At 39.8% G+C, this 144,179-nt stretch overlaps 1 protein-coding gene across 2 annotated transcripts; it reads right to left on the bottom strand.

Moving 5' to 3' along the window:
* Positions 1-50,331: 50,331 nt before the first annotated feature.
* Positions 50,332-133,471, bottom strand: PDCD6IP (programmed cell death 6 interacting protein). 2 transcript variants are annotated; one of them, XM_026016437.2, is made up of 18 exons: positions 133,082-133,471; positions 114,512-114,566; positions 112,568-112,637; positions 108,465-108,592; positions 105,675-105,828; positions 103,744-103,844; positions 101,354-101,470; positions 95,571-95,793; positions 94,310-94,433; positions 91,548-91,725; positions 83,056-83,167; positions 81,298-81,467; positions 65,396-65,644; positions 64,915-65,049; positions 63,189-63,283; positions 56,870-56,993; positions 54,993-55,183; positions 50,332-53,890 (listed from the first exon to the last, which is right to left on the bottom strand). In XM_026016437.2, exons 1-18 carry the CDS (start codon positions 133,288-133,290, stop codon positions 53,716-53,718), a joined length of 2,610 nt encoding a protein of 869 aa, XP_025872222.1. In that variant the 5' UTR covers positions 133,291-133,471; the 3' UTR covers positions 50,332-53,715. The 2 variants fall into 2 exon arrangements, with proteins under 2 accessions (XP_025872222.1, XP_025872221.1); XM_026016436.2 differs by having other exon boundaries at positions 101,354-101,485; positions 133,082-133,444.
* Between the last annotated feature and the right edge of the window lie 10,708 nt (positions 133,472-144,179).

Here is a 144,179-nt window from a genome sequence, read left to right as displayed (position 1 = left end):
AATTAGTAGCAGATGCCTGTGTTTGTGAATAAAATGTAAAATTTTTAGAGGCCCAGAAGCTTGATTATATGCAAACTTCAGGTGCCTGATGTTTGGGCTTCTACTTCTTCATGTTGATCAGCAAGGACACAGAGGCCCAGACGGTGGCCTTTACCAGATCTGAACAGTGAGGAGGACCAGGGGCCTATCTGCATGCAATTTTCATATCACTGAATGTCACTGTGTAATATGTGCAGGCATTCTCCAGTGATTTCCCAGTTGTGGTTGGTAATGTCTTTATTTTTAATTCACCATTTCCTTCTACTCACAAAATATACTCAAGTAATATATATATATACCTTAAAAGAGAAGGAAAACTGAGAACTTAGAAAATCAGAGAAGCCTACCATAAACTGCAGCTGGATTATAGTTTGGACAGCATCATCCAGAGGGTATTCTTGAGGTTATCTATCATAGGAGGTGTATTTCCTCAAGCCAAAAAAAAAAAAAAAAAGCCTTTACCTTGATTAGCTTGGTTTATTTTCCTCTCTCAGAATTCAAGGCAAGTTCCTACAAATAAAAAATAAAATAAAATTTGCTTCCTCGGGTCTGAAAGCACGATGTCTTATATTGAGGCCTTTGGGGAACGACAGAAGTGATCAAAGGCGTCCTTGGAATTGCTAATATTGCTGCTTACTCCCTTCCACCTGGTAAATACAAAGACCTTAGGGTTTAAAAAATAACAGAACTCAAAAAAAAAAAAAAAAAAAAGGAAGAAAGAGAGGGAAACTAATATAATGTAAAAAAGGGAGGGAGGGAGAGAGGGAAAGTGGGAGGGAGGGAGGGAGGGAGGGAGGGAGGGAGGGAGGGAGGGAGGAAGAGGGCCAGATGGAGGGAGGAAGAAGCCATGCTCCTGTATCTCCATTCACCACTTACCAGCAGGGAGACCTGGGCCATCAGCTGATCCAGAAGCTGGATGGGTAAGCTGATCACTGATCTATACACAGATAGAGACTGTATTCATGCTCCTTGTATTGGCTCCGTCCTGGGCACAGTGCCTGGCACAAAGTGGGCACTCATTTAAGGTTTGCTAAAATAAACCAAATGGAGGGACACCTGAGTGGCTCAGTTAAGTGTCTGGGGGCTCTGGGATCAAGTCCTGCATAGGGCTCTGCACTCAGCAGGGAGTCTGTGTGTCCCTCTCCCTCTGCCTTTCCCCCCTGTTTGTATGCTCTCGCGCTCTCGCGCTCTCTCTCTCTCTCTCTCTCTCTTTCTCACTGGCTCTCACTCTCTCTCTCTCAAATAAATAAATAAAATCTTTTTAAAAATTGAATTCTCTGGGCCTCCATTTTTCCATCTGATTAAGACAGGAGAGGGACAAGACAATCCCCAACATCCTTTTTATAATTCTGCAACCCAATTACCAATAGGCTTGCAGACATCTGCAGAAGTCAGCTGTCCAGCCAAGCCTAAATTTTGACTAGAAATAGAGAATAACTAGAAAAAGTCCAGACCCTGAACTTCAACTCTGAAATCTCTAAGAATAATAGATCTCTACCCACCTGACAGGGCTCCAGGATTTTTTCAGATCGCCCTCCCATCAAATAGTCAAGAAAACATTACTGTTTCTTAAATGAATTTCTAAAATAGTTCTGCAAAAGTTCTTCCACTGGAACCAACCACTATAGGGTGAAAGGGGCCAGGCTCTACAAAGTGACCTCCTAATTTGGGAAATTTCAGGAAACTTCTTTGCCTTTTGTTCTTGGAAGCCAAGCTCCGCAAGTCAAACAATGGACTCCAGCCTTTCCAACATGGGAGTCAAAGGGCTCCACCCTAGAGTTTAGTCCTAGGGAGCCCATGGAAAATAAAAATGGGACTTAGGAGACAAAAGGATTCTGTGTATTCTTTTCCCAGTCTGGATTAAGTCAAAGAGCTGGACACAGGAGTGAAACAGGACCTATGATCTGAACAGATCTCCAAGCCCTGCTTCCTCCCCTTCAGAACTGAGAGAGTGTGACCAGAGCCTCTGGGCCGCGCGGGGGAGGGAGGCACATCCTAGCACAGTGCACAGTGCGTGGTGGGAAAGGATGCGCCCACAGGCCGGCTGCTTTGACTAACCCGTGCTGGAGACAGGCTGCCGCTGCCTTCCCTGACCTCGAGGAGCAGAACGAAGTGGATCAGGAACTTTTTACCCACAGTTAATTCCCTTTAGCTTCACCATCCCCAGCTGCTGAAATCCCGTTCCTGTGGGGAGATTGTGTGTGTTTAACATAGCTTGAGGCAAAAAAGAAGCAATTACTCTTGCCCAAATCTTTCATTCCACAAAACAGCCTTCCTGGACTTGCTGGAGAAATCTGAGTTTCTTTAATATCATCCCAACAATCTCCTCTCACGACCCAACTGTGCTCAGCAGCCCCCACACACACCTGACCCTGGGCAAGCCCGAGCCCCACCGGCTGCCTGACCATACCCGACCATCCATTGCCATCTAGCGTCTGCCTCACGCTCAGGCAGCTGCTGAGCGCATCTCCCTGGGCGATTTTGTTCATTCCTCGGCAAATAAATACTAGGAGTGAACCTGGCTTTGTCAGTCCATGATGGGGGCCTGCCTCACAAGGAAGGTGCTTGCTGTTATGGCTGACCTAGGCCTCCTGCGGAAAGAAGCCTCTCGACCTAGCTTTCTGGAGCTTTCAATTGAGGAAGGACATCTGGGGAGAACAGTCGTGTGCGTTTGAATCACAAGAGGAGCCCGTGAAAGTGCAGATTCTGACGTGGCAGGTGTGGTTGGGGCCTGAAACTCTGCGTTTCTAACAGGCTCTCAGGTGATGCTAATGCACCGGGTGGGAGACCGCACCGGTACTGGGGAGCCAGGAGGGGTGATGGGGACTCCTCTGGCATTCATAAGCCGGCACACACTCAGAAGGAGCCTCAGCTCTGTCTCTAAATTGCACAACGTCCCGCCGCCCAGCCCAGGGTCCACAGGACCCTGCTTCAGCCTGCTCAGAGCGAGAGGGAAGCTCCCGTGGGCGCTGCGGGGAGGCTTACAGGCTTGACCCCGGGGTGTAGAGGCTGCCTCCGCCTCCGCCGCTTACAAAGGTACCTGCAGAAAGACACTGAAGCTCTCTCACCCTGTTTTCTCCTCTATGACACAAGGACAGCAACAGGACTAGAGGATAATACGCATCAAGCGGTAACAGTCTGAGGTTGCTGCTGAGTGGCTTGATATCATTCTCGTTCACTGCTAGGCAAGTGCCAAGTTCCTTATCCCACTGCCCTCTGACTTTCGCTCTGTTCCATGAAAGATGACGAATATTCAATTAGACAGGGGCTTCCAGAGGCCACAGCAGCAGACCTCTTTATTAAGGGAAGCAGAGGATAGAGAGGAGGGATGTGAGGAACAGACAAGATAATCACTACTGCTGCCTTTCGGTGTCTGCTGAAGCCTCTGGAACATGCTTGGTCAGTTATAAGTGGTTCTCTGAGGGAACACAACAGCCCAGCCCAGGAGCTGCTACAGGATGCAGGCCATGGCAAGGAGCCCTCCCACACAGCCTTCTACTGGGTGGTGATGGCTTTTACTGCTGCACTACCATCCTCGCTCCCGCCACTGAGCACTAGGCAGAGGGAGGAGCGGGTAATCAGCCCCCGGGCCCTGGGGGCTTTGCACCGCACACCGAATGCCTGCAGGTTGGCCCTGTGCGGAGGCAGTGCCACCAGGACAAAGGTGGGTAATGGGCAATCCTGCTCAGTTCCCACGCTGAGGCCCTAAAGTGCTGGCAGTATGAGGAGGTAGGAAGAACAAGAGAAACTTTACTTTTTTTAAGATTTTATTCATTTATTTGACACAGAGATAGGGACAGAGCAGGATCCAGCAGAGTGGGGGTGGAACAGAGGGAGGGGGAGAAGCAGACTCCCTGCTCGGCAGGGAGCCCGACATGGGGCTCCATCCCAGGACCCTGGGATCATGACCTGAGCCCAAGGCAGATGCTTAGCCGACTGAGCTGCCCAGGTGCCTCTATTTTGTTTATTTAGATCATCATTTTGACTAGCCTGAAATGTATCAAAATTCCCACATAAAGGAATAAAAATTACAGACATTTTTTAACAAACTTTCTGATTCTCTATTGCAACTTCTTCAATCTGAGAGCTAGAAATTGTTTTCTGCCTACTAAATCTGTTATTTGAAGCCATAATCGGCCATGAGAAGCAGCCAGAAGCCAAAGTGTTAGAAGCACTGGGAGGTAAATACATTTGCGTTGTTCTGATTCTTCCCAAGGCCTTTCCATTCTGTTTTTTCTATATTTAAGTGGCAAATAGATAAAATGATTTTTTTTTTAATTTTTTTAAAAGACAACAAATCTTTGGAGGGCCAGGAGCATTTTACAATAAATCTCCAGAAAAGCCTTGGGGAAAAATGCCCTCAGGGTTGCAGAGAGGACACTGAGGAGTCACCACCTCTGTCTTGTTTATTGTGTCTCCTCTAACTGAAATAACATCCAAGAAGACAGAGACTACTGATTCCCAAGTGCCAAGAACAGTGCTCAGCACACAGCAGATGCTCAATAACTTAGTGTGGAATGAATGAAGAAATGAGTGAGCCTGGACTTGTGATCAAGCATAAACCCTCAAACTATATCACATAGTCATAGATCATTTGCCATCGGCAAAGCCCTGTGCTGGGTGCTACGAGGAATTCAATGAACAATAATGCATGGCTCCTGTTTCAAAGTACACACGGGCTTATTTGGGAGACAGGTCATAAATGTCAGGAAAGTTAAATAACAAGAAAGGATTTCATCCTTTGTGATTATCAGGAGTACTTGGTCTAAGAGAGAATCTCTATGATCTAAGATCCTAGACCTCTGATTTAATGGTTAGTGATTTCCTTCCCACTGAAGTGTCCTCCATCCTTGCCAAATGACAAAATCCTCTTATTATGCATGTGAGGTAGTCATAGGACCCGTGTATCAGCCAAGTTACCAAAATAGCAAAAAGGAAAATACACGGATTCAGTATATCAAGAGTTAAATGAGAATTTTAAATCATCATACAAGACATACCATGAGTAAGTATGATCAGAGTTACCATGTGGACTCCAGAAAAGATTATTACCAGGAGAGTTGGGGGTTGCAGGGGTCTCTTGGGGTCACCTAAGCCCCCTCCAAAGAAATGGAGAGATTTTCCAGAGGGGACAAGAACCCTCTGACCTACTGAGGACATCACAAAACCCCAGAACACCATGCTCTGGAAGTATCACCTGAGAAGCCCTATCTCCCTCAGGAGTGACTTGCCGAAGATCCTGAGAGTGTCAACCCACTTGGAACAGGAATTGGTTGGTTTGAAGGGTAGAAGCCTTCATTTCTCAGATTTCCCTCTTGTCCTCATGTCTAAGAAAAGCTGAGCCTCAGGGGAGTTTGAGAACTAAGTCACAGCTCATGTCTGGTGGAGCAGGCCTATCTTTTCACCTCCTGCTTCAGTTTCCATCTTTCATTCATAAGTGACTCTCACCCTTAGTACCAACCTCAACAAGTCGTTGGCAAGGATCTGTTGTGTTGGAAGTCTCCAGATGTGAGCAGGTGTCATGCTCAGGAGAGGAGGAAGACAATTATCTACTGAAATGTACAGCCACCAAAATAGCAAAGTGGTGAGTCACTGAAAAATGCCAACCAGGAGGATTATGACAGTGATATCACAAAGAGAAAAAATGAAGAAGAGAAAGGAAATATTCTCAAATTCGTCTCTTCCTTAAAAGAGTTGGAATATGAAATGGGGGTAAGAGCAAGAAATGGCCCTCAGCAATGAACATGGCATCCTCCCTACTCCTACCAACCCTTCTACACACCCATCCTGGAAAGGGGGTCCTTGCCGCCCTAAGGGAAATTCTTGAGATGATTCATTCAGCAGGCATTTTCTGAGCACCTACTATGTGTTCAAATAAATCAAGCGAGCTTCTAAAACAAAGGAGTTCAGTATTTGCAAGTCTGATCTCAAAATTCAAACTCACAATCTCATCTATTGACTGTTTTTATCTTAAACCTACCATCTAAAAATCAATTCTACTCAGCTCAGTTTCCAAAGAAAGCAGCCTCACTCACCTCTTGGAAGAATCTATTATATCCTGTCTATGACAACACTATGATCTATGAGGGGGAAAGAGTGCTCCTTGAAACTGTGACCTCGGGATCCCTGGGTGGCGCAGCGGTTTAACACCTGCCTTTGGCCCAGGGCGTGATCCTGGAGACCTGGGATCGAGTCCCACGTTGGGCTCCCGGTGCATGGAGCCTGCTTCTCCCTCTGTACTGTGTCTCTGCCTCTCTCTCTCTCTCTCTCTCTCTCTATCTCTCTCTCTCTGTGTGTGTGTGTGTGTGTGTGTGTGTGTGACTATCATAAATAAATAAAAATTTTTTAAAAAGTTAAAAAAAAAAAAAAAGAAACTGTGACCTCAGGAAAGCTACAGCTGTGGTAGCCCTTATGAGCCAGCAGACATGCTAAGCCCACCTGCATTCATCTGCCCCATTCAGGGACCAAGATGGCAAAAGACAAGAGCTGAGGCAACACTGTGGGGCCTTGTAGAGCCAAGGAGAGTCCTTTCCCAGGAAAAGTTAGACCTCCAGGTGACCACTCCTACTTGGAAACAGCCTTAACATCCTGCTGAGCCCCTCATGAGTTAATGAGTTAATTATATCTTTGACACATTTTCATTCTGTATTTGTGTGAGAGGCATGTTGAACATTCCAAAAATTAGATTTTGGCAACTCCTATAGCACCAAGCAGCATGTAAGTGCGAGGTCAAGGTTGATCCCAATCACTTGAAGGTTTGGGAATACTTTTGGCAGAAGAGGGAGCAGGGGTGATGCAGCAGGAACGTGTGGTCAAGGGTAGGGAGGGGGGGGTAACTTGATGGAGGCAGGTTCTCCTGATAGTTTGAGATTCACTCATCAGACCTTCCAAGCTCCTTTTATTCATAGTCCTATTTTTATTCCTCCCTACCCTGCAAACATCTCAATTCATCCCCTTTCACAAAGAAAACATATTGTCAGGTCTTGCCCTCTTTTCACTGAGGAGGAAGGAAAAATGATATTGGTTCCTACTCTGAGATTTATCAGGAAATTCCAGAAAAGAAAATTAAATCGGAGATCAATCAAAACCTCAAAGAACCTGACTGCAGGGCTAAGGCCTGGAGAGAGCCCTGTCATCCTCCTGGGGAGAAAGGACACATGGAAGAGGAGACACAAGGGCCAAGGAGCCTCCCCGGTGACCCCAAACCCAGCGGCCCGCTGTGCGCAGGCCTTCCCTGCAAGAGAATGTTAATTTCCTTAAACTCGCTCTGATGCTTGGTTCCTGATCCTTTCTCACCACCTTTCTCTCAGCAGTGATGTCAGTGATACAAAGTGAGAAAGTGCCTATTTTAAAGAAGCCGAGGACAGTCTTCGTGTGTTGTCAAAGAATGGCGATTAGCAGTTCTGTGTTGTGTCCTTCCTCTGTCATTTTCCTTAACTCAGTAACGAATAAGTTAGGTTGATTTGGGATCTTCTTTTTTCATTTTTCAGTCGCAAGTAGCTGAAACCTAAAATGTCACAAATACAAAAATAACATCCCTTTACATTTTGCAGCTTGGAGGCATGTCACGGGGAGAACTATATGTTCTGTTTCTCTACATTTGTTTAGCTGACATCATCCTTCTCCACCCATGTCCTGTGATAAAATCACTGTTTCCTTCCTGCCCCTCTGGCTTTGCTTGCGTTCTCATCTTTTGCAAGACTTTTCCTTTCTCAACCTCCCTCCCTCCCCCAGGTTCTGAACCTGCCCTGCCAGAATCTTCCAGCACAGCCATCAGCCCAGGGATGCTTGCATCTTGTACACAAGATCCAGTTTCCTTTGGGTGTGGGGACTTTCTTCGTGCTCTCAGACCTGCGCCCCACTCTCTAGACTGATGCCTGGTGCACAGCAGTTGGATCTGGGACTCAGGTGACTGGATACCTGGACCCAGCCCCAATGCCATCATTTATCGATTTGTAATAGGAGCAGATCAGAGTGTTTGATTCTGTTACCTTGTCCATGCAAGTGAGTGATGATAACAGAAACATCTCAGGGTTGTAGAGAGGGGCAAGGAGATGATCTGTGAGAGCACATCAAAGGGTCTGGAAGCCGCCAACAGATGCTAACCTGGTTTTATTTTGCCAAATGCCTGGCTCTCTCTCTCACTCAGAGATTTCCTACGAGGTTTTTCTAAGACAATCCAGCAGGCCACCTGCCCCTGGAATAAGGAAGCCAGCTTTGGCTGAGTCCCGGTCTCTCCCAGCTGGGCAGCCTCAAGCGAGTGCTAGTTTCCTAGGGCCTCAGCTTCCTCATCCATGGAGCGGGGAAAACGAGCACCCACCCAGTCTGTCTCCAAAATTATCAGGAGGATCAAATGAACATTTTTTTATAATCATAAATCTTATGGAAATGAAAGACATTGTTGTTTCTTAATTTGAAAAGGTTTGGCTTCTTCGAAATTTTTTCCCATGTCCTTCTGTCTCTCCTTATGAAAAAGTTGAGTCTTACAAAATCTCTACTAAGGAATTTCATCCATCCATCCATTCATTCATTCATTCATTCAATTCATCAACAAAAATTTCCTTAAGCACCTGCCATGTGCCAAGACCCTCTGCTGGGTGCAGGACATCACAGTTGAGTAGGACAGAGTCCCTGCTACCAGGACAGTCACAGGCTAATGGGAGAGACAGACAAGCACCAGGTGGGATGGGCTGTGATGGAGGGAGAAGGTGTCTACAGAACCAGAAGAGGCAACTTCATCCGAGGGGCTGGGGAAGACTGTGCCCACTTCCTCAGCTGTCTGAGGAGCAGCCACTTACCTTCCCCCTCTGGATTGCAAAGGGCTCATCACATGAAAAATGAGGAGCTTGAAGGAGACAAGCCCTAAGGCCTGTAAATGAGTCTATCATGTCCTGCTACCCAAAATCCTATTACCAAAAAAAATTCAAGATTTTTTTTTAAAAGGTTTTAAGCATCAGGAGGCCTACGTGCTCTAGTCAAATTGAGATACTGAACAAACATTCTCTCTCAATCTTTCTCTCTCTCTCTCCCTCTCACTCGCTCGCTCACACACACAGGCACAAATGCTCACACACCCCAACACAGCCCCCTCACTATTCACTCTAAGGGAATTTGGCACATAATTCACAGTCAGGCTTTCATCTCTCTCCCCGCACCGTGTGTAGTCATGGCTGAAAGGTATCGCAGGGGCTTTCTGGATGCGGCCAGAATAAATTCAGGTTGTAGCCTAGCCTGGCACAAAGCTGCGGAAGTTCATATGGAGGATATCACAGCTTCGAGAGGCAGTTCAGGACTTTGAGTTATTTTTAGACTTTTCAACATGCAGAACTGCTGCTTTACAATTCCATTAACCCCTCAGAGGTTTTAGCTGTCAGATTAATTTCTCAGTTCCCCGAGGAATGCTGACCTTTATTAAACCCCATTAGACCATTTCCTTTTGGGGTTCATTTCTCTGCATGTAAAAACACTCAGCATCTTCATAGTCCCACTCAATTTACTGTGCTTCTTAAGCCAGAAAAGTAAAAAAGTTTCCAAATTTTAAGAATCCTAGGCATCTTTCCCCAAACACTTTCAGAGCAAACTCACCATGGGAATGTATAACTAAAAGAAATTACCCACGATCCATGTATAAGCCTGGTGTCTCACACACATGCCAAAATGGTAATGTGCATGATGTTTAAGTAAGGGCTTAATCAAACCATTAAGAAGACTATATATGCGACCTGAGTGCAAGTTCTCACTCTGCAGCCAACCATCTGCATGACCTTGGGCACAGAATTCTACCTCCTTGGGCTTCAGTTGCCTTTTGTGCAAAATAAGGGAGTTGAACTAAATCAGTGACTTTCAACATTTTGAGAACCAGAATTCTTTCTTCAAATGATTGTAGAGCATCTCAATATATATAAGAGATACTCTAATATGTAAAGGAGATGCTCCAGGGGGGCATGTGGGTCATGAATCCCATCTGATTGGCTTGGATCCTGAAGCCCTCAGGGTACCCCATGAAACTCCCTGGGATCATTGGAACACAGGGTGAAACCCCTTGAACTGAATGAGTTTTATTCTTTTTTAAGATTTTATTTATTTATTCATGAGAAACACAGAGAGAGAAGCAGAGACATAGGAAGAAGGAGGAGAAGCAGGCTCCATGCAGAGACCCCAGTGTGAGACTCGATCCCAGGACTCTGGGATCACGCCCCGAGCCAAAGGCAGACACTCAACCGCTGAGCCACCCAAGAATCCTGAACTGAGTGAGTTTTAAGTCCTCACCAAATCCTAAACTATGTTATTCTCATTGCCAAGACCTTGCCTCTGTTAGCCCATCCACCACCTGGGAATGTCCTGCTGTTTTAAACAGCTAAAACCCATAGTAAAGAAACTTCATGACAAAAACTCTTAACAGTCACTTTCCTTGGTAACCACACATGACTCAGCTCTCTTACCCCCACAGCACCAGAACATGGGTAAGAGACAAATGACAAGAATGACCCCACTTCACAGGAAGGTGCTAGAGAGTGAGAGATTAGACAAATGCCAAGAGATCTGAAGTGATAATCCAGATCCCCCAGCACACAACAGAGCACCTCTCAAGTACATGGGTGTACCCACCTGCTGCCGGGTATAGAAGGAAATGCAAAAATGGAGGTGAATCAGAGAAGTCACCTCCACTGGGACGCATTCAGCACTGAGTATGAGTGACTCAATGGGCGAACCCACTCGGAGCAGCTGTGGGCAGAGCAGAGTGTCATCCTGAGGCCCAGAGCTTCAAACCCAGCTCTCCTGGGTGGGTAGGGGTCACTCTAACCTCCATCCCCAGGGCATGGCACACAAATGAGAGCCTCGAAAACTCTGTGAGCTGATTAATCCCTGCAAAGTCTCTCCAGACTCCAAAGCCTTCAGTCAAGAAATCAATTTAAGGAAGTTTACAGGCTCCTCTGATTGTTCCACCAGGCAATTTCCCACCAGATCTGGTAAGGAAAGCCAACAACACATTCCTTTCTTCAACAGGTATTCAATGTCTACCATGTGCCCTGTGATGCATCAGGAATTAACAGGAAGACAAAGCTACCAATTCTAACAGATATTTATCATTCATGCCGCAGAACTTTCTAGCATTTGACACAATTGATTAGTCCCTTCCTGATCATTTGCTTCCCGTGGTTTTTACAGACAAAATCCTCATTTTGCCATCTACCTCTCAGGATTCTCTTCTGCCTCTTTTCAGCCTTGCCCTCCCCTGTGTGGTCCCTGACTCTATCCCAGTACCCTCTTCCTCTCACTCTAGACCAAGGATCTTAACCCTGTGATCCCAGGCCCCTTGAGAGTCAGTGAAATTGAGTATGAAAAAAACTGCATCTGTATTTTCACTTACCTCTTCCTGAAATTTAGCAATTCCTTCTACTATGAATGCAGGCAACGAACCGCAACAGTATTAGCAGGACCTGTATCTTTGTTCCCAATAAAAATCCCAGGTATCTTCACCCCACACAACATTTGTTGCAAGGGCCTCAAAATCTAAATTCATCACTACTTTGAAATTATAACAACTACTAGAGCTGCCACTGAGGATTGTTATTTAATGAATTAATAAAGAAGCATATATACTTTCATATCACCAATTTATTTTTAATATTTTGATAACTATATTACAGCATAATTGGTTCCCATTGTTATCTTATGCATTTTATTCCACACCTTTAAAATCATAGGTGTTCCCAGACTGCCAAAGGAATGCAAAGCACATGCGCACACACACACACACGCATACACACAAAGAAAAGCTGCTTTCCAAAGGGTCTTATGTATGATTGTGGCTTTAGTTATCATCAATATCTTCACATAAACATCTTCAGCTTAAATTCCTACCCTGAACTCCAAACCTGTACACCCAACTGCCTAAACAAGATCAACTTTTGAATATCTCAAAATTACCCCAAACTAGGCATGTTCAAAGCCAAATTCATGGCAGGCCCCCTCCCAAGCTCCTCAACCCAGCAGAGAACACACTGCATGATCCAGGCCTAATTCTGCAGCCTCATGCTGTATGGTGTTGGGTGCCCTCCAGCCTCCCCTTTCAGTCCTCTGTACCCCCAGCTTCTTTCCGCCTCCCCCAGAAGTCCAGTCACAGCTGCCTCACTCAAACTCCTCTACCTTCAGCCCCCACCTAGTGAACATTTACTTTGCATACCTCAGCTCTCAGCAAAGCCTTCCTCAACCTCCTACCTCTCAAATTGCCCCACTAGAGAGACTCACAGCATCACGTAACCCTTCTTTGTAGAACCACCTTTGTTCAATTTTACTTCTGTTTTGGTAATTATTTCTTAATGATAGTGTCCCCATCTGATTATAAAATCCGTGAGGAAAGGAACTGGAGCTACTTTTATCACCATCGTATCCCCAGCACTTTAGCACAATGCCTAGTCCAAAATTGGCATTCCATAAACATTTGTTAAATAGATGACTTGATTAAAGTCAGGCGGGGGGGGTGTGTCTCAGTTTAGGAGGAGATAGTTTTTTTTTTAAGATTTTATTTAGTTATTCATGAGAGAGACTCAGAAAGGCAGAGACACAGGCAGAGGGAGAAGCAGACTCCATGCAAGGAGCGCAATGTGGGACTTGATCCCAGGACCCCAGGATCACGCCCTGAGCCGAAGGCAGATGCTCAACAACTGAGCCACCCAGATGCCCTATGAGGAAATAGCTATTAAACAAACATTCAAAATAATTATTTAATCACAACTGCTACAAAAATGCTTAGAAAAGAGTGATGTGCTGTGAACTGGTAACTGGAGAACCTGATCTAGTAGTCCAAAGAAGTCAATAAAGATTTTCCCAAAGAAGCAACATTTCAGCTGAGACCTGAAAGATGAAGTCCAATCGTCCAGCTGAATGAGAGAACAGCATTTTTGGCAAAAAGATCAGCATGTGTGTAATCTCTAGGGCAGGAAGGACTTGGCAGAAACAAGAGACTGAAGGAAGGCCTTTGGGGTGGGGTGCCAAGACCGAGAGGACAAGTGATATAAGAGGATATGGGAGAGGAGGCTGGGAACCAAATCACAAAGAATTTTATGGGTCAGGGTAAGGGCTTGGGGCTCTGGTAGGTTGCAAAACGGTTACAATTACCACCCCTACCTGGATCTGGCCCTTTGCAAATGTGATTTTTTTTTAAGATTGTATTTATTTACTCATGAGAGACACAGAGAGGCAGAGACCCAGGCATCCCTGCAATGTGATTTTGCAGTTCCTCCCACCAAGAACTGAAGTCCATTTCCCTCCCTTGAATCGAGCTGGACTTTTCTCTTAGTTGGACCAAAAGAATTCAGAAGAAGTGAAGTGCTAGTTCTGAGCCTGGGCCTCTCTGTGCCTGGCAGCCTCTCCTCTCTCTCTCTCTCTTAGAGCCTCTCCTAGATCCTGATATGAAAGATTATGTGGCACAAAGCCCAGCCATCCAAGATGAGCCCCTTCCCATATAGTTAGCTGCCAGCTGACTCCCACGCTGACCCCACACTCATAAGTGAGTCCACACAAATCCAGAAGAACCAAGTTACAGTCACGAACTCCTCAGGGAGCCTGCTTCTCCTTCCGCCTGTGTCTCTGTCTCTCTGTGTGTCTCTCATGAATAAATAAATAAAATCTTATAAATAAATAAACAAATAAATAGATACATAGAAGATAGATAGATAGATAGATAGATAGATAGATAGATAGATGATAGATAAATGCTTGTTAGTTTGGCCACTAAGTTTGACATGATTTGTTATGCAGCAAAAGCTAACTAATCCCGTGGCTTCACCCTGAGATCAGGGGAGGTCATTCAGACATTCAAATAGCTGAGTGACAGGGTAAGAACTGCCTTGGTAAAAGTTAGTCTGGTTGCCTTGTAAATAGTGTCTGGAGAAGGAGCAAGACTAGCTCAGACCTCAGTTAGCAGGCACTGCTGTCACCCTGAGGGAGGTGATGGCCACCAGCCTAGGAGGTGGCAGCAGATGAGAAGTGGAGGGATGTGGGAGTGCTCCCAGAAGTGGTGATGTCAGCAGGACCTGGTGACTGATTCAGTGCTGGGAGTACAGACAAGTATGTCAATAATGAATCCTCCATTGCTGCTTGAGCAACTGGGAAGATGGTTAGATTAGTCAGAGTTCTCCAGTTCTCTATATACATAGAAAGAGATTCATTGGAAGGAAATGGTTCGTGTGAGTATGGAAGCTGGCAAGTACAAATCCACAGGATGGGCCGGCAAGGCTGGAGACCCAGGAGAGCTGACGGTGGAATGAAGTCCAAAAGCTGTCCGCTGGGGAGTTTTTTACTCTGGGGAATGTCCATTTTTTGTTCTACTTAGGCCTTCAGCTGATTAGATGAGGTCCATCCTCAATATGGAGGACAATCTGCTTTACTCTCCAATTAAAATGCAAATCCATCCAAAACTCCCTTGCAGAAACACCCAGAATAATGACCAAATAATGACCCCTCAGACACATGGGTCCCTGAGAAAGGTGGGGAGACACTGAGACACCATCTTCCCTCTGACACCCCACCTCCTCTTTTCTCTCCTGTCCTCCCTACCCCCCATATCCCTTCCCAAGAGATCACGAGGGAAGCCATAAAAAAGTGAGAGGAACTCCAGTGAGGAAATACCTGTGGGCCTTCTCTCCCCACCAAGTGGCCCGAGTTTGCAGGTTTCCTGAGGCTCCAGCCCAATCTTTAATGATTTGGCAAGAAAAGATTTCTCAGCCTGGCTTGCTGCTCCTGCCAGAGTCAAAACAATGCTAAATGGCATCTCTCTGCTCCGAAAGGCAGGAGGGTCACCCTGGGCCTGCCATGTTAGATAACCTGCCAGCAGGCTGGGACGTGTGTGAACCTGAGCGCACCTTTCTGCCGCCTGCACACCCAGTAATTGGCCAGGTCTCTCCAAGTGGGCCCTGTCCCCTGTGCTAATGGCCTCACAGCCTGGCACCAGCAACGGCTTCGTACACTTTACCCAGCGCTGTCTGCGAAGGCTCTCAGGGCTCTCCTCCACCATTAATTCAAAGTTCCTCCTGTCCACACAGGCCCCAGGAGGTAGGTCTGGAGCTACAGCCTACACACCCGAAGCCACCCACCTGTCCTATTAACTGGAACTGCAGCACGTGGGCAGGAGGGATGAGCTGGGTGGGAGGGGACAGAAAGATGTTCGCTGTGCTCTCCCTCAGAAAGCTTACCCAAAACAGGAATGGCTCCTCCACTCATTTAGAAATTGACCGAGCACTCACTATACGCCACGCTCTATATTAGGTGCTAGATTTCCAGTGGTGAGCAGAGCAGACAATGGCCCCTGTTCTCTCCTGGGCCCAGAGATTGAACATGCCAGTGGTGGGCCCAGATTTGAACCAAAGAATCACAAAAACAAAAGCTTAATTATGCCCTGCAAAACCGCTACAAAGCTTAGAGTGACAGTGTGCATCCTGCACTACAGGACAAGAGGCTCACACTGAGTCAGGGGCTAGGGGCTAATCATTTCCAGAGATGCTAAAAAGGCATTTAATGAAATTACACGCATTCTGAGGCTGATTCGATCCTTAGTAAGAATAGTGACTATCTTACAGGCTACCTTACAAACTTTAGAAACTTAGCTGCTCCTGATATCCATTCTTTCCTTCTACAGTAATTGAACATCTGAATATTAGCTGGGTACTTGGTCACCTAGAATAAAAACTACACTCTCTCAGCTAGTTTGACTTTGTGACTAAGTTCTTGGTGGGGAGATATAAGCAGAAATGGTATGAGCAACTTTCTGGACATTTGGGAAAGATCATGTCCATTTTAGTCCCTCCCTTCCTTCCTGCTGGTAGAAAAGCAGGCAAGGCTCCTGGTGCAAGAGCAGTAACCTTGGGCTACAAGTGGAAAGAAGCTTGAGGATAATGAAATGACAATCCTAATTTAAACGGAATGTGATACCCACAGGTGGGGATCCTCAAGTGGCGAAACCTAAAATGAGACACTGTCCAAATGAGATTAGGACAGCAGATGGCTCAGATGCAGACATGATATTTCATCACATCTAAAATGCACATTTTTTGCCCATTTTAACATCTCGGAAATTGATTTGCATCTCACAACTGAGAGCATCTTACAATTGCCATGGGCCGTTTTTTACATTGGGACATGGTTGCATAAGATGTGCATAGCAATCACTAACATCTTCCATAAAACGTGGTATCACAGGCTGCTCATCTGATGATCCTGGTTATTCCGTACAAAGCTCTTAGTTACACCATCACCAGTAGAAGACAAATAACCTGCCAATGGAGATGAAGTGTTAGGGATGTTTCCAAATTGGGAGTGGGGGTGGGGAGGGCATCAGCTGCCTTTATTTCTCTTTCACCCACAAGTTACACGAGAGAGAGTCACAAGAGATGGAAAGGGACAGAATTGTGCAAGAGAGGGACTTTCTATCTATGGCCAGCAGTCTACATTGACTGGGAGTCTAGTACTTTTATGGACTTGAGAAATAACAGACAAGGAAGAAATGTCCCACAGGAAAAGCTGGGGACTTCAGCAGACAATGAACAAAAGCATTCTCCCCAGAGAGCAGGAGCAGGTGATCTCCAATGGACTAACCATGAAATGTGATCTACAGCCAGAAAAGAAGCTATTTGCCATGACAGCCCAGTGTTATCTCTGCCACAGACCAACGTCTACAGAATTTCCTACTTTCCCTTTTCAAGATGGAGTTTGGGTTGTGATTGTCCTGTGTTCACTGAGTCATATACATTGGCCATGTTGTGATTAGATTATTTTCCTCTTAGTTTAAAGACTACCAGACCAAAGGAGGCCTGTTGTGATCCGATAAATGGAACTGTGCATTACTCAGAGATCCCGGCCTTTGACACAGATACAGGACCCTAATGGGACCCTGTTCCCTTTGGCAGATGGATAAGTATGTTCCACATATGGAAAAGGTACATCCAGATACTTGGGTAGCCAAAGTAATTGGCTATCACAGAAGCTACTGATGAATGTGTCCCTAATGTAATAAATATATCTATTTCAATTTTTTAAACCAGCCACATGTTTAATGGGAAAACACAGGAAACTCCCATTAAAGTCAGGGAAAGAGGTGCCTGGATGGCTCAGATGGTTAAGCATCTGCCTTCTGCTCAGGTCATGATTTCCAGATCCTGGGATTGAGCTTCACATCGGGCTTCCTGCTCATCGGGGAGTCTACTTTTCCCTTTCCCTCTGCCTCTCCCTCTACTTGTACTCTCTCTCTCTCTTTCTCTCTCTCTCTCAAATGAATTTTAAAAATTAAAAATAATAATAATACAGTCAGGGGCAAAACAAAATACCCTCCATCACTCTTATTACTTAACATGGTTCTGGAAATGCTAACCAATGCAAATCAACAAAAAACAGAAATAGTTCTAAACACACACAAAAAAATTTAAATAGGGGCAAAGTTAATATTTGTAGTTGGTGTGATTATTAACTAGTAAAAAAGAATTAAATGAAAATCTATTGCAAACATCTATGAAATGAGAATGAATCTATACAGTGTAAATCTGTTGCAAATAAAAACTTTAATAGGTTGAATAGATACCAAATTAATATAGAGAATTTAATAATAGCAAGTCAGAAGGTATCATGAAAGAAAAATTTCACGTAATAGCCAAAAAAGGATAAAACATATAGAAATAACCGAACATGTGCAAAAATCTATGTAAAGAAAATTTAAATCACCCCTGAGGGAGCAAGACCAAAAAAAAAAAAAAAAAAACCACTATCTTTTTTTCAAGGAGATACCGTGCCCAGCATGGAGCCCAACACAGGGCTTGAACTCATGACCTTGAGTTCAGGACCTGAGCTGAGATCAAGAATCAGATGCTTAAAGGACTGATCCACCCAGGTGCTCCCCCCCCAAAAAGGACTTTGTTAATAGACGGTGTACTGTATTCTTAAATAGGAAGTGCCTTACACAAAATTTTTTTAAAAGAGCAAAAATCTCCAAAAAAAATTCTTTTAAAACAGTGTAAGAAGACAGCCAAATATTAAGACATATTACAATACTATGGGAATTAAAATAATAAGGTACTGGTGCATGAAAGGATAGACAGACAGATCAAAGGAAGAGAATTTAAACCCCAAATAAAGATCCATGAATAAAGGTAAGTGCATATAAATCAACACATAGCATACGATAAAGACGTTTTGAATCAGCAAGAAAAAATATTTCTTCAACAAAATGATATTGGGAAAACTAAATAACCAGAGAGCAGGCCTGCCACATCACAAATATTCTTTTTCCTAATTTGTGGTTGGTTTTTGTTTGTTTGTTTTTGTTTTTGTTTTTTACTTTGCATATGGAGCTCTTGCAAGGCAGAGGTATTTTTTCTTTGTGCTTTATGGAGTCAAATACATTGATCTCTTTTACTGTGACCTCTGAGTTTGCATCATTCTTGGGAAAGTCTTGCCCATTTTAAGATTAAAACAAGTCTCATTTCTAGTAACATTTTATGACTTACTTTTTTTAATACTTAAATCTCTGATCCACCTGGACTTTACTTTGATGGAAGATGTGAGGTAAAGCCAAATTTATTTCCTCCAGTGTGTTCAGAAAAGAAATGCAACTCTTCCTCTGGTTGGAGGCCAAGAACCTGTTTCCAATGGCAGGAAATCAAAAGGGCCTGCGTTGGTGAAAGCCACACTCTTGAGTAGTGATTCTGAGAATCTTCCCAAGAACGCAGGCTGTCTGTCATCAGTGGTCTTGCATTGCCTCCATGACAAAGGTCAAAGGCACTTAGGGCTCTGCCCTACTTTTTACCCCCGTCTCTCTTTGGCTTGTTCCCTTGCCCAGAACACCCTCATTTTCTGGGATGAAATGCCTGTGCTTATTGGAATTCACTCTTTACCACAATTGATATGCTGCTTACTCATTTTTCAAATCTAAACCCAGCCACTGGGGTCTTGGTTGGCTAAGTTGGTTAAACTTCTGCCTTCAGCTCAAGTCATGATCCTGGTGTCCTCGGATCAAGCCCCAAGTCGGGTTCCCATCTCAGCAGGGAGTCTGCTTCTCCCTCTCCCTCTGCCACTCCCTCTGCTTGTGCTCTCTCTCTCTCTTCCTCTGTCAAATAAATAAATAAATTTTTTAAAAAACCTTTTTTGAATAAAAAATTCAAAAATAAACCCAGCCATTATCCTTTGGTTGCCTTGCCTTACACATCGCAAGCTCACATTCCCCACCCACATCCCTCCCTCTGGGCCACACGTACATGCCCCAGATCCCTCACACACACAGCTACCAAAGCAGCAACCACGTTCCACATTGTGCTGTTCACTGCTGTGTGTCTTCTCTGCAGGACTGCCGGCAAATGTGCCTGCTGCTTTTGCCAACCCTAGTGCAGAGGGACGGTGCATAAATGATTCCTGAACCAGTGAAGATCCCACAACCCTGCTCAATTTGTAAGTATTTTTCCAATGCCAAGAATGGTAAAATCAGCAAGATGGTGCTGTTCATAGCAGTGGTATATACAATGTCCCCCAAGATGCAAATTATAAATGCTTAACAGAGCTGACAGTCAGCCAGCCATGCTGGTACATCAGCATGGTAGTGTGCTGCAAAAAGGGCCCAGGTTATTCTCTTCCCTGGATAGCTATCTTTTCATTGTGATTTTGCAGCGCCCTCCGTCCAGAGGTAGAGTCTGCTTCCTTGTCCTTGGGTCTGATTTTGGGATTTGCTTTGGGCATTTAAGTGTGGCAGAAGTCCTTGCGTGTCTTTTTTTTTTAAGATTATTTTAAAGAGAGAATGGTTTTTAAAGGGTGAACATGTTTATTTTTAGCATGTAGGAGGCATTTCCCCTCATAATTTTGTTCCCCCTCAATTTTAGCATCTCATGGACCGCCGTTTGAGTTTTCTTCAACAACTTTAGGCTAATTTTTATCTAGACATAATTTTTATATATAATTCTATGTATTCTTCACAATTCAAATGGATGGATTGTAAGAGGAATAGAAATTGTGATCTCATATGAATAAATAGTGTAGGTAGAGGGGTCATGATTCACCAGCTCTGTTTCTAGAGCTTCTATGAGAACTCTCAGACATGTTTGGATGCCCCTGTGTCCTCAGATCAAGGGAGTAACACCTTTTGTATCTTAGTATATGGTTGATCCATGAAATCTGAGACCTGTCATAGGTTGAGGCATGTGTATCAGAGTTCCATGCTCCTTTCTCAAGCCTCAAAATTTACATAGCTAGTGCTGTGAGAAGAGTTACCTAACACAAATCTGGTATTGAGCTGATGTATGTGCATATGTGCAGAAGGATTCCTCTAGCTAGTTAATTAACACATCAATCACCTCACACTTTGGGGGGGGGGACATTTAAGTTCTACTCTCTTAGCAAATTTCAATTATACAATACAGTGATATCAACTAGAGCCTCCATGCTTTACAGTACATCCTCAGACCTTAATCATCTTGTAGCTGACAATCTGTACCCTTTTACTGCCTCTCCTTATTTTCCTCACCTCCTCCCTGTCTCTGGAAATGACTTTTCTACTCTGTTTCTATGAATTGGACTTTATATTTTTAGATTTCACACGTAAGTGATACCATGTAGTATTTCCCTTACTCCATATGGCTTACGCCCTTAAGGTCCACCATATTATTGCAAATAGCAGGATGTCTTCTTTCTCAAGGCTGAACAATATTCTGTTGTAGATATATACCACATCCTCCTTATCAGTTCATTCACCGACAGCAACTTAGATTGTTTCCATGCCTGGACTCTTGTGAATAATGCTTCAATGAACATAAATATGCCCCTATTTCTTCCAGATCCTGTTTTCATTTCCTTTCAATATCTACTCAGGGATGGGATTGTTGGATCATATGGTAGCTCTATTTTGAATTTTTTTCAAGGGCCTTCCATACCACCAAAGAATGGTACCAGTTTACTCCCACCAACAGTGCACAGGGTTTGCTTTTCTCCCCATCCTCAACGCTTGTTATTTCTTATCTTTTTGATGAATAGCCATTCTAAAAGGTGTGAGGAGACATCCTAGTATGATTTTGATTTGCATGTCCCTAGTGATGAGTGATGTGGAGCACCTTTTCATGTGTTTGTTGGCCATCTGTGTAAGTCTTCTTTAGAAAATTTTCTATTCAGCTCCTCTGCCTATTTTTTAATCAGTTTGCTTTCGCTATTGAGTTTTATGAATACTCTATATATTTTAGACTTTAAGCCTTTATCAAATGTATAATTTGTAAATACTTTCACCCATTCTGTAGGTTGTCTTTTCACTTTGTGGATGGTTTCCTTTGTTGTGCAGAGCTTTTTAGTCTGACACAGTCCCACTTTTTAAATTTTGCTTTTATTGCCTTTGCTTATGGTGTCAAATCCAAAAACTCATCACCAGTCCTGATGTCAAGAAGCTTGCTGTCTATGTTTTCTTCTAGGAATTTTATGGCTTCCGGTCTTACATTCAAATCTTTAATCCATTTGTCTATGATATAAAGTAGTGGACCAATTTCATTCCTTTGCATGTGGCTGTTCAGTTTTACCAGCATAATTTAGTTAGGAGACTAGCCTGTGCTATATATGCATGTACAGGCATGCACGCGCACGCACACACACACACACACACACACACACACACACCTGTTGGTTCTGCTTCTCTGGAGAACATTAATACAACAGATATTTTTGCTAGAAATAGGATTCTTCCTTTACTTTTTTTCTTTTCAACAATTTAAATGTGTCACTACATTTTACTCCCTTTTCTTTTGCTCATATGGTTTTGGAGAAAAGAGTGCTGCAATTCTTATCCTTTTTCTTCTCTAGGTAACATGAATTTTTTTTTCACCTCCCTCTGGCTTTATTCCTAACTTTGTCTTTGATTTCTGCAGTTGGTAAATGAAATGTCTCTGTGTGTCTATGCGCAGGTGTGTGTGTGTATGTATTTATCTTGCTAAGCATTTTCTGAGACTCATTGATCATTTACATAATTTTTAAAAATTTTTACACTATTTTGAAATTTTTTCACCCATTATTTCTTCTTCTTTCCTGTTTGCTTCTTCTCACCATGAACCCCACCCCTGACCCAGCATCCTACAACTGGGAGAAAACTCAAAACCCCAGAGCTTCTCCCAGGGGAGCAAAGGGCTCAAATCTCATGTTGGGCATCTCAACTTTTAAGACATACACTTAAGAGAAGAGCGCCCCAAAACACTCCACCTTGAAAAACAATGGGGCTCATGTTTTAAAACCCATAAGATTAGTAATCTGTGAAACCACTCTTAAAGTACTCACCAGGGTGCCTGGACTTACCTACCCTAGGGCCCAGCTCACAGGCATCCAATTGCATCCAGACTTAAAGTGAAGGAGACTCACCTACTTACATTAAAGCTTCAGCCTGAGGGTCAGTCATCTAATTTAACACACAGATGAAGGAGCCTGCTAGAACATTCTCCAAGGGTAGAGACTGGAGATGCTATCTTCATGCTCCTTTTGACATGCTCCAGAGCACCAGTATCTCCTAGAAGGGAGCTTTTACATGCAGCTGGTACCCTGATTTTTACAGCTGCCTCCTAGGGAACATCTCCTGATCACCTGGTTCTGAAGGCCAAGGGAGTTTGGATTCCTGGTACCATGAAATTGTAATGATTGATGTTACTCAGAAAGGAGGTCTATACCCCTGTCTGGCACCCTGAGTTTTGCAGCTGCCACCTGGAGGCACACATCTATATTGTGTGGCTCTGGTGGTCAGTGGGGCTTACTTGCAGGCATCACAGGACTATAACCAATAAAGAAAGAGTTCTTAAATAGCTCCCACCCCCAGGACACAGAGGAGGCAACAGACCTAGGGGTTCAGACTTTCTGTGAAAAAGGCCTATTAGGTAATCATTATGACCATGGCTTCTAATTAAATACACATCTAGGTGTTGACTGTAATCCTTTCCAGAAACCTCAGATGGTAGATGCTATCTTTACAGTAACCCTCTACGTCACTCCAGAGCACTAGCATCTCCTGGAGGAGCGCTTTAAGCATAGCTGCTGCCCTGGTTTTTATGTCTGGCAACCTCATCCTGTGGCCACCATCCTTGATTGATTGGCTCTGGCCAAGGAGGGCTTGCATTCTTGGGTCCCTGAGGACTTTGCAATTAGAGAGACAGTTCTTGGCAGGCTACAAATGCCAGGGCACTGCACAGACAATGGACTAAGGCATATTCCCCAGGCTTTCTGTGAGGGAGGCATCTTATCTAGGAACATTAGCCTGAGGGACAAGCTTCAAATTTGGGACACATTTACTGGTCTTTGGAGCTGCACTCAAGAAATGTAGGCAACGGATGCCATTATGACACTATCCCTCCGCTGTGTTACAGCTTACTGGTATCACCCAGAAAAAAGCTGACAAACTCATTTAGAGACCCAATATTTGCAACTGCCACCAGGGGACACCTCTAGATCACCTGGTTATGGTAGCCAGTAGGGCTTATACTTTTGGTCCCACAAGATTGTATATACTTGCGCTTTTAAAAGATGCTTCCTGAGGGTCTGGCTTCCAGTTAGCATGAATCTAGGTGCTGAGATCCTCTCTTTTTGAAACACTGACAGCTCATAGCACATCCTCAGCATCTGGGAGCTATTAAAAATGTAATAGGCTGCTTCAGTAAGCACAAGGTTTGAGACACAATGAAGAACTGAGGCAATCCTGAACAAGATTCACCTACACAAAGCCATTGCTTCGAGATGAGGAGAGGTGTTTGTTTCATCTACTTTATAGGAACCAACACAGAGAGTCAAGTAAAATGAAGAAACAGAGGGATATGTTCCAAATGAAAGAACAAGATAAAACCTCAGAAAAGAAAAAAGCCTTAATGAAACAGAGATAAATAATTTACCTGAGAAAAAGTTCAAGGTAATGTTATAAAGATGCTCAGCACATGGGAGGGAGAATAGATAAACATACTGAGAACTTCAACAAAAAAATAGACAATATAAGAAAGCACACACACACCCCAAAAAAAGGCTCAGAGCTGAATAATACAGTAACTGAATTGAAAAATATACAGAAGTTTCAACAGCAGACTGTTGAAGCAAAAGAAAGGATCAGTCAACTCAAAGACAAGACAGTGGAAGTCACCCAACCAGAGAAGGGAGCAAAAAGAAAATAGGATAAAAAATTGAAGATAGCTTAAAAGATTTATAGGACAACATCAAATGGAATAATATTTGCATCAAGGGGCTCCCAGAAGGAAGAGAGAAAGAAAGGGGCAGAAATCTTATTTGAAGAAATAATGGCTGAAAACTTCCCTAACCTTGGCAAGGAACCAGGCATCCAGATGCAAGAAGCCCAGGATATTCTAAATAAGATGAACCCAAAAGACACATACCATTATAATTGAAATGTGAAAAGCTAAAGACAAGGAGATAATATCAAAAGTAGCAAGAGAAAAACAACTTGTTACACACAAAGGAACTTCCATAGGACTACCAGCAGATTTTTCACTGGAAACTTTGCAGGCCAGAAAGAGAGTGGCACGATATATTCAAAGTGCTAAAAGAAAAAAATGCCACCCCAGCAAAAATGCTCTACCCAGCAAGGTTGTCATTCAGAATTGAAGGAGAGATAATTTTCCAGATAAGTAAAAGCTAAAGGAGTTCATCATCACTAAATTGATCTTACAAGTAATGTTAAAGGGACTTCTTTCAGCTGAAAAGAAAGGGTGTCAATTAGTAACAAGAACACAAATAGGGGCACCTGCGTGGTTCAGCCAGTTTAGCATTTGACTCTTGACTTCAGCTCAGGTCTTGATCTCAGGGTCATGAGACTGCGCCCCATGTCAGGCTCCATGCTCAGTGGGGAGTCTGCTTGAGATTCTCTCTCTCCCTCTCTCTCTCTGCTGCTCTCCCACTCTCAAAAATAAATAAATAAATCATTTAAAACAGAACACATATAAAAAAATCTCATTGAAAAGATAAATATAAAGGTAGCAAATTAATCACTTATAAAGCTAGTATGAGGATTAAAGGACAAGAGTAGTAAAAACATCATTACAATAATTAGTTAATGGATATACAAGATAAAAAGATGTAAAATGTGACATCAAAAACATAATAGTTGGGAGTAATAATAACGTTTAGCTTTAGAGTAGGATTAAATTTAAGTTGTTACTAACTTAAAATAGACTATTACAGCTTTATGCTGTTATATGTAAGCCTCATGATAACAACAAAACAAAAACCTATATTATATACCAAAGATAAAGAGAAAAGAATATAAGCATACTACTAAAGAAAGTCATTAAATGACAAAGGACGCCATCAGAGGAGAAAAGAACAGAAAGGAACTACAAAAAGAGTTAGAAAACAATGAACAAAATAGCAATAAGCACATGCTTAGCAATAATTACTTCAAATGTAAATGGATAAATTATCTAATCAAAAGACATAGAGTGGTTGAATGGGTAAATAAACAAGCCCCATCTAGGGGTGCCTGGATGGCTCAATCAGTTGAGTGTCCAGATCAATTTTGGCTGAGGTACGATCTCAGGGTCCTGGAATTGGGTCCCACATCAGGCTCCCCACTCCATGGGGAGTCTGCTTGTCTCCATCTCCTTCTGCCTCACCTCCTGCTCGCACTCTTTTTCTCAAATAAATAAATAAATAAATATTTTTTTAAAAAGCCATCTAGGCTGCCTACAAGAGACTCACTTTAAATGTAAGGACATATACAGGGACGCCTGAGTGGCTCAGCAGTTGAGTGTCTGCCTTTGGCTCAGGGCGTGATCCCGGGTCCAGGGATCCAGTCCCACATTGGGCTCCCTGCGAGAAGCCTGCTTCCCCCTCTGCCTCTGTCTCTGTTTCTCTCTGTGTGTCTCTTATGAATAAATAAGTAAAAATCTTTAAAAAAAACATGTAAGGACACATACAGACTGAAAATGACAGGATGGAAAAACATATTCCATGCAAATGGAAACCAAAAGAAAGCTGGAGGGGCTATACTTACATCAAACAAAACAGACTAAAACAAAGATTGTAATAAAAGACAAAGAAAAATGTTACACAATGACAAATGGGTCAATCCAGTGAGAAGATATAACATTTGTAAATATCCACAGACCCAACATAGGAGCACCTAAACATAAAAGCAAATATTAACAGACCTATTGGGAGAAACAGACAACAGTATAATAGTGGATTTTAATACCCCATTTACATCAATGGATAGATCATTGAGACAGAAAATCAATAAGGAAACAGTAGTTATAAATGGCACATTAGATCAGATGGACTTACAGAACATTCCATCCAAAAGCAACAAAATACACATTCTTCTCAAGTGCCAATAAAACATTTTCCAAGATAGTTCCTATGTTAGGCCACAAGAGAAGTTTTAGTAAATTAAGGGAATTAAAGCCATATCAACCATGTTTTCCAGTCACAATGGTATGAAACTAGAAATTAATTACACAAATAAAACTTGAAAATTCACAAATACGAGGAAATTAAATAATATGCTACTGAAAAACCACTGGGTCAGGGAAGAAATAAAGATAGAAATCAAAAAATACTTTGAGACAAATAAAAATGAAAATATAACATACCAAAATTTATGGGATGCATCAAAAGCAGCTCTAAGAGAAAAGTTCATAGTAATAACTGCCTACTCTTAGAAGCAAAAACAAAAGTCTCAAATAAACTACATAACTTTACTACTCAAAGATCTAGAAAAAGAACAAACAAAGCCCAAACTTAATAGATTGAAGGAAATAATAAAGATTAGAGCAGAAATAAATGAAATCAAGACTAAAAAGACAAGAGAAAATATCAGTGAAACTAAGAGTTGGTTCTTTGTAGACATAAACACAATTGACAAACTATTAGCTAGACTCACCAATAAAAAGGCAAAAGGCTCAAATAAATAAAATCAGAAAAGAAAGAAATGTTATAACTGATATCACAAAAATACAAAGGCTCATAAGAACAATTATACACTAACAAATTTGACCTAGAATAAATGGACAAATTCCCAGAAACATGTAACCTACCAAAACAGAATATTGATTAAATAAACAATCTGAATAGATCAATCACTGTAAGAGTATTGAATTGGTAATCAAAAATTTTCCAACAAACATAAGTCCACGACCAGATGGCTTCCCTGGTGAATTCTACCAAACATTCAAATAAGAATTAATACTAATCCTCTTCAAACTCTTAAAAAAAAAAAAAGGGAAAAAAAGGAAGAAGAGGGAATTCTTCCAAACTCACTTTACAGGACCAGCAATACCCTGATGCCAAAACCAAACAGGGATGCCACAAGAAACAAAGATTATAGGCCAATATCCCTGATGAACATAGACATATAAATCCTCAACAAAGTATTAACAAACTGAATTGAGCAATTCATTGAAAGAATTATACACCATGATCAAATGGGATATATTCTAAGGATATGAGATAGTTCAATCCCTGTAAACCAGTCAATGTTATAATCATATTAATACAATGAAGACTAAAAATTACGTGATTATCTCAATAGATGCAGTTATAGCCTTTGATAAAATTCAATATCCATTTATGATGAAAATTTTCGATGAAACAAGTATAGAGGGAATGTACTTCCACATCATATTCAATGGTGAAAAGTAAAAATATTTCCTAAGGTGAGGAACAAGACAAGAATACCCATTCTCACCACTCTTATTCAAGATAATATTTGAAATCCCAGTCAGAAAAATTGAACAAGAAAAAGAAATATAAGGCATCCAATTGGGAAGGAAGAAGTAACATTGTCATTATTTGTAGATGATATTTAGAGAAACCCCTAAAGACTCCAACAGAAAACTGTTAGAACTGATAACCAAATATATTAAAGTTGCAGATATAGGGGCACCTGGGTGGCTCAGTCAGTTAAGCATCTGCCTTCAGCTCAGGTCATGATCTCAGGGTCCTGAGATAGAGCCCAGATCAGGCTTCCTGCTCAGCAGGGAATCTGCTTATCCCTCTCCCTCTGCCCCTCCCCCTGATTGTGCTGTCTATCTCTCTCACAAATAAATAAGTAAAATCTTTTTTATAAAGCAGCGATAAAATACCAATACAGAAAAATATGTTGCAATTTTATACACTAATAATGAACTACCAGAAAGAAAAATTAAGAAAGTAATCCCATTTACAATTGCATAAAAAAGGATAAATACCCAGGAATAAATTTAACCAAGAAGGTAAAATACCTGCACCCTTAAAATATGACATTAATTACAGAAACTGAAGAAGACACAAAAAATAAATGGAAAGATATTCCATGCTTGTGGGTTGGAAGAATTAATTCTATTAAAATGTCCATATTGGGGCCCCTGAGTGGTTCAGTCAGTTAAGCATCTGCCTTCAGTACAAGTCATGATCCCAGGGTCCTGAGATTGAGCCCAACATCAGGCTCCCTGCTCAGTGGAGAACTTGCTTCTTCTCCTCCCTCTGCTGCTCCTCCTGCTTATGCACTCTGTGTGTGTGTATGTATCAAATAATTAAAATCTTTTAAAATGAATAAATAAATAGATAAATAAATCCATACTACCCAAAGCTATATAGAGATGCAGTGCAATCCTGTCAAAATTACAACTTATTTTTTCACAGAAATAGAACATTTGTATGGAATCATAAAGGACTTTGAAAAGCCAAAAGCAATCTTGAGAAAGTAGTACAAAGCCAGAGGCATCATGCTGCCTGATTTCAAACTGTATTACAAAGCTATATTAATTAGAAGAGTGCCATATTGGAATAAAAACAGATGCACTAATCAATGGAACATAATAGAGAGCCCAGAAATAAACCCACATATGTATGGTCTATTAACTTACAATGAAGGAGCTAAGAATATACAATGGAGGAGTTTCTTCAATCAGTGGTTCTGGGAAAACTGGACAGCTACATGCAAAAGAATGAAACTGGAACCCTATCTTACACTATACACACACAAAAAATCAAAATGGATTGAAGAGGGGTGCCTGGATGGCTTAGTCAACCAAGCATCCAACTCTTGATTTCAGCTCAGGTCATGATCTCAGGGCTGTGAGATTGAGCCCCAAGTGTGGAACCTGCTTAGGATTCTTTCTCCCCTCTCTGTCTGCTCCTTCACTCTCTCTCCCCTGCTCTCACTCTGTCTTTAAAAAAACAAACAAACAAAAACAGATAAAAGACCTGAACATGAAACCTAAAACCATAAAACTCCTAAAAGAAAACACAGATGGCAAGCTCGTTGACTTAAGTCTTGGCAATTTTTTGTACCTGAACCAAAAGCAAAGACAAACAAGTGGAACTACATCAGACTAAAAATCTTCTGCACAGGAAAGGAAGCCATCAATAGAATAAAAAAGCAACCCACTGAATGAGAGAAAATATTTGCTAATCATATACCTAGTAAGGGACTGGTATCCAAAATATATAAAGAACTCCTATAACTCAGCAAAAAAAAAAAAAAAAAAAAAAAAAAGAAAAAAAAAGAAATCCAATTTAAAAATTGGCAGGGTATCTGAATAGACATTTTTCCAAAGAAGACAAACAGATGCCCAAGAGGTGCATGAAAAGATACTCTACATCATTAATCATCAGGGAAATGCAAAACCAGAGCAAGATACCATCTCATACCTATTGCAACAGCTTTTATCAAAAAAGCTAGAAATCACAAGTGTTGGCAAGGATGAGGAAAAAGGGAACCCTGTGCAGAGTTGGTGGGAATGTAAACTGGTACAGCCACTATGGAAAATAGTATGAAAGTTCCTAAAAAAATTAAAAACAGAACTATCATATATGATCCCATATCTCTACTTCTGGGTATTTATCCAAAGAAAACAAAAACACTAATTCAAAAGGACAAATGCACCTCCATGTTCATTGCAGTTCATTTACAATAGCTAAGATATGGAACCGACTTAAGTGTCCATCAATGGATGAATGGATAAAGGAGATGTGATATGTATTTCACATATACACAAACACACACAATGGAATATTACTCAACTATAAAAAATGAATTCTTTCCATTTGTGACCATGTGGATAGAACTTAAGGACATAATACCTAGTGAAATAAGCCAAAGAAAGAAAAATACCATATGTCTCTCTTATATATGGAATCTAAATATATATAACCAAGCTCATAGATACAGAGAACAGATTGGTGTTTGGCAGAGGTGAGGGGAGCAAGGGGGACATGTGAATTGTTTTTGGTTTTTTAGCTCAAATAAACTGACTATTTTTTTAAAAAGAGACAGACTTCCTTTGAGATACCACAAAAAAAAAATTAAAAATAAGGGGCACCTGGGTGGCTCCATGGTTGAGCATCTGCCTTCGGCTCAGGTTGCAATCCCAGGGTCCTAGGATCAAGTCCCACATTGTGTTCCCCACAAGGAGCTTGCCTCTCTCTCTGCCTATGTCTCTGCCCCTCTCTCTGTCTTTCATGAATAAATAAATAAAATCTTTTTTAAAAAATCAAAAAAGTTGCTTGTTTTCTTAGAACTCCATCCAGCCATGTGAAAAATTCATCTAGCCTTTTGGAGGATAAAATATACATGGCCAAGTCACTCCCATCATGCCAGGTATCCCTTCAACACCCAGAAACACATTATCTGACTGTCTAGCTGCAGACCACAGATACATGATTGACTCTAGTCAAGACCAGAAAAATCACTCTCCTTGACCCCATCACAAATTATCAATGCATAGAATGAGCCAAATGTATTTTTTTAATCACTAAGTTTTAGAATAGTTTGTTACACAGCATACACTAACTGATAAGACTTGTTATTAAATTGTTACAGTTCTTCTGTATCAGTTAGTAAATATTCACTACCTAATCCACCACCACCAGCAAATGGACCCCTGGACTGTTCTACATTCCAACCACAAAAGGGTTGATTCTTGGCCCAGCAGGGGTTTCCAGGTCTTTCTCTGTTTCCATAGCCTGGTCTATTCTGATTGATCAGGGTTTTTTTTAAAGATTTCATTTATTTATTCATGAGACACACACACACACAGAGAGAGAGAGAGAGAGAGAGAGAGAGGCAGAGACACAGGCAGAGGGAGAAGCAGGCTCCATGCAGGGAACCCGATGTGGGACTTGATCCTGGGTCTCCAGGATCACGCCCTGGACTGAAGGTGGCGCCTAAACCGCTTTGCCACTGGGGCTGCCCTGATTGATCAGTTTTAATGACATATCAGTTGTTAAGTATTTTTTAAATATTTCTGATCAAAAGGAAATGCCTAAGTCATCTATAGCATATCTGAATATTATATTTTTGCTAAAATAACTATGTTGAACTGTCAGTCCATAAAACCATGTCTATAAAATAATGTTAAATGGAAAAGAACAGATCACTACCAAATGGAATGCACCCATTGTAATAAACTTAAATGCCTATTTGTACAATGACAAAGATGAGAGTTGAAATTACAGTTCCAAGAGCTCAATTTTACTCTCTGTAATTATTTTATTTTAGTGTATAATAAGGGAAGGACAACTATAATCTTTCTAAGTAGATTGTATTTGCAACCTTATCTTTTTGGAATTGAGATCTCTCAGAGTTAAGCCTAATGTTAGCTATAACACATTAAGAAAAAAAACAGCCGGGCAGCCTGAGTGGCTCAGCAGTTTAGCGCCACCTTCAGCCTGGGGTGATCCTGGAGACCCAGAATCATGTCCCACATCAGGCTCTCTGCATGGAGCCTGCTTCTCCGTCTGCCTGTGTCTATGCCTCTCTCTCTCTCTCTCTGTGTGTCTCTCATAAATAAATAAAATCTTTAAAAAGAAAAAGAAAAGAAAAAAACTGCCTATAGGCAAATTATCAGAAATGTCTTTTTAAATTTCCAGCTTATTTTTATAGATTAAAAATTTGCCAAATGAAAACAAATCAATGTGCTCTAGAATGGGTCATACTCATTTGAGCAAATATTAATTCACTTGTGAATAACTTTGCCTCATCAGCTTCTTACCCCCTTCTCAACATGGAGAAGAGCTCTGTTTTTGCCAGATCAGCCCCCAAGCCTTTTGTAATACAAAATTTAGAAGATGCGTATGCCAGACATTGCCAGCTTCTAACCCAATGTCTAGTCTTCCCTTCTTCAGTAACATGACCTTGCTTATTTTTTCAATGCTGCAAGGTGACTAGTTATACATCCCTTCCCAGCTACCCTTGCAGCTAGTGATGATGATGTGACCATTTCTGGCCAATGAGATGTAAGTGGAAATCTACAGGATGTGGCTTCTGGAAAAACAACTGTTTTCCTGATAAACAGAACATATTCAGCAGGCACACATCTTTTGCCTTTGGCTATACCCCCCTCCTCTGGCCTTGAATGTAAATATGGTGCCGAAAGATACAGCAACCATCTGTGAGAAGGAGGAAGAAAGCCATACACCATAAATGGCAGAGCAGAGAGGCAGAAGGAGCTGCTGAACCAGCCATGGAACACCTATGAACGTCTTGACTGGGGAGAAAAACACACCTCTTATTTGTTTTAACCACTGTAATAATGTTCCTGCAATATGCAGCCAGACATAGGCCTGACTAATGCAAGAGGAGGGATGGGTCCTGAGAGACGGGAAGAAGGTAAGGAGGCTCTGCACAGAGAGGCCAGCCACCCATTTAATAAAGAACTAGACAAGAGGAAGGACAGAGCAAGAGAAGATTCAGTTCCAGACTGTGGAGTTAGAAAAGTAGTTTGGGTGTTGGCACAAGAGATCATCTGGAGAAGCTGAGCCAAGTGGAGGACAGAGACTTTGAGAGGCATTACTGTAGCTCATGAATCATAGCCCCGTAAAGCTCTTCAACAGAGTCACGTAACAAATGGAATTCCTTATCGATTCCTTCTGGCGGCTGGAATTTGCTTCCGTGCACTAGGGGGAAGAGGGTCTCTGCAACGGCTGAGCCATGTGGAGGTGCAGGGCTAACTAGAGTTGTGTAAGCGTGAACTTAGGAAAGTTCTACGTGACTAACGCATGGGTTCTGGGAGCAGGAGATGTGAGCTCAGGTCCTCATTCTTTCATGGTTTGCTGTGCAGCCTTCAGCAAGTATTTTGCCATGTCAGGCGTCAGGTCCCCCTTTGCAAAAGGAGAAAGCTTCCAGCTCTGTGATGATAGTATTCTACGAGCTACTGTAAGAAGAGGACATCTGTACGCCGAGAAGGATATCTGTTCTTCCATAGCTTCTCCTGGGCCCCGATGGTAATATATGGTATGGAAGAGAGAAGAGTACGCACAAGGAAAACCAAGACCACCCCAATTCAACAAACATCATTGGCCAGCTGCTCTGAGTTGAGCACTCAGATAAAGATGGCAAAAGGATATGGTCTAAGCTCCTTAATCAGACCCACAAGCCCTCCACTTCCAGCCCTGTCTGACTCTTCAGCCTCTCTCCCTGTGGTTCTTCACACACACCCTCACTTCCAGCATCTTGAGCTACTCACAGTGTGTCCTCAGCCTCTTGTGATAGGCGATGTCTTCCTCTCTCTTCTCCAGCTACACCCCTCTCTGCTGGAGTTGTCTTCCCCTTTTGATCTGGAAAACTCCTACTCATCCTCCTGTTCCCAGGTCAAGCATTTTGAGAAAAGCAGCCCTAAGAATTTTTATCCAGTAGTTGGCCTAGTTGCTACCAGCTAGGCTGTGATACTCCTCTAATGAAAAAGCAATTTCAGAGTATCAACATCAGTGGAGAACTCCAAGAAAACAAAAACAATATCACTCCATAATCATCCATGAACAGAGATAAAAACGAAGACACTGTCCAACCACAAGAATGACCAAACATCCCCTCCCTAAGCTAACATGAGTCTCTATTGCTTCTTTTCCAGTGATCTCTCTAACCCTGTTCCATTTCTCCTACGTCCTAGATTAAAAGTATTAAGATGGCTAGTTGTCAAATTGCTCCACTTTCTAGCACCACCATTCCAGAAAACATCCCTTATTTCCTTGCACTCAAATTACCAAACACAAGCCAAGATCCTGTACTAAGCCTCCCCGAACCCAGAGACTCCCTGCTTGTCTGTCATGTGTGTTCTCCTTTTTCGTAGCAAGTTACTAACCCAACTTTAACCATACGTGTGTTCCTGGGGACCTTTGCCAAAGTGGCCATTGATGATCCCTTCCTCTCTGGCCTTCTCCAATCCAGCAGAACAGAACTTATCCTTCATGTGTTCCTGTGTTACCTGTGTATGCTTCCAGCTTCCTTGAACCTTATTCAGAACAATGCCCTCCCCAACATTTCTTCCTGTGTTGCACTTCTTGCTATAACTGTCCCTCTACCCCTCCCATAAGACTGTCTATTCCCTGATGGCAGGTTCCAGGTACTCCTCATCCCTAAGCAGGCCACTAGGATGCCCATGGAATAAATATCTCAAGATTCCACATCCCAAAGCCCCTCAGAATCCCAGAACCATGCACCAAATTGTTCATAATTGTTTCTCCTTCTCAGCTCCCATCTGACGTGGAACCACAGGACGGGAATATTAGAAAGTTACTCTTCATCAGCACTTCAGATACTGCTGCTCATTTTTGCCTTACGTGCTGTTCTTAAATAGGCAAGGTTGCCACCACTGTTGATCATCCACTGAGGCCACCTCTGTGACTTCAGCATCCCCCTACAGTGCTGTGCCACTTTATTGAAAGCGAGGACTGCAACAGCAGGCGAATAACGGGAACACAAGTTAATGAGTTGCTAACACCAAGATCCTTCACCAGGGAGAGGAAAGGAAGAGAGGCCTAAGGTTTAAATCACCTCCATAAAACATCTGCAAAGAGGAGTCGGAGAGGCTGCCAGGAGCCTCAGGTTCCTGTTCAACATGCACAATTAGCAGTTTTAGGAAGCAGCCTTTTGAAGATGAGCATGTCCTGAAGTGTTACCCTTTTGTTTCTTTTTCAGCCAGAACACAGTAGCCTGCAGGCAAGCCAGACCTGCCCGGCCCACGCCACTGACCGCCTCTCAGGATCTGCAGCCCTTCCTCACAGGTGCCCTGGAAGAAATGGCAGCTGCTTTGTTCCAGGAAACTGTGATGTTCCCCAGCTTTATTGTATGTGGAGCCAATTTTTTTAAGTGGTCAAAAATATCAGGTTTGCTTATTACAGTTGTTTTCTCTCCAAAACCATTCCCTATTGGCCAGGGCAGGGCCTGTGTCCCTCACTCAGCCAAGTTTTGTTTTTTTGGTTTTTTAAGATTTTTTAATTTATTTATTCATGAGAGACACAGAGAGAGGCAGAGACACAGGCAGAGGGAGAAGCAGTCTCCATGCAGGGAGCCAAATGTGGGATCCATCCTGGGACTCTGGGGGTCATGCCACACCCTGGGCCCAAGGCAGGCGCTAAACCGCTGAGCCCCCAGGTGTCCCTTAGCCAAGTTTCAAATGAGAACTTCACGTCCACCCTGCAACCTCCCCCCTGCTGCAGCCTCAGCCCCCCAGCCCTGGACCCTGGTCTCATGAGGAAGGAACTGGGCTCACAGACAAATACACAGGAGACAAGGTGCCCAGTAGGACTCCGAAAAAGGAAAGAGCTTTTCTTCTTTCTCCATAGTTGAGTGGAGGTTGAAATATAATGACATGATCCCATTTTTTTCAACAAACATTAATTCGGCCAGGAAGACTTGTAAACCAGATGCCATTTCTCAATAGTCTAAGAAACATGTGAGCAGAGGCACCCGGAGGCTCAGTCGTTGAGCATCTGTCTTCAGCTCAGGGCGTGATCCTGGGGTCCTGGGATCGAGTCCCCCATCGGGCTCCCTATAGGGAGCCTGCTTCTCCCTCTGCCTGTTTCTCTGTCTCTCTCTGTGTGTCTCTCATGAATAAATAAATAAAATCTTTAAAAAACAAAAACAAAACGAAACCACAATGACCTGTGATCCTTAATAACAACAGCCAGGCACAGGCAGAATACTTGCTTTGTTTTCTTAGTTCTCACAATAATTTCATGAGGTAGATAATATTACTCTCATTTTATATTTGAGGAAACTGAGACTTGGAGCAGATCAACACCTTGCCTGACAGTCATGCAGCAGACAGATTTGAAATGCCCCTCTTCAGAATGGTCGCTTTTACCCAACGTGTGCCAAGCACCCCATGGCACCTGAATGGCCCCGCACTCAGGAAAGCACCTGAACAGGCAGGTCTCAATAGATGAGGTCTTCTGGAGATGTGTGCATGCACACATGAATGAGTGAATGAGGCAGTACTGCCCGTAAGTCAAACTGCAAAAATAACAGCCAACAATCCTCAAAGGTCAGAGAAGCAGGTAGGGTAGCAAATGCTACTTCGAGAGTTGGAACACAGAGCCAGCTGCAGCGCCGTGGCGATCCGGCCCACAGAGACACTTCGCTGTGTCTCCTTCAGCCTGACCCAGTTCAGTGCTTGCGAGGGTTTGCAGAGCTGTTCCTTGGTTCCATGCTGACTTGTAAAAGTGGCTGCTGCCCTTTGCAATTAGACATTCTAGGCCTCCATTCTGAGCCCTTAAATATATACAGTGACCTGTGTGCTGATGTGGCCAAAGGAGAAGGAACGCGTGAAATTGTTCCCATTAAAATCAGCCCTGGGGGCAGCCACTGCATTAGCAAGTGGCCTTTCTGTGCCTGTTAAATTCTGTCCCCCCCTCCCTCACACACAAACACAACACCTTCTCTGAGCAGCCATTGATTTCATGGAGAACTTTCTGCCACATTTCTGATAGAGGGTCTGTAGCTACGAGAATCACAAAACCAAATATATCGTCCACGTCCGCTTCACGAGGCTGGGATTTGGCGGGGAGGTAGGGCTCTAAGCTTCAGGTCTCGAGGGCTGGGAGACTCACTGTTTCATAGCACATCCACCTGGATTCCCAGCACAAGATCGCTTCAGCTCCTGGCAGCATATCAGCCACAGAGCCTCACGACAGGGCCCCAATTACACTGCTAGCAGTAAAGAAGCTAACTTGAACCAATTTTAGAACAAGAGTTAAAAAGGAATACAGAAAAGGCCCTGCAGTGTTCTTTTAAAGCATTAGTTGGGAAATATTTCCCTCTTGTGGTCGAACTGGAAACCGCTGTTCTTACCCAGAAAGTTTTCCACTGCTTGAAACGCATAAAAGTTTTTGTGCCATTAACCATACCGGCTGCTAAGTAAAGCCAAGGGACCTCTTCCCAAATTCATAAGGTAAAATACACAGGATTACAAGAAAAACCAATTAAACCTAGATTTATTTACACAATTATTAAATAAGTGGGGACTCTATGAATATACGTGCTTCTTTTTCACAATAAATAACAAGGCCTAGTGGCAAGTCTTATTACTATAAATAAAAAGTAGTGATGAGAATAAATGATGTTTTGAGAAATCGGTGACTCTTGCGATGTGATATGCAAATAGGTGGGATTTCCAGAAGTGACAAAGTCACAGGCTCTGACACTACTATAAAGGTCAGCATTTGACCTTTTACTGCCATTTATAATTGAAGGAAATTCTGTATTTCAGTTACAGGTCAAGCTCCAACCTTTCTCCAGTCTAGTACATGGGTCTCCTGAATTCATCCACAGACCCCTTTGGGGTCGCTGGGGCCCAGCTATCCTAACCTAGCTTGATCTACCCAATGAGCAGCTTCTGCACACGAGGCAAGGTTCCCAATTGGTAGTATTGCAGAGGCAAAAATGCTATGGCGACCTCCAGGGTGTATGAAAACATGGGGATCTCAATAAAATGGCCAATCCAATACGTTTAATGTAACAGAAATGACACTGATCTCAAAGCCAGGAGTGCCAGCTTCTGACCCATCCTAGCTGAACGTGCACAGAATGGAAGCAAGACCAAGCTCAGATAAGCCAGAAGTCACAGAAAGGCCGACAATCCCACCTATGCTGGTGTGGTAGGATTTCTACTCCATTAGTGCCCATAGCTCTTGTTCACAGCGCTTCAACGAGTGAAGACGTAGACCACCAAGAGCAGTGGGCAGCAAAGCAAGGTTTATTGAATGATAGTACAAAGCTCCAAAAGAGGGAGGAGACCTGAGAGGGTTGACGTTTGGGCATTCAAATCTAGGGGTCCTTCTGAGCTCTTTTGCAGAACTATCTTAAGCAATCAGGGTGCGCTGAGTCGTGCCAATCAGGGCTTTGGTCACATATCTAACTGTTAGGTTATTGTCAATGTGCTGATGGTCTTCTTTTTTGCTGACATCTGGGGGCTTAGGTCTTAACTGTCCTTTACTTGTGATGGTGGCAAATGTTTTGTGGTTGTTTTATTTTAGGACGTTTTGCAGAAGCCATTTCCGCAAAGGCTACAAAATAGTGCAAGTGTGCTCTTGTCTAAGCTGTAAAATGGGATGTTAGTGCTGCTTTAATTGTTCTGACTCCATGTTTTCTTGTTGGGAACCTTGGCCCTGACTTCCTAATTGTCCAACTAACTCCTAGCACTAGGAATCATTGAAAGAACCCAGTGTGGCCCCTCCCGGGAGCCAGTCTTCCCGGCATTCTGCCATTCTGAGGAAGGCACTGGTACCTGTTTCATCAGGAGGAAATGGAAGCTAGTGGCAGAAGCGTCTGCTCAGAATCACACAGCTGGCTGGTGGTAAGGCCAGGACTGGAACCCAGGGCAGTCCAGCTCAAGTCTTCAACCCTGTTGGTTTGCCAAGTCAGGAGCTTCCCAGGTACTCACGGGCAGGGAAGACCAAAGAGGGAGGCCACTCCAGATTGGCAAGTGGCAGTTTTAACAAGCAAGGGAAATGACATGCAAGGCTTGTCTTGGGCAGCTGCAAGATGTGCAGCTCTCCACACTCACTGCCGGAATCTGGAGGTTTATAGAGACACCTTAATAGGTCGGCCACCTATACCATTGGGTCTCAAAAACACACTGCTCTCTCAAGGCTGCATCCTTGAAAATGGCTCCCACAGTGAGAAAAGTGGGTAGAACATAAATTTCGAGGACAGAGGAGGGGGTGAGGAGCTTTCAAATGCCCTGTTCAGCTCATGGGTTAAATGGATGACCTCCTCCAAAGGTTAACCCCTTGTGACCCACTCTTATGATCCTACAATCCCTCTTACTCCACAAGGGCTCCAAGGGGTCACAAGGAGTTTCATTAGCATGGATATGACAGTTTGGTGGTTCTCGGGCTGCATCGGAGGCAGATACCATAGCAACAATCTAGGCACATGTAAGAGAAAACACAGGGTAAAATAATGACACCCCACACACACAAGTAACAGTTTTTTCCATTAAGAGCTCCGTGGGCACCTGGGTGGCTCAGTGGTTGAGCTTCTACCTTTCACCCATGGCGTGATCCTGGGGTCCTGGGATCGAGTCCCACATCGGGCTCCCTGCATGGAGCCTGCTTCTCCCTCTGCCTGTGTCTCTGCCTCTCTCTGTGTGTGTCTCTCATGAATAAATAAATAAATAAAATCTTTATTTTAAAAAAAAGCTCCATAATGCAAACCACTGATTTATTAACTCCCCCCAAGTGTAAAGGGGGATCATACCCCTCAGGGTATTCACCTGTGTCCTCATTTAGTAAAGAAAATACAGTAGCAGACTTATCAGGTATGAGCACAACACTCTGGATAGTGACACAGGTGCCTTCCTGCAATGCAGCAACTATGTCCAAGGCCACCATATTTTGGAAGACAGCTTTTCTTGTTAAAGACATATCAGTGTTCCTAAAGATATGTTTTGTTGGCTAGTATTTAAAACTTGTTGGGAATAAATAAATAAATAAATAAATAAATAAATAAACTTATTGGGTGAATTTAGCAATGGCTCCTATTTGTGCTATAAAGGCTTCCAGGCCAATGGAGGGAGCACAGACAGTAGCCAGATGGACTATATCAGTAGAAAACAGAACATCCATCTATCTGGTCTGCGGGAGAAGCAGGTTGGCAGCTTTGGAAATTTTATCAGGCTGTGCATACCATCCATGTTGGCCAGAGGAGGCAGCTGCCAGGCATGAGGAAGTGGACTGGGGCAGGATATGTCACAAGAGAACCCCTACCTTTTCCCATGTCAATGGGGTGTGTTGCATCCCATGTCTAGTGTGTTTCAACAGACCTGGCTACAGCAAGACATTGGGATCCCAGTAGAGACAGAGCAGTTCCCTCTCTCCCAAGAGTGCAGAGCACCCCACCCATACTAGAGGGACATCCCATTGCACGTCCCAGTAGATAACACCTTTCCCAGTCACGATGGGACTCGGTGTTCTCAGCAGCTCAGCACATTCATCCTGGGTGGGAGTCCAGGTGATGGCTGTCTCCCTCAACTTCCATGTCTTTACAGTATTGGGTGCCTCAGCAGGGATCTCCAATATGGCCTATAGGGCACCAAGCCCTACTGGTTGACCATTCAAATGTATTAAAGCTTGAGACTGTACTTTAGTCCACCCAGCTGAGGTGATTTCCCTGTTAGTAATCTAATCTGCTGCTTTAATATTCCATTGTTTTTCTTTCTACCAGCCCTGCTGCTTGTAGGTTACGGGAGAGATGGCACCTACATTCAATGTCACATTCTTTTGCCCAATCTTACACAACCTGACCTTCCAAATGTGACCCCTAATCACTGACAAATCAGTGAGGGTATCCACACATGGTACTCAGCTTCTCTAACCTCTTGATGGTAGCAGGCTTCGTTTGCATGGCGACAAGGGAAAGCTTGGGTTAGGCTGGCTCCAGTGTCCACACACACCAAGGCCTATTTAGAGCACTCACTCAGGGGGAGGGGGCCAATATAATCAACTGGACACCAGTGATAGCCACTACTTGGAATGATAAATCGGAGGGGAAGCCAGCACACAGGGCAAACCTCCGTCCCATCAGTGCTTCTGGGAAAGGCAGCATGTAAGCAAGACCTAACAGGTCAGCTGAGGGCCGACGGCCATGGAGATTGACCCACACAATATGGCAACCAGGGGCCTCCTGGCTAGCGTGCCTGGCCCACTTATCACAAGCCTCTACTCTACCAAGCAATTCCACAGCAAGTCCAGACATGCCCCTTCTCCCCACTGGGCTGTCTAAACTTCATCCGACCACATCACTCCTCTGCCTACAGCCCTCTTGGGCCCTTTTATTGCCAAGTGAGGTCTCTCACCTGCTGCCCTCTCACCTCTGGGACTTCCCACACATTGCCTTCGCCGAACCAGCACCACCTCCCCTGTCACACACACACACACACACACACACACGCACGCACAGGTGAGGGGAAGTCTCTCTCATTCATCTGGACATCGTTGGAAGGAACACCAATGGTTTCTGACTGGCTATACTCTGTATACTTTCCCTGGATCCCACTCCCAGCCCTCCTCAGCCATTTCACCAACTACAATTTCTCTCTATGGCTGAAAAGCCCGTGAAATACCTTGTATATCTTCCATGGGCAGGCAGTGCTTCTTCAGGACCATCTTTTCTGAGTATGGGCATAACTGGCTCACCACACTGTCCCTCCTGAGCAAGTCTCTCCCCAGAGCAACCAGGCCACCCCAATAACAACAGACCGAGGGTCACCCTCACCCAGGATCCAGGCTCCACCACCCATTTCCCAGGGGCCTGAAACACATCGTCATTTGTTGGCCTATTATATCAGGACCTGCTTTGGAGACACTAAAACCAGCCTTTCTGACTGGTTCCCCTCACCCACCAGTACCCAGTCTTTACAGCATCAGTGGCCAGGAGGCATGAGGTGAGAGTTTCAGAACTCATATCCCTTGGGTTGGGATATGCCACTCAAGTCTGTCAACTCCTACTGTGAATGTACAGGCCCTGCTTATGAAGTCCAGAACTCTCTTGGGAAGGGCCTTCTACACCTTCTCTCCTCACCTGTAGGTGTGGTCTCAACAGCCAGCCACGTGCTCTTGAGGATTGCAACCCCCTGAAACTCTGCTCTGGCTCTAAGAAGCAGGTCTCAGCAATTGAACCTTTGCTCCAAGAGCCCTGGAGGCCCAGGGCCTCAACCCTGGGATTCCACAGTCTCTCAGCCACCCATCTGCTGTACCTCAAAAATGGGCCCGAGTAAAGCTCAAGGACTTTTCTCCCAGGACCAAGTCATAGCTTTATCTCCCCAGAACACCCATGCCTTTAGTGGGCTCATTTCCACCACAGCAAAATAGGTATCCCCAGAATTTGGGCAACTGTGTAGCCTAGGCCTTATGTGGTATGACCAGGCTGCAGCCATTTAGGATCCAGGCACTACCTCCCACAGGGAGCTGCCTGCTGGGAATGAGAAAAATCAATCTCCTCAGGCCCACCACATAAATGATTTACCTCCTCTCCACTCTCCCAGCCCCCAGATCTGACCAGTGCAAAACCATTTACTCTTTTGAACTCAAACTCATCATGTACCCAGCAGAGGCACTGAGACACCCCCTTATTTCTGCTTGCCAATTCTCCAGCAGGATCTCAGCCAATCCATCAAAATGCATTGCTGTCCTCAAACCATGAGTGTGGCTGTGCACAGCATAAACATTCCTTGCTATCCCAGAGATGGCCCAGATACAGTAGTACAGCACAAGAAACATCCAATTCTTTATTCCTCGAAGTCTGTTTCTGACACTGAAGCCCATCCCACAGGGTGATGAGAAGTTCCGTCTCAGACATTATTGACTCCCCATATGAATGCCCAAGGTGGTGCCTGGTATGGGGTCACTATGCCATGCTGCCCCTCACAGCCCCTCACAGCCCCTCCGGACATAGATGCCCCACTTCATGTGGAGCAAGACACCCTCTGGGAAAGCTGTGATCCCTCTACACCAAAAAGCAATCCCCTCTGAGATTTTGCCACTTTCTTCAACTCCTGCTCCCAGCGACTCCAGGGGCAGGAACAAGCAAGTTGCTTAGCTACCCCGCTGGAGCTGCAAACATGGAGAGCACCCTCACACAAATTCACACCTTAATATAACACCCACCGTATACCCACTATCATTTCCAGGCCAGCTTCACTCTTTTCTGGACTGGAAACTCCTTAGGGGCACAGTTGCCTCCCAGGACCAAGAACAATGAGTAGTCTCTCAACATACAACATTGAATTACTAGGGAGAAGAAAATGAATGGGTAAGGAGATAGATGCATGTAAGAAATGGGGACAAAGGGACCCCTGAGTGGCTCAGTGATTGGGCATCTGCCTTCAGCTTAGGGCGTGGTCCTGGGGTCCTGGCATCGAGTCCTGCATTGGGCTCCCTGCGGGGAGTCTGCTTCTCCCTCTGCCTGTGTCACTGCCTCTCTCTGTGTGTGTCTCTCATGAGTAAATAAATAAAATATCTTTTAAAAAAAAGAAATGGAAACAAATGCCCTCTTATAAAACATACACTCCAAGCAACAAGGGAGACTTTAGAAACTCTTTAATTTCTCATCTTGATGAGGGCTCAGCTCCATTACATGCCAGCCCCAGGTACTCAGCCTCTCTATGCCTTGTTTTCTCCTCTCCTGTAAACTGGAGGGAAGCTAGTGGCCACTTCATAAGTGACTGCTCAGATAAGTTAGTGGATTTTTGAAAGCCTAGAAAAGGACCTAGAAGCTGACAGACAATCAATGTTAGCTCGTTTGGGCAACAGCAGCAACAGCAGCACAGAAGAGGAGCTCTCGTTAGAGGTGTTAAGATCAGAGACAATAGGTGAGCCACCCAAGCTCCAGCTCAACTACTAGGCAGCCATGTGGCCGCAGACAAGTGGCTCAACTTGTCTACAACCAGTGACTCCCATGTTTGGAGTGTGAATCAAAATATCACTTTCATAGGGTTCTTATGAAGTGTAATAAATTATTATTTAAACATGAAGTAGAGTGCCTAGAACTAGAAGTGTATAGTGGATGTTGAGCAAGTCACTATTATATGAAATAGAGTAACGACCATGATGTCAATGTGTTTCATTATGGAAGGAAATGTGAGATCCCTGAAGATGGCAATAAAAATACATCTGTGACAGTCCAATTTTAGATGCTTTGGAGATGGTGTGTGGAAGAGTAAATGCTGGAGAAAAATGAATTCTGAATTAGACATCTGTGATAGTTCATATTACCTGTTGACCCGACCGGGCCAGGGGGTGCCCAGGTTGAGTTTAACATTATTCTGGGTGTGTCTGTGAGGGTATTTCTGAGTAAGATTATCACCTGAATCAGTAGGCTGAGTAAAGCAGACTGCCCTCCCAAATATGGGCAGGCTTCATGGAATCCACTGAAAGCCTGAATACAATAAAAGGCTGAGCCAGAGAGAATCTGCTGTCTGCCTGGGTTCTCAGAGTCAGGCATGTTTTCTCCTGGTTCTCAGGACTTGACACTGTAGATCTTAGAACTGCTCTGCCTCCATAAATATGTGAGCCAATTCCTTATAACTAATACAAAAACCATTTCAGGGCGCCCAAGTGGCTCAGCCAGTTGAGCATCCAACTCTTGATTTCAGCTCAGGTATTGATCTCACCGTTGTGCGTTCGACCCCCATGTTGGGCTCCATGATGGATGTAGAACCTACTTAAGGAAAAAGGGGAAGGGGCCAAATCATCTCAAGGAACTCTCCCAGAATTTAGAAAGAAAAGTTTGAAGATTAAAATAATGGCTAATATTATTGAATATATGCTAGGTACACAGAAAACATATGGGGGGGATCGAGCATCATAACAGTAGGAATTCCAGAGGGCAATCAAAAAGCATGTGGAAGAGAGATAATACTCTAAATTTAAGAAAGGCTTGAGTTTTGTTGCTGTTTTGTTTCTTAGAGAAAGAATGCAAGCGTGCATGCACATGCATGAGTGGGAAGAGAGGCAGAGGGAGAGGGCGAGGGAGAACCTCAAGCGGACTCCCTGCTGCACAGCTCTACGCGAGTCCCGATCTCACAACCCCTGAGGTCATGACCTGAGCCAAAATCAAGAGTCAGAGCTTCACCAACTGAGCCACCCAGGCCCCCTAGGGGGGCCTGATAGTTTTTATATCAAAAAGTTCATTTGATCTCTCGGTTTCTGCTCTGACATGTGTAAAGCTTAGATATCACCACTCCATACACACATAAGAAAAAGGCTGAACAAACTGAAAACCAACCATTCTTTTTAAAGAACTGAGGTCACAGGGGAAACAGACATGCCCCAAACTGGAGAAAGGCAAAGGCAGGAAATCACAGCTCCCTCCCCAGGAGCAGAAGCCACTGGAGCCAGGATCTGGGAGGAAAATACACAGGCGTGGACAAAACACTGCAACAGAATGTGAACTAGCGCAAGAGTTGAAAATTTCTGGAGGCCAGGCTTAGATGGAAGTGATTCTTTCATGAGTTTTGCCTCCAGGAGCCTCACCACGTTTCTAGTTGGGGGGAAAGATTGAGAAAAATCTCCTCTGACTTCCAGCAGCGGAAAAGGAAAGGAACCAAAGGAGTGTTCTGTTCTCTGCCTGCCCTCAAGGGGGGCCACTTCCTCAGAGGCAAACCAGCTTGGAGAAGGGGCAATATTCATTCCATTCTGGGGTCCTCTAGCCTCAGTGTCTTCAAAGAGGTCAGGGGAAGGCTGGGAGGCACTTGTGAAAGTTACAGCCCAGGGCCACGGGCTCGGCCTGATAGCTGGATGCTAGCACACTCCTCTACCTCCAGCCTGACTGCCCTATTCACAGGGCTCCTAGATAATGAGAGGCCCACAGCTGGGAGGACTGGGAGGCCCGGATTCTATTTGAAGAGTTCCTAGGGAAATGCAAGACAATAAAAGAAACAAAAAAAACAAGGACACTAGAGGGAACTTGTTGTGCCCAAGATTGCGAATCCGAGAAACCACCAAGGAGCCGACGCCCATGCAAGTACATGAGGGCTTATTTACAAGCTTGAGCTTGGGTCCAAGTATACTCCATACAGCAGAGCAGGGACTTGGACCCCGAGACTAAAAAGCATAGTAGTGTTATAGGGGCCCGTGGCCAATGAGATTGTAACATACATAGAAAGTTGCACGGTCATGTCGGTCCACACGCAGGTGGCCAATTGAATTACGATTCACCCTATAGTGACCATTTGAACTAGCCTATTATTCTGTTTAGAATTGGCGCGTAGGTTTGGGGGGCAAAAGAGGGGTTTTCATTCCTTGGTGGTTAAAGGTCAGAGGTCCCGCATTCCTATGTGTGCTAGTTTCCGATAAGGGTGTGCTTAATAGCTAAACTAGGGTGAGGGAAAGCCTTAAGCAATAGGCAGGTCGTGTGGGGGGTTAGCGCAGAATGGAGTTAGTCCTGCTCTGCTTGCCCAGGGGTAGGGGGAGTTTCTTAAGATCTGATACGGGGGGGGGGAAAAAAAAAAAAAAAAAAAAGATCTGATACGGGATTCTCTGCCGAGGGCATTCTAAACTTTATTGTCTTTCCGGTATGGGATTCCCTGCCTAGGACAATCTGCAGTTTTTCCTGTAAAGTTCAGCTCTTATTCCCAGGGACCTAAGATGGCTGTACTTGTGCTTATGCTAAACTTGAGGTGGAACGGCCTTAGTTTTTCTCGGCCACCACAAACTGAAGTTTACAAACCTACAGAATACCATAAACACAATCTAACTGCTCTCCAGAAAAATATAAACCCTCTCACTAAAGGCCTATTTTTTAATTTTTTTTTTCCTAAAGGCCTATTTACCTCGGCTTCTCTTACCCAACGGAACATGTCTGCCTCTCAACAAACAGCTATAAGGTGTGCTAAAAGGCAAGAAAAAAAGACCCAGGTTGCTTATTTTGTTTGCTTTTGGTTTTTGACACTTGGGCCAACATGTCCTTTGAGGAGTTACCATTGTTTGTAAATCTCCACCTTCCTGCTCCCAAGAGATGCAGGGAGCCCAATGGGGAAACAATTAATAAACCAAACTGATGGGATCCCTGGGTGGCGCAGCGGTTTAGCCCCTGCCTTTGGCCCAGGGTGCGATCCTGGAGTCCTGGGATCGAGTCCCTCGTTGGGCTCCTGGCACGGAGCCTGCTTCTCCCTCTGCCTGTGTCTCTGCCTCTCTCTATCATAAATAAATTTTAAAAAATTAAAAAAAAAAACAAACTGATTATAATTCTCTTACTATCGCTGTTATAATGACCATAAACTTAGTGACTTAAACAACACAAACTAATAATCTGATGCTTCTGGAGGATCAGAAGTTTGGTCTTGCTGGGCTACACTCAAGGCGTTGGCAGAACAGTGTTCACTTTGTAGGCTGTAGGGGAGAATCTGTTCCCTCACCTTTTCCTGTTTCTAGAAACTACAACTTTCCTTGGCTCATGTTCCCACTGCTCCAGCTTCAAAGCCAGCAGCGTTAATGCAGCTGAGTCCTTCTCAGGCTGCCATCTGCTTGTCCCTTGTCTGTCCTCCTTTTCCACGTTTAAGACAACCTATGATTACATTGGCCCACTAGTAATTTAGGATAAACTACCCACTTTAAGGTCAGCAGGGTAGCAAGCCTAATTCTACCAACAACCGTAATTCTCCTCCTATGCAGCCTAATACACACATGGGTCCTGAGGAGTAAGACAGAGATGTGTTTGGGAGGCCGATTCTATCACAGAGTAAAAAGAAAATTAAATGTGCTTATGATCTGTTCTCTCTCTTAGCTGTAGCTTATCTTCTATGATCCAATGTTAAAAGTTTTCTTGCTAAAAAATTAAGTATCAGGGATGCCTGGGAGCCTCAGCGGTTGAACGTCTGCATTCCACTCAGGGTGTGATCCCAGGTCCCAGGATTGAGTCCCACGTCGGGCTCCCTGCCATGGAGCCTGCTTCTCCCACTTGCCTGTGTCTCTGCCTCTCTCTCTCTCTCTCATGAATAAATACATTTTTAAAAAATTAAAATAAAAAATAATTATCAGTCTGAAATGTAAATATTGTCAAAAATTATGAGACATACTCTGGGTAATTATGAAAACTCATACAGCATAGTGGGAATAGAGATAAGTGATCATTCAACACATGTCTTAGTGCAAAATAGCACCAGGTGTACCTGAACTTCGAATTAAGTCTGTGACATTTCCAGCTCAAAGTGCAGGTTTGGTCTCTGTGAAAGAAGGCAAAGCCAGGGCAGACTTTGGTTTTAGATGCAACGGTTCACTGTATCCCTTCCAGCGAAGGTCACACCACATCTGCTTCTGGGAGTTTATGACCTAAAGACAATCTGAACTCTGTGCGTGCTGGTAGCAGAGATTGTTTCTAGGAAAGGGAACTGAATAAGAGACACTTTATCACGTTTTGTGTTTCGTTTTTTACCTTTTGAAATGTATACGTGTATATAACTATTCAAAAAGTGTATTAATTTTTTAAAGAATGTATTATGCAGCCCAGTGTATTGTAGTGGGTGGTGAAGGTTGAAGGGATGAAGGTTCTTTATCCCTTCTTCCAGGTTCTGGTAGAAAAAGAAGGCACTGGCCCCTTGCCTGGCACCACTGGTGCTTACTGGCAACAGAGAGGTCATAGATCTGGAGGCATTAGGGGATTTGACGTAAGAGAGAACATCAAACATCCTGAATGCTAAAAGGACACCCCAAAAAGAGAAAAGGAAGAAGACCAAGCTCTGTCATGTTTATGTATTTTGTAAACTGAGTAATATAAAACTGAAGAGAAATAGAAACAAACTGCAAAGGCCAATTATTACAATCCAGAGAGGATGCCTACTGTAAGAATAGTATATTAACAATAATTTAAGTCTAAACCCCACTTATAAAAATATTTACAAAAAAAAAAACAATAAAAAAAGACAAGATTTGCCTGAGGATAGGCGGAGAGGAGGAAGAAAATAAAAGTATTAATGTTCCAAATAACTACGAGAGAAAACATAATCCAACCAATGAAAGACAAAAGGAAACAGGACAAAATATACCAAACAAAATGATCAAAAGATCAAAGTATTATTAATGTTAACAAAGCTGCAAATTAAACTTTCCTATTACCGCCCCCCCCCCACAAAAAAAAACCTGATTGGGTTAAATAACTAAATCTGACACCTAAAACCAAGACAAACACACACAAATTATTTTGCTAAAGCATCCAAAAAGAAAACAATGGTGGCAATGTTAATAAAGAAATATATTACAAGGTGAAAAAGGAAGGGTCATTTCATGTTCACAATAGACATAATTAACATGAATATTAAATCAAGGGGCTTCAAAATGTGTAAAAAGAGTTAAAATTACAAGAAAACTCAAGAAGAGATAAAATGGTAATAGACTGGAACCTAGTCACCTGTACCACTTGGGTGTTCATTAGCTGAAAGGGACTTACACAACTTTTAAACAAGAAGGAATATCGGGAACCACAGAACAGAAAGAAGCCAGGGCCCCCTGTAGGCAGGATGCTAAGGCAGACAACTTGGATGTGCCCGGACTGATTATCTACAAACGCAAGCCTGTCAGCCGATGGGGACACTGGTTGGCAGTAGCCTGAGGCTCTCGGTGCAGGGTCTGGACAAGTTCCTGCCTGCTCACCACAGTTCCTAAGCCAGCTCCACATGCCAGAATAAATGCTAAAGCCACCCAGGCACACGGAGCTGCTCCTTTCCCTTTAGGCTGCAACACAACCCATTGCCAGGCAGGGGCCCTGAGGCCTCCACGGTCCTCTCATCACAGACATCTTGGTGTCCAAGCCCCTAGAGTGATCTCCGTACTCTCCAACCCGGATGCCAGATAAGTGAAAACAGAAGTTAAGATTTAACTATGCCCATCTGATGTATTTAAAATTTATATAAGGGGACACCGGGTGGCTCAGCGGTTAAGCATCTGCCTTAGGCCCAGGGCATGATCCTGGGGTCCTGGGATCGAGTCCCGCATCAGGCTCCCTGCATGGAGCCTGTGTCTCTAACTGTGTGTCTTTCATGAATAAATAAGTAAAATCTTATAAATAAATAAATTAATTTTAGATAATAGGGATCCAGACTTGATTGATTCCTGGGGCCGGCTTGTTCAACAAATTTGGAAGACATACAACATTGACACATTTACTGATAAATTGTGCATTGTGAGCTACATAATAAAACAGTTGCAATCTGACCTTAAAACATGGCAGTAGGAAGAAAATAAATGTTTTAAAAGATGAACACATTTCAAAAAACTTTAAAAATAAGAGATGAACACATTTCACCATCTCCCCTTTCCTAACCAAGTGAACATAATATGCTACACATTTCCAAAAATCAACCCCCAAAATTACACTTAAAGAGATTCTTCATCTCAAAGAACTAGGGCAAATCATAAGTAATGAAAAACATGGTCCATTCATAATAAAGTATGGGGCTGACCGCTGTAAGAAGACATTCAAACGCTGTCTCATGCATTTAGTCAAAGTGGATATTTTATTTCCCAAACCACCATTTGTCAAATAAACTGCAGAAACTATAAAGCTGAAGGATAAAACTTCAAATAAGAATTCATACTCCAAGCAAGTAAGAATCTTTTAATTTTTATTTCTAGGATACATTCATCTGGAACCTTTTTTGTTGCTTTACAATTTTCCCCCTAAGAGAAATGAATACAATAAAAATATAATCCAACTACCAGCAATGTTTGTAACCAGAAAAGAATCTAAAATCTCTGGTGTGATAATATAGGATTTTTTTAAAAAATATAAACTTCATACCAGAAATAAAGCCTGAATATTCTCTTTTTCTTTAAAAATATAATTTTTCCTTCTTAGCTCTTCCATGTAAATCTTATAATCAATCATTTAGTTCTACAGTCTATTTTTTAAACTAGTAATTTTAACACTATAGCAGTTTTTCCCTACTTTGTATCCTGTTCTGTAGTGTGACATCAACTAATAATTGCAGAAGTGTTTACAAAGAGAGATGCCACTAGGTTGTAGCAAGATTCTTCAAGATATACTGATCATTAAAAGAAAAAAAAATCCCCATTAGCAAACTGAAACCTACTTAAGAAACTGCATTTTATTTATGAAATTAGAAAATGTGTATAAAGCACTTTTGCAAACTTTGTAAAGCTCTAATGGAAAACATTTTTATAATCTGTTTTACTACAAAGGCTGCTGACTGAGCTAGAATGTCAGAGACAGAAGGTTCTGTGAAGTCTTTTTGTTGTTGTTCTTAATTACTTACACTTGGGGAAGGGGAGATTATAAACTGCAAAGAAGCTAGGGGGATGGGTACAAGAATATCTCACAAAGATTGACTGGTTTGCAGTGATATGTGACTGTTTTTCTTAACTGAGAATAAAGACCAAAGGACATAGGAGTAGACCAATATTTTACACTAGACTGAGAAGTCAAGCCATTTGTCTCCAACTAGGAACCAGAAATAAGAGAAGTGAGGCTTTTCACCACTTCTGACTAGCTCGATGCAGAGCTTCATTACCTACAGTCCACTTTAAAAACAGTATTCCAAACCCAAACATAAATGGTCTGGGAATGGTTTCTTTAGTTTAGGAAAATAATCAAAAAGCCATAGATAACAACATACCTGAACCAGAGTTGACAGCTTTCCTACCTCTAAATAAATAGCATTGCCCTTAACAACTTTTTAGGGTATTCTGTGTGTTACAGAAGTCAAGCAGAGAGCAAATTCTGGTAACAAAAATTATCCCAGGGAGGGCTTCCTTGTTTGCTAGAATGCAAAACAGATGTTAAGAGAAACTTCTTTCCATGAGCTATCCTAGTGAAACTAGAAAGGCTATGAAGACAGCCCCAGCAATGATGGGCTGCAGAAATCTGGTCATCTGTACCCAGATGGGATCAAAATTAAGTATCCTCAATTATCTAAAGGATGAGTGAACCGTCAAGAGGGACTGGGTCTGCGTTATTGCATTAAAAAGGCTTTGAGCAAGTCAGGCATGCTGGAAGAGGCTACCACTTGGGGCTTTGGAGCCTCCTTTCTAACAGTTTCACAACAATCTTCTTCCATGGCTCTCTGGGAGCAGGCCTAGCTCAGCACAGGGAATGGGGCTACAAAGCACCTTATAACCTCTTTTGCCCCTCTGATGAGCTTACTCTTCTTACTGCCTTCTTTCCCCCAAGAGAATATTCAGGCCAATTTGTTTTTGTTTTTTCTGCATTAGTAAGATTAAACTAGCAATTTGGAATACCCTTAACTCTCATTGCATATTTCATATTAGTATATGATACCTTGAATAATAATGTAGAACTTTAATGTCTTTTACATAAGAATCAAACAAGCCTAGGCCATAGTTTGATGATTCTACATTAATAATATTTAGCTATGATATGTAAAAAACTACTTTTGCCAAGGTTTTAACTATTGGACTTTAAGCCAATTTCCATATTCCATGGGAAAGGTCATTTATATTAGAGTAACATGCCATGTTTTCTACGTACAACAACAAAGTAAGTTTTTTTTTTAATGTACATATATTTTTTAACCAATACACTCCCTTTTACAGTCACACCTTCAGCCCAACATTTAAAATATAAACCCAAACTGTCAAGGAAAAAAGAACAGTGGACCAAATGACAGTATCATTTAAATATAACAATAATGCAAGAAAAGGTGAGCATCAAGACTTAAAAAATAAACAGCATTGGAAATCTGCTCATATGCCTGTGTTCAGACATGAACCTCAAACAAAACAGATCCCACTATTAGACAACTCATTCCTTTCTCATTTACTCACTCCATGATGCATGTCTCACTATTTTTACTGAGGTCTATACAGTGATTAATTATCCTAAAGAGCGGAGATTAATATTCAATATACAGCCTCGTCCAGAACTGGCATATGCTCCCAACAATTGTTTTTGTATGCTCCCTGAATTATAAAACAGTCTAATTCTTTAGGAGCATAAAAAAGGGCTTACATCTATTCATATACATTGTGCATTAAATGTTACTAAGTTAAGACAGTAAGGTGGAAAAAGGAATAGAAGGGTACAGTAAATTTTCTTTAAAACAATCCCATTACATTAGATAGTACTGTCAATGATATGTATTTATTTTAACCAGGTTATGAAAAAAAGGAAAGAATTATTTATCAGAATTTGCAACCATTTCTTGGAGAAACTAATGATAAAACTTTAAATATACATATTTATTTGTATATTTATTTGAAGAATCTTTGGTAGCAATTGTGTTTCTTCCACATTATAGGACTTTTCAAAATAAATGTCAAAATTTATTTACTAATCAGCATATGAAAGATAAATTATGGTACTATTCTTTTGGTTTTCCTATAAACCCATTAACCTGCACTAATCATGCACTTAAACACAGTTATCTGTTTAACTTATGTACATATAAAATGAGAGACTAATACCAGAAAGAAATTAGACAGTAATGAGAATCAATGACAAAAACATAACAATGACAACTGTTCTTAAGTAATTTATTTTTAAATTATAAGATTTACAATGCTTTGATTATGCAAAATAGTATAATGGAAATTAAACCAAACTGATAAACCAAAAGAGAAAGAAAACTTACTTTTCTTGAATATCAGTACTTAAACCATCATTATAAGTATCTGATGTCCCAACCACGGCTTATGTAGACATAAGTATAATAACTTCAAATGTTTCACTTGTGGGTTTAATTTCTCATTTTCAACTCTTATGAACAGAAATGTAATTTATTTCAAATTCTATTATACCTATTATAGTGTTTATACTGCAACAGCAGCATCTCTCAGTGTGCAATCAAATGTGGAACACAGTTTTTAGCTTTCAGCCACAGACAGAAATTATACACTGTGTTCGGTACAACAGAGTATATTATATTAACCAGAGCATAGAGTTTAGTACATTTATTGCAGGGTTGGTACTTCTTTCCCTTTGAACTGAACCAGTTGAGCTTCTGAGATGACATATTACTGCTGTGGATAGTAAGACTGCTGTGGGGGCTGAGGGAAGGGGTATGAAGGCTGCTGGGGTCCTGGGTATGGAGCCTGTCCAGGACTCTGGTGATACACTGGCGGATATGGCATATTATACTGGCCGTATGCATAAGGATTATAGCCCATGGGCATGGGCATTTGGCAATACCTGATAGAAAGAAAACAAACAAAAAAATGGATTGGTAAATCAAATACTGGAAAATGAAACATAACAATTATTCTAAAACCAAGTTTTTTTAAGAAAGTCATTTTTCTCTTTTTCTCAGTCCAGCAGACAACAGTAGGAAGAAAAAACAACTATTTCAAGGTACTTATTAGAGAAAAGTGTTCCTATCCTATTAATACTTGAGATGAAAGAATATAGAGTGTTTAATACTATCCCCAAAATAAGACTGTTGACGGAAATAAGACTATTCAACTGTTAACAAGGAATAAAAATGGGGATGCCTGGATGGCTCAGTGGTTGAGCGTCTTCCTTCAGCTCAGGACGTGATCCCAGAGTCCTGGAATCGAGTCCCTATTGGGCTCCCCTCCCCGCAGGGAGCTTGCTTCTCCCTCTGCCTATGTCTCTGCCTCTCTCTCATGAATAAATAAATATCTTTTTAAAAAATTTCTTTAACAAGGAATAAAAATGAGAACCCTCTTTTTAATGTAGCAACTTAAAATTCCTAATTCACAAGATTCAATATTCACTCTCATGCACATAAATTCACTGTTAACAAAGTTTTAATATTAATATTTCAAAGAATGTACTTACAAAGCAAAGTTTGGAGAACATCTTAAGAGGTAGTCAAATGTCTGGATTTTTAAGATTAAAAAATTATCACAAAGAAAGCTTTTCTTTAAAGAAAGCACATGCCATAATTAGATATAGTCATGTTCAACAGTCTTTCAGAAAGCCAATGTTTCAAAGTACAGGTACATAAACAAGGCCTTATCTGTCTTGCTATGCTAAGTCCAGAAAAGGTGCCAATCCACTTATCACCAAAATAAAGATGACCAAGGAAACATATACTGCATTCCATAAAGAAGAGATGTATTTAAGATAAGCCCAGCACATAAAAATTAAAAACATAAACAAGAAATGGTCAAATTAGTGCCTATAACATTATTTTTATTTGTGTAAGCTGATAATGTAGCTTATTCATTCATGATACCTTCATTCAGAGAAGAGGTGACCCTGTTTTTAAAAGATTAACCGGTACTAGAAACATTAGTCAATTCATTCACATATGCAGTTTCAGCCTTACCCGGGATATCCTGGATAGGTAGGATATGGGGGTCCCTGGGCCTGTGGAGGGGGAGCTGCTGAGCCGGGAGCAGGTGATGGAGCTGGTGGGGCTGTGCCCGTCCCCACTGGAGCCGGAGCAGTAGCAGGAGGAGCTCGATTTGCTGGAAGCACAGGAGGTGGAGGCCGGGCTGGGGGTTGGGGCTTAGCAGGCTGTAAGAAAAAGTCAACACTGATGACAAAATGTTTCATGTTTCTGTCAAATTACAATTGCTATCAGTTAAAATAAATAAGAGCATATGAGAAACTCCAGAATCCAACCAAATATATTTCTAATTTCCATTTTTAAATGTTGACTTATTACTCTAGAAATGTATCATAGCTGAGGAGTAATTCTCTAATTTGTGTATATTCCACAGCTACTGCTCTCTTCCTGATGCCTAATATTTAATCATTTACTGCTTATTACTGCTCCCATCAATGGTTAGACGTTTGAGATGGGAGGAAGGAACAAATCAGGTACAGTTTATTACTATAATCTCCTCCTGGCCACAAATTTTTTATACAAACATTTCAAACACCCAAAAACTTAAAAGAATAGTATAATAAACAAGCACAGATTTACCAATTAAATACAGTAATTATTAACATTTGGCCATGTTTACTTTTATAGCTATGGCCATGTAGTTATCAACCTACATATTTGCAGAACCATGTGAAAGTAAGTTGCAAACTTCATGACTAAAAACTGTAAAGCTAGGGATGCCTGGGTGGCTCAGCGGTTTGGTGTCTGCCTTTGGCTCAGAGACTGATCCCAGACTCCCAGGATCGAGTCCCACATCGGGCTCCCTGCACGGAGCCTGCTTCTCCTCCCTCTGCCTATGTCTCTGCCTCTCTCTTTCTCATGAATAAATAAATAAAATCTTTAAAAAAAAAAAACTGTAAAGTTCTAAAGACTGTACCATACAAGTCCTAATATTCTCTTACATAATCACAATACCATTTCACCCTAAGGAAATGAACAATTACTTCCTAATGTCATCGAGTATCCAATCCATATTCAAGTTTCCCTACTTGTCACCAAAAAAAGCTCTGAAATGAGTTTTTATGAACCAAGATCCAATAGAGGTTCATGTAGTGTGATTATTATGAATCTTTCGTCTCTTTTAAACCAGAATGCAAAAAAAAAATAAATAAATAAATAAATAAACCAGAATGCCCCACACCTATTTTTTTCTTTCCATGACATTCACTTTTAGAAAAGACAAAGTCAAATGTCTCACTTCTTATTTTATCACTGTATTTGCTATAAACTGAAAGGTAGTTCTAAAGATTTGACTAGATTCAAGTTAAACCTTTTCTGGCACGAATTCATGAATGATGCTGACTTATATTACAAAACATCAGAAGGTTGGTCACCTGATGAAAACGGGTAACCATCGGATCTTTCCAATGTAAAGCCTCCTGTTTAATCTTACAGCGAGCAAGCAAACTTTAAAAACTGTGGTTGCTATTTTTTATATTCCCCAAATAAATGAGACCATATAATGTTTGTCCTTCTCCAATTGACTTATTTCACTCAGCATAATACCCTCCAGTTCCATCCACATCGAAGCAAATGGTGGGTATAAAAAATAGTGAAAGGGAATAAAGGGGAAAGGAGAAAAAATGAGAGGGAAATATCAGAAAGGGAGACAGAACATGAAAGACTCCTAACTCTGGGAAACGAACTAGGGGAGGTGGAAGGGGAGGTGGGCGGGGGGTGGAGGTGACTGGGTGACGGGCACTGAGGTGGGCACTTGACGGGATGAGCACTGGGTGTTATTCTGTATGTTGGCAAATTGAACACCAATAAAAAATAAACTTATGAAGAAAAAAAAAATGTGGTTGCTTACTAACCGGCATGGTTCTTGGCGCTGGTGTTGGAGGAGCTGGCGCGTGTCCCCCTGCTGGAGAAGACTGGTATGCAGGTGTAGGAATTGAAGGAGCACTAGGTTCTCTGGCGATGCTTTGTTGCAAGTCCCTTATTAAAGACACAAGTGTTAGGAATTAACAATTTTAAAAAACAACACATATAAAATACCAGGTCTTTTCAAAACTTTTCTTCTCTTTACATATGAAACAGAAAATAGACTCAAAACAATGATGGTATTTTAAAATATACATTTCGGTTCTTGACTAGAACTAACTTAAATCTTTTTTCCTAGTATTCAATAAAATGAAGTTAGTTCTTTTTCTATTTCTGAAGGACTAGGAAAAAAGGTAAACTTTTTCAGAGATCACAGTTATAGCTGGAGTAAGGAACACGTCAAACTGGGAAAGCATTTTAAAAGACTGCCTACTCTCTAGTAAGAAGTCATCCTCTAGATGGGAAACTCCTAACATAACTAACTAGCCTATCTAAAAGTTATCAGAAAACCACAACTGCTCACAGTCAGCTAGCTATATATAGCATATTGGTGTTTACAGAAAACAAAACACAACAGGTGAGAAAGCTAACCTATTCAAACCATTATGCAAATTTCTTGAGGAAAATTTTCTGAAGATATTAAAGAAACGCAGCACTGAGATATTTTATGTTAAAACATAGATCATGGGGTGCCTGGGTGGCTCAGTCAGTTAAGCGTCTGCCTTCAGCTCAAGTCATGATCCCAAGTCCTGGGATCAAGACCCACATCAGGCTCCCTGCTCAGCAGGTAATCTGCTTCTTCCTCTCCCTCTGCCCCTCCCCCTGCTCTTGAGAGCTCTCTCTCAAATAAATAAATAAAATCTTTAAAAAGAAGATACCTCATAATCTATAACTAAGGTAAATGCATAAGATTGTTGAAAGGACTATTAAAATTTAGTATTAAAATTTAGAAAAATATTTTAAAGTCCCCTCTAATAATACATTGGAATCCATCCCAAAATCTCACTAACCAAAACCCTAAGGTAAAATGCACTCTATGGGGACGCCTGGGTGGCTCAGCGGTTAAGTGTCTGCCTTGAGCTCAGGGCGTGCTTGTGGGTTCCTGGGATCGAATCCCACATCAGGCTCCCTGCGAGGAGTCTGCTTCTCCTTCTGTCTGTGTCTCTGACTCTCTTTGTGTGCCTCTCGTGAATAAATAAAATATTTTTTTAAAAATACACCCTATGAAACACATGGTATTGATCAACTTCTACCTGCACTGATTCATATAAACAGATAAGTAAATGTGGCAAGCCGTGTAAGTGTCTGCAACAACACCTGTTGCCGAGGTAACAATTAACTGCAACTCCCAGAGTCTCCCAGACCATGCTTTCACTCTCAAATCAGTCACTCTCTGTATAAAGAAAGCTAATACACATTTATCAAGAAACCAAAAATACTTAACTTTTGAAGTTTATAATAAGTGCTTACAACATAAAGTTTTTAATCAATATTAAAATTCAAAAAGGTCACATGTTGAAATAATGTATGCATATATCTCATATACACTAAATATATTTAATCATATTGAAATTTTTATTTTGTTATAATTCATATAATTACAATTAGTTAATTAGATATTTGAGTATATTAAAAATATATCTAACATATGTAATTATATCATAAAACCTTAACATAATATTTTTATCTTTGGTAAACTCCAGAGATGGTTGCAATAGACAACAAACTTACAGGACAAAAGAAAATTTCCTATATAACTCAAAGTTATTAAATCATGAGACTAATGTCATAAACAAAAAACACGAAATAAAATCCTACTAGTATTTCGATGCCAACAACCATCATTACTGACATCAGTTTTAAATCATTAGTGAAAAGAAGGTAAAGTTCAGAGTAAAATATTTACTCTTTTTGCATACTTACTATAAAGAAGACATATAAGTCATGAAGAAAATGAAAATTAAAACCACAATGAAATAACACTACACACCACCAGAACAGCTAATGGCAAAAATATAGAGCAACCAACTCTCATACACTACTAGTAGAAATATAAATTAGTACAACCACTTTGGAAAACCAGTAGTTTCAACTGAAGTTCAATATGCATATATACCGTCTCACCTAGCAATCTCACTCTTAGATATATACCCAACAGCACCACATGTATCTGCTCAGGATCTAAAACTAGTCCATGTGGCTATTAAACACATGAAATGTGGCCTGTGTGAACTGAGACATACTATAAGGGGAAATTACACACCAGATTTCCAAGACTTAGTCTGAAAAAAAGTAAAATATATCATATATAATTTTTATAATTATATGCTTAAATTATAATATTTTGGGTATTACCAGCCTAAACAAAATATATATTTGAAGTTAACTTTACCTATTTGGCTTTTAAAACGTGGCTACTGGGGGATCCCTGGGTGGCGCAGTGGTTTGGCGCCTGCCTTTGGCCCAGGGCGTGATCCTGGAGACCTGGGATCGAATCCCATATCAGGCTCCTGGTGCATGGAGCCTGCTTCTCCCTCCGCCTGTGTCTCTGCCTCTCTCTGTCTCTGTGACTATCATAAATAAGTAAAAATTAAAAAAAAAAAAAAAGAAAAAAAAAAAGAAAGCTTAAAAAAAAATAAAATAAAATAAAATAAAATGTGGCTACTGGAAATTTTAAATGGCGTATGTTACTGCATAGTACTTTCACTACACAGATGAAGCTTTATTTATTTCATCAGCCCTGGACATTTGGTTGTGTTTCTCTTCTTTACCAGCAAAACTGAAGGTTTATGTTTTAGAACATTCATGCTCACACTAGTCATAATATAGTGGCCAAAACTACGTACTACTCCAATAACAACAGTAGAATATATATGTAGCTCATGGCATATTCACACAATGAAATATGCCCAAATATGAAAATTAAAGATAAAAAAAAAGAAAACTAAAGATATACAACTACACACAACTGTATGGATGAGTCTCACGAATACAATGCTGACTGTAGACTAGTTACAAAAGAGTACATGTGATTCCACTAATATACAGTGCAGAATAGGAGAAACTCATCTACATTCTCAGAGTAAGAACAATGGTTGCCCTGGGGAAAGTAGGTAATGACTGCATGGATGCATGGATGATGCTCCTGTGGTGCTGAGAATGTTCTGTGAATTGATCTAAGCACTTGATGCATTGCTGTATTCAGTTTGTCAAAGTTCAGTAAGATGTACGCTTATGTATACTTTTGTTGTGTTTTTATTTTACAGTCAATAAACATGCTTTAAGGAACTTAGGCCCTCAGCATTAAGAGTGATTTTAACAAAATAAACTATAAAAGCTAATGTTATGTCTATTCAGCCTACTTTCCCATCCTTCATTTACGTTTTCATCACTAAGCTAAAACCACTTGACAAGTAGATGACTATCTCAGAACTGATTTTGTTCATAGTATAAATATAGAAATACACATGCAAATAGTAACAACCTAATTTTCAAGCTAGAGATATGAATTATGAAATATTTGAAAATGAAAATATCCCCAAATTTCTTCCTAAGCCATAAACTCCTATTACACTACACAATTCTAAAAACAGGTATGTTAGCCTATAATACACTGAAGATTTAAGTGGAGAAACTAACAGTACATACAACTAGAAAGTATATTATCATGGACAATAAAATGATTCCAACGAGGGGTTGGCAAAACTTTTTGTGTAGAGAGCCAGACAGCAAGTATTTTCGGCTTTACAGAATATAAGGACTCTGTCACACACACAAGAATGCTGCTGTTAGTGCAAAGCTATCCATAGAAAATACGTAAAACATGAAGAACATGGATGTGTTCTGGTAAAACTTTACAAAAATAAGCAGCGGGCTTGACTTGACCTGGACAGTGTAGTTTGCCAACCTCTAAGAAATCTTTTTTGGCTCTCACTTGGTCCTGAGCTACAGAATTTAACGGTCCTATACAATCATCTCAATGGCAGCTGCTTATCTGGATGAAGGAAAGGAAAGGGGGCAAAAGGTCTTGCTCCAAGGCCCTCACCCTGCTTGCATCTGAGCCAGATCCATCTTTGTTTTACAAACCAGACATCTCTGTAAGACAAAGCTTGAGCAAAGGGTCCTATAGCTTTTTTTTTTTTTTTAAGATGGGCAGCAGGGAATGTATCTGAAAATTCGACTGTACAGTCAGAAAAATAAAAATCAGACTTGGATGAGGCTATAAAAACATATGAAGTTCCGGGATCCCTGGGTGGCGCAGTGGTTTGGCGCTTGCCTTTGGCCCAGGGCGCGATCCTGGAGACCCGGGATCGAATCCCACATCAGGCTCCCGGTGCATGGAGCCTGCTTCTCCCTCTGCCTATATCTCTGCCTCTCTCTCTCTCTCTCTGTGACTATCATAAATAAATAAAAATTAAAAAAAAAAAAACATATGAAGTTCCATTAATTCTTTAATTTCACATAACTTTCTGAAAAGGTAATGTGTTCACTTGCTTCAAAAACTAAAGAGTGAAAGACTCTTGTCTGCAAGTTCCCACTCCACCACTCACACCCCCAGATCCACACTATTCTTCCTTATGAAACTGACCAGAGCTTCCTGACACAAAAATAAACCAATTCAAATGTATATTTTAGTTTCTCCCTTTTTACACAAAAAAGCATACTTTATACTGTTCTGTACCTTTCTTCTTTACCATAACTATAACAAGACTAATCATAACAAGACTAAATTTGGAGGGGTTTTTTTAAACCTCAGAAATCATTTAAAAAGCACTTTGATTAAGGTTTAGTAGAAAAACTGTAAAAACAACACTGCTCTTTCTTAGGAGGTGGAGAGAGGTAGCTCTTTGATCATTTCTCCAACAACTTCTATGAAGAACAGTTTAAATGTGAACAGAGGTGAATAACGGTTGGGTTAGCTGTGGGGCTCAAGAAAGACTTGTGAATAGAAGAGTCTTGAGTTCTTCCCTTTCATGACTAATGAGCATATTGGTTCTGTATACACGTGCAGGAGAGTCTGACTGGATATAAAATCCTTGGTTCTTACTTGCTTCCCTTGAGCTCCAGTAGCGATCACTCCTCTCTCCTCTAGCATGCAGTGCTATGAGCCTAAACTTTTCACCTTTTCATAAATGGACTTCATCTTTTTGCCCAATTGCCTAAAAGGATTCTGCCATTATCTTTTAAGGCTAATAATACGCCTTCGTGTTGACAGTTCTTATTCATTTTTCCTGACCATAAAATATATCTTCTCAACAAGCCTTTGCTTATTTTAGGAAAATATTCTTGAGTAATACTGTTAAATATTTCTTCTGTTCATGGTTTTGGTTTCTCTTCTTTCAGGGGAATTCAATTTTGCATATATTTGAATCTTCCTTGCCCATCATCTTCTCGCTAATCTTTTTTATTTATTTATTTATTTATTTTTTTGCTTTGGCTTTATTTTCTTTGATTTCCTCTTTTCTAATATGTGTTCCTGTATCTTCTTCACTGTCTATTCTCCTTTTTGCTCCTTCCCATTTCATCTTGTATTAGTGATGGTTTTGTTCTTCTCTCTTCTACTTGTTTCCTGAAACCTGACACTTCACATTTTATCATGTCCTATCTCCTTACCATCTTTGGCTCTGGCATTTCTGTGTATCATATTCCTTCTTTTTTTTTTTTTTTTTTGTGTGTGTGTGTATCATATTCCTGAGAGTGATTGCTTCCTAACCCCCCTTTTTTTTTTTAATTCATGATGAAATATCCATTCAGAATTTTCATCTGTTCTATGATGTTATTCTGGTGAATATTCTCCATCTATTAGGTTTTATTAAAATTTTGTTCATTTTTTTCACCTTTTTTAAGAATATCTCTGTACCAATGCTATGTCAACTCTACTGGTCACTCAGCATGGAATGAGCCCTATCTGTTCCAGCTTTCTCAGCAGGCTCCTTCAGAAGGGCAATAAGCTGATGTTTTCTAAGCTATTCGCCGTGTCTACCCAATATTCCGTACCTTCAGTTTTATATGTAAGGAACCTATTTGCTATTTCAAAGTAAACTACTTATGTTTATTGGCATTTCTGAGATCTGATATCCTGAACTGTCATGTTGTCACTTCTGTAACGTCAGTGTGCTTCCGACACCTAAAGTTTCTACTCCTTTTTGTTTATTCTCAGATCATGCAGCTTGCTTATTGCTTTGGAAATGTCCAGGAGGAAAGGAAGGAAATTCCTACCTCACACTGCCAAGTTCATCACCCAAAGTCTCCACGTACAACTTTTCAAAAGAAAAGTACTCTACAATTTGATACACAAAATAAACTTACTTTAAGAGTTCATCTCTTTCTGTCTTCCGTGCAAACACTATATCACTGCATTTGTTCTGGAATCTGACCAAGATTTCAGTCAGCTCATTGTAAAACTGTAAGCAAAGAAGAAATACAAGTAATAAACCAGAACAATTTTTTAATCTAAAGAGGACACAATCTAAAGCTCATTTGTTAATCACGACTAAAGCTAAGGAACTAAAATCCTCTTTAGGAGACAGTCATACTATGGAGATTCACCTTTATATTAAATACGATCTAATATTCCTAAAAAAATAAAAATAAATCATTTCTAGAGGACACGTGTCATCAAAAATTAAGTGGAACAAATTATAAGTTTCATGATCATGAGTATGCTCTCAATCGCTAAAGAAAAGTCAATTACTTAATAAAGATATGAAACCTATTAAGTGAAAGGATTAGATTTGCACATTCACTTCAGAAATACAAGCATCACTTCAGAAACCCTCAGAAGTACTTCCAAAGGCTCTCTGAAGAGTTTTCTCAGCTTATCTATTTCAACAAAGCGTTTTAAATCAAATTAAAATGGTGTCTTAGGAATGCCTGGGTGGCTCAGTGGTTGGGCTTCTGCCTTTGGCTCAGGGCATGGTCCCAGGGTCCCAGGATCAAGTCCCACACTGGGCTCCCTGCATGGAGCCTGCTTCTCCCTCTACCTGTGTTTCTGCCCCTCTCTCTCTCTCTCTGTCTCTCTCATGAGTAAATAAATAAAATCTCAATAAAATAAATTAATAAAATAAAATAATATAAAATAAAATAAAATAAAATAAGTGTCTTATTCTTCTATTTCCAAGGCTTTGTAGTATTTCTACCCGCTCTTCAGAGGCCTTTACTTTATATCCACTGTATTTGTATCAAGATAACTTTATTCAATAATCATTATAGAGTTGAAACACAAGGTATCATGTATCTGAAAAACTTAAAAACCACTTGTTCCCTCAAAAGCAAAGTCAATGGTAAAAACAAATATAATCATTCCCCCAAGCTATTAAGGAAAGGCAAAAAATAATTAACAATTTAGTAGGCACCCTGAGACTCAGGCAGATCACAAGTCTACTATTATCCATTAGCACCATCAGCACAGAGTATAAAGGCTATACCCTCTCCTCTCTTCCCCATCACAGATCAGCTTTGACTACTCCCGTTCCCTCATAATCCACTCAAATTACTCAATTTCTACGGTGCCTGGGTGGTTCAGTCGATTAAGCATCTGACTCTTGATTTCAGCTCAGGTCATGATGTCAGGGTTGTCAGATGCCCCATGTTGGGCTCTATGCCCAGCACAGAGTCTGCTTGTCCTTCTTCCTACCCCTCCCATGAGCCCCTCCCCACTGCTTCACTCGAGCAAGCTCTCTTCCCTCTCAAATAAATAAAATCTTTTTAAAAAGTTTTTTTATTAGTCAACTTTCTTTCTTTTCTTTCCCCCCAAAAAGTATCCCTAGCTTCTGACATCTCTATACTAGTTTTCTTTACCTGAAATTCCTATACCCTCTTTCTGCCTGGTAAAATATACAATTCATTCTTCAAACAGCCCCATGAAATATCACCACCTTCATAAGCTTTCTCTCACTTATAACAAGCCTCTCAGAAGCAAAAGTCATTAAAAACTAGGAAGTTCAAGAATAATGTCCAACTAGAAACATTAGTTAACTTCTCAAACCGTATTTTCCCAGCTGTACTGCTTAACTGTTTTTTTTGTACTTCATACCTTTGTGCCCTCCTTCAAATTAGCTACAAGTTCAACAAAGTTGTCATATGCGGTAGCTAAATTCTTCAAAACTTCTTCTCTTAAGTTAGCTTCATTATTAGATTGCTTCATTTTTGAAAATTCTTGGTGTGAGACCTTGTTAAAAGAAAGATTTATGTATTTACATTTATTTACCAAATTAATAGAGTTCACAATATTTTTGATACTTTTCTAACTATATACAAAAATCATATATGATTACATGCTGAAATTAGTTGAAATTTACAGAATATAATATTCTTTAGTGGTAACACAGTACTTTAAACCTTTTCTGAAAGTAAAAATACCACAAATTCAGCAGGAAACAAAACATAACCAATAATGATTAGATTTCTATTAATATGTAGCACTTACAAAAAACAAAATCCTAAACAGATATTTAGTCCAGGTTTATCCTTCCTGTGATTTAAACATAAATCTTACTAAAGCATATAAATTTTACCTGAACATTTTTAAGAAGTTCTTCCTGTTTCTTTAGAGATTCTTGGACTTTAGTTGTAAGACCTCCATAGATTCGATCCAGTTCAGTGACAGAAAGAGCTTCCTCATTTATGACACCATCTTGAGCCAAAGCAGTCAAAAATTTGCTTGTCATGTCAAAATTCACTGATTTCAGGTCATTCTCCAGCCCTTCTCTTTCCTTCTTTACTTCATCGAGATTTGTCAATAAGGATTTTAAGACATTTACAACCTAAACAATTAAAATAAAATACAAAAATCCCTTCATTTAATTGCCCAAAAAAACCCAGAAGCCAATTTCCAGAAGGGAATAATATACAAAGGTTCACTTAGGGTCAGATGATTTCTCAGACAGCCAAGCATCAATTGTACATCAGGTTTACTTAGATACAGTCATTATACCTTTAGTGAACTCAGCTTGGAACAGCAGGCAGCAATTATGATAACAGTAGCGAGCACAATGATTTACTATGTGCCAGGGACTATCCTAAACACTTCACAAATATAATTTAATATAATCCTTCCAATATCCCATCGGGTATGTATTTATTCCTTCTACTCCACAGATGCAGAAACTGGATCTCAGAAAAGTTATGCCTAAGGTTACACCGCTACTAAAGGAGCAGAAGCAAAATCTGAGATCTAAGTCAGCCTAACTCCAAAAATCAACCTCTTAACCACTCTATACTATATACCATGTCCCTGTCATGGCTTCAAGGTAGAAGAACATATATTTTTGTGAACTAAGGAGATACCCTATTTTTCCCAACTAAGGAGACACATGGAGAGACACTGGGAGCTATAAGGTATGTGTTTATTTTATACACTGGGAGAGGAAGAGAGAAAAGAGAGTTCTTGTACATCTCTTCATATCATTAAGAGTTTTGCATCTGATTCAGCCCAGGCAGTCTCTAACACCCACATGATTCATAAACAACCCTGTAGAGTAACAGTGTTACAGTGCCCAAGTGCCTTCCAATGCCACTCACAAGCTGCCCCCTTTCACATTCACATCTCTGCACTTTTGCTAGGGCCACCAGGGAGAACAGCAATTCCAATCCCTGTACTGTACTGTGCTTTGCCCTGATGATGCTCAAGAAGGTAAGCTGATGGGAAACACAAAGGAAGAAGGGGGCACCCATGAACTCCATCTACATCTATCTTCTTACTGTGGCATTTCCAAATCCAATGGATATCCCCATATACTGCCTGTTTTTAAGCATTTCTGTCCTTTGGAAAGTCTTCCTTTGAGAATAAAGACCTGAGGAAAAATCTAAAATTTCTTCCAAATTTTGGCCTGTTTACCACCCATATCTGCTAAGTGTCCTATCTTAAATTCACCACCTTTTAACATCCACTGTAGTGGAAAGAACTGTGACTCCTAGAGGTCAAGAAGCCTCAAGCCCCAGACCCTCTCAACAGAAGAAAGAAGAGAAAAAAATCACACCTAGATGGAGATGGCAAGTCTGCTTCAGGGATCTAGTGGAATCTGATGTTCAACAATGTACATCAAAATCTTGTTTCCAAATGACTTCCAAGATAGATCATTAAATGAAAATAAAAGGTGCAAAAGCTACATATAGCATATTGCATTCTGAGTAAGAGAGAAAGGAAATCAGAAACAGACATGCACACATAATATATTATGTATATATGTAGGCATATGTATTTTTTACAAAAGGAAAAGCACTAAGGACAAAACCAGAAACTAATAAATAAGGTTGCTTATAGAGAGTGGATGGGAACAAGATGGAAAGAACAGAGATGAGATTTCTCTGCATGCACCTTTTGAATCATGAATTTTTACACATTCAAAACACAAAATTAGGAGGGAGGGGCAAGATGGCAGAAGAGTAGGGTCCCCAAGTCACCTGTCCCCACCAAATTACCTAGATAACCTTCAAATCATCCTGAAAATCTACGAATTCGGCCTGAGATTTAAAGAGAGAACAGCTGGAATGCTACAGTGAGAAGAGTTCGCGCTATCAAGGCAGGAAGAAGGGGAAAAAAGAAATAAAGAAACAAAAGGCATCCAAGGGGGAGGGAACCTGCGAGGAACCGGGCCTGCCCGAGGCCAGTGCCCCCAGGACAGGAAAGCTCCGTCCCAGAGAAGCAGGAGCTTCACCAATCTTCCCGGCTCTCCCAGGGAGTTAGAGCAAGACCCCAGGAGGGAAGGGATGCCCTCGGGCTCCCTGGGACACTAACAGAACACCTGCACCCCAGGGGGAGAGTGCGCCGAGCTCCCTAAAGGGCTGCAGCGGGCGCACGGCTTGACCTGGGAGCAGCTCGGAGGGGCTCGGGCGGCAGCACCACGGAGGGGGCTGCGGGGCGGGAGCACGAATCCAACAGCGCAGGCCCCGGAGCACAGGGCGCTGGGGACACAGCCCAGGATCCGCCTCCCTCCGGGACAGGCAGAGGCCGGGAGGACCCAGGACAGCAAGGACGCCCCTGCCCCGAGCTGAGCAGATCAGGAGCCCCGCCCCGGAGCCTCCAGGCCCTGCAGACGGAGAGCCCTGGAGTTACTCTGGGAGCAGACTCCAGGGCTCCAGAGCTGGCCCCGCCACTGTGGTTGTTCCTCCTGGGGCCTCACGGGGTAAACACCCCCACCAAGCCCTGCACCAGGCAGGGGGCAGAGCAGCTCCCCCCAAGTGCTCACACCTGAAAATAAGCACAACAGACCTCTCCCCCAGAAGACCAGCTAGACAGACAAGTTCCAGGGGAAGTCAAGAGACTTAAAGTATATAGAATCAGAAGATACTCCCCCGTGTTTTATTGGGTTTTTTGTTTTTTGGTTTTCTGGGTTTGTCTTTCTTTTTTTTTGCTTTTTGATTTCTGTTTGCTTCCCCCACCCTTTTCTTTTCGCTTTCTTTCTTTTTCTTTCTCTTTTTCTTTTTTTTTTCTTCCTTTTATCTTTTTTCTTTTTCTATTTTCTTTCCTTCTTTCTCTCCTCTCTTTTTCTCCTTTTCCCAATACAACTTGTTTTTGGCCACTCTGCAGTGAGCAAAATGACTAGAAGGAAAACCTCACCTCCAAAGAAAGAATCAGAAACCGTCCTCTCTCCCACAATTATAAATTTGGATTACAATTCAATGTCAGAAAGCCAATTCAGAAGCACTATTATAAAGCTACTGGTGGCTCTAGAAAAAAGCATAAAGAACTCAAGAGACTTCATGACTGCAGAATTTAGATCCAATCAGGCAGAAATTAAAAATCAATTGAATGACATGCAATCCAAACTAGAAGTCCTAGCGATGAGGGTTAACGAGGTGGAAGAATGAGTGAGTGACATAGAAGACAAGTTGATGGAAAAGAGAGAAACTGAGGAAAAAAGAGACAAACAATTAAAAGACCATGAGGATAGATTAAGGGAAATAAATGACAGCTTGAGGAAGAAAAACCTACGTTTAATTGGGGTTCCCAACGGCGCCAAAAGGGCCAGAGGGGCAGAATATGTATTTGAACAAATCATAGCTGAAAACTTTCCTAATCTGGGAAGGGAAACAGGCATTCAGATCCAGGAAATAGAGAGATCCACCCCTAAAATCAATAAAAACCATTCAACACCTCCACATTTAATAGTTAAGCTTGCAAATTCCAAAGATAAAGAGAAGATCCTTAAAGCAGCAAGAGACAAGAAATCCCTGACTTTTATGGGGAGGAGTATTAGGGTAACAGCAGACCTCTCCACAGAGACCTGGCAGGCCAGAGAGGGCTGGCAGGATATATTCAGGGTCCTAAATGAGAAGAACATGCAACCAAGAATACTTTATCCAGCAAGGCTCTCATTCAGAATGGAAGGAGAAATAAAGAGCTTCCAAGACAGGCAGGAACTGAAAGAATATGTGACCTCCAAACCAGCTCTGCAAGAAATTTTAAGGGGGACTCTTAAAATTCCCCTTTAAGAAGAAGTCCAGTGGAACAATCCACAAAAACAAGGACTGAATAGATATCATGATGGCACTAAACTCATATCTTTCAATAGTAACTCTGACCGTGAACGGGCCTAATGACCCCATCAAAAGGCGCAGGGTTTCAGACTGGATAAAAAAGCAGGACCCATCTATTGGCTGTCTACAAGAGAATCATTTTAGACAGAAGGATACCTACAGCCTGAAAATAAAAGGTTGGAGAACCATTTACCATTCAAATGATCCTCAAGGGATCCCTGGGTGGCGCAGCAGTTTGACGCCTGCCTTTGGCTCAGGGCGCGATCCTGGAGACCCGGGATCGAATCCCACATCGGGCTCCCGGTGCATGGAGCCTGCTTCTCCCTCTGCCTGTGTCTCTGCCTCTCTCTCTCTCTCTCTCTCTGTGACTCTCGTAAATAAATAATTTAAACAAAAAATCAAATGATCCTCAAAAGAAAGCAGGGGTAGCCATCCTTATATCAGATAAACTAAAATTTACCCCGAAGACGGTAGTGAGAGATGAAGAGGAACACTATATTATACTTAAAGGATCTATCCAACAAGAGGACTTAACAATCCTCAATATATATGCCCCAAATGTGGGAGCTGCCAAATATATCAATCAATTAATAACCAAAGTTAAGGCATACTGAGATAATAATACACCTATCCTTGGTGACTTGAATCTAGCGCTTTCTACTCTCGATAGGTCTTCTAAACACAGCATCTCCAAAGAAACAAGAGCTTTAAATGATACACTGGACCAGATGGATTTCACAGATATCTACAGAACTTTACGTCCAAACTCAACTGAATACACATTCTTCTCAAGGGCACATGGAACTTTCTCCAGAATAGACAACATACTGGGTCACAAATCGGGTCTGAACCGATACCAAAAGATTGGGAATGTCCCCTGCATATTCTCAGACCATAATGCCTTGAAATTAGAACTAAATCACAACAAGAAGTTTGGAAGGACTTCAAACACATGGAGCTTAAGGACCATCCTGCTAAAAGATGAAAGGGTCAACCAGGAAATTAAGGAAGAATTAAAAAGATTCATGGAAACTAATGAGAATGAAGATACAACCGTTCAAAATCTTTGGGATGCAGCAAAAGCAGTCCTGAGGGGGAAATACATCGGAATACAAGCATCCATTCAAAAACTGGAAAGAACTCAAATACAAAAGCTAACCTTACACCTAGAGGAGTTAGAGAAAAAACAGCAAATAGATCCTACACCCAGCAGAAGAAGACAGTTAATTAAGATTCGAGCAGAACTCAATGAAATCGAGACCAGAAGAACTGTGGAACAGATCTACAGAACCAGGAGTTGGTTCTTTGAAAGAATTAATAAGATAAATAAACCATTAGGCAGCCTTATTAAAAAGAAGAGAGAGAAGACTCAAATTAATAAAATCATGAATGAGAAAGGAGAGATCACTACCAACACCATGGAAATACAAACGTTTTTAAAAACATATTATGAACAGCTATACACCAATAAATTAGGCAATCTAGAAGAAATGGACGCATTTCTGGAAAGCCACAAACTACCAAAACAGGAACAGGAAGAAACAGAAAACCTGAACAGGCCAATAACTAGGGAGGAAATTGAAGCAGTCATCAAAAACCTCCCAAGACACAAAAGTTTAGGGCCAGATGGCTTCCCTGGGGAATTCTATCAAACGTTTAAAGAAGAAACCATACCTATTCTATTAAAGCTGTTTGGAAAGATAGAGATGGAGTACTTCCAAATTCGTTCTATGAGGCCAGCATCACCTTAATTCCAAAACCAGACAAAGACCCCACCAAAAAGGAGAATTATAGACCAATATCCCTGATGAACATGGATGCAAAAATTCTCAACAAGATACTAGGCAATAGAATCCAACAGTACATTAAGAAAATTATTCATCATGACCAAGTAGGATTTATCCCCGGGACACAAGGCTGGTTCAACACTTGTAAAACAATCAGTGTGATTCATCATATCAGCAAGAGAAAAACCAAGAACCATATGATCCTCTCATTAGATGCAGAGAAAGCATTTGACAAAATACAGCATCCATTCCTGATCAAAACTCTTCAGAGTGTAGGGAGAGAGGGAACATTCCTCAACATCTTAAAAGCCATCTACCAAAAGCCCACAGCAAATATCATTCTCAATGGGGAAGCACTGGGAGCCTTCCCCCTAAGATCAGGAACAAGACAGGGATGTCCACTCTCACCACTGCTGTTCAACATAGTACTGGAAGTCCTCGCCTCAGCAATCAGACAACAAAAAGACATTAAAGGCATTCAAATTGGCAAAGAAGAAGTCAAACTCTCCCTCTTCACCGATGACATGATACTCTACATAGAAAACCCAAAAGCCTCCACCCCAAGATTGCTAGAACTCATACAGCAATTTGGCAGTGTGGCAGGATACAAAAATCAATGCCCAGAAGTCAGTGGCATTTCTATACACTAACAATGAGACTGAAGAAAGAGAAATTAAGGAGTCAATCCCATTTACAATTGCACCCAAAAGCATAAGATACCTAGGAATAAACCTAACCAAAGAGTTAAAGGATCTATACCCTGAAAACTATAGAACACTTCTGAAAGAAACTGAGGAAGACAAAAGATATGGAAAAATATTCCATGCTCATGGATTGGCAGAATTAATATTGTGAAAATGTCAATGTTTCCCAGGGCAATTTACACCTTTAATGCAATCCCTATCAAAATACCATGGTCTTTCTTCAGAGAGTTAGAACAAATTATCTTAAGATTTGTGTGGAATCAGAAAAGACCCCGAATAGCCAGGGGAATTTTAAAAAAGAAAACCATAGCTGGGGGCATCACAATGCCAGATTTCAGATTGTACTACAAAGCTGTGGTCATCAAGACAGGGTGGTACTGGCACAAAAACAGACACATAGATCAATGGAACAGAACAGAGAACCCAGAAGTGGACCCTCAACTTTATGGTCAACTAATATTCGATAAAGGAGGAAAGACTATCCATTGGAAGAAAGAAAGTCTCTTCAATAAATGGTGCTGGGAAAATTGGACATCCACATGCAGAAGAATGAAACTAGACCACTCTCCTGCACCATACACAAAGATAAACTCAAAATGGATGAAAGATCTAAATGTGAGACAAGAATCCATCAAAATCCTAGAGGAGAACACAGGCAACACCTTTTTCGAACTTGGCCACAGTAACTTCTTACAAGATACATCCACGAAGGCAAAAGAAACAAAAGCAAAAATGAACTATTGGGACTTCATCAAGATAAGAAGCTTTTTGCACAGCAAAGGATACAGTCAACAAAACTCAAAGACAACCTACAGAATGGGAGAAGATATTTGCAAATGACGTATCAGATAAAGGGCTAGTTTCCAAGATCTATAAAGAACTTATTAAACTCAACAGCAAAGAAACAAACAATCCAATCATGCAATGGGCAAAAGACATGAAGAGAAATCTCACAGAGGAAGACATAGACATGGCCAACACGCACATGAGAAAATGCTCTGCATTACTTGACATCAGGGAAATACAAATCAAAACCACAATGAGATACCACCTCACACCAGCGAGAATGGGGAAAATTAACAAAGCAGGAAACCACAAATGTTGGAGAGGATGCGGAGAAAAGGGAACCCTCGTACACTGTTGGTGGGAATGTGAACTGGTGCAGCCACTCTGGAAAACTGTGTGGAGGTTCCTCAGAGTTAAAAATAGACCTGCCCTGCGACCCAGCAATTGCACTGTTGGGGATTTACCCCAAAGATACAGATGCAATGAAACGCCGGGACACCTGCACCCCGATATTTATAGCAACAATGTCCACAATAGCCAAACTGTGGAAGGAGCCTCGGTGTCCATCGAAAGATGAATGGATAAAGAAGATGTGGTCTATGTATACAATGGAATATTACTCAGCCATTAGAAATGACAAATACCCACCATTTGCTTTAATGTGGATGGAACTGGAGGGTATTATGCTGAGTGAAATGAGTCAATCGGAGAAGGACAAACATTATATGGTCTCATTCATTTGGGGAATATAAATAATAGTGAAAGGAAACAGAAGGGAAGGGAGAAGAAATGGGTAGGAAATATCAGAAAGGGAGACAGAACATAAAGACTCCTAACTCTGGGAAATGAACTAGGGGTGGTGGAAGGGGAGGTGGGTGGGGGGTGGGGGTGAATGGGTGACGGGCACTGAGGGGGGCACTTGACGGGATGAGCACTGGGTGTTATTCTGTATGTTGGCAAATTGAATACCAATAAAAAATTTATTATTAAAAAAAATTAAAATAAAATAACAAAAAATTAAATCAAAACTCGAATAGAGAAAAACAAGTACCTAGTTATCCATCAAATTGAAACATAATTACATGCAAAAAAATATTTCAATCCTCACTATATTCCCTTAATGGACATATTAAGACTCAGTTACCATGTAACCAAGGATACTTTACTACCTGGAAAACTCAATTTCATTATCTGTAAAACAAGAATAATAGTACTTATCCCAGAACTGTTGTGAAAACTGAAATAATTCACATAAAGTACTCAATGTAATTTCTAATACAGGGTAAGCACTCAATCAGTTAGAGCCAGTATTATTAACTGGTAGGGTTTATGGTTTAACTCTATACTTTGGTGCAGTATAAAGAGGCTTAGGCATCTAAACATTAACATAAGAGAGGAACAATGAGGAATAGAAAAAGTATCTTTTATTTTGCTAAAGTGTAACTATTTGTTTTGTTTGTTTGGATTAACTATTTCTTTATTTTATTTTTTAAATATTTAATTTATTTATTCATGAGAGACACAGAGAGAGGCAGAGACACAGGCAGAGGGAGAAGCAGGCTCTATGCAGGGATCCTGAGGTGGGACTCCATCCTGGGATCCCAGGATCACATCCTGAGCCAAAGGTAGACGCTCAACCGCTGAGCCCCCCAGGCATCCCAAATGATAACTATTCCTGTAATTATGTCACATATTTTGTTAGGGGGGGGTACAAAAGGATATAATTTTAAAAGGTTGCAGCAAGGGGCACCTGGGTGGCTTTGTAGATTGAGCATCTGCCTTCACCTCAGGCCATGACCCCAGAATCCTGGGATGGAGTCCCACATTGGGCTCCCTGCTCTGACAGTGCCCTGCTTCTCCCTCTCCCTCTGCTGCCACTCCCCCTGCTTATGCATTCGCTCTGTCAAATAAATAAACAAAATATAAAACAAAACAAAACAAAAAAGGTTGTGATAATATTAGCTGTTGTCACATTTAAACTGATAATGGAACTTCAACCATGACTGTGACTGTATGTGAAGGCTGTTTAGCTACTAAAAAAAATCCCACCTTTTATCTTTCAGTTATGTCCAAAAAAAGCTAGAAAAAAAAAAAATAAAACAATCAACTAAAAATAAAGCTCAGGGAGAAATAAGAATATGCAGAACTGGCTTTAAAAAAAAATCTTGGGACGCCTGGGTGGCTCAGTGGTTGAACATCAGCCTTTTGGCTCAGGTCGTGGGATCGAGTCCCACATGAGGCTTCTCCATCTGCCTATGTCTCTGCCTCTGTGTGTCTCTCCTAAATAAATAAATAAAATCTTCTTTTAAAAAAATTTAAAATTTAAAAATAAATAAATAAATAAGTAAGTAAGTCTATAAAACAAAGCTGAAAGTCAGGGACACTCTAACACTATTATCTAGAAGTAGATTGGATGCTTCTTCCATAGTAGAACTAGGAACCTCTCATCAAATAATGGGTCAAATTGCGGTGATAATACCTCAAGTTAGCTAATAAGTGATACGAAAAGACAGACATGGCTCACATGAATAAAACCTCCTCACCAGTGAAGAACTAACCATGCACATGGCAGAGAGTAAGGTAGGAAAAGAATTGCAGCAGAATTTATAGAACCACAGGTTCTAAAGTCAGCTCCACTATGGAGATCAGCTAACTTCCTTTTATGGTAGTTGGTTTTCTAATCAGTGATAAAAAGGACCAAATATGTAATTGGTAAGTCCTATTGTATTCCAAAATGCTATGATTCTAAATCTCTGAAAAACAATGACATTTGAAACAATATATAAATGAACTTTGAGACCACCACACAGAGTCCTTGTATGACAAACATCCTTTTTTTTTTTTAAACGGTGATATATACTAATTTAACCATATTTTAGATTGTATGATATTGGCCTAATTTTAACAGAGTGACTAGAGCAAAAAAGGATTAAACTGCTTCCACAAATGAATGACCAGAATAGTAAGAAAAGTAAACCACAACCTACATTTTCTTATATACACTCAAGTCTGAGGCTTAATGTGTTATCAAGTTACAGTATATATAATTAGAATCTCTACACCCTCATGTTCGCTGTAGCATTACTTACAACAGGCAAGATATGGAAACCTAAATGTCTGTCAATGGACAAATGAATAAAGAAGATGTGGTATATATACACAAACAGGAATATTCAGCTATTAAAAAAAAAGAACAAAATCTTGCCATAGGTGTCATGAATGCACCTTGAAGGCATTATGCTAAATGACAAGTCAGAAAAAGACAAATACCCTATAATCTCATTTATATGTAGAATCTAAAAGAAAAACAAGCTCACAAATAGGTAACAAATAACAAAGAGATAACAAATAATAGATAACAGATAACAAACTGATGGCTGCCTGAGGTGAGGGACAGGGGTGGGCGGTAACCCAAAGGTACAAACTTCCATTAATTAAATAAGGAAGTCATGAGAATACAATATGCAGCATGGCACCTATAGTTAATAATACTATATTGTGGGACTCCTGGGTGGCTAAGTCAGTTAAGCATCTGCCTTCAGCTCAGGTCATGATCCAGAGTTTTTGGATGGAATCCAGCATTGGTCTCCCCACTCAGCGGGGAGCTGGCTTCTGCTTCTCCCTCTCCTTCTGCCTCTCCTCCCCAACTTGTGCTTTCTCTCACTCTCTCAAATAAATAAAATCCTTAAAATAATAATATACTGTATATTTAAAAGTCACTGAGAGTAAATCTTAAAAGTTCTCATTATAAGAAAAAAAATTCTGGAACTATGTGTGATGACCAACATTAAATTTATTGTGATCATTTCACAATATATACAACAACTGAATCATTATGTTGCATACCTGAAACTAACATGTTTTATGTCGATTATACCTCAATTTAAAATTTTTTTAAATAATAATTAGAATGCTGTGTTTATTTCTATGTTTTAAAAACAGCTCCAGGGATCCCTGGGTGGCGCAGCAGTTTGGCGCCTGCCTTTGGCCCAGGGCACGATCCTGGAGACGCGGGATCGAATCCCACGTCGGGCTCCCGGTGCATGGAGCCTGCTTCTCCCTCTGCCTATGTCTCTGCCTCTCTCTCTCTCTCTCTCTCTGTGTGACTATCATAAATAAATAAAAATTTAAAAAAAATAAAAATAAAAAATAAAAATAAATAAAAATAAAAACAGCTCCAATTAGTTTTCAACTGCAATTAATTGCATCCCTTTATTAAGTGAGGCTGCAAGTAGTTATCATTCCATCAACACTTTGAATCCTTACATACTGAGTACTATTCTAGGCTCTAAAATACAACTATTAACTAAAGCAGAGTCCTTCACGTGGTGGACAGGGGAAGGGAGGGGAGAATTAAATACACAAAAACAGAGCAATATAGTAGACAATGACAAAGGAAGGGAAAGGGTGACTGACATCTGGAGCTTTAAAGAAAAAGAAGCAGTAACCATACAAAGGAAAGAAAGACTCCAACAGAAGGAAAGTAAATGTTAAAGTCCTGAGGCAGGGACACCTGGGTGGCTCAGTGGTTGAACATCTCTGCCTTCAGCTCAGGGCATGATCCCGGGGTCCTGGGATCGAGTTCCGCATTGGACTCCTTGTGGGGAGCCTGCTTCTCCCTCTGCCTATGTATCTGCTTCTCTCTATGTCTTTCATGAATAAATAAATTAAATATTTTTAAAAAATAAAAAATAAAGTCCTGAGGCAGAAACAACCTTTGCATGTTCAAAGGGAAACAAAACAAAACAAAACAAAACAAAAAGGCAAGTATGGCTGAAACATAGTAAAAAAAGACAGAAGGGAAGGAGATAAGGCCAAACAGAAAGACAGGAATGATGACATCACCTCAGCTGTCTCTACTTCACCTTTAAGACTAAGGGCTGCAAACTTTTCCTGTAAAGAACCAAACAGAAGGGGGAGAAAAAAAAAATATTTTTGGCTTTGTGAGCCATAGTCTCTTTTCCAACTATTCAACTCTGCTTTTCTAGTGTGAAAGCAGCCATAGACAAAATGTAAAGGAGTGTAACCATGCTCCAACAGAAGTTTATTTATGGATACTAAAATCTGAATTTCATGTAACGTTCACATGTCATAGAACATTATTCTTTTGACTTTTTTCAACCATTTAAAAATGTAAAAGGCATTCTTGGCTCACAGGCCATACAAAAACAGGAGGCAGGCTGGATTTAGGTCATAATTCACCAGCCCTGTTTAAACGATAAAGCTCTCCGTAGCATCTAACAGCACCAAACACATTTAGTCACAGAACAAATACTCTCAATGAGATTTTCAGCTTTACTTTTCAGACTGTGCCATTTTATTTTCAGAAAAGGCAGACATGACAATATCTCAACAGAACAGCAGGAACCTGATCACACTCACCCTACAAAAGCTAACCTAGAGTTTTCCATCTCTCTCTGTTAGGGACCATAGTGCCATGGGTTCCTGGCATATAGGAGGTCTTCACAAATGTTTGGTGAACAAATGACTAAAGAGATGTCAGGCAATCTCGACACCTGTCTAGACACTTCTGTTATGAAAAACTAAGAATAAAAGCTGCATATATAGATCACCCACTAATCTAGAAGAGGACTTTGTGAACCGGGAGAAAGCAAGTCCTAGAAGGGCACACAGCTTTGGACAGTGCTACTTTACACACTATCTCTGGAGAGATGGGAGATTTTTTTTCCAAAGGGACTCCTCCATTACCCCAGGTAGATGCAATACTGTGAGTGTAAGTGGATATACTTATACTAGGGCCAAGGTTTGGCTGGCCAAATGTGACTAGATTCCATACCCCTGATGATCAGAGGTACACAATCACAAGCAATGGTCCTCCATATTTTAAAAAGGGTCTTTAAATATAAATTACTTTTAGCTTGTAAAATTTTTCATAGTCTTTCAAAATCTTAAAGACAGATGCCCAAAGAGACCAGAGATAAATAGTAGGCCCCTTCACGATAAAAAAAGAGCCCTTCCATTAATCAGACTTCTTAATAAAAAGTGTACTCTGGGAAAAAAAAAAAAAAAACAAACAGTGTACTCTGTATCACTTTAATAATCAGAATTCAAATGACTATGCTTTTAACCATAAAAAAGTCTGGCTAAAATGTGTCATCAACAACTATGACAACTATCTGAAATAGCTTTGATAAACATATGATGTTAAAGTCTTTTTTGACAAAGGCATATGATGAGTGGACAAATAAATACAGCACTAAAAAATTTTTGGTTGTTTTTATCCAGAAAATCTAACTTCAGTAAAATAACTTCATATTTGACTATAAATGTTTTCTTCCCCTATGTAATACCACTATGAGTTAACAAAAGCAACTGTGACTATAACTGTATAAAATAAAAATGTAGTGCATGCTTATTCTGATTTGCTCAGCAGAAACCATTTTTGCTTTTCTAGGGAAAGCAGGAGAATCAAAGGACAAAAGCCAGAGAAATTCTGAGTCATGTACAAGACACCAAAAAGGAGAGGAAGCGCCTGGCTAGCTTAGTCAGTAGAGCATGCGACTCTTGATCTCAAGGTTGTAAGTTCACGCCCCACGTTGGGTACAGAGATTACTTTAAAAAAAAACGAAAGAGAGAGAGAGAGAAAAGAGAATATTAAACAGGGATGTTCTTTGTCCTAAAATAAAAAAAGGGCCAGACTTCGTTGCCATTCTATGGGTCTGCAGTCTCTGTTCCTCACAAATTAATCTAACCACCTTCCTTCTCCTTTCCTCTCATTTCCTTAAAGCATCTAATTGATATTCTTTGTTTTTATTCAAGTTCCCCCCACCTTTAGAGATTTGGGTTCTGCACACATTAAACTATGTAGTCTCATAGGGGCTCATTTCCACAGAACCTCTAGTAGCATCTCTGACACGCCACTCACTCCATCATCCTCAGATTTTGTGTATGTTCACTTTATCTACCTATTTACTGTTCTCGTCCTGTGCCAATCCCTTAAGAAGCCTCTTAAGAGAGAAGTTCCGAAATGCTAGAATTTAAGTGCTTCATCATCTAAAACCTCATAGCATAATTTTTTTTTAAGATTTTATTTATTCGTAAGAGACATAGAGAGAGAGAGAGAGAGAGAGAGGCAGGCAGAGACACAGGCGGAGGGAGAGGCAAGCTCCATGCAGGGAGCCCGACACAGGACTCGATCCCAGGTCTCCAAGATCAGGCCCTGGGCTGAAGGCGGCACTAAACCGCTGAGCCACCCAGGCTGCCCCCATAGCATACTTTCTATAGTCACAACACTTCTACATGTCTACCCGGTACAGTTCTCCTTGTATGGGTCTAATCTTCCATACTGGACCATAGGCTGTGTATGATTCATTTGCTGATTTTTCAAAGTACCTAGCACAGTGCCTTACAGAGTAGGTATCCAAAGTCTTGGTGGAAGAAATACATGAAATGCTTCTGTGGAAAGGCAAGGCATGGAACGCCTGGATGGGTAGGTGGTTGAGTGTCCGCCTTTGACTTGGGTCATGATCCCTGGATCCTGGGATTGAGTCCCACATCAGGCTCCCTACAGGGAGCCTGCTTCTTCCTCTCCTAGGTCTCTGCCTCTCTGTATCTCTCATGAATAAATAAAATCTTAAAAGAAAAAAAGAAAGGAAGGAAGGAAGGAAGGAAGGGAGGGAGGGAGGGAGGGCGGGCACAAAATTGGTAATTTTTGAGACCTACTATCCCAGGAAATTCACCTTTTTAAGAAGTTTTCAGCAAATACTTCTTGCCCTTGGCTTATTTTCCTACGCACTTCAGGGTCTATCTTATTCTACTACCTCTACTACAGTGATCAGCCACTAACGCATATTTGCATGTTCTCCTCTTAGTACTTTCTGACTCACATGACCTATTATTAATTTTCCCCTTCCTGTAACAAGCAGAAATGTCATAATGATGTTACCCACTTATTAACATGCACAGCTGGGTGATTTTCCCTCCAGAGATTAGTCCTAGTGGAATATAGTAGATGGCAGTAGAGAATGATGTAACAAACAACAAAGAACGGGCTTTCTGCATGGAGCCTGCTTCTCCCTCTGCCTGTGTCTCTGCCTCTCTTTCTCTGTGTCTCTCATGAATAAATAAATAAAATCTTTAAAAAAAAAAAAAATTTATGGTCAGAAGAGCACCTGGCAAAATCCAATTCTTCCACTTCAGGGAAGTTTCTATGCTTCCAAGCCTTTCTTTTATAAAACCTAAATTAAATACCAAACTTATAAAGTATCTAGAATACATTACTGAGCTCATAAGAAACATTCAATAAGTAGAAATTATTACAGGATAGTAATATTACTAATGTAATCTATTATATTACACAGCGTCTATATCATGCTACTTCAAATATAACAACATCAATTTACATCTGCATTTTTAAAAGGAAATTGGCAATTCATTGTGTTCATTATAGCTTGAACATTGTTTGTTTTAAGATTTTATTTATTTATTCATGAGAGACAGAGAGAGAGGCAGAAACATAGACAGAGGGAGAAGCGGGCTCCATGCAACCTGACGTGGAGCCTGACGTGGGACTCAATCTTGGGACACCAGGGTCACCCTCTGGGCCGAAGGCAGGCACTAAACCACTGAGCCACCCAGGCATCCCATTGAACATAGTTTTTATAAATAGATGACCACTCACATCAAAATGTATCTTCTTACCTCACTGCCCTGCATGGTCTTTGCTGGGTTAGCAGAAGGGATGGCAGCGTTCAGCTCAGGCTCTGGCTTACACAGAAGAGCAATGGTGTCACGGTGAGACTGATAACGTTCTTTCACTTGCGCATCTGCTTGCACAGCTTTATCCAAAACTGCTCTGAAGGTGGTTCCCTCTGCAGGGGGAAAAAATGTTACCAAAGCACAGTAGTGACTTTAACCAGTAACATTTATAGGCTACTTATAGCAATTTTAGTTCTGCCCTCCAACTTTACTTTTTCCCCCCTCTTCCATGGGTCCTCATTCACTATATAATAGAAATTGAGCTCCTGTCACTTTTTTGTTTCTGGTAAAATGCAGTTATACCTTAAAATACATTTGTGGTTATTGTCTACCAAATAAAAACTGACATTAGTCTAATCCTTTCCTATAACTCATTAACATAGAAATAAATCATTCACTCTAAAAACTGTTATAGCTTACTTTAAAAAGTATTCCCCTCTCAAAGAATCACTGTTTCAACCTGACTTAAAAGAACAGCAGATACATTTTTAGGGAAAAAAAATCTCAATAGTATTAATTCCTTTTACAGAGAAATAAAAGAAGTCTCAAAGGCACTTAATCTTAACAAGCACAAATCTTAATAATTAAAGTATTAAAAAATAATAATATGACTTCAAATTAACTGGTAAAACTCATTCTTTACCAACCACTACTAAGTGAAATAAAATTATAAACCCATATGCATGTAATATGACCTTAACATTTAGGGGCACACAAGTGGCTCAGTCAGTTGAGTATCCATCTGATTCCTGGTTTCAGCTCAGGTTATGATCTCAGAGTTATGGGATGGAGCCCTGCACTCAATGGAGAGCCTGCTTGAGATTGTCTCTCTGCCTCTCCCGCTGGCTCTCTTCCAACTCGAGGACACAAGAGTGCAAGCTCTCTCTGTCTCTCTCTCAAATTAGTAAAATAAAATCATCTTTTTAAAAATGATCTCACTTATCTTTTAAAAATATGCATAGAGCTTAATAGTTCCTGGAACCGCTGTTAGCTAGTGGTCATATAAATGTTCTTAAAAAAAGAAAAAAAGCACAGAGCTTGGAAAAGGAAACAAAGTTACAGGATCATTTTAATTTTATTTTTTAAAGAATTTTTTAGAATTTTGGGGGCACCTGGGTGGCTCAGCCAGTTGGGCATCCAACTCTAGATTTCAGATCAGGTCATGATCTCAGGGTCATGAGATCTAGCCCCACATCCAGCTCCACGATCATCAGGGAATCTGTTGAAGATTCTCTCCTCCTCCCTATCCCCTAACCCCAGCCCCCACTCCCTGTGCACAAGCATGCATGCACATGCACTCTCTCTAAAATAAATCTTTTTCAAAACAGAATTTTTTTTTAGAATTCTTAAGAATATGAACTTCTTAGAATGAACATGGATTATCTGTTATTTATTTTTTTAATCTTACAAGGAACTAAGGAAAAACACCTGTGTTTTCACAATAGCAGAGCAAAAAAAGGGTTTTACAACTGACTCTATTTTTTTTTTTACTGACTCTAATTTAATCAAGCAAAAATGTGGATCTAAATTGGGAATTTACAGGGGTACCTAGCTGGCTGGGTCAGTGGAGCATGCAACTCTTGATTTCAGGATTGTGAGTTCAACCCCCACACTGGGTACAGAGATAACTTAAAAATAAAATTTAAAAAAAAATTGGGAATTTCTTCATGTGAAAGCCATTTATGCACATCACATTTTTACCTGCTCTTAAAGGCTTATAGAGTTCATTAGATGGTGTCCTTTGCCAGCGTTCCTTGAATTTTGCTCTTAAATCATTGTCAGTTGCTTCTTCTTCATCCAACAATCTTAATGACTTTTAAAAAAGAGGCAAAGCAACAATAAAATATCATTTCTGGTATAAAAAAATTTAAAACATTTTTAAATGGTCAGATTTAATATAGGTGAAAATTGATGAGATGGGAATGCCCCTACTTTACTGGCTGGAATATAAAATGGTACAATTTTTGTTGCACAAATCCAAGTTAAATGTATTTAACAAGGTCTTATAAAATTTAAAACTGTTAGCTATTACCTTGCTCAGAAAATTAAGAAGAAAAACTAAAAGATTATATGTATATCCATATACCAAGGCTACTTTAAACAAAGATTCTTTTTAAGATTAAAAGAAATAGGAAGCCTTTAGACCTTAGATATATACAAAACAAGGAGAAAGATACTAATCTAACTATATGAAAATAAAAGATTTAGACTCTAACATATAAAAAGTGACTTCAAAAAATAAAAAATAAAAAATAAATAAATAAAAAGTGACTTCTAGGGCAGCCCGGGTGGCTCAGTGGTTTAGCGCTGCCTTCAGCCCAGGGTGTGATCCTGGAGACCCAGGACTGAGTCCCATGTCAGGCTCCCTGCATGGAGCCTGCTTCTCCCTCTTCCTGTGTCTCTGTCCCTCTCTCTCTCTCTCATTCTCTGTGTCTCTCATGAATAAATAAATAAAATCTTTTTTAAAAAATGACTTTTGAATGTATATGTGAGAAGACAGAATAGTAGGGGGCAAGAAATACAAGAAAGTGCTAATAATCTACCAGAAAAAACAAGTGCTAGAGTACTGGTACCTGTTAATCCCTGGCATCTTAGAGCAGATGTCTGCAAACTTTTCTGTCAAACACTAAATATTTTAGGCTTTGTGGGCCTTTGTGGGCCATCTCTGTCATATTTTTTTAAAAACCCTCTAAAAAAAGATAAAAATCATCCTTAACTAGTGAATCATACAGAAAATAGGCCATAAGCCAAAATTGGTCCACTGTCCACAGTTCACCAACGATACAATTCACTATTGGCTTAGAGTGTAGATGTAATGGAACAGTAGGAGGAGACAAGAAACACAGGTGGAGCTGCTATGAGTGGAGGTCACATCAAAGACACAACCCTCTCTCAGACTGGGACACTTCAAAGGGGTGACACTCAGTGGATGAATCTTTAAAAAGGAAAACTGCCTGACAGAGGATATTTACTTGTCTTGGCTCTAAATAGAAAAGAAGTATCACCTAAGATTCCTAATCAAGGGACACTTGAGTGGCTCAGCTGGGATCCGGGATCAAGTCCTGCATCCGGGCTCCCTGTGAGGAGCCTGCTTCTCCCTCTGCCTATGTCTCTATCTCTCTCTGTGTGGCCCTCATGAATAAATAAATAAATCTTAAAAAAAAAAAAAAGATTCCTAATCAAAAGCTTAAACTTAGGACTGGAAATCACATTACCTGTGTGACACAAAGCCCTAAGATGGACTTCTGATAAAAAAGATTAACCACAAAAAATAAATAAATAAAAATAAATAAATAAAAATTCTCTCTAGAATTCACTTTAAAACCCAGACCCCAAAGAATTCCCACATAAGTTCAGGAAATGTGAATTCACAATTTAAAAAAGGAAAATCATTAAACATTAAATGCACTATAATATTTTGGATTGGATCTTGAAATAGAAGGGCGCTGATGAACTAAGTGGTAAAATCTGAGTAATAATATTGTACCAATGTTCATTTCTTAGTTTCAACAAATGTACCATGGCTACATAAGATTTTAGCTTGGTGAAGGAATTCTCTGTATCTAACCTGCAACTTTTCTATAAGTCTAAAATTATTCTAAATTAAAAGTTTTAAAAATTAAAAACAAAAACCAAACCACCAAACACAAGAGGAAACAAACAATTATGAGCAAGAGTTGGCAAAAGGAATTGACCATCACAGAACCAAACCATGAGGATCAGAGATACTGGAATTATAAGATAAAGAATATAAAATATATTTAATATCCTTTTAGAATAAGAGATAAATTAAAAGTATGACATAGGAGAAAGAAAACAGGAAGAAATGAAAAAGGACTACATTAGAATTTCTAGAAATGAAAAAGTAACAATAAATTAGGAAGCTAATGACAAGTTAAAAGCTGCTAAGGTATAACTGAAAAGAACCACTGAACTAGGAAGATAGATCAAAAGAAATTACACACAATAAAGCACAGAGGAAGAAAATAAGAAGGATTAAGAGACATGGAAAATAAAGTTAAGTGGTATCTAGGTGGCTCAGTCAGTCAAGCATCGACTCTTGATTTTGGCTCAGATCATGACCTCGGTCATGGGATCAAGCCCCACATCAGGCTCTATGCTCAGTGAGGAGTCTGTTTCTCCCTCTGCCCCTCCCCCTGCTTGTGATCTCATTCTTTCTCTCTCAAATAAATAAATAAAATCTTAAAAAGAAAAAAGAAAGTTAAGAAGATTCAACTTAAATATAATCAGCAACCCAGAAAGAGTTAATAATGAAATAGGGAAAAAGAAATATTCCAGGAAATGTAAACTAAGAATTTTCCAGGATGGATGAAAGATAAAGTTCCTCAGATTCACTGGATCCAATAAAATATCAACATCAAGCAATTTAAATGAAAGAAAATCCTTAGCCAGACACAACATAATAAACTTTAAAGAAGAAAAGCACAAGTATACAATGAGTTTATGAAGGAAGGAAGGAAGGAAGGAAGGAAGGAAGGAAGGAAGGAAGGAAGGAAGGAAAGTAACTACTCAATAAAACCAGGAAAAGGTGGGGGGATGCGGGCAGGGAAGAACAAAGAAAGAGAAGGAAATATACAGAATGAAAAAGAGACAAGCAGAAACTACAAAATGTAGTAGAAAATGATTCTAAATATATGAATAATAAGCAAATATAAATGAATTTAACCCTCCACAGACAACAGATAAAGGCTGTCAAACAAAATTAAGACAAAAACTCTTGCTACATGCTATTTACAAAAGACACAGCCATAAGGATACACAAGTTAAAAGTCAAAAATATTACAAAACTACAGACCAGATACATAAATACAGATGGAAAATGCTAAAAAAAAAATTTAAAAAATACTACCAAACCAAATCCAGGAGCAAATTAAAAGGATTATATGCCGCTACACCTGGGTGGCTCAGTCAGTTAAGTGTCCCACTCTAGATTTCAGCTTAGGTCATGATCTCAGGGTCATGAGATAGAGTCCCAAGTCAGGCTCTGCACTGGAAATGGAGCCTGCTTAAGATTTTCTCTCTCCTTTACCCTCTGCCCCTTCTCCCACCTGCTCTCAGAACAAAAGCAAAGGATTATATACCATGACCAAGTAGGATATCCTAAGGATGCAAGGATGGTTCACATTGAAAATCAATTAATGTAATACTCTGTATTAGTAGAATGAAGGAAAAAAAACATAAGATCATCTCAAGATGCAGAAAAAAATATTTGACAAAATCCAATGCCCTTATGATTAAAAAAGCAAAAACACTCAACAAATAGTAGAAAGAATTTCCTCAACCTCATAAAGGACATCCATGAAAAACCCAGAGCCAAAACCACATAAGGAAACTTGAGAAGCCTTCACCCTGAGATCAGGGATAAGACAAGAGCATCTGTCTTGTCATCACTTCTATTCAACACTATACTGGTTACAGCAATTAAGAAAAAGAAATAAAAGGCACTCAAAAAAGGAAGAACTATCTCTACTTGTAGTTTACATGACCTTATATAAAGAAAATGCTAAGGAATCCACAAAATAGCCATTAGAGATAATAAACAAATTTAGTAAAGTTACAGAATACAAAATCAACATACAAAATCTATACTCTATATCTATACTCTAGCAACAAACAATGCAAAAAGAAAATTAAGACAATTCCATTTACAATAGCATCAAAAAGAATAAAATACTTAGGAATAAATTTAACCAAGGAGGTGTATGACTTGTATACCAAAAGCTACAAAAACACTGTTGAAGACCTAAATAAATAGAAAGACATCTCATCCATATTCTTGATTTGGAAGATTTAATATTGTAAGAATTGGCAATACTCCCCAAGTTGGTCTAAACATTCAGTACAATCCCTATCAAACTATTAATTTTAGGATTTTCTATATATAAAGATTAAACCAGAACCATGAGATACCACTTTATACCCAGAAGGATGGCTACAATTTAAAAAAACAGAACCTATGGGTTGGCAAGGATGTGAAACTGTGAACTTCACAGACTGCTGGTAAGAATGTCAAATGGTGCTGCTGCTCTGGAAAATAGTTTGGTGGTTCCTCAGAAAGTTGAACATCGAATTCCTGTATGACCCAACAACTCTACTCTTCTATATATATTCAAGAGAATTTAAAACAGGTGCTTAAGAAAACTTGTTCACAAAAAGCATTATTAATAAACAAAAAAGCAAAACATCCCAGTATCTATTACTGATACAATTCCGTATAAACAAAATGTGACACATCTATACAATGAAGTGTTAGCCATTAGAAGAAATGAAGTGCTGGTGCTACAACATGGATGAACCTGGAAACATTATGCTAAGTGACAGAAGGCAAGAGTGTACACACTGCTTACAATTTCATTTACATGAAATGTCCAAAATAAGCAGACCCACACAAACAGAATCAGAGTAGAGACTGCCAAGAGCAGGGGCAAAGGAGAATGAGGAGTGACTGCTAGAGGATGGGGTTTCCTAGTGGGTGATGGAAACACTCTGAAATTAGACAGTGTTGGTACTTGCAGAGTATCACAAATGTACTAACAGCTTCTGTCACGTACAGTGTAAAGAGGTTAAAATGATGAATTTTATGTTATGCAAATTTTACCTCAAAAACAGACACGCAGTTGTGAAATAAATATAGGAGATTTTTAAGAAGAATTAGTTAGATATGTTGAAAACAAAAGGTACTGGGTGACTGGGTAACAGGCACTCAGCAGGGCACTTGACAGGATGAACACTGGCTATCTGTCGGCAAATCGAACTCCAATAAAAACATATACAAAACAAAATAAAACAAAAGGTATCAATAAAATGAAAAACAAAACAACTCAACAGGATGGCTGAAAAACACAGCTAACTAACCAATTACTGAGCTGGAAGGCTGACCTGAAGCAGTCTCCCAGAAAGAAACGAGAGCACAAAGTAAAGTAAAAGAAATGTTGAAAGTTATGAAAACTGATCATCATCAAAAGAACCACCACCCATCTAACTGAAATTCATTAGAAGAGAGCAGAGAAAAAGAAATAACTGAAAAAAACAGAATCCATAGACACAGATCAAAAATTAAAAGGGCTCAATAGGTCCCTAGCAAAGATAAATGGTATTATTTTAAAAATAAACTGGTGGATACTTCAAAATTTCTGAAAATCAAGACTAAATTTCTAAAAGCTACCAGAAAGATGAACACTCAAAAAGAAGACTAACTTCACGTTACTTCTCAACTCACAACTTAACTTAAAATGAGACTCTCCAATACAGCTGACAGAGTAACAGTGACTACTTCACAAGGCTGTTAGAAATATCCAATAAGATAATTAGGAGAGTCTAGGTGTCTCAGTTGCATAAGCATTTGACTTCAGCTCAGGTCATGATCTTGGAGTCCTAGGATCAAGCTCCACATCCGGCTCTTCGCTCAGCAAGGAATCTGCTTATCCTTCTCCCTTTGCCGCTCCTCCCTGCTCATTCTCATCCTCCCTCTTTTTCTCTCTCACAAATAAATAAAATCTTTTTTAAAAAAATTAAAGTACCTCATTTTTAAGATAGGCAAAACAACAGATAAATGCCATACACACTAATGCCAGTTTTTAATTATAAGCTTTTTAAACATTAAAATTTCTAGTGAAGATGCTCCTCACAATTGACATACAGTAATGTTCTTTTTCTGTAAAGCTGGTTTCAAAAATCAAATATGCATCTTCTAATCAATGACATCTTAAAATTAAGTAATATTTAAATAACTACTAACTAGCAGGCACATGCATGATCCCACTTCACGGCTATCTTATGTGGTAAATACTACTATCCTATTTCTTGGATAAGAAACTGAGACATGCAGATGTTAAGTAATCTGCCCAGGGTCACAGCTAAGAGTAAAGCTGAGAATCAAGTCCAAATATAACTCCAATATTAAATAATGGTTTATTACTATAACTTACTGAATGCCCCAGTCTACTATTTGATTTGATATACCTGCATCTTCCAGTGTTTGTCTTCTCCCTATCAGACAATTACTACTTGTTGCTTTCACGTACGTGTGATCTTAAACAACACTCTCCACTTTCTTCTCCCTCTGCCTCTCTACTATTCTAACATCCTTTCAAGTGCAACACCAGATAACAAGCTTGTGTGACCCAAAAATCAACAGATTTTAAAGGACTATAAGGCATTCTCATGAATAAAGCTAAGACCTCTAAGAGCAGTGTCTGTCAAACATTAATGGTGCATACAAATCACCCTGGGCTCTTGTTAAATGCAGATCCTGATTCAGAAGGTCTGAGATGGGGGTCTGAGATTCTGCATATCAAACAAGCTCAGTACAGCAAGGCTTTGGTACTGAACTATATAACATCAATTCTGCTTGCTTTCAATTTTCTGATTATTGACTACATAATCAGAAGAGGCTGTAACACTGACAGTATAATGTAGAACCCTTCATGAATCAGATTCCCCAGGCCAATACTGCAGTAAGTTTTCATTTAAGTTTCCTGACCTTTTTCAATAGCTAATATGCCACCACCACCATGACCAAATCAGTTAGTATAATCACAAAACCCTCATCATCATAGTAACAATAGCTGTCACTTATTAAGCATATACCATGTGTTCCACAGGCTACAGGTTTCACTGTTTTAGTTTAGGTAATCCTTTTTAAAAACCCTAGAAGGAGGATGCCTGAGTGGCTCAGTGGTTGAGCATCTGCCTTTGGCTCAGGGCATTGTTCCTAGAGTCCCAGGATCAGTCCCACATCCGGCTCCCCGCGAGGAGCCAGCTTCTCCCTCTGCCTGTGTCTCTGCTCTCTGTGTGTCTCTCAGGAACAAATAAAGTCTTAAAAAAAAAAAAAAAACCCTAAGAGGTAAATATTCTCATCCCCAAGGTTCACACTGTCTTAAGTATAGATGAACCTTGAATAACACAGATGTGAAATTTGTAGGTCCACTTATTAGTGATTTTTTACAGTACAATAGTATAAATGTATGATTTTTTATAATTTTATTTTCTTTGATTTGAATAACATTTCCTTTTCCTAGCTTACTTTAAGAATGTAATATATAATATATATAGTATACAAAATATGTGTTAATTTTGTAATGTCATATATATAGTATACAAAATATGTGTTAATATATAATTTTGTATAACACTGTTCGTGTTACCAGTAAGGCTTCCAGTCAACAGCAGGCTCTAAGTAGTTATGTTTGGGGGAAATCAAAAGTTATACTCAGGGACACCTGGGTGGTTCAGTGGTTGAGCGTCTGCCTTTGGCTCAGGGCGTGATCCTGGAATCCCGGGATTGAGTCCCACATGGGGCTCCCTGCATGGAGCCTGCTTCTCCCTCTGCCTGTCTCTGCCTCTCTCTTTGTGTCTCTCATGAATAAATAAATAAAATCTTTAAAAAACAAAACAAAAGTTATACTCAGATTTCCAACTGCATGGGGATGTTGGCACCCCATGTTGTTCAAGGGTCAACTATACTTAAGTACTCTATCCTGTCCCAAAGTACTTGGAAATGATGTAAATACAATATCCTCAGAAAGTTAACTGAAAAATTAAAACATCATGGATTAAAGCACTGTTAACAGAAGTCACCTAAAAGATATGATTCCTAAACTGGTAACACCCAATATAACCATTTTGAATGCATTGATCATTAAAGAAAGAAATGAGTCAATGAGGAGAAAGAGCTCAAGGCACAGTAAAAGAATAACATTGTCAAACTATGGACTTTAGCCAAAAAACTTTAGTGTTCCATTCCTATTGATAAAATCCCCTCTCTATTGGAAGACAGATGCAGTGAGCTTATAAAACATTTGATGGCCTAACTTCCTTAGTCCAAGTCCACATTTACCAAGAAATCTAATCTTTCACAGAAATCATTAGTTATGAAGGCTCTGAGCAGTTTGTGTAATAGTAATTTCTCACAGTTTATCAATATTACATCATGGTCACATGAGGTTTGTTATGTCCATTTATATACCCATAAGACATGTATGAACTCATTCTCACTCAATCAGAATGCCTCTTAAAGCTGAAAGGCAGTTCCAGACCATAGTAAATTCATCAAGATGGTGAGTATTACCCTATGAAATCCAACAGAAGAAAGCATCCAGTCCTAATCCCTGATGGACACCAAGGGGTAAAACAGTTTTTACTTGAAAAAAAACAAATCTCTTAAAACATACCTCATCTAATATTTCTCTATTTCTTTGTAGTAGTTCAGGTAGCTCTTTGATCAACTGATCAACAGTCTGGATGCCTCCTTGTTCAATCACAGATGTAGACTTAGTCAATATAGACTGAGGTACAGTATCTCCAGATACATCTTCAATTGCTGCTGGAAGATTAAGGGAAGCTAACACCCTGAAAAGATGAGATACTGTGTCATCTAAAAGTCTAAATCATCTTTAAAACATTCATCTCCTATATATCGTAATTAATAGCAAGAGTCCACACCCCAAAAAGTGGATTACCCTTATCAATGGAAAAATAAAACAAAGATAAAGGAAAAAATAGAATATCAGTGTCTGGCAAAATTAAAACAAAACTGTTAAGAATTAAGTGCACAATTCAGAATTTAAAAACAAAAGTATGGGGCGCCCGAGTGGCTCAGTCGGTTGAGCATCTACCTTTGGCTCAGGTCATGATCGCGGGGTTCGGGGATCAAGCCCCACACTGGGCTCCATGCTCTACGGGGAGCCTGCCTCTCTCTCTGCCTCCCTCTCTGTCTCTAATGAATAAATAAAATCTTTTAAAAATAAAAAATAAGAGCAAAAAGTAAGAAATAAACATTAAAAAATACTAGCTACCTTGGACTCACAGCTCAAACCTAACTTCTTCCAGTCTAAGTAATTAAAAGTCAAAAATTCTATCTTAAAAAAACACAACCTTTTAGAGGCTGGCTCTAAAAGGTTGGTTGCTCGGGTGGCTTAGTTGGTTAAACATCTGACTTCAGCTCAGGTCATGATCTACAGTTCTGGGATTGAGGCCTGCATCGCACTCCCCACTCAGCGGGCAGTCTGCTTGTCCCTCTGCCCCTATTCCCTCCTCCCCACTGCTCATGTGTGCATTCTAATAAATAAATAAAATCTTAAAAAAAAATTTAGGGGCTCCTGGGGGGCTCAGTTGGTTAGGTGTCTGCCTTTGGCTCAGGTCATGATCCCAGAGTCCCATGACCAGGCCAGGCATAAGGCTCCCTGCTCAGCAGTGAGTTTGCTTCTCCCTCTGCCTCTCACCCTGCTTGTGCTCTCTCTCTCTCTCAGATAAGTAAATAAATTTTTTTAAGAAATTTTTTAAAATACAATCTTTTATCATACATCTGATTGTCCCATTGCCACTGACAAGTCAGAAACAACATACAAAATAGTTGTAATTTCATGTCATCTAAGTAGAATGTCAGAACTACACAGTCGAATCTAGGTATTAATCACAGAATCTTCATCAGATGTTCTCAATTTTACAACACAGTAATAAATATTCTGTCATTACATTTACACAATGGAGGGGAAAACTTAAGTTTTCTTTCTAGAAAAAGAAAAATGAGGTCAAAATCTATGCATTCATCAGAATTAAAAACATTAAAAAGGAAAACAAACTAGGGAAAAGTTCTCAATGGCATATATGTGACAAAGGACTTGCTCTAAAATATGTAATGAACACAAAAAAAACTCAATTTAAAAGAAAGAGCAAAAAATTTCAATGGACACCGCACAATGGACATATGAATGACTAACAAAGCACATGAAGAGTTGCTCAACGTCATTAGTAATCACAGAAATGCAAATTAAACCCCAATGTGATACTGATACACACACTAAAATGGCTAAAACTGAAAGGACTGACAATGCTACCAAGTGTTAAGGTTTCCTAAAAAGTGCAGGTGGGAACATGAACTGGAACCACCACTTTGGAAAACAATCTGACTATTCTGCATGAAGTTAAGCATACACCAACCACACAACTCTGCAATTCTAATCCTAAGTATCTACCCAAAGGAAATAAAACACATCCACACAAAGATTTGTGCATCAATGGTCACAGCAACTGATATGTCTACCAACAATGAATGTAGAATTAACAAACTGCTATTTAATCATAAAACGAAATACTGCTCAGTAATAGAAAGTATCAAACTGATCCAACATAGATGAATCTCAAAAATATTATGCTAATTCAAAGAAGCCCATCACATTTTGAGTATATGCTGTATGTGCTATATACACCATAAGTGTTGCATACTACATATACTGTAGCAGTACTACAATGTACTATATACTGGAATATACATATAATACATATATTATAATAATTATATTCATATTAAACTGTATAAAAAGTAAAACTAAACCTAGAACAAGAGGGAGCAAACAGCAACAGCTAAGGGCCAGGGGAAGAAGGACTACGGTGAAAGAGGTATGAAGGATTTCTTAGGGTGACGGAAATGTTCTCTATCTTGATCATAGTGGTGGTGGTTACATGAGTATGAACATTTATCAGAAAGAACTAAACTACACACTTAAAATGCGTGTATATTCAGTTGTATTTTATTGAAAATTATACTTAAGATATTTTAAAAACCAATGAATTACTTTTTAGCCTTAATCCACAAGAAACAAAAACTGATTCAGAATACTGAATGTACCATGTATCTAACTTAGAAGTTCATTTCTACTTCTCATCTCTCTCAAATAAATACCCCCTAAAATGCAAATTAGTGGTCAAAACTTCTCAGTTCATTTCAGTAATCAAATTTATTCCAAATACATTTGCCAGGGCTCGCTAAATATAATATCCACAAGAAGTGTGTATGTGTATTTGCTATTTCATATTCCTTGATGTACAGCTCCAAGCTCAAAAAAATAAAATGTTCATAATCTAGTTACAGAACAATCAAACAGAAAACATTAAAACTTTAGAAACATATTTATGGAAGTTAAGCTCTACGTACCCATTTGCCAAAGTGGTGGCTTCTCTCATCTGAGCAATTGATCTATTAACCAAGTCAGCTTTCCTCTGATTATAGGCAGCCAATGACTGCTGTACTGACACAGGAACCATATTTTCAAACAAATCTAAAATAAGGAATGAAAATTCCAACAAAATTTCAAGACAAAACTCCATCTGTAAAGTGAATACTCATATTCCTTTTCCAATATTCACATAAAAAGCCTATAAATATATAAAAATCAAAACCATTATTAAAGGTACAATGAAGAGAATTTTTAGATGACTATATTCAAGGACAATGACAATGAAGGCTTTCTTTTTCTTTGAACTTAATTTTCTTAACTTTTTAAGATGTGTTTGTCATTGACGTTTAAAGACCTTTGGTAAAGAAGATTTACACATAAGAAAATAAACTGTTCATCTGTTGATTAAACTGATTAAGTAGCCCGCAGTGCCATGGATTAATTTCCATGTCCTTCCACCACTTCCTAGCTCTGCAACATTGGATAAATTACTTAAGCATTCTGTATATCAATAACCTCATCAGTCAAATGCAGATAATAGTACCTATCTCATGGGACTATTGTAAGAATATATCAATATTGGATAAATATTGCAACATTGGATAAATTACTTAAGCATTCTGTATATCAATAACCTCATCAGTCAAATGCAGATAATAGTACCTATCTCATGGGACTATTGTAAGAATATGAATTCTGAGCTAGTATCTGTACTTAGAAGAGTCCCTGGCACATGGTAAACACATCTTGTTTGCTAAATAGAAATAAGTAAAATAATCACCCTTTCCCAATAACTTAAGAGTATTATTCTTGGGATCTCAATTAGAGACTACTATACATTGAATACATCTACAATATTCAAGGATATTATAACATTTATCTCATACAACCATGACTCCATAAGTTTATATGTTTAAAATCATATTTATGAATGTTTACTTTTAATGGCAGAATCTTAACAAATGTTAACAAAATGACAAAAGCTTAAAGTCTATCATTACTCAGTTTCAAATTCTCTGTTGTATACATATACATTATTACCATTTACTTTCCATCTTGAAATTTCACTATAGATACAACGCTTACTTCATTTTTATTCTCATAATCATTTCAAACAACATGAATACAAATCATACTCAAGTATGCAATAGAAGTTATATGATTTTAGCTAAAAAAAAAAAAAAGATTAAACTGGAGAAAGATAAGTAAGATTAAAGCGTATCTGAATACTTGACATACCAGTGAATTTCTGGCTGATGGGTACACTGACTGGGGTAGATTTCACAAGTGTGGCTTTGCCAATAGGATCTAGATCTTTAAGGTCTGGAACTCGATCATGATAAATGAAGTCATTATCCTTCTTTGCTGCAGTAAGAGCACGGCTGATTTTGTCAGAAAAATCTTTCACATTGACATATTCATCATAGCGAGATGCCACTGTTTTAATCAATTCTGCTGCATGCTAAAGAGAAAATATTTAAAATAAAGTTTTCTTTTTCTCAACCAAGGATCTAATAAGCATTTGTTTTTCAAAACAATCTCTAAGGACTTACATTTCCAGCAATGTGGTCACCAGAATAACCTAAAAATTATCCCATCACAAAATATAACAAGAATAAAAAATAAACATAGCAGGCATTCCTCTAAATACATGAATGGATTCCAAGAAAGTAAAAGAAATCCATGAGCCAAAAAGTATAAATTGACACTGAGGGAGGCTGGCTGTCAAATACTTCTGTAATCCAAAGGACTAGCAATTAAAACACATTAAAAGAAGGGTGGCTAGGTGGCTCATTAAGTTAAACGTGTGAACCTTATTTTTAGCTCAGATGGTTATTTCAGGGTCATAGGACTGAGCCCAATTGTCAAGCTCTGTGCTCAACAGGGAATCTGCTTTTCCTCTCCCTCCCCCTCTGCCCCTTTCCCTGCTTGTGTGTGTGTGCTCTTTATTAAATAAATCTTTAAAAAACCCACATGCATACACAATCACACACTCTAAAAGCTATCATGGAAACCTGAGACAGGAGTCTCGAAACACAGACATACCTATCTACTGACAAACATTCCCTTCACCACCTCACATGGAGGCAGGAACCTCAAATAGCTACTCCAACAGTGAAAGGATGGATCAGAACAAAATTATTCAGCCAACGGAGGAAGGCAACAAAGAAGCATTTTTTTTTTCAAAAATAAAATAGTATCAAAAACAACTGCAGAATCAAAAAAATGAGATCAGACACAAAATTTAGAAAAAGAAAAAATGGTCATTTACAGGGGATGTATTTATATACCAGGAAAACCTTAAAAAAGTCAACTAAACTATTCTAAATAATTAGAGTGCCAGCTTAGATGCAAAATCAACAGAGCAGGGATGCCTGGGTGACTCAGTGGTTGAGTGTCTGCCTTCTGCTCAGGGCATGGTCCCAGGGTCTGGGATTAGGGATCGGGTCCTGCATGGGGCTCCCCGCAGAGAGTCTGCTTCTCCCTCTGCCTGTGTCTCTGCCTGTCTCTCTGTCTCTCATGAATAAATAAATAAATCTCTCATAAATAAATTTTTTTAAAAAAAGAACACTACTAGAGGACCATTCCTCAAATCGGAAGCCTCTTGCTGTTCTTTTATTAAAATCAATCTCATTCAAATACAAGTAACCAAAAAGGCAGCCCATCTGCCTCAACACAAAGAAACCAAGAGAAAAAGGATGAAAATGAGCATATAACTTTCCAAAAGGTACTGAAAATTCACCAAAGAAATGTTGTCACAAAGCAGATGAAAACAGCATACTGAAAATACTAAAATACACTAAAAATCCTAAGGATATAATCATAGTATTGAAAGAACACACAACATGAACAGAGGACCAGATGGCCCAGACAGCAGTGGGTGAATAGCAGGAGAATGTGGAACAGCAACTGACAGAACTCAGGCAAGAAAATGAAGAAAAATTCAAAATCATTTTTAGAAAGATTGAAATATTTACACAAGTAACAAAAAAGGATAACAGACATCACAGATATCTTTTAAGAAACATGTAAAACAAGAAATTGAGGAAAATTCAATATGGCAGTCGGGGAGAGGGAGGCCATTAGAAGTCAAAGATTTATAAGACACATTGACCAAATAATGCAATGTGATGACCTGCATGGATCCTGATTTGCACAAACCAACTATGGAAAAACTAGAATAGAAAAAAATCAGGGAAGGGATCCCTGGGTGGCGCAGCGGTTTGGCGCCTGCCTTTGGCCCAGGGCGCGATCCTGGAGACCCGGGATCGAATCCCACGTCAGGCTCCCGGTGCATGGAGCCTGCTTCTCCCTCTGCCTGTGTCTCTGCCTCTCTCTCTCTCTCTGTATGACTATCATAAATAAATAAAAAAAAAAAAAAAAAAATCAGGGAAAAACTAAACTAGATTTGGATATTACTAGTATTAATTGTTAATCAGTATTAATTTTGTTGGGTGAGATGACATTGTAGTTTTAGGGTTTTTGTTTTTTTAAGCCTTATCTGTTAGAGATAAGTAGTAAAGTACTTAAGAATGAAATAGGTGGGGATGCCTGGGTGGCTCAGCAGTTGACTTCTGCCTTCACCTCAGGGCGTGGTCCCGGGTTTGGGGATCAAGTCCCACATCAGGCTTCCTGCATGGAGCCTGCTTCTCCCTCAGTCTGTGTCTCTGCCTCTCTCTCTTTCTGTGGGTGTTTCATGAATAAATAAATAAATTTTTTTTAAAAAGAATGATATATGTGAAATACTCCAAAAAAATTAGAGGGGAAGGGGAAATAAATAAATGAAACACAAATAGCAAAATACTGATAATCACTGGAGCTGGACAATGGACATATGATGATTCATACTTTATATATTTTTTCAAATTTCCCATAGTAAATATTTAAATAAAAGAAAATTTATATAGAAGCATAAACAAGTAAGAAGAATCAGGAAAATTCAGAAATGAGAGATAAGAGATATCAGAAAATGAGAGATGATTATCAGGCATTAAAACATTCTAAAGAGTCAATGACTAAAATGGTGTGGAACTGAAGCATGAAGAGACAAGCCAATGAAACACAATAAAAAGTTTAGAAATAGACCCAAATATATATGACAAATTTAGTATGGGATAGAAGCAGACTCTCCAATCAGTGGAATAAGAAAGTCACTATAATAAATGGTTTGGTGACAAGTGGGTAGCTATTTGGAAAAAGAAAAAACGAGATCCATACTTTACATATGAGGATAAATTTGAAGTGCATCAAAGATCCAAGTATAATATATAATAAATTATAGATGTATTATTCTATCAGCAATCTCATTTCTAGAAATTTAAGATAAACCTGCTGCTATATTCTAAACTGTGTCACCCTGCCCCCAAAATTCGTATGTTGCCACTCTAACCCTCAAAGTGATGGTACATGGATATGGGACTTTGGAAGATTATGTTTAGATGAGGCAGAGCCCTCATGATGGGATTAGTGCCCTTTTAGGAGGATGAGCCAGAGAACTTGCTCTCTCTCCTCCCCCCAACCCATGTAAGGACACAGAGAGAGAAGATGGCCAACGGTCTGCAAACCAGGAAGAGATCTCTCACCAGAACCTAACCACGCTGACACCCTGTTCACAGACTTTCAGCCTTCTCAACTATGAGAAAATAAATTTTTGTTGTTCAAACCCTCAGTCTAGGATTATGGAAGCCAGAGCTAAAATCCACTGAAATACAAAATGCCATGTGTGCATAATTATTCACTGCAGTATTACTTGTAGCAAATCTTGGAAACATGCAAGTATCCAGCAACAGGGGACAGCAATGAACTGCTGATTATACAATGAAATATAATTTAGCGTAAAGAAGGTATCTCTGTGGCTCTTGTTATTATTATTATTATATTATTATTATATGCTACCAAAGCAAGCACTCTATTGCTATATTAAAATGGAGAGGGATGCCTGGGTGGCTCAGTGGTTGAGCCTCTGCCTTTGGCTCAGGGCATGATCCTGGAGTTCTGGGATCAAGTCCCGTATCAGGATCCCTGCATGGAGCCTGCTTCTCCCTCTTCCTAGATCTGTGCCTCTCTCTGTGTCGTGAATAAATAAAATCTTAAAAAATAATAAAAATAAAAAAATAAAATGGAGAGATCTTTAGGATATGCTGTTACATGATTAAAGCAAGACACATATAATACTGTATATAGCACAGTACCTCACATGTAAGAACATGCATTGTGTGTATTGTGTATGCATGTGTATTCATTTGCTTGTATTTCAAAGAAAAAAACTGAAAGGATTAAATGAGAATCTAATGGAAATTACCTTTGGGGCAGTGGGAAAAAAGGATGGACGGAACAGGACAGAAGGGAAAGAGAAAGGGTGAAGTGTACACCTTATATGTATACCTATTTTTCCCAATTTTTATTTCAAAAACTTCCAAGCCCACAGAAAAATTGAAACAAAAGAACAATGAGTAACAACAGATACACACTTAGGTTCAACAAGTGTTACCAACTGGCCATATTTGCTTCATCACTCTTTCCCACTGTCCAGGAAGGGCGGTTCATGAGCCCTTCAAGCCCAGATACAATTTTTCTTGCCCCAAAAGAAAATCCCAAGCAACAGTCTTATCTTCATTGCTATTTTATCTGTTTTGATTTTTCCTGACTCTGTGGTTTTGCTTTTGTTTCTTATTTGCTCATGACCAATATATCTTTTCCCCATTGCTGACAGCAATGATTGAAAGCTGGTTTCATAGTGTGACCATCTAATGATCTCTATCAGGTTCATGGGGTACCTCTAAGACACAAACTAGAGAGAATATGATTGATTGGTCATTTTTTTTTAAATCTATTTGTTCTGTTTGCCTACTTCTGAGCTCAAATCAAGTTAAAAAAAAAAAAAGAAAGAAAGAAAGAAATCACACCAGGTCTTCAATCACACCTGGAAAGAGGAACAGCCCTTTGAGATATGAATTTGTGTCCATATTCTATGGTTAACTCTTGACCTAGGACTAAAGCTAAAACCAAAGTCACAAACTTTTATATGTCTATAACTGAAAAAAGTCTATCTTTCACTGTTCACATTTGAAACAGTTTGCTTTTTCCAGAGGGGATTTTAAATGTTAAAATTTCTTTAAAAAAAGGTTTTATTTATTTATTTCGGGGGGGAGCATAAGAGAGAGAGAGCACACGCACACAAGCAGAGGGGAGGGGTAGAGGAAGTAGACTCTTCGCTGAGTAGGGAGCTCACTGTGGGACTCAATGCCAGGACTCCAGGATCAAGACCCAGGGGGATGTCTGGATGGCTCAGTCAGTTGAGTGTCCAACTCTTGGTCTCAGCTCAGGTCATGATCTTGGGGTCATGGGATCAAGTCCTACATTGGGTTCCATGATCAGTGAGGAGTCTGCTTAAGATTCTCTTCCTCTCCCTCTGTCCCTCCCTCTCTCACTCTAAAATAATTAAATAAATAAAATCTATAAAAATAAAAATGAATAGCAACCACAACACAGCCAAAAATTTGCTATAACTTCTGACTCCCCCGGAGCTTAACTATTAATAGCCTACTGTTAACCAGAAGAAGCCTTACTCACGAAATGGAGTGCCTGGGTGGCTCAGGCTTAAGTGTCTGCCTTCAGTTCAGGTCATGATGCCAGGATCTTGGGATCAAGCTCCACATTGGGCTGCTTGCTCAGTGGAGAGTCTGCTTCTCCCTCTCCCTTTGCCCCTCCCTGAGCTCATGCTCTCTCTCACTCTTATGCTCTCAAATAAATAAAATCTTTAAAAAAAAAAAAAAGGATAAACAAAAGAACTGAATGCAAATTCTGCATGAATTTTTTAGATATATTTTACATGAAATTTCTAGATAAAATCTAAGACTTCAAAAAATACCCAGCAAGTAAAGCCTAAAGATAAAAACAATCACTTTTCTCTGCTGATAGGGGCAATGAGTGGAAAAGTTTTTATGGGCAAACTCAGAAATATCACTAAGGAAAAAAACAGAGAGCCAGGTTACTTAAATATTTATTCCTAAAACACTCACCTGTAATCTTGCAATCTCTTCTCCAAATTTCTTCTGCTGTTTTGCCAGGATAGACTGGTGGTACTCAGCATTGGCCTGCATGATACAGTGCTTTGCAGCCAAGACGGGGAACACCTCCTGGAAATAAAAATACTGACCAGGGGAGAGTCCAACCACACAAACCACCACAGACAACATGGGATGCAGGAAGAAAAAGGAAAAGGAGACAGAAATTAGAATTACCCCATTAATGGTTTAGAGATAGGTTAGTCATTAGGTGTAAACAGAGAAGACCACATGATTTTGCAGGAATTGAATTCAATGAGTGCAATTTTGTTCTTCCACTTAAAATTAAGAGGGTTTTTTTTGAACTGTTAAGTGAAGCCAATTTAAGTTTTAAGTCTTCAATCAAGCCATGAAGTCAACATTTTGTTTACAAAGAAGAAAGAAAGGAAGGCATGCATTAGAAAGAGAAGGAGAACAGACATTCACAGAGGAATAACAAAAGCACAGGGCTTTAGAAGCTTTCATATGAGTCCTTACCCAGCCCTTAGAGTTAACTAACAACCATTACTCACATATACTAATGAAAATGCTCTATAGCTGACTGTTTCATCATGTTTAAAAGACAAAAGATAGTAAATTAAGTTCCCACTTGAATTTATATCCCAAGATTTTTTAATAAAAATTATTTCTAGCCATATAAAAATTATTTAGTATAAACACTAACATTTCAGATCATTTACTCAAAAACACATAGCAAACAGAGACAAATGCACTAATATCTAACATGATAAAGTGTTATTTTGCCCTAATTTGTTCTGAAAAAAAGTCCAGTCAAAATCAATTTTAAAAGATCCAAACACATGAACCAGAGAAGCACTTATATTGGTAGATGCTCTTCCAAAATGTCAAATCCTAGCCTGCAACCTCGCTATCTTTAGGAAACACATGACATATGAAATCCAAGAAATATACTAAGCAATCACGGTCTAGACAAAAAAATAAGACAATCAAAAACTCAAGTACTACCTGATCTGCTTTCCTGTCTCCCAGTGAATAATTTCCTAGCTTCCTGGATCACTATTTGCAGATATTCCAGTTTTATAACTAGAATACGAAAATACCTTATGAGCTTTATTAGTAAAAAAGCAAAAAAGACATCTAAATCTCAAACTGTACTCATGCCAGTTCTCAAGGTAAGGCTGGAGCAATTTTGTATTTAAACAGGAGATTTTCAAGGAATACCAGGAATGCTGCAGAAGTAGTTTCCAAGTCTTTGAAGGTGACATTCTTCTCTCCGAGACACGACTGAACTAATGGCCCAACAGGATGTAACGGTACACTGTGCAGCTGAACATGAGGTCTTTCAGATGAAAAAAAGGTGAGAGAAGATCCCAAGGCTCTTTTCAGGAGTAACAGTATTAACATCCAAGAGTCCTGGGCAAATTTCTACTGATCTCTTGGTGTATTTTAAATCTCCAGGAATTCCTTCACATTAATTCCTATTCTCTGACTAAACTAATTTGTGCTATTGACATATTTACATGTTTTACTTCACTACAAAATTGTCTGCAATTTTATAATTTACAAAGATTTCTGAATGACTTATATATCAATAAATTCTCCTATAAAAGATCATCTAACAAAAGCCATATGCTATTATACACATAAAACTAATTACCTGAATATTTCTGAAAGAGTAGTTAAAAACATACTACATTTCACTCACTGAATCTGTAAATTCCCTCTTTTAACCATTCTGAGTTTGTTACTCTAATCATCTACTTTGTCAGTTACAAATGATCATCACTGACTAGTCTTTTCAAATGCCACTTTGGAAAAGTTTACATTAAAACAATTAATACTTCCCGTGATGTGTAGTTTAAGATGGTTGTTTTCCTTAGCTGTCCAATAGCAGCCCAATTTTCTATCCCTGTTGGCAAAACTTAATTCTAATCAAAATACTGGATGAATTTTTCTTTTCCTTTTGTCTTTATGTCTGTTTTTGTGCTTTAAGACTCATCTTTAAGAAAACAGGACAATAATTAAAAGTGTGACTAATCAACATGCTCAAGTATTCATGCTCGAACCAAATCACCAATGCATCAGAACTACGCAATGCCTTCATGTGGTAAAAATTATTGGAGACAGAGGTTCAAAAATTTCCACAAAGAGTTTTAGCTTGGAAAAACAAGTTTAGTAAAGAGCATAAACAAAGGCATCCCCTAAATATAAAAGAATTTTTATGCATCTTAAGTTTAAAAATTATTTCTACATTCTCAAAAAGCCTCTCCTAAAATTTCAAGTTTCTTTATAAAACATAATTTTCAACACACCTTTTATACACAAAAACATCCAAGTATTTCCACATGCAAAATAACCAAGTGTTTACAAAAACAATAACTGACCTTGGGGAGAGTATCTTTGTACTGACACTGTTTAAAAGCATCACCAAAGTAATCTGCAGCCTGATTAGCCAATTTCGCTATGATGGCATCTTTCATTTTATCTGGAATAAAATATTAAATTGACCGTTATAATTTAATAAATATAAAATAGTCTGATGTATCATGATAATGTAACACTGAGATCACAAGTTTGTACATTTGCCTTAAAAAATATCCTTATCAATGAAATCAATTCTTCTATATAAAATTTAACTAATTCATAAGCAAATCCAGGGCCAGAAAATAGATTAGTGGTTGCTACAGGCTAGGAAAAAAGGGGGAATGGTGACTTGAGTTTGGAGTTTGTTCTACAGTGATGATAATATTCTAAAATAAGAAATAGTGGTGATGGTTTCAAAACCTTCAGTATACTAAAAAACAATGACTGTAAATTTCAAAAGGGTAAATTTTATCATATATGAATTCTATCTTACTATAAACTGTTATTTTAAAAGAAAAAAAAAAACTATTCCAGGGGTACCTGGTGGCTTAGTCGGTTAGGCATCTACATTCAGCTCAGGTCATGAATCCCAGAGTCCCTAGAATAGAGCCCCACATCGGGCTCCCTGCTCAGAGGGAAGTCTGTTTCTCCCTCTGCCCCTCACCCTGCTCATGCTCTCTTCTTTCTCTCTCTCTCTCAAATAAAATCTTTAAAAAAAAAAAAAAAAAGAAAGAAAGAAAGAAACTATTCCAGTTCATATTCCTTTCACATGATGACTGCTCTCTTATTTTCAATTCCTCTGTACTTACATATTCAGACCATATCCCAATATCTCACACTAACTTACATGCCTTCTAAGAATTGTTTTTATTCCCTCATTCACAGGACCAGTGACTCTGCCCAGATGCTCCTTCTTATTAATTGCAACTAGTTTAAAGGAGATCTCTTCAAAGAAACTCTTCTTGACTAATTAATCTAAAATTAGCATGACTTCCCCTACATACATCCTTACCCAGAGCCAAGCCACCAGTCATTATCACATAATCTACCTTATTTTCTTTATAGCAATTACCTCTCTTTAAGGGGTAGCCCAGGTGGCTCAGCAGTTTAGCGTAGCCTTCAGCCCAGGGCCTGATCCTGGAGACCCCAGGATCGAGTGCCATGTCAGGCTCCCTGCATGGAGCCCGCTTCTCCCTCTGCCTGTGTCTCTGCCTCTCTCTCAATCTCTCTCCTCCTCTCCGTGTCTCTCACGAATAAATAAATAAAATCTTTTAAAAAATAAAATAATAAAATAAAATAAAATAAAATAAAATAAAATAAAATAAAATAAAATAAAATAACCTTAGCCGGGATCCCTGGGTGGCTCAGCAGTTTAGCACTTGCCTTCAGGGTGCTAAACTGGGGTGTGGTCTTGGGGACCCAGGATAGTGTCCCACATTGGGCTCCCTGCATGGGGCCTGCTTCTCTCTCTGCCTATGTCTCAGCCTCTCTCATGAATAAATAAAATATTTTAAAATAAATAAATAAAATAAAATCACCTTAGCTTATTTCTTGCTTATCATCTTCCTCACACTAATAATGTAAGCTTTCTGAAAATAAGAATCCTGCTTGTCTGCAACCTTCATCTAGAGCCTAGAGCAACGACTGGCACACAGTAGGTACCCAATTAATATATGCTGAATGAATGAATTTTTGAACCGTTACAAACCTACATAAATACTTTACCAGAGTTTAGTGTTGTAAGACAATAGCTATGTACTTCATAAAATGCTGCAAATACAGCCTACATTCATAAATGTTTATTTGTACCACCTTAATTTCAGAAAAGGAAAGTTGAAAATTTCCAATAACCTATGTGTCAAGTTCAGAGAATAAAGCTCTACATTGAACATATTATATTCTAATCACCTTCCTTTCAAATGCAACAAAATGGAAGAAAAATTAGAATTACCTCTTGTGGCTTTTAAAAAAAAAACTTCTTGGGCCTGTGCCAACATTATAAGACTGAGGGTCCCAACAGTATCTGGAGATATGTCCACAGTTGGCTCTCGATTTAAGGCAGATAAAACTGTCTCCTTAATATGTAAAAAGGCACCACTAGCAAACTAGAGGAAAGAAAAAAGAACTTCTTTAAAATCTACAGAAACTCAGTAAGACAATTTTCTGTTACACACAAATCATTTCAAATGTTATTTAGTTGAACAGTTACTATTTTTAAATTTTTATATTGTTACAGATCTAAAACATCTGACCTACAGACAACAAGGGTATTTTTCTCAAGTGCTATATAGTTAACAGAAGATTTAACAAAGATTAAAAGTACATTGCAGCAAAAAATACAGTAACTTTAGAGACAAATTGATTAAACTTATTTTTAGATATACTTCCCCAAGCCTAACATGAGAACAGAGGCACGGATAAAATATTATTAAATGCATTTAGTACTTACTTCAGTCCCAAACAAACTCATCTGTCAAATAATTAAACATGCCATACTTAGAGAAAACCTCAGATAGTATAGGTACCTAGTACTCTGAAGAAGAGCATTATTATCCACTACTAATGATTCTTATTTGGCTTTCAAAGGTCCCTAGTGAAATGTTCCCCATCAGATTTCTTATTTCCAATTATAGTTTGCTGAGGTTAACACAAAAGTAAGTGCTTTTACTAAATAAATGATCCTGGGAAAAAGTAAGACATTAGCCTGGGATTAAAAGATATTGTGGGTTATATAAAGAAGCAACACAGAGATGACTCAAGGTTAACTGTATTAAAAGTGAAAATCATGTTTTCTACAGTCATGAAGTATCTTATAAAACTAGAACAACTGCAAGAGGTAATGACCTGAACTTGCTCAATCAACTAAGAAAATCACAGACTAGAACAGCAAGGAATCCAGTCTCTCTCACAAATCTTAGAAGTGAAGGCCCACAGAAGTTATTAAAGAACATAGCCAAGGACACACATCTTGGTGGAAAACAGCCTAAACAAGCCTAGGGTCTAGGTCTTCTTACTAATATCACTCCTCCCTTTCCATCACACTAGATGACCTGCTATGAATCACAGAAGTTACTCCCAGATGGAATGTCCTCAGTAATTGAGAATGCCCTCTAAGATATCACATGCCAATTAACTGAGTTACAGTAATAGAAAAGTAAATAATTAAATTTACTTCATTTTAACATTTTAAAATATTGGCCCTTTATAGCCTCAAAAAGAAAAGGTACATGCATCATGTTTGTCATCATGCCCATTCAAAACTGCATGGCAAGCCACAATGTGGGGCATCTTATTTGCTTAAAATGTATTTTCTTTTCACTTTCTTAGAAGAGCATTCCTCATCTCACCCATAAACTTAAATAACAGGAAAATTCAGACTCTACCTCTAGGACAAGCAAATTCCAGGGTTAATGAAAACACTGGAAGCACCATTTGGAATTCTGTAAAATTTGGAATCAGAACACCTGAAACCCCAATGAATCACTTTATTAACTCTCTGACCTCTCAGTCTCTTTGCGTGTAAAATGAGAATGGCATTAATGTAACATGAATTAACAAGGTTTATCTGACAGTAATGTACATGAGCACACTTTATAAATTACAACATAAAACATGAAAATATAATCATACATATCACTTAGCAGCAACTGTTTATACTTTAAATGAAAACCAAAATAAAAGTTAGTAATATACTGCCACAAAATATGCCATATTAGTAAATAATAATACCTAAAATCTAAATTTAGCTAACTTAAGAACATTACATATCTGAATACATTTAAAAAAAAAAATACGACCTCTCCAAGTCTCAGAGTTAAAATTTTCTTAGTAAGAGGTCTTAACTTTCACGACAGTGGTGAAATTTTAGATGTGTCTCACTCTAAGAAAAAAAATGTATTAAAGTATGTACATTTAACTCTTGAACAATAGAGGTTTGAACTACACAGATCCACTTACATGGGGATTTTTTTCAATACAGTACAGTATTGTAAAAGTATTTTCTCTTATGTATTTCTTAATACAATTTTCTTTTCTTTAGCTTATTTTTTTTAAGATTTTATTTACTTATTCATGAGAGACATAGGTAGAGGGAGAAGCAGGCTCCCTGCAGGGAACTCGATGTGGGACATGATCCCAGGACCTCAGGATCACACCCAGAGCCAAAGACAGATGCTCAACCACTGAGCCACCCAGGTGCCCCTTCTCTAGCTTACTTTATTGTAAGAATAAAATATATAATACACATAATATACACAACACATGTTATTGGACTGTTTGTATTACCAGTAAGGTTTCTGGTCAACAGTAGGCTATTTAGTAGTTATGTTCTAGGGGAGTCAAAAGTTACAGTGTATTTTCGACGGTACAGGGGGTTAGCACCCCTAACTCCCACACTGTTCAAGGGTCAATTGTACAAAATTTTTAAATGAGGTCAATTATTTAAAGGGGATTTACCAAGATCTTCACCTCATTCAATCATTTGTTCTCCCAACATTTGCTGAGCCCTTATTATGTGCCAGGCACTGTGCTAGGTGCTGGGTATACAATGGTGAGGAAAAATAGAGCTAGCCTATAGGTAAGTAGTTTAAGGGTTTTAAAAGTATTAATCAATTCATTAAAAAGGGCATTATTTTTCAAGGAAATATCTGTGTATAAAGAAACATCTACAAACCTAAATACAAATTATTTTCAATTTAATCCAACTTAGTGTTGATCATTACATGGTTACTTTTCTGCATACCTGGTAATGCTTAGCAGCGATTTTCAATCCTTCATCATTATCCAGGTTCTGCTCTGCTGCAATCTGGCTAGCTAAGGCTGCACAATTGAACAACACACAGCTCTTTTCATATCCTAAGCTTGCAAGAGCTGTAAAAAATTAAGAAGGAAAAATTTATCAGATTATTTTTCTAAAGAAAATGAATGTTTCAGAGATTGGCTCTCACAAAAACAAGTTTCCAAATCTGTTTTCTCACCCAAAATAGTGCCCATATTTCTAACGTTGTCCTGCCAGGCATTATTTCCACAATATTCCCATCATCTAAAATTCAAAAGGTCAATGAGTTATTCTTTTCCCCCCTTTATGTCCACAATGCTGTTAGGTTCCAAATGAAAAGTCATTCTCTGTCAATTGTCACTTAAATTCAAATAAATTACTTCTGTTTTCTCATTGCCTCCCTCAAAATTCTATTCTCACCACATTCAAACCAGTTCTTCACTACTACAAACCTAACCCAATGCAAGCACCTCCAAGTCTCACTCCCTTATGCCAATACATCTCTCAGAAGGCTAGCAGATTATGTTGTTAAAATACAACTCTGATCAAGAAACTACACACTTCACATCCACTGGGACAGCTACTATCAAGAATAGCAACAATAAGAAACAACTGTGAGCAGACATGTGGAAGAAGTGGAACTGCTGTGCACTGTTGGTGGGAATGTAAAACACTGCAGCTGCTGTGGACAACAGTATGACAGTTCCTCAAAAAATTAGAAATAAAATTCCCATATAATCCAAAAATTCCATTTCTGGGTATATACCCAAGGAACTGAGAGCAGTCACAAAAAGGTATTTATACACCTGTAATCATAGCCAAAAGGTAGAAGAAACTGAAGTGTCCACTGATGGATGAACAGATAAAATGTGGCATCTACACATAATAGAATATTATTCAACCTTAGAAATGAAGGCAATCCTGTCACATGCTACACCATGGATAAGCCTTGAGGACATTATGCTAAGTGAAATATGCTGATCACAAAAAGACAAACTTACAGGCATACCTCATTTTATTGTGCTTTACTTTATTGGGCTTTGCAGATAATTTCATTTTTCACAAATTGAAGGTTAGTGGCATCAAGAAAGTCTATCAGTGCCATTTTCCAGCAGCATTTGCTCATTTTGTAGCTCTGTGTCACATTTGTTAAGTCTCACACAATATTTCAAACTTTTTCATCATGATTATTATATTTAATTATGGTGATCTGTGATCAGTGATTACAAGTCACAAAAGCTCAGAGGATGGTTAGAGTTTTTAGCAACAAAGTTTTAAATCAAGTTATATACAGCTTTTTAGATTGCACACAACAATCTGCAATACAGTATAAATAACTTTTATATGCACTGAGAAACCGAACAGAGCTTTACATGTGAACAAAAATAGATTTCCATTCTCCTTCTTAGTACCCTAAAATTACACAATATTCCAATGAGTGGATAACCCAGGCTTTATTTAACCAACACATTCCTGAAGGACACTTAATCCCAATACTTGCTACTGGAGATGCCTTGATGAACTACTTCCTGCTCTATTTATGCTGTTTTTTGCTTCCCACTTCTTCCAGAAACTTGGTTCATCACTTAATCTATTTCACTTAATACCTCCTAATTCTGCCATCTGCACTTTATTCTCAGCCTGTCCATTTGGCATTAAAAATCCTTTTTCTTGATGTGGTCTCCCTCTCAGAATAATGCTCCATTGTCCTTAAATCTTTACTGCAAATTTTTTGAAATGACCAATCCATATTTGCTGTTTCCATTTCCTCACTTCTGTTCCACCCGTCAACCTGATGCAATGTGGCTTCTTTAACATGCACCTAGTGAAACGTCTTTCATTGCCAAATCAAGTGACTTCTCCAACTTTACAAGATTTTACCTCTGCCACAATAATTCTGTCAATGATGTTCCAACCTGAATGAATATTAGTGACCTGGAGGTATTTTCAAAGATACTAATTCCACGGACGTACCTTGAAAATTCCTATCCTATCTGGCATTTTGTATCTTTACATCTGTACCTTTCACATAATTCCTCAGGTAATTCTAATGTGCAGCCAGGTTCAGGAAACCATTAGACTACCTGACCTCTGAACCCCTTCTGGTACTCAATTCCATGTCTCTATTTTTCCCTGGTTCCTCTGAGATCTGAAAGCTTTTTCTCATCCTCCTTCCCAGGATGCTCATCCTCTGTTTCCCTTGAATGTTATATTCCCTAGCTCTGGCTTTTACATTTTCCCCAATCTATAGACTAAACGAGGAGATAGATTTATTATCATTTAATGATAATTGTTCCTACATCTAGGTCTCTACCACTTTTGAGTTTTAAATCCAGTTTCCAAATGCCAAAAAAAAATGTCTACCCAGATATAACACAGAAAAGTCTAACTCAACTTGTCTACTGGAAGGAATAAATATTCAAAGAGTCAAATCAAGTTATAAATCTGAGAGTCAACCTTCAACTACTACTCTTTTCTGAAAGATAGCAGACCCAGTTAGTTTCAACTCTGAAATGTCACTCACACCCACTTCTTCTCTGACCCACATATAACCACCTTGTCTAATCTCATTAACTCTCACCATGTACCTCACTGGTTCTGTCTGTATCCTCTAGTCTCTAGAGTTACGCTTTCTGGAGTCACATCCCACTTCATTAAATCCTTGCCTTATGACCTTAAAAAGTCACTTAATCTTTCTAAACCAGTATGTTCAACTAGTAGTAATAGTGCCTTTCTTCATTGGGCTTTTGGAGAATTCAGTAAGATAATATGTGTGACACCCCTTCCATAGTGCCTAGGCGGAATAAGGACTCAATGAACATTAGCTATTAACATATAAGAGAGAAGAGTACAAATTCATAGTATATTTCCAACTCTTCATAATCTACTTTTCAATGTCTTCACCCTCCATGATCCTCTATTCAACCTACAGTTTCGAGCCTTAACAATAATTACATTAATATACATTATATATAATTTGTACTGTACATTTTTATATTATATACTCTATAATGCATACATACTATAAATGTTACATGTAATTATGTATAAAAAACAATATTACTATTATTCACTGCAGCTAATATTTATTGTATACTCTTCTAAAGACTTCATGTGTATTCACTCTAATCCACACAAGAACCCAATGAGATAAATAGTATTTCACAATACTATTTATTCCCCACTTCAAAAATGAGAAAATTAATGCACAGAGAGGTTTTTTTTTTAATATTTTATTTATTTATTCATGAGAGACACAGAGAAAGATGCAGAGACATAGGCAGAGGGAAGAAAAGCAGGCTCAATGCAAGAAGCCCGATGCAGGACTTGATCCTGGAACTCCGTATCACACCCTAAGCCAAAGGCAGATGCCCAACCATTGAGCCACCCAGGCATCCCAATGCACAGAGAGGCTAACCAGCCAAGCTAGTAGATCAAAAAAACCTTCACTCTTCTGACCTTTGGTTATAATATTCTACCTGTAATGTTATTTCCTAGCTGGGAAAACAAATTCATCCTTCAGAGCCTAACTCAAACATCATTTTCTTTCAACAAGCAGAATTCATGTCTTCCTCATCTATGTTCCCATAACTTTGTTCATATACACATGTACACTACACACTATATTTCAGAATGATCAGTTGTCTTCCTAGACAGACTGAATACAACTGTCTTATTCATTTTTATTTTTTTTAGTATTTTATTTATTCATGAGAGAGAAAGAGGCAGAGACATAGGCAAAGAGAGAAGCAGGCTTCATGCACAGAGCCCGATGTGGGACTTGATCTCAGGACTCCAGGATCACGTCCTGGGCTGAAGGCAGGCACTTAACTGATGAACTGCCCAGGCATCCTTGTCTTACTCATTTTTATAACTAGGACAGTGCCTGGCAAGGCATAGGCTCTCTACAAATATTTGGAAATAACATTAAAAGTTGAAATGAAAAAGAAAATAAAATATAAAAATTTTTATTACTTGCACAGAGTTGTTAGGAGAGCAATTTCAAAAACCTAAAATAACATGTTTGGACCAAGTTTCTTATTATTTTTATAAAAATAATTACATACCCAATTTTACAGATCCTCCAAAAAGTGAACCTTTATCAAAAGCATCCTTCCAGGTAAATGTCAAGCAGATCTTGATAAAAAAGAGAAAACAGAAAATTACCTTACCTTCCTGGATCTTATTAAATATTAGGTCTTTTGAAGAAAAATACACAATGAAGAAAAGGATCAATCTTGTCAAAATATTATCCTCTCTAGCCAACTAACTCCTTTCCCTTTTCTGGGACCATAAAATTTTCTTTTTTAAAAGTAAAATACTGGCACTAAGGTATCTCTAATAGCCATTCTGCCTCAGTAATTATACACACATTATTCTCTCCAGAAAACAGTATCTTATTCATCTTTACAGCATACAATGGCTTGAACAGAACAGAAACTTAAATGACGGTAAAATAAGCCAAGAGACGCAAAGGCAACAAAGTCAGTACTACAAGTTTCCCAGAAGATAAAATTAAAAACTATTCCATGATGACAAAGTAGGAAAAGCATGACCTTTGGGAGAATAAGAGGAGATAATATTTCTTGATTTGGGTTGTACTTATACATATATATTCAAGCTATACACATGATATAGTCACTTTTGTATGTATGCTATATATAAATAAAAAGTTGATTTAATTAAAAAAAAACTGCATCTCACTCTGCTTCTAAAATATTCCAAATATAAAGGTTAAAGAGAACCTACTCCCTTTAAAATTATGTACTAGAATCCCATGCAAAAATTTTGCAACTCAGGATTAGAGAAATTTTCTATATACACAAAGCTAGAGAGAATAAAATAATGAACCCCATATAGCCATCACCAGTTCTGACCTTTTGTCCTTCTTGGTTCACCTGCCCCACCCCTAGCCCCCAAACATGTTTTTCCTCAAGTATTTTAAAGCAAGTTTCAAGATATTATGTCACCTGTAAAACTTCAGTACAAGAATGTTTACTTTTCATAAACTACATATTTTATTTTTTTTAAGATTTTATTTATTTATTCATGAGAGACACAGAGAGAGAGAGGCAGAGACACAGACAGAGGAAGAAGCAGGCTCCATGCAGGGAGCCTGACGTGGGACTCGATCCCAGGTCTCCAGGATCACACCCTGAGCAGAAGGCGGTACTAAACTGCTGAGCCACCCAGGATGCCCTCATAAACCACATATTTTAAAACTTAGAAATGTCACACAAACTAAAAACTTTTAACATGTCTCTAAAAAAAAAAAAAAAAAAAAAAAAAAAAAAAACTAAGAAATCACCCATTTTCAATAGCTGGCTTTTAAGAGAAAGCATTCTTACCATGTAACATCTAATCATATCAGAACTTACAACTTTATATGCAAACATAATTTGTGTCAAATTTTAAAACACATAAACTAAAACTAACACTTCCTCGATTATAGTTTGTTTCTTCCTTAATTCTGTAAAAACCAAAGGGAAGGACATTATAGATTGTTAGTCAATAGATCATACTGATATGATCATATTGCAGGAAAAAAAAAAAAAACACAGTCCAATGCTCCACAAAAATCCAGAAGTGACTACAGAATGACAGGAATAGAATTCCACGAGACTCTTCAAAAAGACACACAATTCGGGACACCTGGGTGGCTCAGCTGTTGAGCGTCTGCCTTCAGCCGAGGGCATGATCCCAGAGTCCGAGGATCAAGTCCCACATCGGGTTCCCTGCATGAAGACTGCTTTTCTCTCTGCCTGTGTCTCTGCCTCTCTCTCTCTCTGTGTCTCTCATAAATAAATAAATCTTAAAAAAAAAAAAACCCACAATTCTTATCAGATGTGCTTACAAGCTTCTAGCTTATATCAAAAGGTCTCATAAAAACATAAAAATAGTAAAGTGGCACCATTTATTTTAAAGACATATCATGTATGGGAGGAAACAGGTGATTTACCATTATTATTATTATTATATAACGTTAAAACAAATTAAAATCAATAACTTACTTGATTTTCAGAGAATGGGAATTTGGGTTCAATGGAACAAATCTGATCATAATATCTAAAAAACAGAAGAGAATTTATAATTACCAGAGCTAAATATTATGCATATTTATATATATACAACTGGCTTAAGAATACATGAAAATTATTCATGCTTACTCTGAGTGGTCCACACACAAATTCAGTCATCTTAAAGTTCATAAACACTTTTTAACGTGTAAAACAGAACCTAAAATGCATGCAATAAAAAAAAACTGTGAACAAAGACTCATACCACTAAAGAAAGATACTTATCAAGTATTATTGGCTAAAAGCAAACTAACATCTGGCGAGAACAAATGTATTTCTTAAAATACTATTTCTTATTAAGGTAACTGTTTATATCCATTGGGCAAATTAATATATCTGGTAAAATGACTTTTTTCGAAGATTTACTTATTTATTCCAGAGAGAGCACACATGCAAGGGGGGAGGGAATGGCGCATAGGGGAGCAGAGGCCAGAGGGAAGAAGCAGACTCCCCACTGAGCCCAGAGCCCAAAGCAGGACCCGATCCAATGACCCTGAGATCATGACCCAAGCCAAAATCAACAGCTGAATGCCCAACCCACTAAGCCACCACACCCTAAAACAGGTTTACTAACTTTCAAATATGCTTTGGTTATGTCCACTTCTATCTCTACCACTGTCACAACAGTTCATCAAAGCTTCCATCCTCCCTAGAAATAAACCCATGATTATATGGTCAATTAATCTTCAACAATGGAGGTTAGAATATCCAATGGAAAAAAGACAATTTCTTCAACAAATGGCACTGGGAAAACTGGATAGCAATAGGCAAAAGAATGAAACTGGACCACTTTCTTAGAGGGGGATAGTGAGCGATGGGTGACAAAGGTGATGGGGATTAAGAAGTGCACTTGTCATGATGAGCACAGGGTGATGTATGGTGTTGAATCACTGTATTGTACACCTGAAACTAACACTGTATGTTAAATGGAATTAAAAACTTAAAGAAAGGGCAGCCCCGGTGATGCAGCAGCTTAGCGCCACCTGCAGCCTGGGGTGTGATCCTGGAGACCCAGGATCGAGTCTCACGTTAGGCTCCCTGCATGGAACCTACTTCTCCCTCTGCCTGTGTCTCTGCCTCTCTCTCTCTATGAATAAATAAATAAAATCTTTTTTAAAATTTAAAAAAATTAAAAAAAAAAAACAAAGAAAAAAGATAAGTGTACTCTATCCCCTTCACCTACTTCATCCATTTCTCTACCCACCTACCCTCTGGTAATCATCAGTTTGTTCCCTACAGTTAAGAGTCTGCCTTTTGGTTTGTTCTTTTTTTTCTTTGTTCATTTATTTTGTTTCTCAAATTCCACATACAAGTGAAATCATATAGCATTTGCATTTTTCTGACTTATTTTGCTTACCATTATACTCTCTAGATCCATCCATGTTGTTGCAAATGGTGAGATTTCACTCTTTTTTATGGTTGAGAAATACTCCATTGTGTGTATTGTGTGTGTACCGTATCTTCATTATCCGTTCATCTATCGATGAATAGTTGGGATGCTTCCATAATTTGGCTATTGTAAATAATGTTTGAATAAATATAGCAATGCATATATTTTTTTCAAATTAGTTTTTCATATTCTTTTGGGTAAATACCCAGTAGTGTAGTTAATGCATCATATGATAGGTCTATTTTTAATGTTTTTTAAGTGAATCAGGAAAGGGGCAGAGGGAGATAGAGAAAGAGAAAGATCTTAAGCAGGCTCCATGTCCAATGTGAAACCCAACACAGTGATTTCACGACCCTGAGATCATGACCTAAGCCAAAATCAAGAGTGGGATACATACTTAACTGATTCAGTCACCCAGGCACCCTTATTTTTAATTTTTTGAGGAACCTCCATACTGTCCTTCACAGTGGCTGCACCAGTTTGCACCAAAAGTACACGAGTGTTTCCTTTTTCTCCACATCCTCACCAACATTTGTTGTATATGTTTTTTATTTTAGCCATTCTGACAGGTGTGAGGTGGTATCTCATGATAGTTTTACTTTTTAAAGATTTATTATTTGAGGGAGAAAGCATGCATGCACACACTTGAAGAAGGGATGGACAGAGGGAAAGGGAGACAAGCAGACTTCCCACTGAGCAGGGAGCCAGTCACAGGGTTCAATTCCCAGGACCTCGGTCATGACCTGAGCCTAAATCAAGAGGAGGACACTTAACCGACAGAGCCACCCAGGCAACACTCATTATAGATTTGACTTGCATTTCCTTGATGATGTGTAATACTGAGCATCTTTTCATGTGTCTGTTGTGCATCATGTCTTTTGCCCATTTTTTAACTGAATTATTTTGGGGGTGTTAAGATTTATAAATTCTTTATATATTTTCCACACTAATCCTGCGCTGGATATATCATTTACAAGTATCTTCTCCCATTCCATCGATTATCTTTGAGTTTATAGATTGTTTCCTTTATTGTGCAAAACCTTTTTATTTTTATGTAGTCCTAATGATTAATTTTACTTTTGCTTCTCTTGCCTCAGAAGACATCTAGAAAAAAATTGCTACCACTGTCAGAGAAGTTAGCCTATGTTCTCTTCTAGGATTTTTATGGTTTCAGGCCCACATTTAGGTCCTTTTTTTTTTTTTTTTTTTTTTTAAGATTTCTTTACCCAGGGCGCCTGAGTGGCTCAGTCAGTTGAGCATTTGCCTTTGGCTCAGGTCATGATCCCGGGTCCTGAAATAGAGTCCCTGATCAGACTCCCTGGCTCAGCAAAGAGTTTGCTTGTCCCTCTACCACTTGTGCTCTCTCTCATGTGCACTCACTCTCTCAAACATAAAAATACATTAAAAAAAAAAAAAAGATTTACCAATTTGAGAGAGAGAGAATGCGGAGGGGAGGAGCAAGGATAGAGAGAAAGAATCCCAAACAGATTCTAAGCTGAATGCAGAGCCCAATGCAGGGCTCAATCTCATGACCCCAAGATCACCACCCAAGGTGAAACCAAGAGTCGGATGCTCAACCAACTGGGCCACCCAGGCATCTCCCCTTTAATCCATTTTGAATTTATTTTTGTGTATGGTTTAAGAAAGAAAGTGGTAGTTTCCCCAACATCAATTGCTGAAGAGACTTTTTACCAACTGATATTCTCTCCTACTTTGTCGAAGATTAACTGACCACATAATTGTGGGTTCATTTCTGGGTTTTCTATTCTGTTCAATTGATCTATGTATCTATTCTGTGCCAGTACCAGACTGTTTGGATTATTACAGCTTTGTAATATAACATGAAGTCCAGAATTATGATGCCTCTAGCATAAGATTTCATGTTTATTTGAGAGAGAGAGAAAGAGAGCGAGCGAGCACACACAAACAGGGGAAGGGGCAGACTGAGAAAGAGAAGTAGACTCTCTGCTGCTAAGGGAGCAGACAGCCTTACCCAGGGCTCAATCCCAGGACTCCCAGATCACAACCTGAGCCGAAGGCAGATGTTTAACCAACTGAGCTACCCAGGCACCTTAGTTTTTCTTTTTCAAGATTGCTTTGGCTATTCTGGGTCTTTTGTGGTTCCATACAAACTATAGGTTTGTTCTAGTTCTGTGAAAAATGCTGTTGATATTTTTGGTAAGAACTACAATAAATGTGTAGATTGCTTTGGGTAATATAGATTTTTTTTTTTTTAATTCATGAGAGATACGCAGAGACATAGGCAGAGGGAGGAGTAGGCTCCATGCAGGGAACCCAGTATAGGACTCGATCCTGGGACTCCAGTACCACGTCCTGAACCAAAGGCAGACGCTCAATCACTGAGCCACCAAGGCGTCCCAGTATAGATATTTTTAACAATACTTGTTCTTCCAATCCATGAATGTGGAACTTTTTCCCATTTCTTTGTGTCGTCTTCAATTTCTTTCATCAGTATTCAGAGTACAGATCTTCATCTCTTTTCTCTTTAGGTTTATTCCTAGATATCATATTATTTTTGATGCAATTATAAATGGGATTTTTGTGTACGGGATGGAATGCCTTTTATATCTTGTTGTTGTTGACTGCTGTGGCTAGGACTTCTAGTACTGTGTTGAATAAAAGTGGTCAGAGTGGCCATCCTTGTCACGTTCCTGACCATAGGTGAAAGAAAAGCTCTAAGTTCTTCCCCATTAAGAATATACTTCTTGGGATGCCTGGGTGGCTCAGTGGTTGAGCCCCTGCCTTTGGCATATGGAGTGATCAAGGAGTCCGTGATCAAGTCCCATATGAGGCTCCTTACATGGAGCCGCTTCTCCCTCTGCCTATGTCTCTGCCTCTCTCTCTCTCTCTCTGTGTCTCTCATGAATGAATAAAATCTTTAAAAAAAAAAAAAAAAGGAAGAATATACTTATCTTGATGAGCACTTAGTAATGTACAGAAATGCTGAATCACTATATTGTATACTTGAAACTAACACTGTATGTTAACTATACTGGATTAAAAAAAAAACCTTTGGGGGCACCTGGGTGACTCAGTTGGTTGGCCCTCTGCCTTCCCTCAGGTCATGATGCCAAGGTCTTAGAATCAAGCCCTGCTTCAGGTTCTCTGCTCAGTGGGAAGTCACTTCTCCTGCTGCCTCTGCTCCTCCCTACCCCTCCCATCACCCCCCCATGCGTGCTTCTCTCTCTCTCAAATGAATAAATAAAATCTTAAAAAAAAAAAACCTTCTATCCTCGTTTGAATTAGACTAAATCAAAACGTCTCCTAGCCAACCTCCCTTGTCTGTTTGAGTCCTTTCTCATTTTTTGTTTTAAGATTTTATTTATTTGAGAGAGAGAGAGAAAGGGCATGCACAAGTGGAGGGAAGCAGGGCAGAGGCTGAGGGAGAAGCAGACTCCCCACTGAGCTAGGAACCCAAAGCAGAACTCGATTCCAGAACCCTGGGATCATGACCTGAGCTGAAGGCAGACATTTTACTGACTGAGCCACCCACGAGCTCCTTCTCATTCTTTTCAATCTGTTCTCCACACAGCAGCCAGAATAATCATCAAACATGAAGGAGTCTTCTCTCTCATCAGGATGACCTTTGAGCTAGCAAAGGGGGATTGCAAGTAACCAAGGACAAGCCTTCTAACTGGCCTGTAATCTTTCCTTCTTCCTTTATTATGTTGAGGCAAATTTTTCAGGGGGAGGGGCAGCACATCTGAGACTAAGTTTTTGGCTGACATGGCCATGAGTTTGGTTACAAACAGAAAACACTTAATTAAGCAATTAAGTAAATACACTGAAGATAATGTAAGCTAAGTTTCTAACTATACGAGAAAGGAGTTACAAACATGGGAAGAGAGATGGCTAGAATAAATTCTGTCCCTTCTGCTTAGAATTGGAGATATCAGTGTGAACTTATTTTTTAATATAGTGAAGAAATACAAAAACAGGTATAAATGTGTATGTGAGTGTATTTCCTAAATGTATATACTGAAAGGGTCTCGAAGCCCTGTTATATCTCAGCAGCAATAAGCACACCTAGAGCCCAGATGAGTAATATTCTGCTTTTGGAGCCAACACTCCTTTAAAAAAATGGCAGATTCTATTCCTGAGACCAAGAAAATTCAAGATTCAAGCCTAAAGCATCTTGCTATGTGTCAGAGTTAAGGAAGCACTAAAAAAATAAGAACATGTCAAAGACACAAGAACTAGCTTTAAGAGGCCCCTGCTAGCCAAATCCAGAAAAAATTAAATAAACAACAAATCATAACCCGAGGAAAATAAGAATACCAATCTGAAGCAAATAAAACAAATAAATATGTGAACAGCAAAGTGCTAACCTACTGTTCAATGCCACCTAGTAACAAGAGAAGATATAACAGAGTTAGAAAAATCGCCAGTTGGCACCTTTCAGAGTATAGTATCTGTTTTAGGTAAGATACATCACTGGCTGCTAAAGCAAAAAAGTTTGATGGAAATAGGGTATTACAAAGACTCAAAATATCTCCCCATGAAATACTAATTACCAACATACTTATTAACTGTAAGGTCAATGGCTAGCCGAGGTGGCGCAGCAGTTTAGCACTGCCTGCAGCCCGGATGTGATCCTAGAGACCCAGGATCAAGTCCCACGGTCGGCTCCCTGCATGGAGCCTGCTTCTCCCTCTGCCTGTGTCTCTGCCTCTCTCTCTCCCTCCTCTCTCTGAATAAATAAATAAAATCTTAAAAAAAAAAAAAAACTGTAAGGTCAAAACTGACAGATATCATCTTGACCAAGTGATAAAGTTAAACATTAGCAGCACAGGACAAATCAAAATCAAGTTCTTCCTGAAAGACACCAAAACAAAAAAACAAAAAGAAAACACAAGAGCTGCATTTTGGTGGTACTACTGTCCAAAAATGCATAAATGACAAGAAAATATAAGACAAACCCTAACTGAGGGACAGTCTACAAAGTAGCCTGTACACTTTAAAAATGTCAAGGTTGTGAAAAACAAGGAAAAACAAAACTGTTCCAGACTGAAGGACACTAAAGAGCCAATTAAATGCAATGCAGGATCCTGGATTAGATCCCACACGTATAAACAACATTATCGGGGGAACTGGCAAAATCTGGATGTGTTTTATGGATTAAATGGCAATTCAATGTTAACTTCCTGATTTTGAAAGTTGTACTATGATTATGTAGGAGAGTATTCTTCTACTTAAAAAAATGAACTCTGGGAAAAAATGAACACTGAAATATTAAATACTTAAACTCTTTAATGGATTCCTATTATTCTTCAAATTACATACAAAATTTTTGACAGAGTCTGGAATTATCTAGCCATTACCCAACTATTCGGCCTCATCTGAGAATATTCACTACACATTCTAGTCATTAGTCTATCTATGCTCACTACTGGCTTAGGGCCTTCACCTATTTTTTTCTCTGAAAACTTTTTTTCTCTAGAAGTTTTTCTCTTTGCATGAGATTCTTTCCATCCGCCCCTCCCCACCAGCTCACATTCAAGCTCCCTTGAATGAGTAAATCTTTGAAACAAAAAAAAAAAAGTCCTCCCTCATTCATTCATTCACTTGCCCTTTCTACAAATATAGACTAAGAATTGACAATGCACCAAACACAGCTCTAGGACATAGAAATTCAGCAGTTAAGTATTTACAATTTTGAGCCCTTGTAAAGCTTACTTTTAGAGAGATAGACAATATAGATAAGTAAAAATATAGTATAGAGGCCTCTGTGGCTCAGTTAACTGTCTGCCTTAGGCTCAGGTCATGATCCCAGGGTCCTGGGATGAAGTCCCATGTGGGGCTCCCTGCTCAACAAGGAGTCTGCTTCTCCTTCTCACTCTGCCCCTCCTCCTGCTCATGTGCACACTCTCACTCTCCAATAAATAAAATCTAAAAAAAAAAAAAGTAAAAATAGATTATAGAGAAAAAAAAAGGAAGAAGGACAAGGTGTTATAGGGGATAATATGAGAAAACCGGGGTCTTGGGATACCTGGGTGGCTCAGTGGTTGAGTGTCTGCCCTAGGTTCAAGGCGTGATCCTGAGCTCCCAAGATTGAGTCCCTCATCGGGCTCCTCACAGGGAGCCTGCCTCTTCCTCTGCCTCTCTCATTAATAAATAAAATCACACAAAAAAAAAAAGAAAAAAAGAGACTGGGGTCTTGAATCACTATATGTGGTTACTTGTAAAAATCTAAAACATCATAAATAACAGAGAAAGCATGAAGGAGGTGATGTGATGAGGCAAGTAGATAAGTGAGATAAAAGCATTACCAGTCAATGGAAGATCAAGTGCCAAGAAGCTGGGACAGGAGTATCACTGAAAATATCCTGCCATGGCAAGCAGGCCAATAAGGTCATAGAACAAGTGCAGGAGAAAACAGTAAGAGATGGAATCAAAGTAGTAATGAGGTCTTGGGTACAACTCTAAGACTTTGGCTTCTACTGTATACACTAAGAAGAGGAACCATCAGAGAGTTTGGACAAAAGAATAACATGAGCTAACCTGTTTTCGCAGAGTCATCATCCATGGCTGCTGTGTGCAAAACTGATGTGCAATTGTGCAAGAGCAGAAGAGAGATCAGTCAGGAAGCTATTACTGTAATCCAGTCAAGAGATGATGGTAGCGGGGTGCCTGGGTGACTCAATTGGTTGGGCGTCTGACTTCGGCCCAGATCATGACCTCAGGTTCCTAAGATCAAGCCCTGTGTCAGAGCCCCACATCAGGCTCCCTGCTCAGTGGGGAGTCTGTTTCTCCCTCTGCTCCTCCCCCCTGCTTGTACACTCTCTAGCAAATAAATAAATAAAATCTTAAAAAAAAAAAAAAAAAAAGATGATGGTAGCATGGACCAGGGTGTTCTACAGTGATGGCAGAAGTTATAAGGGCAGGGTGCCTGGGTAGCTCAGTGGGTTAAGCTTCCATCTCTTCGTTTTGGCTCAGGTCATGATCTCATGGGTCTTGGGATCAAGCCTTGCATCAGGCTCCCTGCTCAGCATGAAGCCTGCCTAAAAGATTCCTTCCCCCTGCCCCTTCCCCCACTCATGTGTGTCTGCCCACACTCTCTCATAAATAAATAGAATCTTTAGTAAATACGATGAAATCTTTAAAAATATATAGAAAAAGGTATAAGGGCAGTCACTCTAACTCCTGTTTTAAATTAGTTCCCCTCTCCCTTTATAATCTCTTAAGCCTCTGAACTCTGCCTTCATAGAATTTATCACAGTTTGTAATATATTTACTTGTAAAATTATGTTAAATGTCTTTTCTCTCAAAGGATTCTAAGCTCCCTGAGAGCAGAGACTGGGTCTCTTTGCTCACCATTTTATTGCAAGCCTCAAACAAATAAATCAGTAAAATGCAAAGTTTTTAAAAAGTAACTTTTTTCCTTATCTCTGAAAAGTAAAACTCAAAATTCTGTTTTGAGAATGGACAGGAGCTACTAAAGAAAATGCCCAGGACAGAATAGCAAGTACCAAGGGCCTGAGGCATTAGAAGGCAACGGTGTGCCTGAGGGTATGCATGGCACAGTAAGAAGGCCCATATGGCTATAGGGTGGGGATTTACAAACTTTTGTAAGGGCTATTGCAGGCTTTGCCAAGCAAAAGGCAAAACCAAGGATAATGTGTAGGTCCTTATAAAACAACAACAAAGAAAAGTCCTGCCTGACCTATAGCTCCTTTATCTAAGTTAGGCCATCTTAGACAGGGGGCACAGTAGGTCCAACTGTCATTAGCTGGAGCCATTTCCAAAGGAAGAGTATCCAGTCTGGTAAAGAGGGTCCCAATACTGTCAGCTTCACTCTTGGCCCTAGTGACACCCAAATTCCAGCACACCCTTATCTTCTCCCAGAGAGCCATCATCTCAACTTGGGCAGCTGGCTCAGCGGCTGGAGACAAGGCAATTTGCTGAGTCACCAATTCCCAGTCTGAGATTCTACATTCACTGCCAAGTGTAGGTGGCACCAAAGCAAACCCTGGGCAGCAGTGAGATGTGACCAGCGGCTAGGGAGGAAGGCGCTGGGAATAAAGGAGATCCGACAGAAGGGAACACTCCAGCAAGGTCCCCAAGGCTCACAGCCCTAGTCCACTAGAGAAGTGGCTGTGGACAATACAAAAATAGGCAGCTGGGCAGGCCTTAGTTTGCTGACTTCTGTTCTAAAGGGTAAGCAAGAAGCTACTTTCTCTGCAAATGGATCAGGAAAAAAAGAAAGGCAACAGAATGTCCAAAAATTTTTTTAACTACTCTATTCAAAGTTTTGGGGGTCAACTCTCAAAACTTAAGTTGTGTAGGGAAACAGTGCATTTACAGCCTATACTTGAGTGACCAGAAGTTATATGGAATCCTCAAAAATTATAAAATTTATATAAAACTTATTATAAAATGTATATAAAAAATTATAAAATAAAGTACTATGGGACAGCAGTCATTCGAAACCAACAATATCTGACTCACATGGAGTAAACTCCAAGAGAGACCAACTAATGCTTTTCAAAGAAAGCAGCCATTGATAACTGCAGTTACCACAGGCAAAATGCTATTCCTACAGTAGCACTAAATACAATGAACTACTCCTTAAAAAAATTCCATCATACCACCCCTTGTAATTCAAACTTGATCTCAGGTCTCAAAATTCCAAGAGAGGTAACAAGAACAGAAATAAAAGAATCTACCCGCCTCTCTATCATTTAAATATGATTTACTAGATCAGCAGATTCTAGCTCAGGCTATACCTCTAATAAAGTAGGAAGAAAGCAAACCAGGGTCCTATACCAGAGAAGAAAGAAAAGAGAAAAGAGAAAAGAGAAAAGAGAAAAGAGAAAAGAGAAAAGAAAAGAAGAAAAGAAAAGAGAAAAGAAAAGAAAGAAAAGAGAAAAGAGAAGAAAAGAGAAGGAAAGAGAAAGAGAAGGAAGAAAAGAAAGAAGAAAAGAAAAGAAAAAAGAAAAGAGAAGAGAAGAGAAGAGAAGAGAAGAGAAGAGAAGAGAAGAGAAGAAAAGAAAAGAAAAGAAAAGAAAAGAAAAGAAAAGAAAAGAAAAGAAAAGAAGAGAAAAGAAAAAAGAAAAGAAGGCAGTCCCAGTGGCTCAGTGGTTTAGCGCCGCCTTCAGCCCAGGGCGTGATCCTGGAGACCCTGGATGGAGTCCCACGTTGGGCTCCCTGCATGGAGCCTGCTTCTCTCTCTGCCTGTGCCTGTGTCTCTGCCTCTCTCTTTCTCTGCCTCTCTCTTTCTCTGTGTCTCTCTTGAATAAATTAGTAAAAATCTAAGAAATGAAAAGGGAAGAAAGAAAAGGAAAGGAAAGGAAAGGAAAGGAAAGGAAAGGAAAGGAAAGGAAAGGAAAGGAAAGGAAAGGGTGTTATGGGAAAAAAATGCTACAAAGAACCCAAACATACCTTTAATATTTTAGAAGTAATTTTTTTTATCAATATAAAACCCTAAACTTGCTTGGGCTTGCAAGTCAGATGACCCTGAGTTTGAATCCCAACTCCACCAACTCAGAGCTGTTTTGACTATGTGCAAGTTTTGAATAACCTCTCCAAACCCTTCCTAATGTGAGGTAATAGATCAGTGAATTTAAGCATGTGGCAAAAGATTATACAATACATGCTAAGTACTTAAAATAGTGTTGATGTATAGTATATGTGACATAATGATAGCTATAGATTATTAATTTGCAACTATTCAGAAGTACCTTTACACGTTCTCCAATAACTTTATAAACTTCAGTCACCTTAGAGCAAATACCCATAGCTCAATTTTTAAAAGCTCACAGGGGAAAAAAAAACCTAGGAAATGAATTCATCCTTTTGAACATACAAAGGGCAGGTATAGAACAAACTTCCATTAGAAATTCTAGTTTTAGGGGCACCCGGGTGGCTCAGTCAGTTGAGCCTTCAACTCTTAGTTTCAGCTCAAGTCATATTCTCATGGGTGACAGGATCAAGCCCATGTTAGGCTCTCTGCTGAGAGTCTGCTTGAAAAGTCTCTCCCTCTGCCCCTCTCCTGACTTGTGTGTGTGCACAGGTTCAATCACACACACTCTTGCTCTCTAAAATAAATAAATAAATAATCTTTAAAAAAAAAAAAAAAGGAAAGAAATTCTAGTTTTGAAGTTTAAGGGGAACACATGAAGACTGAGAACAATCAATCAATCCACACCGGCCAAAGCGATACTGCAACCTATACAGCTCTAGTCGCCACTGACTACCGAGAGAACAAGAGAATACAAAGAGCTGGACCACGTATTAGAGCTAATAGATCCTTCTGGAACCTCATTTTCACACATCTTTCGTCACCTAATTTATCACATGAAGAATCATTAATAAAGCATTTTGCAGCACAGTAGAAATAACTAGTCAGGGAGTCAAGAGGTCAGGATATTTGTCTAATTCTGCCACAAAGTCAACTGTATGGCCGTAAATCTCCTGTGTGCAAAAGATTCTCCTTTAAGGTTGCACAGAATAAAGACAGTCCTAAGAAGCTTTTTTATTTAACAAATATTAGAAGTCAGAACACAGAAAAACTAATCAGATTTTTTTAATCTTCCTTTAAATCATGTCTATTCAGGGGAGACTGGATGGCTCATTCGGTTAAGCTTCCAACTCATAGTTTCGGCTCAGGTCACCATCTCAGTATCATGAGACTAAGCCTCTAGCTGGGCTCCACGCTCAGTGAGTGTCTGTTTTGAGATTCTCTCTGTTCCCTTCTCCCTCCCCTTCTGCCCCTCTCCTAGCTCACACAAGCTTCTGTACAAGCTCAACCATGCAGACAAACTCATTCTCTCTCTCGAATTAATAAAATCTTTTAAAAAAAGAAAGAAAGAAACCATATTTATTCATCTATGAAATAAAATTACTGAGCCAAATCAAGGTCAGCCAAGTACAGATACTTTTTGAGATGAAGGGCCAACTATTACATATCTTAATTTCCTCCAAACAGTTTGAATAACAAACTTCTAGTAATGTCATTAGCACTAAAAATTATCTTAATATATTCCTCCCCAAACTAACAATCAGAATGTAAGCAACAGTTGTGAAGTAGAATGGAAAAGCAATATTTTCTTTCCTGATCTATAAAACACTAGTGCTTGAAAAAAGAATTCAGAAATTATGAAACTAGTTCCATCACCTTTACTTATCACAAATGAAAATATTACTATAACACAACAAACTAAATATTAACCCACAAGAGAATAACAAATTTAGAATTTTTACAAAACCTACATAAATGACTCTTGAGTTAAGGAAAACAAAAACTACAAACTCTTAAAAAAAATGTCAATGAAGGGATCCCTGGATGGCACAGAAGTTTGGCGCCTGCCTTTGGCCCAGGGTGCGATCCTGGAGACCTGGGATCGAATCCCACGTCGGGCTCCCGGTGCATGGAGCTGCTTCTCCCTCTGCCTATGTCTCTGCCTCTCTCTCTCTCTCTCTCTCTCTCTCTCTGTGTGAGACTATCATAAATAAATAAAAATTTTTTAAAAAGTCAATGAAAATACTAATATCAAAACCCATGGATGTAACCAAAAGACTGAGAAAAAGCATATAGTCCTTAAAAAAAAGGTATTAGAAAAACAAAAGATGAAAAGATAATCATTCAATACAAAAAGAAAGGGGAAAAAGAAAAATGAGTAACAAACGCAGAAAACAAACCAAAAAAACATACACTAGGTTAAGGTTTGTATTTATTTATTTGAGAGAGAGGGAGGAAAGACAAGCCAGGGGAGGGGCAGAGGGACAAGCAGGGTCCCCATGGAGCAGGGAGCTGGACTCTAGGCTCCATCCCAGGACCCTGAGATCATGATCTAAATCGAAGTCAGACAGTTAACCAACTGAGCCACCCAGATGCCCCTCGATTTGTTTTGTTTTGTTTTAAAAAAAAAAAAAAAAAGGTAGGGCCCAAGCCCTTAGCAAATTTGACCAATGGGGAAAATCACATGTAACACATGCACATTAGGAATAAGAAAAAATTACATCTACTGATTATAAAAATAAAACATTTCGCAAGCATTTCTGTATGACAAACATCATAAAAACAATTAAGAAACAAGACTTAAATATGGATATTTACAATACACATGATGGGAAAAGGATAAACAACCAGAGGGCAGCCTGGTGGTCCAGTGGTTTAGCGCCACCTTCAGCTCAGGGCGTGATCCTGGAGACCAAGGATAGAGTCCCACATCAGGCTCCCTGCATGGAGCCTGCTTCTCCCTCTGCCTGTGTCTCTGCCCCCCGCCCCCCCTCTCTCTCTCTGGGTCTCATGAATAAGTAAAATCTTAAAAAAAAAAAAAAAAAAAAAAGGATAAATAACCAGAAAATGTAAAAGCTCCTAAAAATCAGTAAGGAAAAAAAAACAAGCAACCCAGAAAATGCACAAAGAAAAAGAACAGACCATTCACATTAAAAGAAACTAAGTGACCAGTAAATATAAGATGTTCTACCTCAGAGAAATCTGGGCAATGTAGCGAATACAAGATACCATCTCTCACCCATCATTTCACAAAAAGCAATAATTTAAATTATTAACTAGCAAGTATCAGCAAAAATGTGGAGGAATAAAAAATTCACATATTCCTGCTGATGGGAATGCAAGTTGATAAAACCACTGCGGAGAGCCTGTTAACTGTCTTCCAGTTAACCACAGATCTGAATAAACATCCTTCTCGGTTTCCTCCCAAAATTCCGTTTAAAAAAGGAATAAAATATTTAAAAAATGTAAATGCACGAGGAGAGACAATGGGAAACAGCACAATAGTATACAAGAGGTTTCAGGAAATTTTCTAAAAGGTGAGAAGTGGATGAATGAAGCAGAGAGAGAAAGCAGAAAATCTGACTGCCTAGAGGGGAGGGAGCTAACAAAATATAAACCAAATCATGCCAGAGGAGCCAGAAATTAAGAAACATGAGATACTCAAGGAAAGAATCTAGCATGAGTCTGGGAAGAGAAGGTATGCTTGAAAATCTTTGAAAGACACCTTTAGTCTCCCAGCTCCACTCCTCTGAGGAAAATGTTAGGGATATCTAGCACAGCTAAGGTGGGGAGAAACAGACAGAGAGGCTATGGTTGGAGTGCTAACTGCCTGCATCATTCTCTCTCCTCCCTCAGTAAAGAACCCCAGATTTCAGTGGGTATATGACTGCCCTTAATAAAAATTCCTTTTTCTATCCTCCTAGGAGATGTGGACATATATGAACAGCCAATAACATATGAGTGGGGTGTTGGAGGCAGTTTCCAGGAAATATTCCAGAAACTGAGCCTTTTGCCTCCTTTCTCCCTTCTTCTTTCCTACTATCTGAAACTTGGGTATGACTACTATCTGGCCCTTGAAAACGACTCTCGGTTTACAGAACAGATAGCTGGAAGACACTCAAGCCTGATGAACTTCACAGAACCACTATACCATCCCGACAACCAGAATTACCGCCAGCTTTCTACACAAGAATACAATCGTTATTTAACTCACTGATAATTTAAGATCTAGTACTTGCAGCTAAATCCAACCCTAATACAAGTATCACACTAAACTAGGTGGTATAAGACTGCATATATGATTGCTAAAATCCCCAACCTCCATTCCCCTGGATCAAATTTCAGAAAGCTGACAACCAGGCTTTTTCATAGAAGACTGGAAGCTTTCTGAAAAAAAAAACCTAACTGCCACAAAAGACACAGGCACTGATACCTGAAGTTTCCTTCCCAAAAAAAAAAAAGACATGGTTTCCCTCTGATCACCCTAAAGTTTACCAAGGTTCTTCTAATCAATTTTTAGTTAAATAAACTTTGTAAAAGATAATGTCCATTCTCAATATCATACTTACAAGTACAAATGGATATTTTAGGAAATCTTTTTTTTTTTTTTTTTTTTTTTTAGGAAATCTTAATAGATCTCTATGAGTTAGTAACAATAAAAAGACAAGTCCATCACAGGACCTCTATATTGTGCTGGGTACCAGGACTTATCAAGCTAGCTTCTATTCTTCAGAAATTAGCTCCAACCTTCTGATTCAAAAATTTTATTAAAAGCTCATTAAATTAGGAGCACCTAGGTGGTTCAGTCAATTAAGCATCCAACTCTTGATTTCAGCTCAGGTCATGATCTCAGAGTCATGGGATGAGCACTGCTCTGGGCTCCATGCTCAGCTGGTTCAATAGGAAGTCTGCTAACATTTTCTCCCTCTCCCTATCCCTCTGCCCTTTTACCAGCTTGCATGCACATGTGCTCTAATAAATAAATAATTTTTTTAAAAAATAAAATAAGTTCACCAAGTTCAAAAAATGTAAATTAACATTCAGTTTACACAATTGCCGAAACATAATTATTAAAGTTAGAGATTCAAAAAATAAAAAAATAAAAATAAAAATAAAGTTAGAGATTCCAGAGACACCTGGCTGGCAAGTATGCAACTCTTGATCTCAGGGTCATGAGTTTGAACTCCACGCTGGGTGTGGAGCCTACTTTAAAAAAAAAATAAATTCTAAAGACGCCTGGGTGGCTCAGCGGTTGAGTGTCTGCCTTCAGCCCAGGGCGTGATCCTGGAGTCCTGGGATCGAGTCCCACATCGGGCTCCCTACATGGAGCCTGCTTCTCCCTCTGCCTATGTCTCTGCCTCTCTGTGTCTATGAATAAACAAATAAAATATTAAAAAATAAAATAAAATGTGAGGGTGCCTAGGAAGCTCACTGGGTTAAGCATCTGCCTTCAGCTCAGGTCATGATCCCAGGGTCCTGGAATCAAGTCCTGCATCAGGGTCCCTGCTCCTCGAGGAGTCTGCTTCCCTCTCTCTCTCTACCCCTCTCCCCTTGCTCATGCTCTCTCAAGGTTTCATTCTCTCTCTCAATTAATAAAATTTTTTAAAAATAAAAATAACAAAATTTCAAAAAATAAAGATATTCTTCTTGCTTGACCGTCTCACAACTGTTTCATTTTTATAGCATACATGCTCAAGGAAATTTTATACACACTTCCGTGTTAAAATTTAACAGAATGTAGCCTATCTATTAGCTTATCCTAACACACTAGAAGGGCAAGAAATGAAAAAAATACATAGTTGTTAAATGAATGGGCTAGAAAAGGATAATACAGAGGTGACTGATGACACATGGTTTCAAAGACACTATCTCCACAACAGCCCTAGTACCTAGGAATAGTTTTCACATTTATGCCTGAGAAAAGAATAAGGATTGAACAAATGAGTGAAGATTTTAAGGTTCACAGCAAAATCCTATTGAAACCGCCATCCCTTCTTTTCTTTCAGCCTTAAAATTGTGCACCAATTGTCTCTGAAAACTCCAAGCTCCTTAAGAGTTAGGGCCAAATTTAATCTACTTAACAAGACTGTTATCACAATGTCATAGCGCCGTCATGCTTTTTAATACTACTGGTAGAAAATTCTCATTGAATACTATTTTGTCTACATAAAAATCACTTTGGAGATTTTCTTAAAAGTATGTTAGTTCTAAAAAACGGCTAAGAATTCCTAGGTTACCTTAACAAAGTGTTCAAACTAAGTACCAAACTAATGATTTTTGCCACCAACAGTCATATCTTTAAAAATGACACCAAAGGGTCACAATCTCTCTGAGCAGTCTAGTCAATATACTCCTTTTGGGGAACCAGCCCTTTCCCAATCCACATTAATACCGCTCTGATCCATGTGGGATGGAAAAATTAAACCAGCAACGTGACTCAGGCAAGAGCAATTAAATTAGCCTATTTCCCCTATTTCCCATTATCATAAATGGGCACAAGCCAATCCAATCAGAGACCTCCCACGGACTTTTAAGATTTCATTTATTCATTCATGAGAGACAGAGAGAGGCAGAGACATAGGCAAAGGGAGAAGCAGGCTCCATGCAGCGAGCCCGATGCGGGACTCATCCCAGGACCCCGCGATCAGGACCTGAACAGAAGGCAGATACTCAACCGCTGAGCCACCCAGGCGTCCCCTCCCATGGACTTTTGCCAGAGATGAGAAAAGCACTGTCCTATTTAAGATCCTGAGTACTCTAGACCACTGTAATTACAGTAGAGCTGCGAGGGAGCATGTCTCCAAAACAGGGACAAAGCTCACCTATACTTAGGGAATCATCAGGGATGCAAGATGATCTCCAGTGATGTTTAAAGCTAAAGAAGCAATATTCCTAGAGTTTTCAGACACGAGAACAAACTAGTTGGGCTTCTCTTTGCATCCTAATACAGCTGTTTCCCTGTGAAACAAGCAGAACATGTTCCACATAGGAAATGAGACACACTACCAAGTAGGCAAAAGGAAGTTTTTTACAAAAAAAAAAGTACTCTAAGAATGTCGTCGTCCTATCCTAAAAGTACCACAAACGGAACCCTCGTAAAATACAGCAGTTCGTAGGCGTCTGTTTTTGTTCAGGTAACAAATCCACTCCATGTGCATACCTGCTTGTGAGCAAACTGATTTTAAACAGCCGATCTTGAACACTCTGTCACTGAAGCCTAATTTCAAATAATTGTAGCTCCTAACCTTTGTGATCTTCCGTCATTCGATCATGATGAATCTAAGACCGCTCATCCCAAATTAAAGGAAATGTAGTAAGTACTAGACGTTCGTTCCAGGGCCCCAAATCCCACTCCTTCAAGCAACGACTATTATTACGAAAGCTCAACCTGGCCAAGCAAGTTTTCGCGGTGATGCAAAAGTGGGGGCAGGGTGGAGTCCCGAAGACCCCAAAAAGTGAGAATTCCTTCGAGGAAGATGTGGCAAGAGAGTGCAGTCGGGGCCGACCGTGCGTCCCAGGTGGACGGTGGCCGAGCCCCAGCCGACCAGGGGCTGCGGCGCTGGGGCGTGCGGGGCCGGCAGGGGAGCGGCCCGGGGAGCCGCGGAGCGGGAAGAGGGGAGCAGGGCCCGCCGGCGCTCCCGCTCACCGGGAAGGAATGCGGACCACACCTACGCCGGCCGGCCGGGCGGGGCGGGGCGGGGCGGCCCGGCTCCGGCTCCCGCTCCCGCCGCGGGGGCGAGGGCGAGGGCGAGGGCGAGGGAGGCCCCGGGCAGGCGCAGGAAGCCGCGGGGCAGCCGGCCCGGCCCGGCCCGGCCCGGCGCACCTTCCCGCCGCCGGCCCGAGGCCCACCCACCTCAGGAGCGTCTCGAGCGCGCCCTCGTGCTTGTCCAGCGGGCGTCCGAGCGCGGCCCGGCGCAGCTTGCTGAGCTCCTCCGCCGCGCGGCAGTACTGGGCCTGCTCCTCGCCGCCGCTCGGGTACGTCTGCTGGATGAACTTCACCAGCGGCTTGGCCAGGTCCACCTCCGAAGTCTTCTTCAACTGTACCGAGATGAACGTCGCCATGGCGAGCACCTCGGCCGCTGTTCGGGCCGCAGAGACCGCGGGGCGGTGACGAGAGGCGGGCGGGCGGGCGGACCAACTAGCCGACGGACGGGATCTCCGCCGGGGCTTTGGGTCCGGCCACTTCCGGGAGCCCCCACGCAGGCGCAGTCGGCGCGTCGCCGCGGTCACGTGAGGCAGCCGGCCCCGCAGCGTCGTCTGGGCCCCGCCCGGCGTGGGCCGCGCGGCGAGGAGCCGGCTCCTCCCGCGGGTGCTGGGCCCGTCCGAGCGCTTTGGCGCACAAGTCGCTGTTCCTCCCCTCGCACAGCTCTGAAGTAGGTGCTGCCACCTTGCAGTCTCAGGGTTATTGTGACCTATGGCAGTTCACTGAAGGGACCGCTAAGCGCAGAGACTGAGCGCGCAGTGAGTCGGCTGAGCCAGTGTCCTGCCACTGTGCAGCTCACGGTCAGGTCAGGGCGCAGGAGGTAAGGTGGACAAGGCATGGTCCGCAACGCGGGGTGCTTGGGATGTGCGATGGTAGGGTCCCGTGGGAGACCCTGATTTAAACAAGAGGATTAGAGAAGGCGTCTCTGGGAAGGTTCACGTACGACCTGCGGTGTGACAGGTGCTTGGCATTAGAAGGGGAGAGTGGCGAGGCCAGGGGAGAGTGGCCTCCCAGGCCGAGTGAGCGCAAGTGCAAGGGCCCCAGGGCGCAGGCACCGCCCTTGTTCTGGGACTTGGAGCAAACCGTGGCAAAAATGTAAAGACCCTATGGGGAATGGAATGAAATAAAAATCGGAGGGGTAAGCAGGCATCCATCAATCGCAGCTTTAGAGGCCTAGTTAAAGAATTTGTATTACAGAATAAATGCAAAGGAAGCGATAAATGGAATTTAAGCAATATTGGCATGATAGAATTTATATTTTTTTATCAAAGATATTTTTATTTATTTGAGAGAGACAATTCATGAGCGAAAGAGAGCAGGAGCAGGGGGAGAGGGGGAGGGAAAGGGAAAGGAAGAAGCAGGCTCCCAGCTGAGCAGGGAGCCCGTCACAGGGCGCTCACGGGGCTCGGTCCAGGGACCCTGAGGTCATGACCTGATCCCAAAGCAGATGCTTAACCCACTGAGCCACCCAGGGGGCCCCTAGAATTTACATTTTAAAAAAAGCCACCCTGTGTATCAACCTGATATTGTACCTCTTGATGGGATGTAGTATGAAGTACATAATATCATCTATGATATATTCCAAGCAAAAATGTTTAACTTGAGTCACAGAATAGTGTATGTTACAGTATCTCACTTTGATTACAAATACAAAATATGTGTATCTGTACTACAAAAAAATCTAGAATTATACTGTAAGGTGTTAGCAGTTGTAATCTTTGGAAGTAGAAATATATTTTTTTATTTTCTTATTTTTACCTTTTTTTGTAATAGTTGAATTTTGCTACATTTTTTAATTTTTTTATTGAAGCGTAGCTTACCCACCATGTTACATTAGTTTCAGGTGTACAACATAGTGATTTACAAGTCTGCAAATTATGCTCTGCTCACCACAAGTGTAGCTACCATATGTCACCATACAATGCTATTACAATACCATTGACTATATTCCCTGTGCTGTACCCTTTGTCTCCATGACTTATTCATTCCATAACTGGAAACCTCTCCCACTTCACTTCACCCATTTTGCCCATCCCCTGACAGCCATCAGCTCTACTTATGGGTTTTGCCTATCTTTTTTATGTAAGTTTTTTACAGAGCATATGCTACTTTTGTTATAAAAGTTTATTTCACCAAATTTTTGTGTGTTTTTTTATTAATAAAAAATTCTAAGTTAAAATAGCCACTTTGGCTACTAAGTAGAGAATGTATTAAAGAAAGGCAAAGTGGAAGTAAGGAGGCAAGTCATGAGATCATGCCAGAAATCCAGGCAAGAGGTCAAGAAAGCTAACATTAGCAGGAGTGAGCTAAATTCATGTGTTTTTTGAGTTACAAACCGAAGAATTTACTGATAATCAGTATAGGAAGGTGAAGAGAATAGAGTGACCACAGATGGCTCCTGGCTTCAGTGCCTGAATTTCTGAGTGGTCAGTAGAATCATTTACTAATACAAGGAAAACTGATCATCCGCTGATGGGGGCAGGTGATGGGGAGTGTTTGTACCTAGCCATTCAAATGGAGTCAATAAATTCACAATTGGGCTTATGAGATTAGAGCTTCAGAGAGAGGTCCTGTTTTGGAATCAGCAGTCAGCCTACAAATTATTTTTAAATCCCTGGGACTATAAAGGAACACAGAGAGATAGAAATAGGTCAGAAGCTATCAATTAGGAAAAATAGGATCAGAGTAGGTATATTTTTAAGGCAGAATATGATGGAGTATCTTATAGGTTGGTTGACAAAAATGATGCACTGGAGAGAGAATGAAAAATCAGAAGAGCCTAAGGCGCAAAGCACATGAAAGGAGGAGAAGAAAGGGTAACCATAACTGGGAGGGTAGGAGAGAGGGATTAACTGTCAGAAAGATGTGGGATAAATCATTTGTTGAGGCAGATGGGGAATGAACATAGATGTGGTTAACTGTATGGCATTGGTAAAGGGAAGATTAAAGTGATCCTCTGATGGAATTTAAAATAAAATCCAAACCCTACTATAGTGTGATCTGTTTCTTCATTATCTTTTCAGTTTCATATTTTGTCACTTGTTCCTCATTTATTACTGCCCAGTCACATTGGTCTTATTTCAGTTCTCAAATTCACTAAGATCTTTCTTTCCAAATATGACAATACTTCCCCCCCTCACTTTCTTCATATACATACATTGAAATGTCTCCTCTCCATCATACCATTTAGATTCCCCCTTTGTTAATGTCTAATTCAGCTATTGTTTATTTCCTTCAAAACATTTATCCGAACTAGCAAATATTTTTGTTGTTGTTGATTGAATTTTTGTCTGACTTCCCCACTAGAATGTAAGCAAATTGTGTTTTCTTTTTAATACTGTTGTACCCAGCACTTGGCATGTGGTAGGCACTCAGTAAATATTTTTTAAATCAGTTTCACTGCTTTAAAAAAAAATTCAGATTTCTACTATCAAAGTAACAACGCCTTTCTCAGTAATATACCCTCATTAATTTGGCATAAGCCAGGGACGCCTGGGTAGCTCAGTAGTTGAGTGTCTGTGTGATCCCGGGGTCCTGGGATAGAGTCCCTCATCGGGCTCCCTGCAGAGAGCCTGCTTCTCTCTCTGCCTGTGTCTCTGCTGCTGTGTCGCTCATGAATAAATAAATAAATAAATATTTGAGAAGAATTTGGCATACGCCAGTGTTGTTAATTAGGCAATAATCATTAATTAGGCAGTAGGCCAGTGGCCAAAGAAGGACGGTATATTAGGATAAGATACCTTTGTGTTCTGATAATAAACAATTTCAAAATCTTAGTATCCTAACAAAATACACATTTGTCTCTTGTGCACACAAAGTCCTATATAAGACAGCTAATTATCTCAACATGAGATGCCACTTTCAAAGGGGAAGAAGAAATCTATGGCATCGTGCAGCAGCTATTCAATGCCTCAGCCCTCACTTCCACTCAGATCTAACTGGCTAGAACCTCTCACATGGTCCCATCAAACTGCAGTGGGACTGGGAAAGGTAGTCTTCTCCATGCCCATGAAGGAGGGGGAGACTGGATATTAAGGAGCAACAGTGATCCATTCCAAGAATGAGTTTCACTTGCTTCCAAACTTAATGGTAACATTGATTTTCCATCTGTGTAGTGAAACTCCATAAAATGCATTCATAGAGTATAGTAGTCTCAGTGTAATGTTTGGGGAGGAAGGATATTAAATCAGTAGATTTTCCTCCCTGATAATCTGTAGTTCCGGTAAGCCCATCATTATCCCCACTGATTGAACCAATGGAAATAATCGCCTCTTTAGAAGGATAGAACCCCACTGAAAACAGGTAAGTTTCAAAACAGAGTTTTTGAAGTCCATATTGAGACAATAGCCTGAAATTAAGCACTTATGATTTCTAGAGGAGTTAAGCTTTGCTGATGTTGTTTAAGATTTATTCATTTATTTGAGAGAGTGACAGAGAAGGGGGAAGGGCAGAAGGAGAGAAGCAGACTCCCTGCTGGGCTCAAACCTAGGAACCTGAGATGATGACCTGAGCTGAAATCAAGAATGGGACACTTAACCAATGGGCCACCCAGGGGCCCCTGGCATCAAGATTTGTTGAGGAAAAAGAGGCTTATAGTAGCCAAGCCCAGAAGGAGGCCACAAAAAAGAGCTTTTTAAAGGAATAAGAGAGTAAATAGGTTTGATGGAAGGAAAGTTCCCACAATGTAAGAAAGAGAAGGCCTTTGGGTGCTGAGAGGAAGGGTCTGAAAGAGAGTGAAGGGCAGAGGGTTAATGCGGTGTCCCCACTTCCTTACTCCACACTCTAGAGTGTTGGGTAGCCAGGGGACAGGGGACGGCCTCAGGGGAGGAGATGAGTAGAAACAAAGAGACAATGAAATCAAGAACAGCAAGAATGGTACCCCTGTGTCACCTGTAGAGACACATCCTGTGTAAGGAACGGAAAGCAGGGAATGGTGCTGGGCAGAGGCACTGGGTTTTTTGCAGTATGTAATAAAGAACTATTTGTCTCTTAAATCTATTTGCATATTTAACTTCTAAAAAAATGTTAAAATGTATGCAAAAAAAAGTCATTTTTTCCACATACAGGAGTGTAAATTTTGTCTACATAGCACCAAAATTTTTTAGTTTAAATTCAATTAATTGGGACGCCTGCGTGGCTCAGCAGTTAGGCATCTGCCTTTGGCCCAGGGTGTGATCCCAGGATCCAGGATCGAGTCCTGTCCCCATCGGGCTCCTTGCGGGGAGGCTGCTTCTCCCTCAGCCTGTGTCTCTGCCTCCCTCTCTCTCTCTGTGTGTCTCTCATGAATAAATAAATAAAATCTTAAAAAAAAATGAATTCAATTAATTAACGTACAGTGTATTATTAGTTTCAGAGATAGAGTTCAGTGATTCATGAGTCTTATATAATACCCAGTCTCATTACATCACTTGCCTTCCTTAATGCCCCTCACCGACTTACTCCAACCCCCTATTCCCAAGCCCTCCATCGACCCTCAGTTTGTTTCCCATGATTAGGATTCTCTTATGGTTTGTCTACTGCCCTGATTTCTTGTTCTATTTTTCCCTCCCTCCCCCTATGATCCACTGTTTTGTTTCTTAAATTCTACATATGAGTGAGATCATTTAATACTTTTCTTTCTCTGATTTATTTTGCTTAACATAATACCCTCTAGTTCCATCCATGTCATTGCAAATGGCAAGATTTCATTTTTTGATTGCTAAATAATATCCCATTGTGTATATATACTATATCTTCTTTGCCCATCTGTCAGTGGACATCTGGGCTCTTTCCATAATTGGCTACTGTGGACATTGCTGCTATAGACATTGGGGTTCAGGTGCCCCTTTGAATCACTACATTTCTATCTTTGGGGTAAATACCCAGTAGTGCAATTGCTGGGTCAGGGTACCTCTATTTTCACTTTTTGAGGAACTTCTATACTGTTTTCCAGAGTAGCTGCACCAGCTTACCTTCCTACCAACAGTGTAAGAGGGTTCCCATTTCTCTGCATCCTTGCCAACATCTGTGGTTTCCTGACTTGTTAATTTTAGCCTTTCTGACATTTAAGGTGGTATTTCATTGTGGTTTCAATTTGTATTTCCCTGATACTGAGTGATGTTGAGCATCTTTTCATGTGTCTGTTTGTATATCTTCTATCTATTTGTATATCTTCTTTGGAGAAATGTCTGTTCATATCTTCTGCCCATTTTTTGATTGGATTTTTGTTCTTTGGGTGTTGTGTTTGATAAGCTCTTTATAGATTTTAGATATTAGCCCTTTATCTGATAAGACATTTGCAAATATCTTCTCCCATTCTGTTGGTTGTCTTTTGGCTTTGTTGACTGTTTCCTTTGCTGTGCAAAAACTTTTTATATTGATGAGGTCACAATAGTTCATTTTTGCCTTTGTTTCTCTTGCCTTTGGAGACATGTCCAGCAAAAAAGTTGCTGCAGCTGAGGTCACAAAAGTTGCTGCCTATGTTCTCCTCTAGGATTTTGATGGATTCCTGTCATACATATAGGTCTTTCATCCATTTTGAGTCAATTTTTGTGTGTGGTGTAAGAGAATGGTCCAGTTACATTCTTTTGCATGTGGCTGCCAATTTTCCCAACACCATCTGTTGAAGAGACTTTTTTCATTACATATTCTTTCCTGCTTTGTCGAAGATGAATTGACCATAGAGTTGAAGGTCCATATCTGGGTTCTCTATTCTGTTCCATTGGTCTGTGTTGTCTACTTTTGTGCCAGTACCATACTGTCTTGATGATTACAGCTTTGTATTAGAGCTTGAAGTTCGGAATTGTGATGCCACCAGCTTTTTTCTTTTCTTTTTTAAGATTTTATTCACTTATTCATGAGAGAGACAGAGACAGAGAGAGGCAGAGACACAGGCAGAGGGAGAAGCAGGCTCCATGCTGGGAGCTCAATATGAAACTCGATCTCGGGACTCCAGGACCATGTCCTGAGCTGAAGGCAGACGCTTAACCAGTGAGCCCCCCAGGCATCCCTGCTTTTCTTTTTCAACATTCCTTTGGTTATTCGGGGTCTTTTTGGTTCCATACAAATTTTAGGATTATCTGCTCCAGCTCTGTGAAAAAAGTTGATGGTATTTTGATAGGGATTGCATTGAATATGTAGATTGCTCTAGGGAGCATAGATATTTTAACAATATTTTTCTCCCAATCCATGACCATGGAACATTTTTCCATTTATTTGTGTCTTCCTCAATTTCTTTCATGAGTGTTCTATAGTTTTCAGAGTACAGATCCTTTGCCTCTTTGGTTAGGTTTTAAATTTTTCTTTAATTTTATTTATTTATTCATGAGAGACAGAGAGAGAGACAGAGAGAGAGAGAGAGGAGAGGGAGAAGCAGGCTCCATGCAGGGAGCCTGATGTGGGACTCCATCCCAGGTCTCCAGGATCAGGCTCTGGGCCGAAGGCAGGCGCTAAACTGCTGAGCCACCTGGGCTGCCCTGGTTAGGTTTTTTTCCTAGGTATTCTATGGGTTCTGGTACAATTGTAAATGGAATCGACTTCTTAATTTCCCTTTCTTCTATCTCTTTGTTATGGCACCAAGATTTTTAAAAATAAGTAGGGACACCATTAAGTCTTTTATCTAGAATGACTCCCTAGGTAAACCTGCTCTCATCCTATATACTACTGCTCATATTTCCATCAGTTGCCACTTCTCTAATACCATTCACATTGAAATAACTACTGCTCCTTTCCACCAGAGTGTCTCCTAGATGACAGTCATTTCACTTCAGTAAGATAACTTCTAAGAATAAAGTATCCAAATTATTTTTTAAATGCTTTATGGAATAGAAATAAACATTTCTGGAGAGCTGAAAATTATCTGGTGGGCATCTGAACACTGAGAGCATGTTTCAAGACTCCTATTTTCACTAAAATCCAATATTTATTTAAGTATTTCAAGTTGAAAAAGGAGCACGCCCACCCTTTCACCCTGACTTTTGTTGTTAATTTGCTTTTACAGCTATATAAGAATATGTCTTTAGTCTGTTTCCTGAAACATACATTAGCTCTGTTTCAGATTCAGGGAGCAGTTACTAAGTGTTATTAGTGTCTCTTCATATTAAACATACTTGTGTTTCTTCATAAGAAAATTATGTATATACACAGAGTATGTGTAATTTCAGTTATCTTTGGTTACTTAATATTTATGATCTTGTACTAAAAAACGAACCCTGTAAGCCTTGTGGTACAAAGCATCGATAACATTAGGATGACCATACTAAGTTATTCAGCAAATATCTCTGAATTCCACTGTATGCCAAGCAAAATTTAAATCAAGAGAATTCTGTAACCAACCTATTAATCTATTGTATATATTGTATATATGTACAGAGGTCTTGATTCTATCCTCACAGAGGATAGTTTGGGAGATAATTCATAGGGAGAGGTCTAGGAGTTAAGGAAAGCCCTAAAACAGCAGATGTGCAACAGACCTACCGAGTAGCCAGGGATGAAGGGCTCCAGAAGGAAGCTCCCCAAGAGAAAAAAAGAAAAATAGATGAGATTAGATACACTACCTGATATGATAGAGGTTTCAAGAAAAAATATATTATCAGGAAGAAGGAAAGAATTGACAGTGATACTCTAAGAAAAAAGCCTGAGCAAGTAAAGATATAAATCATAGCACATAGTCTAGTATGCGATTAACAAAATTTGCAGTCTTAATAAATACTAATTGTTTAAAGGTTTTATTTTTAAGTAATCTCTACCCCCAACTTGAATTTACAACTCTGAGATCAAAAGTCACATGCTCTACTGACTGAACCATCCAGGTGCCTCTAAACACTGATATTTTTAAGGTTATGTCCATGAGTTTTCTTCCTGAAAAAATTACTATTTTGTCTTTGTAATTAATTTGTTGTAATATACTGGGAAACTGTACAAATATATTGTTCCTCATTACAAATTTTTCCACTGTTTTTTTCATGCTTTGATGATTCTTGCCTGGACCTCTTATTTCTATGATGGTTGCAAAATGGAAACTTTCTTATCCATCATTCCTCCTATATTTATTAGTTGGCATTATTTAACAAGGAAGAATTTTCCTTTTTCTCCCATTTATTTATTCATTCAGTTATATATTTGTTTATATCATCATGGACTCGTGGATTTTTATTTTTTCAGTAGATCATAATCTTTTCCTATCATGATGTATTTTGATACTCTATTTCATCTAAGATTTGACCAATGGAAGCACCTTCAGTCTGGCTCCTGTGTTCTTTTACCCCCAATAAGTGAATTTAAAATTTCAGGGGTGCTTGGGTGGCTCCGCAGGTTGAGTGCCCAGTCTTGGTTTGGCTCAGGTCATGATTTCAGGATCGTGGGATCTAGCCCTGTGTGGGGCTCAGCAGAGAGTCTGCTTCTCTCCCTTCTCTCTCTCTCTTTCCCTCTGCCCCTCCCCCTGCCTGCACACACTTTTTCTCTCAAATAACTAAATCTTTAAAAAGTGAAAAAAATAAAATTTCAAACACAGTATAGAATTTTAAAGTGAACATCTCCATATCCACCACCTAGATTCTAATATTAACATTTTATTACCACATGTATCTATCTTTATCACACATCTACCTAATCTTCCCTCTATCCATCTATCCATTAATCTATCTTACTTTTTGGATATATTTCATGGTACATTGAAAACATCAGAAAGGAAAAGTAGAATAAGTAATTTGATAAATAGGTGATGAGAATCAAAAGATATTTAAATGATATCATCAAATGTCATTTAAAGCTGACAAATCATGGGTAGCTATGAATAGCTAAAGGATTTAAAAGGAATATTGCTCAGGGATGATCCAAAGAAGATGCATTTGGAAGCAACGTAGGTGGATTAAAACTAATAATGTGTAATACATCATTATGAGAGATGTTGCCTTACAAATTATAGGGCAGACAAAAAAATATATTTTACTGTGTTGTTAGGCTGTACTCTGTCAAAATTAGTATTTGTCTTACTGTTGATGATTCAACAGTAACATGCAGCACCTGTAAGAGAACAAAGTGACTCATCTACCTACTTTTTGTGGCCTGGGTAGTCAAAGTTCCCCACTCAAACTTGGACTATGAGTGGACTTCAGTGCTTTAACCCATCACAGTCTCCCCAGGATATTGGTCTAGTGGTTCTCAGTGAGAGGTAATTCTGTCTCCCAGAGGACATGTTGCAATATCTGGGGATATTTTTGGTTTTCACAATTTGAGGGGGCGGAGAATGATGGGGGAGGGATGCTACTGGCATCTAGTCGGTAGAAGCCAGTGATGCTACTTACAATTCACAATGCAGTGCCCCACAACAAAAACTTATCCAGCCCAAAACATCAGCAGTAACAAGAGAGATTCACTCTTGAGAAATATACTGTTCAGAACAGGCTCCAAATTTTGAGGAATATACTGCTAGGAGTATAGTCCAGTCCATTCGAAGGAGTGGGTTGTTCCAAAGAATGAATGAAGACTTTGAGGCATGAGAAAGAAGCATTGTTTAAAGAGACTGGTGGAAAAAATAAAATAAATAAAATAAATGAAAAAAATAAAGAGACTGGTGGCTAAGAAAAGGGGAGAAAAATCAGGACGTGGAGTATAACAATGAGGGTTGAATTTCATCAGGACTTTTCCATTAAACTAAGGAGAAAGTGGGGTGCCTGGGTGGCTCAGTGGTTGAGCATCTGCCTTTGGCTCAGGGCATGATTCTAGGATTGAGTCCCACATCGGGCTCCCTGCATGGAGCCTGCTTCTCCTTCTGCCTGTGTCTCTGCCTCTCTCTGTGTCTCTTGTGAATAAAAAAATGAAAATATTTTTTCAAATAAAATAAATTCAAAAACTTAGGAGAAAGGCATTGTCATGTTTGTTGTATTGTTGCCCCAACTCTTACTAAATGGAGAATGAAGGAGCAAAGAACTGGCCCCTCATTCACACCTCTGCTGACCCCAGGAAGAAGGAGCTACATCCTGTCTTGGTGACTGTGTCTAGGAGTTCCAGGTGGTGACCAGCAGCAGCATGACAAGTGTTCCCATGGAAATGAGAGCACCAAAGAGGAATACATGTGCAAGGGCAGGGTACGAAGTACAACTAAAGGGTTTAAGATAAGTTGCTTTATCTGGTAAATGTCAAGGTCCTCCTACCTCCCATATACCTTCATTTATTCATCCTCTTTAAGTATTCTAATCTTCACCTGTTTGTCCTCACTTCTCTCTCTGTCCTTTATTTTAAGCTTTAAGGAATAAAGATGTGGCTTGAG

The sequence above is a fragment of the Vulpes vulpes genome, chromosome 11 (genome assembly GCF_048418805.1).
Source record: "Vulpes vulpes isolate BD-2025 chromosome 11, VulVul3, whole genome shotgun sequence".
Classification (NCBI taxonomy): domain Eukaryota; kingdom Metazoa; phylum Chordata; class Mammalia; order Carnivora; family Canidae; genus Vulpes; species Vulpes vulpes.
Note: the sequence above shows the minus strand (reverse complement) of the source record. Positions and strands in the feature narration are given on the sequence as shown.

Coding starts and splice junctions, on each gene's coding strand:
- PDCD6IP (XM_026016436.2), bottom strand. CDS start 133,290: ATGGCGACGTTCATCTCGGTACAGTTGAAGAAGACTTCGGAGGTGGAC. Junction 94,434..95,570: donor CATCAGCCAGAAATTCACTG/GTATGTCAAGTA, acceptor TCCTTATTTTAG/ATTTGTTTGAAAATATGGTT. Junction 53,891..54,992: donor ACCTATCCAGGATATCCCGG/GTAAGGCTGAAA, acceptor TCTTTCTATCAG/GTATTGCCAAATGCCCATGC.